At 39.3% G+C, this 144,179-nt stretch overlaps 1 protein-coding gene and 2 long non-coding RNA genes across 3 annotated transcripts; 1 reads left to right on the plus strand and 2 right to left on the minus strand.

Moving 5' to 3' along the window:
• Positions 1-21,291: 21,291 nt before the first annotated feature.
• Positions 21,292-42,382, minus strand: LOC112317561 (uncharacterized). Its single transcript, XR_002976126.3, has 2 exons — positions 42,186-42,382; positions 21,292-21,970 (listed from the first exon to the last, which is right to left on the minus strand). It is a non-coding gene; the product is annotated as an uncharacterized lncRNA (long non-coding RNA).
• A 786-nt stretch (positions 42,383-43,168) lies between these two features.
• SESN3 (sestrin 3) lies at positions 43,169-120,741 on the plus strand. Its single transcript, XM_024574629.3, has 10 exons — positions 43,169-43,575; positions 86,610-86,675; positions 89,515-89,712; positions 91,157-91,339; positions 95,303-95,539; positions 96,165-96,339; positions 107,658-107,776; positions 108,612-108,802; positions 110,991-111,135; positions 113,018-120,741. Exons 1-10 carry the CDS (start codon positions 43,498-43,500, stop codon positions 113,102-113,104), a joined length of 1,479 nt encoding a protein of 492 aa, XP_024430397.2. The 5' UTR covers positions 43,169-43,497; the 3' UTR covers positions 113,105-120,741.
• Positions 120,742-136,104: 15,363 nt separating this feature from the next.
• LOC123478102 (uncharacterized) lies at positions 136,105-141,678 on the minus strand. Its single transcript, XR_006653236.3, has 3 exons — positions 141,111-141,678; positions 140,587-140,705; positions 136,105-136,398 (listed from the first exon to the last, which is right to left on the minus strand). It is a non-coding gene; the product is annotated as an uncharacterized lncRNA (long non-coding RNA).
• Positions 141,679-144,179: the final 2,501 nt, after the last annotated feature.

Consider the following 144,179-nt stretch of genomic DNA (forward strand, 5'->3'; position numbering starts at 1 on the left):
GAGGAACAAGTTGAAGGAAGTCTAGGTCAAGGGAGGATAGTTTCAAGTTGGAGAAATTAGAGAGCGTTATAAGCTGAGGGAAAGAATCTCTGGAAACTAACACATTGAGTATGTAGAGAAGATAGTGGGAGTGGGAATGCTGTGGAAATGTGAAGAGGTAGGGGGTGGTCTTAAATAGGATGACGTTTTTAATATCTTTGAACATGACCCGCTATAAGGAATACATCTCACTCAAGACCCAGCACACACACAAAGATATACACATAATCACAGATGTAAAACAAAGTTTGTGAAATATTTGTCCTTATTGTATGTTATACGGGGTCTGTCCGGAAAGTATCCAGCCACGCATGAAAACTAGACATTTATTGAAAAAGATGCAAGATACAAGAAACACTGTACATAAGACAATGACACCTCAGCCCCCTTCACAGCAGGCACCCTGGGACCTCACATGGTTCTCCAGTCACCATTAACTGCCCCATTGTATTTTCCTGAATCTCATCGACAGTCTAAAACCTCTTCCCATTCAAAGGTGATTTTACTTTTGGGAAAAGCCAAAAGTCGCAGGTCACTAAATCTGGGTTGTAGGGGGGCTGAGTCACCTGGGTGATTTGATGTTTCACCAAAAAACTCTGTACAAGATGTGATGTGCGAGCAGATGTGCTGTCCTAATGAAGCTGCCAATCACCAGTTGCCCATAGCTGTGGCCTTCTGAATTACCCAAATAGCTTCCACGGAGGAATGTTCAAGCTTAACGCAAAATTTGATGCAGATTTGTTGCTCTACTCGATCACTCATTTTGAATGGGACAGCTACACAGCACACATGCTCACTCAACAGTGTTTACTGCCCCCACTAGTATAGTGAAGTGATCATCGTTCACCCATGCGCATTCCAGTCCACTCTCCTTGGCTGCCAGGTGACATCGATGTCGCACAAACCATTCTCATTATATTAACAATGGCTGGACTTTTTCCGGACAGGCCTCATATACCCTGAACTTTTCTTCTTTTCTTGTCTATTTTATTCTATTTTATTTCATTAATAAATGCTGGTCACAATTCACTAAGTTGATCTCATGCCTTACTAACTGATCCAGGTTTAAATGTTTAAAAAAAGTTGGAATAAGAGACTCTTCAATCTCTAAAACTTCAATCTCTAAATCTTCCAAGAATTGGAGAAAATGAAGTTAGGTAGCAACGAGGATAGATATACAGTGATACAGAGGAGGTTGAGGCATTTCAGGCTTTATCGCCTCACATGTGTTCAAGTAGAAGTTGAAATCATCTGTTGAGTATGGGTAGAATGGAATCAGAGTAGAGAATACAGAGGGAAAGTGGTGACGATTTGGGAAAGTCACTGAGGAGAGTGGAAGAGGAGGCTCAGCAAAGAGAAGGAAAGGGCCACCCCATTTCAGCCAGAAACCAAGCATTTATTGGAGCACCAGTTTCAATGGTTCTGCGGATCAGACTCTCAGTCCCACTAGGCTTGTCATTATTTTCTACTCTTTCACCAGAGAGTCTAGTAAATTCTCAATGAATAGTTACTAAATAAATGCCGAATCAAAAATTCTCTATCTAGATAAGCTAATTCACTGCCTGAGTCTAAAATGCCACACCGATCACTTTAATTCCTCTCATGCTAAAAAGATCAGGGGCACTTTCCTTAGATTTTGTTTCCTACCGCCACTCCCCTTAAGACTTTCCTTGGATGCTTTTGCACTCATAGTTCTTCAACTGTCGAGTTGACAGCATTCAGCATGGCACTTGGCACCCTGAATATGCAGTTGTTTATTGATTGGCATCTAGTTTGCAATATATTGCGGAAATATGCTATATAACCAGCCTTTGTGTTTGTACTGTTTACACAACAGAACAATGCTATGGGGTAAAACTGTGACTATTTGAAACAATCTGGCTCCATTCATTTATTCATTCACCCAACAAGTACTTATTGAGCACTGACTACATGCCAGGCGCTATTCTAGGCCTGGAGATAGAGTGTTAATGAGAATGGCAGGGACCCTGCACTCAAGGAGCTAACATTCTCTTTGGGGGAGAAAGGGAAATGATTTTGCTGTGTTTTGTTTTCGTTTTTGTTTTGTTTGTTTTTTGAGATTGGGTGGGATGGGGGTCAGGGTGGGGTGGACACTAAGTGTGCAGGAAAGAAGAGCGGTTTAAGGCTAGGTTTCACATGGACCATGGCGCTAGAGTGTTCCAGGAGCTGAGATAAAGCCCATGTGGCTACATTCTGGTGGTGAAAAAGACAGGGCCCAGACTATGGGCCTTGTGGGCATGTTAAAGATACTCTCTCCAAAGAGCAAAGGAAAGCCATTTCAGACAGGAGAATGATGAGCAGACCACCATTCTGAGATGGACATCAAGGTCTGAATACTTACCAATTGTTTATTTCAGTGTGTTTTCTCTCAGCTGGCAGATTAGTTCAAAGATCTGTTTTCCATTTGCTTCCTGTTGTTCTTGCCCCAAATGCAAGTATTGTTGAACAGGGTCTACATTTTGAGCCACTTCCCTTCCACCCTCACATTTCACTTTAATTGCCTGGGGCTGCTTCTGCTTTTACCCACTTCAGCTTTCAGGCCAAATGTCAACAGGAGTCTTTGGGGAAATTTTACCTAACTAAGAGCCTGGGATTTGCAGAGTAGATACCACAGAGCAGACAAGAGGAGTTTTAGAGGACTGCTTAAGTTTCAATATCACAACATGAAACAGAGTGGCTACATGGAGGGTTTTGTCTCCACTCCACTCCACAATGTTGATTTAATTCCAAAGGGGAAATCTTGGAACTGCCAACTCCATTTTGCCTTCTCAGTTTCCTTCTGGATTTCCTGTTGCCTGGGAGCCTCAGAATCCACTTGAGCAGCCCCCTCCCCTCCCCTCATTTCCAGAGGTGGCTGCAGATCCTGGCTGGTATGCAGAGCTGACTGGGAAGTACACCAGGCCAGGGTGTGGCAAGAGAAATGCGAGCTCTGAGGTCGTGCACAGGGCTCTGTCTGGTAACTGCAAATCCCCAGGCTTAATGATTAATTAGAATGACAACAGAGTGCTGCTCAAGTGGGTGCCCAGGATTCAAGCACAGCTGCACCTCAGGGGAGCCTGGCAACCTTGCCCCTGTGACCAGGAACATGGGACCAATGCACTGTGTGGGTTTTATTCAAAATACCTGTCCCTGGCCAGGCAGACCATGCAACTAGTCTGAAGCCACCTCTTCCACCTGACTGTGGGGAAAGATGCTATTGTCACACTAGGACAAAAGCTAGAGCTGTTATTTTTGTAATTATCTCCATTCCATTTTGCTGACCTTTGGCTCTCCCTCTTATGCATTCTGAGACTTTCCCTCCCACTCCACCAAATTCTAGGAAGTTTGCATTTTTTCTTCAATTCTTTGTACTTATGAAATAAAATTTTCTTTAAATAGAAAATTTTCTATGGTTGCAATGTAATGTAAATATGTCAACAAACAGACCTGGCTTTGATTCCAAGCTCTGCGTGTAGTGCTTTAACAATCGAACCTCACAGAGCCTTATTTTCTCAATTATAAAATAGTGGGAACAGTAGAGGCTACCACATTGAGTTGTTCTGAAGTAAACAAGATAATGCAATGTCTGGCGTATAGTATGTGCTCAGTAAAGATTAATTGCTATTACTGTCCTCTATCAGTCTCGGCAGGCAGGAGGGAATCATCTGAGGGTGGATCTTGCATAGGAATCTCAGACCCTTGAAGATGCAGTCTGTCCACTGCAGCTCAGCACTGTGTGTTCTTTGGTGGTGCAGGAGTTAGACAGGGTTTCTGTGAGCTTTACCCTCCAAGCTTAGGAGGCATGAGTAGGGCTGCATGCCACCTGCTAGACACAGCTCTGTGTTATTTAGATGTTCTTCAGGACTTGTGTTCTTCCAAACAAATAAATTCATTTTATGGGAGCACCAGTATTCTTTATTTAGAGTCAAAATGCAGAGGCGAGCTTCTCCCAAGCCAATAAACCCAGGATTCCAAAGTCTTAATTTTCTAGAATTTGGTAAAATCTTCCCAGACACTGCTGGTGGGTGGGTGTGGAAACAACACACTAATCAATTTCATGCTTCATCCCTTGTCTGGAGCTAATTCTGCGTGGAGTCCGCTCTCCTTCCTGTGGCTGAGCAATCTCCGTGCTGGGCCTGCAGGATGCTCATTTCACAGCCCTCCATCGCAGTGACTCACAGCTTGTTTACCGAACCTTGGATGGGCTGCTGGGCTCTGTGCGCAGTGTTCCAGACTCATAGCCCCTGTCCTTAAGTTCCCTTTGACTCTTTTATTTGCTAGTAGAATAGTACTTTCCTCATCCCCAAACATACCTGATTCTTCCCTGCCCCCAGACTTTACTCACGCTATTTCATTTCCAGGGACACCATCCCCATTCTCTGCTCTCCCTCCCTATCCCCAGGATACCTGTCAATATTCTTCCTGTGGATTTCAGCTCAATTTAAATATCATTCTTCCTTAAAGCTTTTCTCTTGTCCTTCCATATCCCTCTTCCTCCTCTGAATTCTCAACTTAAGAGTCCTTATCTTATTCAAAGGATTACTTGGAGTGTCATTTTCTACTATACATTTCTCTCCCCTAATTTAGCATAATATACTAGGAAGAGAAATCTGCGCTATTCATCACTATGTCGCTCCCAACACTTACAGAACTTAACAGTAGATGCTAACGGTTGAGTGACAGATCAAGTGCATTGTTCATTCCACAGATACTTTGTGACTGCCCACCGTGAGCCAGGCCCTGTCCTGGGTGCAGGGAATGCAGAGGAGACTGGACAGGCAAAGTCCTGGTCCTGAGGGAGCTCCTATTCTGTATCAGTAACTTATGAATAATGAATGAATAAATGATTTATTTGTTTAAATCACTCTAAAAATAATTTAAGATGAGGTGTATAGTGTGGCCAAAAGAACACTGACCTTCCAGGTTTAACAAAATAAAAAAAGAGTTCGATTCCTGCACTACTAGTTAAGACCTGTGTTGCGTGTGTCATTCTACAGGTGAACACACTGCTCTGCGGTTGCTGTAAAATGGGGACGATATTATTTGGCTTAATTGTTGAGAAGAAAAAATGGGATAACACAGTGGAGCGCCCAACATGATGTTGGTACAGGGTAGAGTCTCAACAATGTTTCTTTCAAAAAGAAACACTTGGTTGGGTTGGGTTGGGTTACACTTTCTTGTAAAATGTAAGTCAAACAGTTGGATTAGGTCTAGGGTGAACTCTTACTATGCTTGCTTGAAAATTCTTGGAGTCATTTGGAGGCATGGGTTGCTCATAATTTAAAAATGGCCTTGATGGACCAGAGAAGTGCTGAGTTACTCTGCTTCCCAAAAAGTTTGCCTGCGGCACATCATCTCACACTGGCCAGGTATTGTGCTGTTTGAAACACCTGCAGGGTTCACAGACAGATTGCAAGTCAATTTGGCCCTTTAGTTCTGAAAGCTTCATAATGGAGGGAGTTTCAAGTAACCAGAGTTCCAATTATCCCACATGGGTGAATGTTACTCTCATTTCCCAGGGGTTTTCAGTCCTGTGATCTGATCTACTATCCGCAGATATCTTGGGAATAAACTGAGCAAGAACTCAAGAAAACGCTCAAGAGTGCTTGAAGCAAGAGAATGTAATGTCAGCTCATTTGTTATTTTCACCTATTTCCATATGTTTTGCCATCAAAAAAGTGTAGCTTCAAAAGCTATAGGGAAAGCTGCAGGTGTGAGAGCCAGGTACACAGCAGATTCTTAACAAATGTTACTTCCACTCCTCACTCTCCTCCTAGAAAAGATGCTTATATTATAGCCACGGTATTTGGGCAAAACCTAAAAGTGGATCAAAGACAGAGAAACAAGAGAGGGAGTACAATGTAGTAGCTGTAGCAGCTACCAAGGCAGGTGGTCAGCGTTTCTCATTCGCCGCTTGTAAGTTAATTACCTGTTTCTATTCTCTCACCAGCTCTGTGAGCTCGGAATTGTTAACCTCATGGTTACAGAGAAGGACAATGATTATCAGAAAGGTTAGAAAGTTCCCCCAGATCCTACAGCTTGTGAGCATTAAAGTTTGGTTAAAAGGTCTCTTTGCAGATTGTTTCATCTCCATACCTCCAGATCTTCAGCTCTAAAGTAACATCTTTAAGATCTTTTCCCAACTCTAAATATCTACACAATTTATTATTTAATTCATTCAGAAAATGGAGGTTCTACTATGATGCAGGTTCTACTATGCTCAGTGTAGTTGGGTGATACCAGAAAGAATAAGACATGGAATTTAAGATCTTGGTTGACACACAGCAGTGGTCATGGTACCCAGTAGAGGTATCGGCAGAAGGGCTCGGGGGCTTTGGAACAAAGAGGAATTGACCTGGCTGAGTAGCCAAGAGACCTCATGGTGGAGGAAGACTGTGATCTAGACCTTAAATGTCCACTCAGTGTTCAAAGCAGGAGACCCTTCTATTTCCCAGGGGCCAAAACTCCTAAGCTTTCCCTGCTTCTCCATTAAGGTGGAGAGAACCCCTCTGTGAATTGAGAGCTTGATATTATTTTGGCCAACTCAAAGGAAGAGAACTTCAAGTGCTATAGTCAAGTACGTTTCAAAGTGCTTGCTTTAAAGGGTCATGACATTCAAGGTTCAGTTCATCCTTCAATTCATCATCTTTGTCATTTCTTCTATAAATCACACACACATGGACATCCAAATAATACAGAGGCTTATTGTCATGCTTCTCCTCTTAGTTCGTGGAGGCCAGAGAGAGGGATTAGATAGCAAGCCTTTGACACTAAACAGAGCTGGACTTGGTTAGAAATCATACCATGGCAACGGCAAACACAAGTACCACTCACCAAGTGCCGGCCATGGCTCTGAGTGCCTCACATGTATTATTCTCATTTAATACATGCAATTATCCTTTGAGACAGATACCATTAATATTCTCATTTTACAGATGAAGAAACTAAGACTTCAAGAGGTTAAATAATTTGCCAAAAGCGCCCCGCCCCACTGTAAGTGTCAGAGTCCAGGTATAAACTAATGAAGCCTTGTTCTAGAAAATATGCTCATCACCACTATTCCACAAGGCCTCCTGGTGTAAAAGTGCACACACACACACAACAACTAGCATGAATGATTCTAATATTTGGAGAAAGCCTAAAGTATTATTTGTTTGTTTGTTTGACTGTAAATTTTCAGCTCTGTACAGATCCTAGTTTAATGGTCTAAATTTGTAGGCTTAGATTTGAAAATTATTGTTAAAGCATTTATATTGCTATTTTCACAACTATCAATGTAAATCAGTGTCATTGTGGAAAATTTTTAAAGACAGGATAAAAAAGAAAACAAGTCACTTATGAGACAACCACTGTTTATATTTTGAAGTATTTCCTCCTTGCTTATTTTTTCCTATGTACAGCTATGTATCTGCCTTCTAGATACTAATATTGGAGGTCACAGTGCACTCACTTTAGTATCTTCATCTTTGTCCATGCTGTACCTTATGAAAAATTCTTCTAAAGCCTCACTTTAAGGGCAGAAAAATACTCCACCAAATGAGTATTCTATAATTTATATAATCAAATCTTTATTGTAGGCATTTATGCTGTTTCCATTTTCCTCATGCAGAAAAATGTTTCAATAAATATTTTTGTACATTTTTGTAACTGATACTACTACCTTAGGCTTTGTTAGGATTATCAGACTTAATTAATTAATTAATTCTACAAGTGATTACTAAATATCTATGATATGCCAGCTGTAGGTGAGGGGCTGAGGATACGGTGGTGTTACTGGGTCAAAATGAAAGAATGTGGCCCTCACTGATGTGACGCAGTGGCTTGAGCGTCGTCCTGCAATCCGAAAGGTCACTGGTTGGATTCCCGGTCAGGGCACATGCCTGGGTTTTGGGCCAGGTCCCTGGTTGGGAGCATATGAGAGGCAGCCAATCGATGTGTTTCTCTCACATCAATGTTTCCCTCCCTCTCCCTTCCCTTCTCTCTGAAAATAAATAAATAAAGTCTTTTTTAAAAAGCAAAAGGGAAGAATATGGTTAAGAATCTTGATAACGGTGGCCAACTACTTCATCCGAAAGGCTGTTCTACTAATTTATCCTACATCAGCTGTTTGAGACTGCATTTCACTCAATCCTATCTAAATTAAGATACGTATTTTCCAATTTGAAAGGTAAAAAATTGTATTTCATTGCTGTCTTTATATGATTTTTATTTCTAGTGAGGTTATACCTTTTTGTATATTTATTATTCATGAATGTTTAATTTTTAAACTCTTGTTCAGGCCCAGACTAATTGAAGAAATTTCTCATTTCATACTCCTTTATGGCTTGAGAAAATGCAAAAATACTCCCTGAAAGCCTTAATGTTGCCTTTTAGTACCCATAAAAGTCAAGGTCAGGCTTTTAATACAACCAGCTCTCAGAAATCTGGGTTATTAGAGAACATCAAAATGGCCCACTGTATGAATTGAGGACTTGGAATGACCTAAGCAGGGATATTAACCAAAATTGGGCAGATGAACTAAAATGTGTTGGTTTCCTGGCTGAAGGAAGTTAAACACATGCTACATCAAGAGTTGGAGTTCTTATTTTAAAAAAAATATTTTTAAGATCCCAGGTTTGTTTCTCGGGCTAATTGCTGGCTAATGTAATGCCATGTAAATGAATCTCATGCTGTTACTTAAAGTCACACGTGCATCTCATTGAGTCCTAGAGGGATAAAGTACTTCAAAGTACTTCAACAAGAATCTCTGCAATGTATTCTCAGAAACGGCATCATTTCATCTTTGCCATATTCTTCTAGTTTGCAGTGAGTCTCTAGGTTCAGTTCACAGTCAGGTTATCACACCTGAGTGATCACCTGAGGGTGTGAGTATCAGAAGGTGGAGATTATTAGGGACCATCTTAGAAGCTGCTAATCATACTACTATCTTATATTTTCTTTTTCCCATGGCACTTATCATTAGCTAAAGTTATTTCCTATGTTTTTATTGTCTATCTCCCTTCTCTAGCACGTAAGCTCCATGAGGACAGTGACTTTATCAGTCTTGTTTGCCACGTCACCCCTAGACCGGGGTGTCAAACTCATTTTCACCAGGGGCCACATCAGCCTTGCGGTTGCCTTCAAAGGGCTGAATGTAATTTCAACTCCCTAACAGTTAAGGAGTAGTTACATTTACACAGTCCTAAAATTACATTTGGCCCTTTGAAGGCAACCACAAGGCTGATGTGGCCCCTGGTGAAAATGAATTTGACACCCCTGCCCTAGACCTTCAACTGGCATATAGTAGCTTTTAAATAAATATTGTTTAGCGAATTAATGTATTAATCTGATAGACTACAATGAATCGGGAAAGCAGAATGTTTCACGGTCAACAGCAAAGTTTCAGTCAAACAGACCTGAGTTAAATTCCTGTCTTTGTCACTAGCTAGCTATGTGACGTTGGGCACTTTACCTCAGCGTCCGTGGCTGGAAGATGGGGATACTACTAATACCTACCCTGCAGAATTACTAGAATTCACTTTAGTTCATACACATATGATTACACGGGGAGACATTTTGCTCTAAAGAACTGCCTGGAGAATAATGTGTGTCACTTTCTAGGAGGGTTCACTTCCTCTCCACCCACAGGGCCTTGCATGGCCAAACTTAGCCGTGGAGAAGGAGAAGCAGACCGAACGAGAGACTCCCATTGCATGAGGCTCATTTCTAGGTACTCCCCAGCTCCTGACCACAGCCCTCAGGCCCAGCTGCTGACTCTCATGGTGAGTTTGTCCACTCTATCTCCTGAGTGACCAAAGGCAAGGCCACGCCCTGCAGCGTTTTCTCCTTGCCATCTGGAGTTTGGGAGCTAGACTACCCCAAATAAGGGCAGGACGGGACTGGAAGCCCACACTGGGCACATGCCTGGCCAACTGAACTAAACTTCTACAGCCACAGTCCACTGAAACAAGAGACGTCGATCGAATTAAGGTTAAACTTTTCCACTTACTGCAGCTGATTCAGAGTTTCACACTAAATAAACAAACAAAAAATGCAGGAAAATGCTCAGAATAGTAACATATCCATTATTTCTTTGTCCATATAGCCCACAAGCACTCACTCAGTACTTACCTGCGAAGCACCGCGCACAGAGCAAGAGGGGGTGTGGATGGGAGAACTGATATGATAAAGTTGCAGCAGAGCAGTGGGAGCTGCTGGGAAGGCCCAGTTCAGGTGTTCATTTGGAGGGGAGAAGAAGCCCCTCCGAAACAGGTCTTGAAGAATAAAAATTCCTTCCTTTAATTTATGTTCAAACTCTTACTCTACGCGAAGGAAAGCCTACATAGTAGAAAAAAACAGTGAATAAGACAGTTCCTGCCTTCAAGTTGTTCATGAACTTGTGGGGAATAGAGGAGTAGGGGCAGTCTCTGGGGCGTGGGTGATGTGGGATTTTAGAAAAAGAGAAGTTCGTGGCTTGTTTGGGAGACAGCACTCTAGCATGCCAGGAATATATAAATATAAAATGTGGGGGTGGAGGGTGTTGGTGGGAGACAAGCCTTAAGGGCAAGGTTTGGTGTGGACATGAGGAGCCTCGTGCCAACCTAAGGAGTTTCAGCAGGATCCTGTAGGCGACCTAAAGCTGTAGAAGGGCTGTGCAGGGGAATGATGTTGTCAGATCTGTGTTTACAGAAATCCCTCAGGCACTTGGGTTATATATGTAGCTTGGAGGGGAGAACAGTTTTGCAATTTTCCAGGCAAGAAAAATCTGGGCTCTGAACCTTATCAGCAACTGTAGATGGAAAGATGGAAGGATTCAAGATGTAAATCAGAGGAAGAAAAGCTATAAAATATAGGGAGATAACGGCAGTATTCTCAAAGGATTTTAGAGTCTTTCTGAATCACCTACTCCAGCCCTATTACAGAGATAAGGAAAAGTTTTGCCAGAGAGTTCAAGTAATCAGCCCAAGATCACACAGCTGCCAGCTTTACCTAGTCTAGAGTGACCTCAGGAATTTTGATTATTGCCTCATGTGTTAGTTTGTTAGGGCTGCCAAGTACCAAAAATTAGGTGCCTTAAAATAACAGAAATGTATTGCCTCCCAGTTCTGGCTGCTAAAGTCTGAAATCCAGCTGTCGGCAGGACCGTGCTCTCTCTGAAACCTCCAGGAGAACCCATGAGACATCCTCGCCTCTGGGGTCTGCTGGAGGGCTTTGGCAGTCCTCACCTGGTGGATGCATCTTTCCAATGCTCTGGTATTCTCCCTTCATGTATCTGTTGTCTGTCTTCACACTGTCATCTTCTTGTAAGGACACCAGGTATATTTAAGGGACCCTCATAACTCCAGTCGGACTTCATTTTAACTACATCTGCAGTGAACCTATTCCCAAATAATGACACATTCTGAGGTGCTGGGGATTAGGACTTCGACATACCTGTGTGTTTGTGGGAGAGAGGGAGGGGAGAACATTTCAGCCCACAGCACTATGTCAAGTTATTCTGACTCAACATGACTTTCTCTTGGAATAAATTGGCATCCTCTTAAACAAATACCGTAAAGATCCTATACACCAAGATGCAGCCATTGAAAAATAAGCAGGTCTTGACTTCTGGTTAAAGTTGCAGGTGCAAATTTACCTAGTTAAACTTCTCCACTTGGGCATGAGGCAAAGGAAATAATGGGCATACTGTCAAGAAATCTCAGCTTTCCCCTGCATTCATTGTTTCCCTCCTCAGCATCTTCATCCTGCTGTCCTAACATGTAGTGATCTTTCACAAATCCCTGAGCTTGCCCACAGCTATCAGTTCATCTCTGTAAAGTGGGAAGAGGCGGCTTTCTCAATCCCTTCTCTGTGATACGAAAGCTTTGAGTGAACCAAGACTCTGAGGCATTTTATCTGATACAACAAATGCATTTTCCAGGAGAAAGGAAATAATACAATATAACTATGTCTGCAGTCCTTTTGACTGCTGACTAATGAGGAACCAGAGTCTAAAATAGCTGATTGGGTCTTGCCCAGGAAGTGCATCCCCCACCCCACTTCCTCCTGCCCTCCCTTCTGGGCATCACAGCTGCTCTGACCTCTAATCTGCCTGGGGCTTTCATATCCCCACACACTTCTGCCCCAGGCTGCAGAAAGCTTTTCTAAACTCATGTGGGCACCAGGGGCAGGTCCCCTAGAGGGATGTTCAGATGAGGGAGGAAGATGGTGATAACAGGATGGGTTCAGATACTTCACAGTGACATCTTTCTTATTAAGCATGCCAGGCCTCTGTAGAAGTAATAGAAGGCCTATTGCATTCATCTCCAGGCTCCCAGAAAAGTGAAACTCAGATCATGCTAAAGTCACCTTCATTTGGCGTTTGGGGTCATTCAAACAGAGCCTGAACTGAAATTTAATTTTGCCCTAGCAGTGAGGATTTGCTGAGCAAATTAATGCTAGAGTGTAAACAAGGCTAAGAGCCTGGAAAGGACAACCTGCTTTCAAGGCTTGGAGGCAATCCTTTTACATGCTAATTACAAACCCTCTGGTATTTGTGAGAGCTGGTCCTTCAGGGATTTCTATTTGCCAACAAGTTGTTTATTTCCTTTAAGGGGGTGGAGGGTCTATGAATTATTGAGTAGCTACAGTGTGTTTTGCCTCTGCTGGGTGAGAGATTGTTTATCTTTATCTTCACAGCCATCCTTGAAGCTAAGCTTGACCCGGGCCTGAACCTGTGGAACTGAGATTTGGAGGGAGGTGCAGAGCTGGTAAATCCTGGAGCAGGTGTTCAAACCTGGGTGAGCCCTCCTCCAGCACTTTGTTACCAACTTTTGAGTGCATTAAGTCTGCTTTTCTCTGAAGTATGTTTCCAATTTCAGCCTTCCCAGTATTTCAGGATGGCCTGTCCCTAATTATCCCAAACTACCTAGCTTTTGTAAAGGTTTTCATTCCAGTAATAAGGAAAATGAGGCATTCAGCCAAGAAGCAAGCTGTCAAGGAGAGAGAGGTTGCAGCAGGTCTGGGATAAGGAATCAAGAAATCACAGTCCTTGGTGCTTCCTGAGGCCAGCCAAGGACTCTGAAAGACCACAAGATGGAAAACCATTCCCTCTTTGTTCTAGAGGTTTTTTTTCTTTTGGGAAGATGTGTTTTCACCACTCACAGGAGAGACTGCCTCAGGCCTTAGTGCGGACATTGTCCCGTCTGGGTGCAGGCTGCCTGGGAAGTGTAATAGACTATTTAACTCTCTGCACCCCCTTCCAGTATGGCTGTCACCATCCACTAGGTCAAAAAAACTGACAAAATGTCTGGACCTAAATGCACATTCTAAAAAATATTACAAAGCTTTGCCCTCCCCCACCAGCAGGCGATGCCTCCGAGTCACATCATAACTTTCCCATTCAGACTTATTTTTAAGCAGACACAAAACACCTTTTTTAGTAGAATTAGAGAATTGGAGCTTTTGACTCAGAAATAAAACAGCTGTTAGCTTCCAGACTGCTTGTCATTGGAGAGAAGACGGGAAACATCAGAAGCAAGTTCAAATTCTATCTATAAGGTACAATAGTAAATTTTATATACAGCTCATGTGCCAAGAGCTGCCCAGCTGCACATAATGCATGAAACAAAAACAGGTTTCAAACAATTATAAGGCACAACATATAAATCAAGCCTTTAAAATATTTATTAATGCTAAAATTTTTATTGCAAAATAATACTTGCAGAAAAGCACCAGATATGACTGTTATTACCCGTAGGACTGGCTGTTTGGATGCAAATAACCTTAACTGCTTACACACCCATTCGTACCCTTTCAGCTAAGGAGACATTCAGGCTCAGCTTTAAGTGCAGAGGAAGTACAAATAGCCTCTGCACTTCAGAGCTGAGCTTGCTTTGCTAGGAGACGGTTGAGCAAAATCCCAGCACGCTCTGATTCATTCTGCCTGCTGATTGGTAGTTCTCGAGGCTGCTGACATCATCCTGTTGCTGGGTGGAAAACTTCTGCTGCACAGCTCTGAGTACTGACTTCAGAATCTTGTGAAGCGGACATTGTACTCAACAACGACATCAGTTCAAATGGAATGAGAAGATCTCTGTTTTGTGTGATAGTTCCAGTGATCTTACGCCTGTTAAATTATAGTGTGTCCTCCCACCCCAAAGCCTTGAGAAGGCTTTGGTGTAGCACTCCCTCCTCCCAGCCACCCAACCCCCAACGCCCTCTAGAATACTGTTTCCCTTTGAGTGTAAATGAAGATGTTTTTATACATCTCCCAGGTGAAGCTGGCTTTATGATTACTTTATGTTTGCTTTTATCTACAGAATCAAAGTGTGTGTCCTTACTTGCTGCAATGAATTATTACTTTCAGTAATAAATGCCCTTCTAGCTCTCGTTGATTATCCCAGTAATTTGAGAGGCATAGATAAACGGAAAAAGTGATGGCGAAGACCAACTTGTCTGTCACCCTTTGCAGTTTGCAGAGCACTTGTTACGTACATTTTCTAATTTGCCTTTCCCCACAGTCCTGTGAACTAGGCGTATCACATCCCTGGTTTGTAGATAAGGAAACGAGTCCTCAAACATTAAACTCTGCCAGCCACATAGCTCATAAATGACAAGGCTGGGACTCAAACCCAGGCTTTTTGACCTTTGTTTCTGAACTTTTGCCCCTGGGACACAGCATCTCTCAGCCTAAGTAAGTAGCTAAACCAGTGCCAGGTCCCAGGCTTGTCTCCATACGGGGCCTTTTCTGCTAAACCTCTTGCTGGCTCTCAGAACACGATTCCTCAGGTTTTCTTTGCAGGTGTTCTTGGACACACATTTATGTTAGACACCTCTAGGCTTTCACAAGCTTTTACTCATTAAGTGCAGCTTTAAGAAAAAAAAAAAGAGAAGCCTAATAATTCAGATGAACGTTTGCATACATTACATAAGGCTTCTAAAAGAGGTTAGATTCTCTAGTTGCAGGCTTAAGTTTTATTTTTTAAATGTTTTTATTTATTGCTTTTAGAGACAGAGAGGAAGGGGGAAGGGAGAGACAGAGAGAGACAGAAACAGAGACATCAATTTTCGTTGTTTCACCCATCCAAGCATTCACTGGTTGCTTTTTGAATGTGCCCTAACTAGAGATGGAACCCAAAATCTTGGTGTATGGGGATGGCGCTCCAACCAAGTGAGCTACCCGGTGGGATGACTTACAGGGTGGAAGTGGCAGGCTCAGCCCCCAGCTCAGTAACTAGGCTCAGAGACATTCCTGTGGTGGAAAGAGGGCTCCTTCTCACCTCTGGGGAGACACTGGATTTCTCTCGTTGGTCTCTCTTCCTGGAGGATTAACGCCTTTTGCTCGACTTTCACCTTGCCTGGCTCAGATTTTCCTTTCATCTCATTCATTGCTCCAAACCCTTTCTCTCTTCAACTTTTAAGACACATTTAAAATATTTCAGTGTCCCTAAGCTATTTTTACATAAGCAGAAGGAAAAAAATCACAGAATTACTCCAGGGAGCCCACCACATCTGGGTTGCCTATCCAAAAACAATACTCTCTCCCCCATCCTTATTTTTAAATGAATCGGAGAATCCTTCCACAAAACCTTAGGAGACTGAAGTGTTGGTGGAGGGAATAGGGGAATGAGGGGCACAGATGACTCAGACATGAAAATGCATGTTTTTTATTTTCTGTCTTAATCTTCGTGACTGCAGCCCCAAAGCCCATAGCACTGTGACTTATGTTTCACCATTTACATAGCTAATTTCAGGTACTTTTTATGCTTCTATCATTTTCCCAATAGTGGCCTTTTTCCCCTTTGGTGACATTGTGGGACTGTGTGTCCCCCTCAGCCCTCACATCTCAGGCTTCCTATGGATGCCTTTTGTACCCACAGTTGGCTCTCAATGTCAGCGAAAGGCTCTCTGTGAAACTGGCTTCACTTCACTCTGCTCAGCTGGTCATGTTTTCACCGCCTGTGAAAGTGCAAACTTACTGATTTCTGTCTCTCTGTGTGATTGGGACGTGAAAATTTTTCGTATTGAGAAAATAGAATGTTAGTCTCATGGACTCTCCAGCATGGACCTAGGCAGTTCCCACATCTCTCCCCGCCTCTGTTCGATGAGCTCCCCACAGCTCTGCTCCTGCTGTCCCTTTGCTTGAAATGTTTGTCCTAAAAAAGGCACAGAGTTAGCATTCAATACATGTTCCAGAAAAAAAATCCTATAGCCATGTAGATAGTGGGTGGCAGTCAAAATTAAAATCAGATCCCAACCTCACTCAATTATTAACCAAAAGATTTTATTGATGAAGAAATACATTAATGTAGGTTAAGAAATTTGTACAACATCCATCCAGTTCCAAAGCTCCAGACACGAAAGCTCTCTTAGGGTCTGGGGAGTTGTCCCCTTTCTCCCACCCTACACCTCTCCCCTTTCTGCTGTTTGCTTTCCATTGGGAGACTTATTTTGCCCAGACGTCACAGAGCAAATCAGGTCCACAAGCATGCATCGTGTTCTCAGCAAGATGAACTCGGAGGGCACTTGCAGCGTGGCATTCTAGGTCTTGGGCCCTTTGCAAAATTGTGTGTGCTGGGGTAGGACTTTGGGCTCTGGAAACGGGCCATATTCAAACCCTCTCTGCAGCGTATCAGCAGACTGGGAGGAGGGAGAGAACCCAGTATAAATGTGTGAATAATTTCACCTCCCCATCTCTTTCATTTTTTTCTGTAAATCAAGGATAGTCATATATGTACTTCTTGCAGATGAGCATTAGATAAGATAATGCCAGTAAAGTTCGTATCGCAGAATTGGGATGTGGGATGTAGGAAAGTCTAAGTAACTATCACCAAGTATTTTTGCCAAACTGACAGAAATTCAGATGCAATAAGGGGGAAAAAAGTCAAAGCAGTGAGGAATTCATGAAAGCAAATTTCAGAAATGAGTGGTACCCATAGTTTAGTGTTTTGTTTTTTTTAACTGAGACTGTTAGGGATAGTATGGAAAACTAGAAATAAGTCTAGATATTAACATCAAAAGGAAGAATCTTCTGGTGTCTGTTATTAATGAGCTTCGCCAATTTAAACTATAGCCTTTATTGTATTGAATATTTGGTGTACCTGTTAACTAGAGCTCTACTGGCAAAATCCAGCCCTTTTGACATACCCTGTCATTGAAATTGGGGATCAGTGATGAATCTTTTCTCCTGATTTCACTGCACACTTGTAGAATCCCTAGGGTAAACTAAAGAGACTGCAAACTTTCGGAGTATCAGGAAATGGTACAGAGAACAAAGTATACCATACTGTGGGGCCTACTCTGGGAAATGAACGTGAGCCCTTTTTCTAATTCATAGAGAGCTAAACTGGCTGCAGACCTGGGAAAAGACTGAAGGGCTCAACTTTCTATTTCAATCCTTGAAATGTATCAAATAGACTGGCTGTTTTGTACAATTTCTGCAAGTCCAGAAAAAACTATGCAGGCTAAGTCACTGAACAAATGTCTATTGAATGTATACCATACGCAGTACCCTGTGCTTGGGGTTAGGAATGCCAGGATGAGTAAAAATGGCGGCCCCGAACTAATAGTAGAGGTGTAACAAAATTAAAATGCAATTCATAGGGATTGTGATGTGGGTATTCTCAGGTGTTGTGGGTTCCCATCAATAGTGCACTTACCTCTAGCTACAAGATAGGGAAACATTTCCCAGGAAAAAAATACCGTTGTGGTACCTAACATGTGTGGATTAATCAATCAATAATCACCCAGAAGGGCCTTTCTACTACTGCCATGCTCCAGGGCTTAAGAGCCTGTCACCAATTTTTAACACAGGGTATTAAATTAACAAAAAGACCTGTTCACTGGGTCTGCCTGTGGCATAAATTTGTTAGAAAGAGGCAGTAAATTGATGAGTGAAGCAAGACTTGCAAAGGTCTAGCAGGCTAGAAGAATGGCCTGAAACCAAGAAAAATGTAAATTTGTATTAAAAAAATAAACATATGAAAACAAGAGGGGAGCACACTGGCTCAGAAGCAGTCTATGTGGAAGACGTAGGGAATAAATGACTAATGGGAAGCTCTTGGTTTTTCTATAAGCTTAATGAGCAAAGGGTCATTACTAAACTGTAATACCCTTAAGGGTGGGGATCACATCTTAAATATATGAATATCCCTCCTCTGCCTGGAAAGGGCCTAATACAGAGTATGAGCTCAATAGAACTTTCTTAAATGGTGTCAAAACTTGAAAAAGAAAGGAAGCCTAGAGCGATGGGCTCCACTAACGAATGGGCTGTGGTCAGAACCACCAGGGAAGGCTCTCGGGGCTCCTCTGATGTACAGCCTGCCTGATATTGCTCTAGGCTTTCTCCTCTCATTTTCTTCTTAAGATAAAAATCAAAATTGCTGCATGATTTAGAAGGGCGACCAGATGCCTTGCCCGACCTCAAGCCCTACCTGACAGGGCTCTTCTGGCTCCAGCTCTTCGGGTTCCATGTCCCTTCCAGCTGGAACAAGTCCTGGTCTCTCCGCATGGAAGACTCCTCCCCATCCTCTCAGACCCACAAATTTCCACCTGCTTCTCCAGGTTCACTCTGCATGTTGCTTTAATTTACCCAGCGAACCCTCCCCTGAAACCTCAGCCCAGATAAGACCCGCAATTGCATGATCTCCCAGTTCCCCCATGTGTCTCCTTTCTAGCACTTATTACAGCCATCATTCACTGTTAACCATGGAAGCATTGTTGCAAATCTGCCTCCCTGCTAGAGTGTGAACTCCCTGCGGGACCTCAGCTTTCCTATGTCTTCATCCCTGAAGCCCAAGTGTCCAGGCTAGTGTTTCTCTAACTGTAACATTCCTGGAGGATCTTGTTAACCTGCAGATTCTGAGTCAGTAGATCTGGGGTGGGGCCTGAGGCCCTGCGTTTCTTCCAGGTGACATTGATACTACTGGTTCTCTGATCCACTTTGAGTGGCCATGTCCTGCAGCACAGCATATCCATGTGTCCTCTCTGTCTTTACACCCCCTTCTTTCCATCCTCACAGCTCTTGCCTTATGTATTTCTTAGCCAGCTGACCTGGTCTCCCAGCTGGTTTTTCTGCCTCACTTTTCTAGAGGTCCAGCCCCTATGCCCTATACCTTCAAAGTGTCTCTCTACAATGTAAACTTGTAATGTAATCATGTTGTCCCCCCTTCTTTAAAGACTTTCGAGACTCCTTGTCAACTTGTAAGAAGAATATTCAAGCTTCTCAGTATGGCATTCAAGGCTCCACCCTGCTTACTTTTCTGGTCCCTACCTCTTCTGTACCCACATCTCACAGCCCATACTCCTGCCCTATCAAAGCCTTTTCAGAGTCTTGAACTTACTTGGCTATTTCATTCCTCACTGCTTTTGCTCAGGTGGCTGACTCTCCATAGAATACCCTCTCCCAGCTCCATTTGTCTGTCAGAAGTCTGCATTCCTATCCTGACCAACCTCCTTGTGCAGGAAGCATTTCCGGGATTCGCCTCTCCGGGGGGAATGGATCACTCCTTCATTTGGGCGCCACTGGAGCTGCCTGTGCTGGACTAACTCATTTATAGGTCAGCCTCCTCCTTTTGGTCAGCGAGTCCTCGAAACACAAAACTGTGTCTCCCTCATCCCTGTTAACCTTCATGCCTGGCATGTGCTTGGCACTTAGGAATGTGTGACATAATGAATGGATGCTATCTTGCTCTGCTCTAGATGCCACATTTTAAGGGATTGCTTTGACACAGTGGAGTCCCTTCTAAGGAAGGAATGCCAGCACTGGTCTGGAATCCCCATGATATGAGAAACAGCTTTAAAAAATGGTCTGAAAATGGAGCTTGGAGAAAAGATGTGCCTGTACATAGTAGGTGCTCAATAAATATTTATTGAGTGAACAACTGAGTCCTGCTAGCTTTCTTCATATGGAGCTGTCAGATGAGATAATATGCATTCTGAGTTATCTGTAGCCCCAGAAGCTCCAGATTATATCTAGGGCAGAGATCTTGGTCTAAAAGAATGATGATGATTATACTAACAAGACCAGGATGTACCAAATTTCACTTCCCTGGGAGACATTTATTTATTTTTTTAAATCTATTTTATTCACTGTGCTATTACAGTTGTCCCATTTCCCCCCTTTATTCCCCTCTGCCCTGCACACCCCTTCCCACCTGCCTCCCCCTCCTCCTTTGTTTATGTCCGTGGGTCATACATATAAGTTCTTTGGCTTCTCCATTTCCTATACTATTCTTAACCTCCCCCTGTCTATTTTGTATCTACCATTTATACTTCTTATTCCCTGTACCTTTTCCCCCATTCCTACCCTCCCTACCCCCTCCCCCACTCCTTCCCTGCTGGTAACCCTCCATGTGATCTCCATTTCTGTGATTCTGTTCCTGTTCTAGTTGTTTGCTTAGTTTGTTTTTGTTTTTGTTTGGGCTCAGTTGTTGAGAGCTGTGAGTTTGTTGTCATTTACTGTTCATATTTTTGATCTTCTTCTTTCTCTTAGATAAATCCCTTTAACATTTCATATAATAAGGCTTAGTGATGATGAACTCCTTTAACTTGATCTTAACTGGGAAGCATTTTAAATGTTGTTTTTCTTTTACAAATACAAAAACTGAGTCACACAACACAGTCTTTAGACCAATTCGAGTTATTTTTGTGGCAACTGACAGAAAAAAAAGTACCGTATTTTTCAGACTATAAGATGCACTCCCCCAACAAATTTGGGAGGAAAATGGGGGTGCATCTTATAGTCTGAATGTAACTTACCTGGCTCTCTGCAGGGGTGGGGCGGTGGTGAAGCAGGGTTTTTTTTTCCCCGTTTTCTTCCTCTAAAAACTAGGTATTCTTATGGTCTGGTGCGTCTTATAGTCCAAAAAATACGGTAAGTTGTAGGTGAATTATTGCCCCTAAAGGTATCATTAGGCCCTTCTCTCTCTCTTTCCTTTTTTTCTGCCCACCCCCACCTTCCCCTGTGCTGGCTGCACTATGGGAACTCCACAGCCTGAGCTCATGTCTCTCCCAAGCGAAAAAGAAGGACATCCTCTTGCTCTAGTGCCCCTCTTACAGGATTGACTTATAACTGTGGCTGCACAGGTCCCCATGATCCCATCCCAGGAAGGCCGTTCTCCGCTGGAACAGAGAATCACATACCAGCACTACACCTGCTGCTTGAGGGGAGGTGGGGTGCAGGTGTGTGGAAGAGGACAAGGCCAGGGCTGAGAGGGAAGGAGTGAGTGGTGGGGCAATTTCCCAGGTTAAAACTGGCTAAATAAAATAAGAGCCAGAGGACAAAATCAGCAGTTAGCTACCAAGGCCCGAACATTTATTCTTATTGTAGGATGTATAACTACATTCAATATTGCATTTACACATGGTGTAAATTCAGGTGAAACCACTGGTTATTAAAATCTCCTGAGCAATTCAATCCACATTTTATTAACCCGAGTAGAATTCACTATTTCTCTAACACTGACCAGAAGACTGTTCAGCATTGACTTCCTCTATTCATTTCTTCAAAAAAATTTTTTAATGAATTGATGATACAATAATGAGGAAAACTGTCCTCATGAAGCCTATAATCGCTTGGAGAAGGTAGCCAAGTAAAACAACAATGGCAAAGCAGGTGGCAAGTATTGTAAAAAAGCGACCTATCTCCATATTGTTGTATCCAGGGACAAAAAGATAAAGCAAAAGTTTAATCAATCTCCTTTATGACCATCAGTTTTCTTTGTTCACTTGACCAGCTGTGTCTCTGAATTATGATGCCGATTGGCAGAAAGGATGTTTTTGCTGATGTAATCTCAGTGTTGCGCGGCCTTCCAGAAGAAAAGGTATCCACTTGCTTGGAGCATTCAGTTTGAAGCCCAGCAAAGACTCACAGATGTAACATCACAGACACTGAAATAAATCAGCACCTCCAGAGCACAGAAACCAACAGGTTACTTCGGGTGAAATGAGTGGCTTCTATCAGTGTCTGGGTCTGTAAAGAATAAGAAAGGAGAAAGCGAGGAGATTGTCAGTATCTTGATTCCCACACCATTGGATCCCTTATGTCACCCATACTTCTGACTTCGGCCCTTAGTTTCACTTATTTTTTTCAGGTTCATGTGTTGAACGATCATGATCCCACAGAGTGTATGACCTCTCGGGGGTCATCTTTGCCGGGGACATTCTTTTCTCTATCTGCAGGGACATGGCATACTACTCGTCCTTCAGAATCCGCAGCGGGTGAGAAGCTTTGGGCGATACACTTTCCTCAGGCAGAGAGCAACAATGCTTTATGTTACTTGTTTCTCCAGCCTCCGTCACATATGTCAGGTTCTTTCAGTCCTGAGTGACGGCCGTGGTCACTGAGTGACAAAGCTTACCAGAATTCTAATCTACGCTATTCACCTGTTCTTCTTTAAAATTTTCCTGTTGCTCATTAGAAGTTTAGTGTCTATTGTCAAGTAGCACACTGTATTTACACTGAGCTAAGGAACACGCACAAAACTGCTCTGGATTGTTTTGTTATCCCTTCTGCCAGAAACACAGATGTGCTGCACTCAGGTGCTCTGAGAGGCAATGAGTTTCATTGTAATTGCTGGCCCACACTGTGGCCCCAGCTGGTCTGACGTTTTAATTTCTGTCTCTTTTTTGATTTTCATTATCCTGGGGGCGAAGGTATAAACGTGTCTGGAATCACAATCTGTGAAAGATTAGTACAATTTTGGAACAGGGCCAGGACCATTCAGTGCTTAGGATGGATTTTTGGAGCCTCTCCAAATGTATGGCTTGTCCATTTGTGCCATGTGGCCAGACTTGAGTCTAGAATAGACAGCGAAAACAAAATTATGCTTACTGCAGCCTAGTTGTTCAATGGAAAGGAACTGAGGTGAATGGTCGGGAGAGAGTTGCTTCTGTGCTTTGGAGGGCTGGTTCCACAGAGGAATGCTTCCTGGTATGGTAAGGCTTGAGGATGCTTAGGAAGCAGTTACTATATAAATAGAAAAGATGACTTACAGGGAAAATGATGGCTAAGACTGAAAAGGCTCTGGCTTTGGATAAGTGTTCTATCTACTGACAACGAAAGTCTTCTACATATGAATAAAAGATTGGCATTCTGGTTCAGCTTGGGCTGGCATCCCAGCTCCACTATTTATCAGCTGTAAGACTTGGAGAAAATCAGCAATACTGTGAAGCTGAGGTTAAATGATGTAATACATGTAGAATGTTTAGCATCGTGCCTGACACTAGAAAGTCTTCTGTCAAGCTTTAGAAGAAGACAATCTCAAATGTTATCTATCACCCAATGGCTTATAAAGTTTTTGAGGTTTCAAATTACCTTGGAAATTTAATGGAAACTCTGGGTCCTTGCTCCTCAAGGAAAAAAAATGCACATACACAAAATTTTTGTGCACTGTTTCAGGGAATTCAAAGATACAAGGCTGTACAGTCATAGACTTCGGTTTAATATTTTTTGTTCTCTGGCTAGGCTCCCAAAAGAGAGAATAAAGTCTTCAGTTTTATTTATTTACAGTTTTTGATCATTTATAATCATAGTCTTATAACTTTGTAGATTTGGTAGGGATTTTTAATCTAATGCAAACCTCCTCTCCTCTGTTTTTTTTTGGAATAACATATTAAGACCTAAGAAAACAGTTGGCATTTCAGACAAACAGGAAACTGTATCAATTTAACATTTCTATAATTTAAAAATAAATTTTCTCTTTATCAACTACCTTCATTTTTAAGATAGTCCTTAAAACTACATTTCTACTTTGCCTAATCCTGTTCTCTAAAATACATTTGCAGCCCTCAGAAGCTCATGTCCATTCAAGCCCTGTAATGGATACAATGGTCATTTTTTCTGTTTTTTAATTAGCTTATTCAAAACTAGTCCGCAGCATCCGTTTGACACTGTGCTATTTAATGGCGAAGAGCCTTGTTGAAACACAGTACTAGAATAAGAACTTCATCAGGTCGCAATTGAAACAGACAGACTTAATGAGCACCTGCAACCGGACAGGCTCCGTTCTACCCACGTGGGTACGGGAACGAGTGCAGCTCCTGCAGAGCTGGGTGCCCTCGTGAAGCTGACAGTCTAAGGACGAAAACGATCGTTTCCTTTGGAAGTCTATGGCTGGGGCTGACATTCTGTTCATGAACTGGGCCAGAGGTAACCTAGAAGTTTCCCACCACGCGAATGTCGCCAATGCCTCCATTACCATTCCTCAAGGACATTTGCCCTCCTTTCCTTAAGCAATAGCTGACTCAGCCAGCCTGGGTCTGGGAAAAATCCTACCCATACTGTCCCGCTGGCAGGAGCAAGAACTACATCAAGTGGCAAACAGGCCATGTTACAGATAAGGCTTTTTCCTGCAAAAAAATATTTTTTAAGCACTTCTACCTTGCTTCCAGGATATTTGGGGTGACTTTTGAGGAGAATAAGAAGAGCAAAGGTCCTTGGTTTTAGCAGTTTGTTATAGTTAGAAGGTAGCAGAGAGTAGGGCTGATAATGTGGAAAAGCAGCAGATTGGTGAACAGGATGGGAGGTAGGAACATGGAAAAGTGGAATTGGAATTAGGTAAGTGACAGGACCAAAGTCAAGAGGCAGTAAAAGGATCTGAAATCATGTAATCTTACTGATCCAGAGCCCAGAAGCAGATTCAGCCACACAAAGTCAGTGTGGCCAACCTGCCATTGGGATCCATGGGCTCTGAGGAATTCACCTGATCTCACTCCAGAGTAAGGCTGGATGATGTTGCTGAAGCCTTGAAGGCAAAGGGCAAAGAGACCAGACCAGAGGCGGTGCTGAACTGGCTCAGGAGCTGGCAGCTTGGGCTCACCTCAGGTTGTTGCCCTATGTAGGGGAGCAGATGGCTGGTCTTCATTCAGAGCTGCTTCAGGCAGCAGCTATGGTAGCAGCCCACCCAAGCAGGCACTTCTTTGCTTTTTCTACCTAGAAAAATCTTACCCCTCATGTTACCCTCCACATCTAGAACCTTATCTTTTTTGCTAAATACACTCCTTAGTTCTTTGAAAAGGGGAAGAAACTTTTCTTGATGCTCTCAGGAGGATCCAGCTCAACACCTTGCTTCAGCCCGTTTACCTGTGATATCACTGCACAGTGGGCTAAGAATGATAGTGAAACAGCAAAAACTAATGCTCATGACATCTGAAGAACGTGAAATCAGTGTAAATGAGTTACGTCGTTTGCTCAAGATTGCAAAATCATTTACTTATGTACTGGTAATGCAATGACCTTTTCCACGTGCATTCTTACTTTGTAAGCCATGATATTTTTGGCAGATGAATTGCTTATCTCCTCTCCCAGTGAATGCTTTGATAGACAACAGTATAAATATCCTGTGGCCTGGTTCCTTGGTTTTATAAACAACCAGGAAATAAATAAGGCATTTTGCCCAATGACCAGGGAAGACTCACAAATAGGCTTCTATAAACAGAAGGCAATCATAAAGGCAAGGATGATAGAACGTGTGGCTTGGTCCATGCTCTATATATCCTGCCCATCCACCAACCAGCCCATCCACCGACCCTCTTAGCCTAGACCTGTATTTTAAAAACCAGACCTATTTATAATATGGTTAGGTTCTTGCTTGAATCATACAGAACAGATCAGGTATATTATCTTTCATGATTCTGTTACATCATGGAAGGTAGTCGCCTCTAGCAGAGTAAAACTAGGACTCATCAGTTATTGGCTAGTAAGCAAAGGTCTGGAACTATTCCAAGGCCCTCTACACCTCAGAAGTTCAGCTCTTCAATGGAAATATTATTTCCTTTTAATTAACTGGCAAACTGCAATTCTTCAGTTAAAAGCTTGCAGAATGATTATGGCATACTATCTCTAGCATAGAAAAAAAAGAAATTCTTGTGAGCTAGACTCATAAAAGTACATATTCATATGTGTGTGTGTGTGCATTGCGCACACACACCTACATACATGTCCAAGTCCATATTCTAGAGAAGATTGCCTTTCTTCATCTCTAGAGAGGTTAGAATGAGGGATTCACTGTTGTCATTTAATTTATCCAAGCACTTAGGTCCTTCATTACTCAACAGTATCTTTGACACAGAGTTCTCTATCTAGAACGTGATTGAATAGACTAATAGAAGACAAAAACGCACCTTTACACACAAATACAATAACGAGGCTTGATGATAAAGCATGCACGTCAACAAGTACGTGAGGCCCTTTTAAATCAAACCAACAGTGGTAAATAGCATAAGGGAACCCAAAACACTAAAATTCAAGTGAATTTCAATTGCTATTGAAAAAATATATTATTGCTGTGTGAAACCTTAGAGAAATAATAACAGCTAACTTTTATTGCATTCTCATAGGAGGGACACTGTTCTAAGCACTATGTATTACTCTTTCATTTAATCCTCAAAAAAAACCCTATAAAGAATGTACTAAAAAATGAAATTTAAAGACTTTTGAACAATGACTAGATTATACAATATCACCAGAGAAAACAGATTTTCACGTTCACCCTTACAGAACTCTTAGGAAATACATTTCAGGTCACCGCTAAAGTAACAACTTGTATAAACTGTTTCCATTTGCTTCTGTTCCTCAGTTCTAGTTCCCCCTAAACATGAGAATCTCTAGATGTTCATATTTTCTCAGAGAAACAGAAAATGCAAAGGGGCAGGTTGTGTATATACAGAAAGAACAGTAGAGTTATCTCATCAGCAGCAAGTCCAGCGCCACCTGAACCCTTCTAGTATTATTGCCCAGGGAGAAGCATCATTTCTTTTTCTCGACCACACAGTTTTCAAAGATCTGGCGAAGATGATCCTCACTGGTAAGGTGAAGTACCCCTTTATTTTCCAAACTTGTAACAAATCCTAGGAAGTATTTTACCTATAAGAGAACAGGTTCAAGGGTTGCTAAGCTCAAAATAAGCCCAATATAAATAAGTGAGGGAGGGAGGGAGAGAGAGACAGACAGAGAGACAGTGAGACACAGAGAGAACATGACTTATAAAGGGAAGAAAGACCAGTGTTCCTGCAGAGACAAGGCAAGAGAGGCACAGAAATGAATAGAAACCAACAAAGTCAAGATCTATAATGGTTAGTTAGCTGAGATGAGTTCCTCTATGGCTAGTGACTGGCTCTACAGAAACGGATCAGTTGTTTAGGCACATTTCAGATCTGATAAGTTAAGTCAAATTAAAATTTTATGTACGTTTATGTTTCTAAAACAAAATGACCTCCTCATATATGCCTGGTCCCCTTAATATCCCATTAAGACCACCATAATGATCTTTAACCTGCAAACGACACAGTCACCCTCATTCACCCTATCATTTTTTGACTACTTGGTTCTTGGAAACTTTTAAGGAAGCTTAATTTTGATTTGTCATTATTTTAGAAAATATTTTTGGCCCTGGCTAATGTGGCTCAGTGGATTGAGTGCCGGCCTATGAATCAAACGGTTGCCAATTCAATTCCCAGTCAGGGCACATATCTGGGTTCTGGACCAGGTCCCCATTTGGGGGCACATGAAAAGCAACCACACATTGATGTTTCTCTCTTTATCTCCCTCCCTTCCACACTCTATAAAATAAATAAATAAAATCTTTTAAAAAAACGTGAAAAAAGAAAATACTTCTGGTTCAAAACCCCTAGAAAATCATTAAACTGGGCCAGCAGGTATTAAGTTTGAATGAAGGATAAAAAATAGAATGGGAGAAAGTTTTGTCTCTAGAGTTTTCTTCAGAGGCAGTTGCTAGTGTAAACATATTTGAATCACTTTGACGTTAAACCTGGAGAGGAAAAGCAGTTTGGGTAATAGATTACCAATCTCCACTCTCCAACTCGGAATACAGAACTGTTCTAAAACGTTTGGGCTTTTTGCAGAGCAAAGTTTCTTAATGAAACATAGGCTATAAGAATTTTTTATGAACAAAAACTAAAATGGGATTTTTCTGGCTCAGTGAGTTCTAGTTTTTTCTTTTAGAATGTCTGACTTTCACATCCATTTACTAATGAGAACTAAGACTGATATATTTGTAAGTGCTTGCTGTGGAAATGAAGATTGCTTCAGTCTGTCTCTTTTGGTCAAAAGAAACAGAGGCACACTCAGATTACTTCACAAAATTAGCAGTGAGAGAATATTAGATTGGGGGAGGGGGCGGGAGTGGTTACAAGAATGCACAGCAAGGATTGGAACGGGAAACCCACCAAGGTTGAAGGCAGCTCTAAACACCAGTGTCACAGTGTCTGCTTTTTCTCTGTGCATGCCCCATCTCCTTTCCCCAGCAGCTTCCTCAACCTTTCCTCTCTATCTGCTCCGCTCCTTCGTAGTTTGAGCTTGCATATGGTTCATGGCATCCTCTCACAATCTGACTTTGCTGCCAACTGGCTTAGTGTGTTAGTTTCCCGCTGCCAAGTTTCCAAGAAAGGCATTTGATTAGCCCAGATTATCATTTAAAGTTACATTTTAAGTAGTTCATACAGATGGCTGGCCAGGTTCTAGAATAACCATCTTCAAAGTCAAGTGTCTACACCTTAGTCCACTCATCTGAAACAAGGGCAAACACACAGCATAGAGTCTGATTATTTAGAACGAGGCCACGAGTAGAAAGATCTCTTTAGAGGAGAAATATGGATGGGACACACTGAGATAAATATATCTAGGTTGCTGGTAGATTATGTGGAAACCAGTTTATTCATCTCTCTTTTTAAAAAATTTTTTGTTTTTATTTTTGATTTTAGAAAGAGGGGAAGTGAGGGAGGAAGAGAGGGAGAGAAATATTGATGTGAGAGAGAAACATCGACTGGCTGCCTTCCGCAGACCTTTCAGTTTGCATGACGATGCCCAACCAACTGAGGAACGCAGGCCGGGGGCCCAGCTCCTTTCTTAGAGGAGCTCATCTCAGCTAATCACAATAGATCTGGATGATCCTTGATACAGCATGTGAGAGAGAGTAGCAGCAGCACCTTTTCTCCTCTCCACTTTTCCTTAATTTTATCAACTTTATCTCCATTACATCCACCATGTTATGACTAACCAAGTGCCTAGCAATCTTTAGGTTTATGTATCAAAACATTTGAAATTTCAACTTAGAGAACCAACAAACGTATTTTTCTCATCCTAGAATCACTCAATTGTTGTATTTTAGTAACATGTCCACGGACAATAAAATGTTAGGATAGGGAATATGGATACTTCTTTGCCAAACCCCATAACATTTATTTCAATAAGAATGCAAATAAAACAAGTGCCTATTTATACATATTTGGTGCAGGCTTGTGGCCTGACAGTTTGGTAACCTGATACAGAGAACGAGTTCAAAGAATATTTACAATAATGACCTACTATATCATGCCAAGGCAGGACTGCAGAACAGTGTAAACGCTGGCATCAAGCAAATCTGGACTCAAATCACAGCTCTGTTTTGTAATAAATGTGTGATCTGACCAAATTTGTAATCCATATAAATCATTTGTAAAATGGAGATAATAATCACTTTATAGGGTTTTATAAATATTAGCAAGATAATGTATATTGATTATTGCAAAATGACTGGCACATAGCAAGCGCTCAGTATATGGCAGTAGTTGCTTCTGTTAGAACACCTATTGTGATTATAATATTACCGTGGGTGTTACGAGGACTAGAGAATATACAGATATGAGGGTTATCTTCAAATAATTTACATTCTTGAGAGAGATAATATAAGTGTACACATTATAAATGGTACATGTGTGCAACTTGCACATACACAAGTGGGACTAGCAAAGCGGAGAACTAAGGGAGATTGGTAAGAGTGAAATAATGATGTTAAGTGATATTCTTTAACCAGGAAGTACTTTTAATATTCTCTAAAAATGCTGGTGGATAGTACCTCTTAGAAAAGAAAGGAGGGATTGTTTCTAGCATAAAAGTGTATCTATTGCAATATAAAAAGCCAGGATTCTTAGGAATTTCATAACTGGGGCATGAACTATATTTAAAGGGGGAATTGAAACACTGGGAGTTGCAAATGGAAAGGACCTAGTCAATGGAGTAAGTGGAAGTCACTGTCCGAAATTAGGGGATAGCCCATCTAGGTTTATATTTCACTTCCTTAGAAAAGCCTAGACTGGGCTAAATTTCCCTATTGTACATTCCCTTCCTGTGTTTTCCCTCCATGTTAGCATTACTGGTTTAAAGTCCATCTTCTGTGCTAGGTTATAAGTTCTGGAAGAGCCTGACTCTCAGTCCATCACTTTGTCTCCATGACCAGCCAAGTGCTTGACACATGCTATGCACTCCACAAAGATTTGTACTCCACAAAGTGAATGAATGCATGAATGCTAGAATGAATTAAGTAATGAACATGGAATTAGTAGGTGATTTTATCATATACTGTCTGTATTACTCTCTAATATTTATACGGGTTAATCCTTCTTCCTGTTGACTTGTAAATTGCATTGATGCACAGCAAACATTCTGCATCAAAGTTCCATCACTACTACAAAGAGGCGCTCGGTTATAGGCAATAAATGCTCAAAAGATCTTTCTGAGCTCTTTGCTAATAATCCTTTTTACCCTCTAGTCCCCATTTTTTTATTTAGCTACTACCAATGCAGAGATTATACCTCAATCTCACTATTAGATTATAAACCGTCTTTTGTTATTTTTGTCACCAGGACTCACTACTTGGTAAGTGTCCAATAAATAAATGAGTCAATAAAAGAATATCTGGACAGTATATATTTCAAAGCATATCCTTCCAAATTTGGAGCCTTCCAGAATCTCACAAATTGCTGTTGTGATTCCAAGGTTGCAATTCATGTAGGAATGAATTATTCCAGGCCAACTTTTTATCTTTGAAATTGCTGTCTTTGTTATTGTCACACCCATAAATGCTGAAAGTTCCTTCTTACTAACAAGACACATTTTACATGTGCATGAAAATAATTTTACAATTCTAAGACAATTTGGGAACTTTCATTGGTAAAAATAATGTGTTCACTTGCTTTTTACTTAGCAAACTTTAATACATCCAGCAAGTTTTTGAGCACCTCTTGGATTCCAGGTACTTGAAATACTCAGGTGAATAAGATAAGTCCCTGAAGGTTCTCTGAGTCTATATGTACCATAGTCACATTGAAGGGTTTGAAGTAGACTGTTTTAAGGGCCCCTTCAATCTCACTTCAGTCCTATGTGTTGATTTCCTGCAAATTCCTCCTGATAGAACACTATTCCATCTAAATTCTCAGTCTACAAACTGCAACTCCTCTCTACTCCCTTAACTCGATCCTACTTCCCAACTTTCTTACTCTCATACGGATATTTCATTTTATTCATCCACTTTCCTTTGAACACCTAGACAGCCAGCATATGACCTTTCTTTTCTTTAACATATATGAAATATTTTGGTCTCAGTTTCCTCATCTCAAAAAGAAGGATATTGAGAATTTGGGAGAGTGGGTTTGAACCAGCAAGGAGATAAACAGGATAAATGACCCCTGAGGGAACAAAGGAAAACCAATACAACTTTGGGGAATTTTGAAGAGTACAGGGGCTTTTTCTTCTCCCTGCCTACGTAAAGATATTCTCCTACCTACCCTACATCCTACTCATGCTAGAGTCTCATAAAAATACTAAGACAAAACAAATGCACAGAATTTTAAAATTGGAAAGATCTTTGCAATTCTCTACTCACACATAGGATGACCACAAATTTAATGAAGTTTAAACTTTAGAGCCCATCACTAGCATTGGTGCCTCCAAGGCCTGAGCAATGTGTTCATGTGGTCATTTTTTATTACATTTCAAAAGTAAGATATTTTAACCATTATTGGTAAAGACCACAGTTTCTCTGCCCTCCAATTCACCTTTTTTAAACTCTCTTTCATGCTGGATAACTGGGGGAAGCTATGGGACAGTTGAGATGAAGATACTTTTAGCTTGAGTTTAGTGACTTATATGTATGTATGCGGGTCAGCCATTTCCGTGTGCGGTTGTTATTTCAAGTTGTCCCAAAACAAGAATGGGTTGTAGGGTTAGGCCCACTGCCCGCCAGGCCAATTCACCAGCAGCCTGTCATAAGGAGGTAGGGTTACAGGCTGTTTCATGACGGTTGTGTGTCCTGGGGCGCTCAGCACTGGATGGGTGTGCTTGGGGAGAGGTCAGATAATCATCTTATTCTTTCCGTAGAAGATAATATTTCAACATCATTGTCATATGGAGAGGAAATCAGACTATAAAGCCCCAAAGCTGTAGGGAAAATGTAATAGGGGGTTTTGTCAGATAATTAATAAACATTAATAAATGTTTTATTTATTTATTAATTATCCGAGCAGCAAGGAGGTAGGCAGAGTTCTCTCAGTAAAGGAAATGCTCACTTGAGGACTGAAAAACTAAAACAATATTTATTTATTTGGATTTTGGTGGTGTTTATGGTACTTTCAATTTTTAATAAGTTATTGTGATTTTGCTGCTCCTTTTAAATAAGCACTGGATTCACTTTCATAACTAGTATTGCATGTCTAGTTTTATATTTTTTCTTAAAGAAGGAAACATTTTTTGAGGGCTTACAATGTTCGAGTCACTTCGTTGAGAACTATAGTATATTATCTTATTTGATTTTTATAAGCACCCTTTAAGACAGGTAGCATTATTACTCCATTTTACGGATGAGAAAACAAAAGTGTAGAGAAATTCAATTACCCAAGGTCACATATCTAGCACAGGGTAGTCAGTACTCAAATGCATGTCTGACTCCAAAGTCAGGGCTCTTTGCGTCTACATGATAATGCCCATCATTGGTAACACCCTCAATGTTCTTCCACTATTGCCACACTCCTTGTGGTCCCTTTTTCTTAGAAATACAACTAGAATGGAAATGTGGACAGAATTAGAATAAGGAGTGGGGCTAGCAGCATAAAGAACATAGTAGTTCTTTTTTAGGTGGTATTATGTACACATACACGCAGACATGTGTGTGCCAGGGTGCCTAGCTCTATACATCATGATATTCCTTGCATCTGACCCCTGTCCTCAACCTTTGCTGTAGCCTAAAGATTACAAGTTTATTTTTAATTAATATTCTATATTAAAGTTAAGTTGATAACCAACAGATCAGTAATTTAGATGCTGGAGAAAGTTTATAGTGGTAGCAAATCCCTACAAAGGTCAAGAAGATAATGTAAATAAAGTGGCAAAATGGAACCCCCAGGGAATGACAGAAAATTTGGTAAACTAGAAAGTACTTTCCAAACTCAAATAGCAGGTACTAGGCCCCAATAGATGGTTGCTATGTGGCAGTATGAATCTGCTGTGACCAGATCTCACAATTTTTCAAGAAAAATTAGAAACCTAGACTTTTGGTGTAAAATCTCCTAACTTGTAAACATTTTTAAGTAATTCAATTTTTTTAAGGCATTTTGAGGCTAACATTGCGCTGGCCAAACAACAAACCCCACATCTGTAAGCCTGTCATTCATAGTCTGCTTAATGTGGGGTTAAACGTAGGAAGCTCTGAAATGAGAAGTTAAAAGAGAAGACTAACAGAAACTTGGATCTTGGCAGATAATTTGTTCTTTGAAAAATGGGCTTTGGTGAGATTTTTTTTTTTTTTTTTGGTGGAGGCGAGAGATTAAGGGGGGTAGGATGGGAATGGGCACCCAAACAGAGGCCTTCTTCAATTAGATCCTCTTTATTTCTCCTTTGGAGTACTGTTGGTATTGGGCGCTAGGAAAAAAATAGCAGGATTCTAATTAACAGCACAAAGGGAGCAATCAATTTACAATTGTGTGAAGTGCAAATTCCTTTGTGCACAAAACAAATAACAGTATTTGTAAATTTGTAAATAATGTAGCACTTTGCCTGCGGTCCAAATGCTTTGGGTGCCCCCGGAGGCAGAAAAAGAAGTCTGAGGAGGCAAAATGTTAGAAAATGACCTATTGTCTCAAGAAATGGAATTTAAAAAATATCTTTAGTAATTGATTTTTTTTTTCAATTGAATCATTTACGAACTATAAAGGGGCCCAGTTCTTAGGTCAGTAGAATGAAGATATGCAGAGAAGTAAACAATTTAAAGTCCAAAAGTCAAAGCTGTTACTAACAGGATAACTGCTTTGAAAAGTGCTGAACATAAAAATTTGCCCCCAACCCTTGGTTTGTGGCAAGAACCTTCATTTTACAAAGGAGATAACAAGCCTAAACCATAATAATTTATTGTAATCAATGTCAGAGAAGGAATTGGTGACAGAAAATAACATAAATCCAATCTCTCTGCTCCACAAACATTCAATTCACAAATATTGGGTCCTTTTTATAAGATCCTGTGGCTATTATTAGAGATTCAAAAGAGATGCCCTGGGAGAATATATGGTGTATTCAGGAAAGTAAGAGCAAAAACTCATTATTTTCTCCAAGGCTTTTTAAGCATTTCTCTGTGGGTTGAATTAAGAGTTTAGAATACAGAGTGCATGTAACTTTTCCCCTGTCCTCAAGGGGTTCACAGTCTGAGAAAAAAAATAGAATTTAAAGCAATCATTTTAATGCTGAGCTTGATGCTAAAGAAGAGGTATGAGAGAGCTACCCTGGACAATTTGACAAGCGCTTGACTCTTCCAGGAGATCTTTCAATAGGAGAAGAAATCACCAGGCAGAAGACATTAGAAGAGGTAAGTGGACTATTGGTGGGCCTTATGCAGGAGAATGACAGATCAAATTTGTGCTCTCAAATGTCCCCTGAGTGTTCTTATTCATCGTGAGATGAGTGCAAATTGGCTAAACTTTTCCATGAAATATTTTAGCAAATTATATCAAGAGCTTTAAACCATATTCATATCCTTTCAATTAGAAATTCCATGTCTAGGAATCAGAGATGCTGCCAGAAACTTATGTATGAGGAAACTTATCAAAGCATTATTTATAACCATAAAAAACTGGAAGCAACCTACATGTTCAATGGTTAAATAAGTTTGGTATATCCACGCCATGCAATTTTATGAACTACATGGAAAAAAAATTTTTAGACTATTTCAAGACAAGTAAAATAGATTAAAAAATATGATGTAAACTGCTTAATGGAATATTATCCTAAGCTTGTAATAAAAATTTAAAAGTAGTTCTCAACATTGGTTGCAATTTACACCCATATCTCACATTTGTAAAGTTCTTTGTTGTTTAGACATAGCAGACAACAAGAGGGGGTGGGGTTTCCCTTTGGTCTGTGTGAAATCAAGAGCATTGACTTTTGTTTCCTTCTCTCTTAATGGTATGAGGAATAGAATAGAGTGAAAAAAATCAAATGGAGTTACTCTGGCCAAGCCACTGAATTATTAAAATCAAGTAGGTGGAGGTATGAGGAAAGAATTCTATTCTTGTTCCAACTGGCCTGGGAACTTAAACTTCCGAATTGTCCAGTGCTGCATCAATGCCTGGATATGCATCAAAGCTTCAGATAATCCTCTGATACCCCGTGAAGGACTAAGGAAAGAATGTTCCTGTATCCAGACCACCAGCCATCAGAAGATTACCATTTTGGGCCAGGCCATTGCAGGACTGATTCTTCTCCAGAACGTACTTTTCACTTATAAAAAACCCTCAGCTTTCCTTTCTTCGCTGGAAAACTATGGGCATTCCCTTGTTGTGTTTCTAGTTTGTAAACCCTAAGACCCTTGAATAAATCTTTAGCATTTATTTCTAGAAAAGCCTCCAGACATTTTTTCAGTTATTTTGACATATATGGTATTGGTGTCACGGAATTTGAAGAACGCTCTGCTTCAGTTCCTTAGACTGGAGTAAGGTAATTGCTGAAGACCTCTGTGCTCCGTTCCCCTGTGGCTCTGGGATTTCAATGGTGAGTTCTCTCAGTTCCAACCTCTCTGCTTCATTGAGATTCAGAGCTTTTGTTCTTGGGTCCTCTGATACTGGTTTTTGCAATGGGGTGCCTTGTCCCCCGCCTATGGCGGGGCAACCCCATTCTGGAATGCCAGCTGAGTTTATGGTCCATCCTCTGTTAAGTATTTCTAGATGGACTTCTGATATGAATGACAATTTGAAACTACAGTGACCACTCTGGGGATTTTTCAATATTGCAAAAGGAGTATACTTATGTGCACAATTAGAGCATCTTAGAAATGTGAAACAAGATGAATGAAAAAACATTTTTCTATTGGTACTTAGAGGCTTCTAAGAAATTCAATGATTCAAAAACAGCCTCAACTGCTCTTCTGTGTCTTTGTCCAGCCATGACATCTTTCAGGGGAACTTATCTTTAGCATAGGATCTTCACCCTTTAGTTGGGAACTCTAGCTAGTTATATACACAAACATTTTGGTCCCTTCTCTTGTGCCTTTTTCATAACATCGACCAACTTAGCCAAAATAATTTAAAACTCTAAAGGCCATTCAGGGAAACCTTTAAGTCTGCACCTCAAGGGCCCTCCTTAAAGAGAGAATTCCAAACCTCTTGGGGACAACAGAATGCATTCTTTTCATTGACATGCACAGATTCTAAAAGACAAATTGACTATCCAAATAGTTTTAAAAGAACCCGAAAAGAAACTTTGGTCACCTGAGCAGATGTTTTAAAGTGTCTTACTATTTTCCCCTCCCGAAATCTGGTATTTCAAAAAATTTAATATCTCTATGATCACAAGTTTGGCAAAATTAGAAAATAAAAATTCAAAGTCTAATAGGAATTTTTTTTAAAGCCTCCTCCCTTAAGATAAAATAAAACTATGCACCAGAGGGAAAGAAGCAAATTAGGAGAATGTAGTTGGATGAGTAGATCTCAAAACTGGATGGTTGTGAAGTTACAATCCAATGGTTTGCAGGAGTTAAGAGCAAGTGTCATAATCTTACGAATCTTTGTAAAACCAGAAATGCAACTCTTGAAGCAGCTCAAAGCCCGTCTATCTTTACCATCCTCAATTCCTCATCCTGATGGAAAAACAAATAAAAAACAAGGGCTTTTTAAAGCACAAACTACTGATCTGGCTCCAAGACTATTTGTCAAGGGTAAATGCAAATCTTAATTGTCTTCGCCACAAGTATTAATAAGAAAAAGTTCTAACCATCTGAATGAATAAACTTAACTGTTATAAATCAGTGAGTTTTGCCTTATCGTGCCTATCTCAGGGTTGAAAGGTTAAAAAATCTATGGAAAGGGAGGGGGAGAAGGGCATGGGGGGATAAATGGTGATGGGCGGAGACCTGACTTGGGGTAGTGAACATACAACACAGTGTACAGAAGATCTGCTGTAGAAGTGTGCACCTGAAACCTGTACAATCTTGTTAACCAGTGTCACCCCAATAAATTTAATTTAAAAAAATTAAAAAACCAAATCAGGTATCTGTTTGCATGTTTGTGTGTTCATGTGTATTGTGTGCTACCTTCTACTTTCAGATAATACCGCTAATTTGTAAAGCTATTTAATTGGCTTACGGGGACTAAGTGCTTGTATATAAGTTCTCAAAAGTATAATATAAACCAATCTACATGCTTTTTAGAATCACTTAATCTGAGAAAATGTTTTATAGTAAAACTGGTCTGAGCTTGGTTTGGTTAAATAAGAATGTCTTTAGAGTTATGAGAATGAAGTATAATATTTTTATTTTACCTGGGATTACAAAAGAAGTTCATATTATCTGTATTACAAAATTTGTCAGCAGGAAAGTAGCTCGTGATAACAATTAGTCGATTACTATAATTGTCTGATATCTCATGGAGTTTTCATGGTTAATCCAAACATAACTATTAAGAACTCATATGCAAATAGTTGTAAGATAAAAAGTTTTTTAGATGAAATGTTTTAACAATAATTAACTGTTATATATACTTAAAATAGTTTCCCCAAATCTTTCACCAGCTTGGAACTTTAGAATTTTGCCAACTTAAGTTAAATAATAATTTATTCAATATCATTTCCAAATAAGATAAAATACTGAAACATTAATTGTTGTGTTAAGTAAATCTATGTTTTTCTACTATCAACTTCTTATTACAGAAAAACTATATGATAAATTTGGATCTGTTAATATGTTTTTTGTTTTGTTGAGGAAGCACATGTTTTTAAAAATTAAGAAATATATTGTCCAGTAAAATAAACTTTTTTTGTAAAGGCTATGAAATGTATTCATAAATTGGCCAACCTAAAAATGCTAAGTGCTTACTTTTTAGTTATAGTTTAAAATTAAGATCTCTAAAGGTTAGGAATGCTAATTAATATGAGAAAATAATGTATTTCCAGTAGAAGAAGGTATAAAGTTCATTTTTGAAAAAAATTAAAAGAAAATGGTTTGTTCTAAGACAAACTGCTTATATACGTTTGAGTAAGAAGAGACAAACTAAGAAGCACAAGGAAAGTTTAGAAGATTAAAAAAATTAGTTCTTGGGAAAAAAATTAATGTGCAATCAAGCTAGATAAAACTGAATTTGTTAGAAGGATTTTTAAAAAATAAGCTGTAATATCAATAGTGTACTAAAATAATTTTCTTTTGCCTGCTAAAAGGATAAAGTTTTCTTGAACGATTGGTCTGCTCCTGATAAGATATTGTAAAAAGTTTTCTGCCAAGAAAGCAAAGTTTCTATGTTTTATCAAAATAATTTTCTGTGTTTTATGTCACCTTAATCAGGTCTTGATGAGTTAAGAAAACTTAATCTTCTCCATGGTAAGACCTAACATTCTGTATTTATCTTTAAAATCTTTCATTGTTACTTTGGTCAAATAGATAGATCATTAAGTATTATTTCACAATAATACTCAGTTCCAACCTCTCCAACTGATTCTATTTAGTCAACTGTATAAACGTTAAGCCATCTTTTCTATTGTGTCTGTACAGTGTATATTATAAATGTTCCAGAACTTGTGAGAAATTTCTGGAAGTCTAATATGTCCTGGCATAAGATGTCTGTGTCAAAATTGAGGCTCATCCTAAAAGGACTGAACCTGAGTATCAAGGAAATGCCCTAGCTAACCTTCATGCAAGGACAGAGGAACAAAATCTATAAAGATTGTGGCACAGGTGGATGAAATTCATTCTTCTCAAAAATGACCCCTTAGTGCTGAATCTGTTCTCCTTGTAAGAGGACATAATTGGAAACTGGTTATATTACCAAGGCTTTGACTGAAATGTTGCATTTGAAAAAGACATGCATAGACTCAGATACAACCAGACAGCTTTAAGGAACTACAACTGTCTTGTGGAAGCCAATAAAACCCTTGGAAATATCAACCTGGTACCTTACTTACAAGATTCCCAGCAGCCTTACCAGGTGAGTAAAGCAGGTCAGTTCCTGGCAGGTGCAGGAATCTTAAGATATTTTCGGGGCATTGAGAAGAAAGGAACTCATCCAACTCTATAGGTATTGCAGGCAGAATGTGATGGCAAATCTTTGCCTGGCTTTTCTGGCCTCAGAGACCTTTCAAAATTTAATCTGAAGAGTCCTTGTGGAAATTCCAGCAAAGTAGATTTAATAGAGCTTATAAGGTTAATTATTATTTATGCTGCTCCTATGTAAGTAGAAAGCTAAGTTTATTGAAAGTAGACCTATTTTGAGCCATCTGCATTGCTGACTCCTGAAATGAGAGGCAACTGTTTAATTGAACTGACCTATTCTCAAGACTGAGCTGGTTTCCAAAACTGATATATAATAGTAATATCTCATTTGGTCCTTTCCTCATGTTTCAATCTAAAAATTAACACAACTATTGAGCTGACTATAAATTCATATGTAGCAAGCATGTTTCTAATCCATATCCCCCCCTCCAAGGGACATGATAAACCCACGGAAGCCATTGCCACCTTGGCATCAAGTGCCTTCAAAATCTTGTTTGATCTATGATGTTTCCTGAGAGAAAAATCCTGATCAAAATGGGGGAAATGAAAGTCGAGTGAAGAAATAAAGGGGAGTACTACAGTCAAACTGCTAAATTACTAAAATCAAGTAGGCTGAGGTATGAGAAAACAATTCTATTCTAGTTCTCACTAGTCTGGGAACTTAAACATTCTTGAACTTTCCAGTCCTGCATCATGCCTGTATATACATCACACTTCCAGATAACGCTCTGATTATCCCCTGAAACACTAAGGAAAGAATGGTCATGCATCCAGACCACGTGATGTCCACCATCTAGACCACCAACGATAATTATAAATGGTAATCCTTCATATGACTATCAAGGATTCGCACCAATCCAGAGGCTAAGACTGCAGGACTCATTCTTCTCAAGAATGTACTTTTTAATATAAGAACCCTCAGCTTTTCTTTCTTCTTTGGAAAACTCTGGCTAATGCTTAGTTGTTGCTTCTAGTTTATAAACCCTAAGGCCTTTGAATAAATATCAATTATTTTTAGCAAAGCTTCCAGAATCTTTTTGAGTTGGTTTGACAAGTGTGATCCAGGATTTATTTGCGAGTCACTTATTCTCTAAGTCCCATTCTCTAGTAGATATCCAGGTTAGCTAGGGAAAGAGGGAAGACCAGGTAAGGAATAGAAGAGAAGGAAAGGGTCGGGAAGCTGAAAATTACCATGAGAATGGAGAACAAGTATGATAGGCCTGAGGGTGGGAGAACCAGAAGAAAGGGTTGTTGCTGTGTATTGAGAACAAGTTACCTGATTGAAAATCTCGGGGTGAAACATAAACACTTATGGAACAGTTCAGTATAAGAAGTGTCACAAAGCAGTACATGGTTAACTGCCAATAAATGACATAATAAACAATTAACGTTATAAAAATGTGGGGGAGTTTAGTGGAGAGAAACATCGTTAGGTCACATATGTGCACGGACCATACTGGTATATCCATTAAGATATTCCTTTAAAACTTCCCTTTAGTAACCTTTGTTAGAGGATCTAATTGGATAGGGATGAACTCTCTTGGCCATTCTTTCTAGGGTATTTAGTTATTGAAGAACTTAAAGGGCTTCATTGTTAAAGGATTTATCTATCAGTAAAAGGGAATGTTATGAAAAGAGTAAGACAGAAAACAATTTGAAGTTAAAATACTACTGGAGAAATTTCAATCTCTGCAAAAAATTCACTTCATCCTTCAATTTCTTCTTTCCTTTAAAATGTATTCACATAAAATCAGCTTTACAAGACAGAACAAGTTTGGAATATAGTCCAAGAAATTTACCACTAACTGGAGACACATATGTGTTTCAGTTCTAGGAAAACTGGGCCTTGCTAATTTCTTCCTGAATTTCTTGGTTCTTTGCATTGAAGAGTATATGATTAATTTCTCCCTTTGCTGAACCTTCTTGCTTTTACAGTTTCTCCTACCTGAATTTTAAGCACCTTGGCCACACCATTGCTATTCTAGGCTATATATTCTAGTCTACATAGCATTAAGTGACCTTCAGCTATGACTAGTTTAATGGATCAACACATTTACCCAACCACAAATCTTAGACCCTTTGGGGGTTTTCCAGTCTATTTTAATCTATTTAAACCCAACGCTGGCAGATTTCAATTTCCTTTGTTTCTCATATAGACTTGATTTATGCCTGGTGATCTCTAAAAGGGATAAAGAGGAGGCAGCTGATGGAAAAAAAAATGAGATTGACAATTTTAACCACACAGTTTGGTAGCTTTGATATCCTAAACTTGCTAGCTCCTCCCTCTGTACCTTTCTGACTTTGCATCACAACACCACACTGAATCCCAAAGTACACCGGGGTAGTTGTTTAAATTAAAAATAAAAAAAATGCAAACCAGTGATACCGTTGTTTTAAATCATCAAAGATTCCTTCTGCGAATTGCAGGCCTTTAGAAATCTGCGTACACTAGAGACCTTTAAAACAGGAGAAGCCGAGAATACTGATTGTGTTCTAAAAAGCGAAAACAGGTGATGTCATAATGCACAGTCCTCCGCGGTCACAGCTAAGGCCCGGCCGGGAGTTGGAGCTCCAGTGAGCACGGAGCTCTGCGTCAGTGGGTGAAGCAAGTCATCTACGGGGCCCGAAGGCCACCGGTGAGGACCAAGCACCAATCAGACTCTCGCTCGGCGCTTGCCTTTGTTCTCACCGGGGAGAGGGTTTCGTGGCGTCCCGCGTCGGGAACCCACAGCCGACCCGCACGTGCGTTGTTGGCCCCCGAGGGAGCACAGGCACCACTTCCCCCGTCCCCCGCCCACTCCGGCCTTGTCTCCTTCCCATTTCTGTCAGCCAGAGCTTTCCCCAATTACATCTGCCTTCTCTCTCTCGAGCGTGAACGCAAAAATCCTGACTCACCATTTTTTAGCTTTGGAAGAGGCCAGGCCAGCCCAAGAGTTTTAAAAGGCTATTTGTTCTCTGAACATTCCTTTTCAAGCAGCGCTGTGCATTCAGCGTGTATCTGACAGCTGCCTCAGGAAAGACTTTTGGGTGAGAAAACAAACCTGTCTCTTTGGCCCTTTAGTGCTAGTCAAATAAAGGAACTTGCACTACTGAGAGGACTGTGAAAAGGGCTTCAGATAGAAAACCGCGACACCAGAGGTTTTGTCTCCCCCCCCCCCGCCCCGATTAATTGTGTAAATATGCCTCAAACATCCCCTACTCTCCGCCCAAACCTCAGGTAATTGGGCTTTTGCAATACGAGGCTCACGATAAATGATGCATAAAGTTCTCAAGAGCTCCCAGGACGCAAAGCCCTACGTGACTGCAGTCTTCTTTACAGCTAACATTTGGGATGAGAGAAAGCCTAACCAGTGATGTGATGGTATGAACACTTTAGTTCCCATCCCCAGCCCCCGCCACCTTCCCAACCTTTCTCAAGAAATCAGGAAATATTTATTTCACTTTTAGATCCACCAGCGAGCTCTAGCTCCCAGCAATTAATCTCATCCTCTCACCATTTCTGCAGGGACCTGGAGAGGGGGAGTGGCTTGCCTTCGGAAAGGGCTGAGCTTCCCTGTAAATTTGCATGCGACACACCCTCTTCCTCCTATTGGCGGCGCAGCGCAAACTGTATTCCCTCCCATCCCACTACCTAACTAAACCGCCGTCTCTCTTTAGTTCGGAGCCTCCGAGATAAACTTAACTTGCCCGGAGATTCAAGGCGTCCTCGGCCTCTGTGATTGGCCGGCGCAGCTCCCAACCTAGCTCTAGTTGCTCATTGGTAGCGGGCTAGCGCCCCGGGGGCGTGGCCGGAGCTGTCCGATTGGCGGGAGGGGGGCGGTACTGAGTGTGGAGGTGGTGAAGGTGGTGGGAAGGCGGGGGCGGGGCCGCACTGAGGCGCTGCGGCGGCGGCGGAGGCAGCGGTGGCGGCTGCTCGTCCTAGGCAGGCGGGGGCGGGGGTCTGGAGGATGGAGGCGGGTAGAACAACGGGACGGTGAGGAGCAGCCGCCGCCGTCTCCGCCGTCGCTTCGGCAGCCGCCGCGGTAGTAGCCTGGGACAGCGCCGCTAGCTCTCAGGTCATCGCCTCCTAACCCGATATCCCGCCGGTGGAGGCTGAGTCTAAAGCGCTACCGGCGGCGCGGGGTCGGTCCGGCTCCGAAGCGGCGCGGGCGGCCACAGTGACAGCCCGGTTCCGGCCCGCCGCCCGCCCTCCGTGCCCGCAGCCACGATGAACCGGGGCGGCAGCAGCCCATCGGCCGCCGCCAACTACCTGCTCTGTACCAACTGCCGGAAAGTATTGCGGAAGGTACGGGCTCGGCCTGAGGTCCGGCTAGAGAGGGGCGCTTCCTGCCTGCCGGGGCTCGGGCTGCTTGGCCCCCGGGCGCACTCTTGGGGAGAGGCTCAAAGGGATCCCGGGGCACCTTCCCTACGCCGAGACCGAAAAAGGGGGCGTGGGTTGAGGGCGGAGGGTTAAACGGCTGCTGCTGCTTTTTATCTCGGTGGGGACAGACGCTAGTCCCGGGGGGTTGGGGATTTATTTTTCTGTAAGGGAGGAGCGCGGGACCTGTTCGATCCTTCTCTTGGTGCTGTTGGTGGAGGTTGGTGCGAAATCAGAACAGCCTGGTCTGGTCTTGAGGAACCTGGCTCTCCCTTTTTCGCTGTGCCTATCTCTTGCGGGTGTTTTTGTTTACTTGGTTGCTTCTGCCTTCCTTACGCGCTTTCCCCTAACACCCCCTTTTTACATTCCTGTGATGGTCGTGTTAGGTGTGTAGCTCAGTCATGGAAGAAACGGGTAAAGTAGCTTGAACTTTATGCCCATGGGAAATGCTACTCGACCTTACAGTTCCTCGGGCTGGGACTGGGGGAGGAGGAGACTGAGGTAGACGTGAGTTATCCCTTTTTAGTAACCCCTGCCCTCCCTCCCCGTTTGTCCAGAAAAATCAGACGCACCATCAGCTTATTGCTTCCTAGAGTGACTGATAGAAAGTTTACTCCATTATTGGTTAGCTTACTTGGCTTAATCGTTCCGTTAACGGGGGGTGGGGGGGGGCGGGGGGAGGGATGTCGCTTTAGACCAAGAAAAGCTTTTAATCAGACTTTAACACTGGCCACTGGATAATATTATAATCAAATTATTCTTTTCAAACTCTATTTTTACATTTCGTTAAGTGCAAACATTAGTTGAGGTTCTTCTGTTTGTCCAGTACAAATGAATTAAAATTGCTGAGCTGTGCAAATGCGTTGGGACTGAAAGACTAAGATGAATAGGGCACCGTTTTTTAGTCAATTTCTCTAAATACAGTTCAGCTGGGATTGTTCTTTATTTATCAAGAAAGAAAGCAAGCATCTAAGTAAGCAAGCTCAAATATTTGCGCTCTTTGTCCAAAAACTGTTTTTCTTCCTCTGTGGGTCAGGCCAAGTGCCAATCAAAGTTGTTTTTCAAGCCTCTTTTTCCCTGCAGTAGGGCTGCTGCTTTTTTTTTTTTTCTTTCCTATTTTATTCGAGAGCATGAAGAAAGAAAAGGGATTGCAGATTTGATGTTAATCGAACAGTTAAATATGCCTTAAATTGCGCTTATTGAGTATGTTTTTCTTGCAACATTTGTATTAAATGTTCATGTTGAGTATGTGCAGTTATTTTTTTCCATAAACTCTGGAATCAAATTACAGTTGATACTTGTTCAGCCCATTGTAGGGCAGCTTGTGAGAAATGTAATGGATCAGAAGTGCAGATCAGCTCAGTTGAATGTTAACTCTTTCACTTCAGGACCAGAGGCATCTGAACTAAGCTTTTTAAAGAATGATTATTCCCTAACTTTAAAAGTGATAGGTTATGTCTTTAACATGAATAAAAAAGTGGTGTTTGTTACACGTTTGTTTAAACTCAAGCTTGATTAAAATAACAGATAGTTATTTCTTTTCACTGAATCAGGAAAAAACTACATTGATTTTGATTTTTTTTTTAATGACTCCGGCATATTGGTAGGCTAATAAAATGTTTGGAGGTGACGTAGGCTTCAAAATCTATTTTATTTTATTTTATTTTTCTTTTGAGAGAAACATGGCTATGTATCCATCATACTCTGCTAGCATTCTTTATATCTTTGTCTTGGCTTTTAAGAATCTATATTTACTCAGAAAATCTTCATTTCTAAGCATTATTAATGGAAGAGGTATATGGAAAATGGATATTTACCATTTTCATATTTTGTAATTGCTATTCATACCTCTGCCAATATTCTAGTTTTTAGTAACTCCAAGGGGTATTTAAAATTGATTCATGCAGTAGCATGAAATAGCTGTAGATGGAAATGGGATTGTTTGAGCCAGTTATGACATGACTTGGCAACATTTGTAGCTTGTTAAAGAGTGCTAGTCTTAAATGCTTTTAAAAGATACCAAGTGTTTAGCATTTTAAATTCTTCATCCTAAAAATACCATGTAAGAATTTATTTCTAATAAGAGATGGTTTTCTTATTGATACAAAGTATATAATTCTAAGTAAAATTCATCTACAGCTTTCTAAATGAGATTCTCTGAATTTATCCTGTTTTCCACTTATAACTGAGTCATAGCATTTTAAATTTTTGTTCAGTGTAGTTAATAATGGAAGAATGAAACTCATGCACACCCAGTGTGAATTAGTCTTTACTGTTCTAATCCTCATTAATGATGAGGGAAGATCCACTTTTATATGTGGCATGATGTCTTTTTCTCTAAGTGACTTAATTTGTTACAATGTGTTGAATTTGGGGAGGGTAGAGGGAGTGTAGGTATCTTCAAAAAGAACTGGATTCACCTTCACATGAAATAATTTAGTTTAACCCAATATCTAAAAATAGAACTTTATACTGTCAGAGAGTCACACTTACTCTTAGAAGTTCCTTTGTAATTTTGATTCAGTGTCCGCCAAAGTAAAGAGCTTCTTCAGATATGGAATATATTTAATTTGGTAACTTTAGGTCAGTAAAAAGAATGGAGAAGTAAACCACAGAAACCCAACAAGACTGTTACAAATCTATAACTCCTACTACGTCTGACTTGTTCCATTATCAGTGAAATAATGCAATAAAGCTTCTAGTAAAAGAGGAATGCCTGTATGTATTTTGGAAAAGTTAATGAGTTTGGAAGTGCAATACATTTTACTTAAAGAAATTCCAGGGACAACTAGATAAATTTTAAAGTGGAGTGCCAAACCGCATTAAGAAAGGTAGGTAACTGTCAATCCACTCATTTTCCAACAAATAAAAGGTGGCATATTACAATGGACTTTCATTAAGCAGTTAGTGCTTTACTGAATAAAATCTGCACTATAGAGAATTTAACATTTAAAAATTCTAAGTACCTTTAGTAGTTTCAGTGGTATATATTTGTTGGTTATTGTACTTTTCCACTTTGCTTACATAGTCACTTACTTTGACAACTTTTGATGGTTTTATAAGTGAAGAGACTGAAAATAAAATGGAAAATATTGGATTAAACTGTATGAACCTCATTTTTCTAGTCAAATTTGTCAGTTAATAGCAATTCAATATGGGTCAGCCAACAGAATGGAATTGCTTTGACTGGCTATATTCTGCCTTAGTTAATCAGGTTTTTTACATACATAATTTTGATTGTCAAAAGCAAATTTTTGCTTTGTTTTATCTTAGTGAACTAAGCAGAGATTAAGCAGTGAATTTGTGATAGCAACTTACTATATAGTGGTTTTCAATGGGCTTTTTATGGGCCCCTAAAATGCTTGTGTTCAAAAATGCTTGAGTTGGATTAAATTTTTAAGTTGGATCCAATTTTAACATTGTTTAAAAAGTTATCTTTGGTTATAAAATTTTTGTACAGGAGTTGAAGTAAACTTTGTTCTGCTACCTTTGTAGATATATTTGAAAACTTTCGTTAATGACTTTTTTTTAAAAATTTTATTTATTTATTCTTAGAGAGAGTGGAAGGGCGGGAGACAGAAGGAAACATCAATGTGTGGTTGCCTCTCCTGCACCCCCTACTGGGGACCTGGTCCACAGCCCATGCATGTGCCCTGACTGGGAATTGAACCAGTCACTCTTTGGTTCACAGACCAGCCATCAATCAGTCCACTGAACCACACCAGCTGGGGCAATATGACATTTTTGAGAAAGATTGTCATTGATTATGAAGGCACTGGCCTTTAATTAAAATTTTGTGTCTGTACATACCTACTTATGTTAAATTTTACATTTGAGAACACAAACTTATAGTTGTTACTTTGTCACAAAAATCAATGAAAATAATTGTTTTGTATGTTTATGTATTTCATATTTCAGGTTCAGTATAAGATTTCATTTGTAAAAGGAATTCTGCTACTCTTCCCATGGTGTCTGCGCCCCCCCCAAATAAATTGTTAAAACTTAACTGCTAATGTAGTGATTCTGGGATCCACAAATGTGCCCACAGTTAGGTCTTTGATAGGTCCTTTAATTGTGGGCAAGTTAATTAACCTCCTTGAAACCTAGTTTTCTCTGTAAAATGTAGATAATTTCCACTTACCTTACAGGTAGCTGCATAACCTGAGAGAAATAATACATGTTAAAATGCTTTGTAAATCATAGAGGACAACTATAAATATAAGAAAAAGACAAGCCTATTTTTCCTTTTCCCTCATACCTTAGTTTTTTTTGTGTTGTGGCAATATATTTGAATACATGACTGAATAATTTGGTTATTCTTTACATTTCTGTCCCGTTTAATTATTGCCTGTAAATGAGAGGTAAAGATACGCTTTTAGTTAGAATGATTAACATTTTAAAATTTGCGTATATGTATTTGTATCCAACTGCACGCCCCAACCCACCTCCTTAAATAGTAATCCAGTGGGTAGCTTTTGGTTTTCCAAATAATAAAATAAAATTTCCTTCTGGACACTTCAGCAGATGAGGGAGATTGGTACTAGGTTTGAAAAGACTAAAAGTTAAGGATGATTGTGTTTTTAGAAGTTGGGGGCAAATCTAGGGTAAAGCAAAAAAAATAATTGGTTTTAATTTGGGAGAAGAGTTGTGGAAGTAAAAGTCTCTTGTCTTTCCCTCATCTCTTCATCTCTTTCTTTTTTCCCTTTTGAAGGGATTGGGGTATGTTTGTGTAGACCACCACAATTTTTAGAGTGTACTCACATTATCACAATTGATTCTCACAAACAGAACATTTAAGTGGAATGGCATTTGTCATACAACTAGTAGAGTGTCCATTTAATTCTCATTACTGCTTCTCTAATAAATAAAGCAGTATTTCAGTTGTCTCCCTCAGTATTCAGGTTATCAGGGAATATCCCCATTCCAGCTTCAGCATCTTGGGAATGCCTGTAGATACCCAAAACTCTGCAGGTAATATTGGTTGGAAATACGAATTTTAGCTACTATTTGACACATTATTGCAGAGCATCTGGAAGGGAAGGAAAGGAATTAGCTGGCTATTTTTATTATTTCTGTAATAGTTGTTTTGGTTAATTCCATAAGATAAAACAGCGCTTGTCTAATACGATCTTCATATCCTGATGGTGTCCAAGACCCTTTGGAGATTGAGGGTTCAAAACTATTTTTATGGCCATACTAAGACTTTACTGCTTTTTTTCATTGTGTGCGACAGCATTGGAGGTAAAACTGTGCCTGGCCCCTTAGTGTAAGTAAAGGTAATGGCACCAAACAGTAATCATTGTATTCACTGCCACCTATTCAGTGGGGAAAAAATGCATTTCATTTAAGAGAGTCCTCAGCCCTGGCTGGTGTGGCTCAGTGGATTGAGCACTGGACTGCAAAACAAAAGATCTCTGGTTCAGTTCCCAGTCAGGGCACATGGCTGGGTTGTGGGCCAGGTCCCCAGTTGGGGGGCACGTGAGAGGCAATCACACATTGATGTTTCTCTCCCTCTCTTTCTCCCTCCCTTTCCCTCTCTAAAAAAATAAATAAAGTCTTTAAAATTAAAAAAAAGACTGAAAAAAAGAGTGTCCTTGAAGCAGTAAGAATTTAAAATTTTTTAAATCTTGACCTTGAATGTCTCTCTTTTAAAAATACCCCGTGTGATAAAATTAGAAGTACCTAAAGCACTTCTGCATAGCATACTCATTGTCTCTAGGTAAAGAATGTGTGCAGTTGTTTAAGTTACAAGCTAAACTAGCCACTTTTAAAATGTAACGCCATTTAAAAAGCTACATTTATAGCAGTTTTATTCAAAATTGCCCCAAACTGGAAACCCAGATATCCTTTAACAAGTGAATGTAAAACAAACTGTGGTACATTCATACAATGGAATGCTGCTTAGTCATAAAAAGCAACATGTACAAGTCTCCAAAGACATTATCCTGAAACAAGCCAGTCTCCAGATGTTATATCCTCTATGATTCTATGTAGGTGACATTCTGGGTAAAGCAACTCTAAAGGGACAGAGATCAGATCAGTGTTCGCCAAGGGCTGCAGTGGGGCAAAGTTTTGACTAGGAAGAGGCAGCATTAGGGGAGTTTTTGGGTGATGGAACTGCTGTGTCCTGACTATGGAGGTAGGTAGATAAATATGTGAAAACACACGGAGCTACACATATGAAAAAGTTAATTTTATGTTAATTTAAAATATTAAAAAGTTAACCCCATTTTTATTTAAAAGAACATCTGTCAAACTTTGGGTATTTGGTTAAAAATTTCTTTAAAATGGCTGTGGCCCTAAAATTCCAAGGAAAAAACTTGACAGTATTCATTACCAGTAAAAAAAAAAGTCAAACTTTCAAGGAAATACTAGAATTTTGGAAAATGTGTATCTGCCCTCATTAGTCTGAAAGCTTCCCAATTCTCAAAGGCATTTTTCTTGGGTGATATTAATGGATATGATATTTTGATGTTGTATAACAAAATTTGGCAACATTTGGAAGATCTGCATAAGTCAGTGAACCAGTATCTTCCATATGACCAATGTATAAACCCATTGCTACTCAAGGCCTTTTTTAGCTAAGAACCATCAGTTAAGCACAATGGACATTATCTTTGCCATATGATTTTTTTTTAATCACAGGAAATAAATATTGTCAGTTATTTTTCTTAAATTTTAAGGATCACTACTCATTTTTGAGAAAATCTTTATCAAAATCATACCTGGGTAAAAGATCCATTCAAAGTACAAGACAAATTTTAATGAAACTATAGAAAGTTAAGTTCACTGACAGGTTTTCAAATTCTACTTTGCAACTAACCTTTAAGAAGCTCTACTTGTCAAGTTTTGGTGTGATATCAAAGAAGAATATTTACAATTATCTTTTACATTTTTCAACTACATTATCTGTGTAAGGCCATATTTTCCTAACTTTGGTCAAAGCATATTACAAGAGATTGGATGCAGAAGCAAATATGAAATTTGGCTACCATTTGTAATAAAGAGATTTGCAAAAATGTCACTCTTCACTGTTTTTGATTTGGAAAATTTATTCTTACAAAAATATGTGACATTAACATGTAAGGGATTATTATAATTCAGTCAAACATTTAAAATTTTCTCAGTTTTAATTTCTAATACAGTAAATGTTGACAGTTGTAACCAACACATAAACAAAAGCTCTTTGGGGTCTTTGATAATTTTTAAGAGTGTGAAGGAGTTTCAAAACCAAAGTATTTGAGAACTGCTGAGCCAGAGTTCCTCATAGCAGTGAGTGGAACATATAAATTCTTCAAAACTCCTGTGACATCTCCAGAAAGTCTTTTTTTTTTAATTAATATTTTGTTGTTGTTTTATTATGGTTGTCACAATTTTCCTCTTTGCTCTCCTCTGCCAGCCCACCCCCTGCTCACAGTCAATCCCCACCCTGTTGTCCATGTCCAAGGGTCATCCATACATGTTCCTTCACTAGTTCCTTCCGCTTTCCACCCTTATCCCCCTCCCTTCTGGTCGCTTTCACTCTGTTCCTTGTTTTCTTGCCTCTGATTCTATTTTGCTTGTTTGTTTTTTTAGGTTCCTCTTATAGGTGAGATCATATGGTATTTGTCTTTCACCTGGCTTATTTCACTTAGCACAGTATTCGCCAGTTCCATCCATGCTGTTGTGAAGGGTAGGAGTTCTATCTTTCTTTCTGCTACATAATATTCCATTGTGTAAATGTACCACAGTTTTCTGATCCATTCATTTACTTAGGCTGTTTGGCTAACAGCACTTGGCTGTTGTAAATAACCTTGCTATGAATGTAGGGGGCATAGGTTCTTCTGAATTGGTGTTTCAGGATTCTTAGGGTATAATCCCACCAGTGGAATTTCTGGGTCAAAAGGCAGTTCCATTTTTAATTTTTAGATGAAATTCCATCTGTTTTCCACAGTGGCTGCACCAGTCTGCATTTCTACCAACAGTGCACTAGGGTCTAGCACTTGTTTGTTGACTAATGATGGCCATTTTCACGGGTGTGAAGTGGTATCTCATTGTGGTTTTAATTTGCATCTCTGATGGCTGATGATATTAAGCATCCTTTTATATGTCTAAGGTCTTTTCTAGTCTTAAAACTCTTTCCCTTCTCCCTCTATTCCTAGGACTGCCATGCTATCCAAGTATACTGCATTTATTGCACTTAGCACAGTGAATTAGAATTAACAGTTTACATATATTGTTCCTGTACCAGGTTCCCTCTTCCTTGGGATGTGGTTAATGGAAATTTTATTTTTAGCAAAATAGTATTTTGATTTAAAAATGTATTGCACACACATATATATATTAACAGTATATTTACACTGGATACAATATAAGCTAATATAACTTTTCTCATTTTATAAAATATGTCGTATAACGTCTTTTTTTCTTTTTTTATTTTTCTCTTTATCTGTAAGGAACATTTTCAGAAGTTCAGTAGGAAAGATTATTTTGTCATCTTTGTGACCATGGGAATGTTTCAGTTAAGTATTATACCACATTTTGGACAGAGTTCTGATAGGGAGCAAAAATGTTAGTCCTCTAAGAGTCATCACATTGGCCTTAGGTCTTGGTTCTTCTAAAATGTAAAATGGCTGTTGCTTTGATATGGACACATACTTTACCTCCTGGAATCTGCTACTGTTCTTTAAAGGGATGGCTGTTTCAGAGTAGTTAAGGGAATACCTTCAAATTTCCAAGATTCTCTGTAGGTCATCTCCTAAGGTTTGTTTCCACATAGAATTCTGGCTAAGCTATTTCCTCTTTCATCTTCTCCTTTCCTTCACCCCCAATTCCTTCACTTTGGAAGTCTCCCAAGCCAGCTGTGGTATCCTTGCTGTTCGTAGGTCTGGACTGCCCTTTAGCTAGCCTTTACTTTTTAGATCCACCAGAAGTGAGCCATTCATTGGTCTGTGGGCCAGGATATTGCCTGCCTGCCTCCTGAGGGACACGTGAATATTACAGGGTATTCAGTGATGGATTGAAATACCTTGCATTTTGCTGCTGAAAGCTTTTAATAAGAAATGATAGGCATTTAACTTTGTTTCACAAAGAATGTATTAAGCATATATATGATTAAGTATGACCAAATATAAAGATGGCTTATTTAGGGCCATATTAATTCTTGCCCCAGAGATTTCTTATTTAACAAGTACAAAATATGTGTTTGAGTACTATTAATAGCTACTTGTAATAGAAGTATAGATTCTCACTTCTAGATATATATTTTATTTTTACATCTTCCTCAATTGCAAAGATGGAACTAATCAAAGAAATGAAATCTCTCTTTGCCAATAATGGAGATATGTCAGATTTACCTCATGGGTAACAAGAGGTAGATTTTTTGGAATATGACTGTAATTCTCTGGGGCTGTAGCTCTTAGTTTTGAAATGCATTTTATAATATTAACAATAGTAGCTTCGCTACTGCCTGTGTGCCATAGACTATGCTAAATATTTAAGTTCTTCTGATGTATCACATTTACTCGTCAATATAAACGTGTGAGGAATTACACTTTGTGGATGAAGAAAGTAGGGCTCAGAGAACTTTAGTTACTTGCTTAAGGTCAACACCAGTAAGTGTTGGACTTTGAAACCTGGGTTTCAAAGCCTGGCTCATTTTACAGATATAAACACTATTGCCTGACATACACATTTTTCTTTATTCAAAAGACTCTTAGAAAATGTAAAATTAATGAAACTTAATACGACCTGATTATTTGAGAAATTAATAGGAGTGATTTCGAATACAGATATTTTCTACTTTGTACATTAAAAATGCAAAATTTTCCATCTATAATAAGTAAGTTTAGAAACAAATTGAAGTTCTCATTAAGCAGTTTTGAACTCGCTAGCTAGCTCTTTCATCTATATAAATCTGTTGTTAATTATGTGGCCTTTAATTCCTAATCCCAGAATGTACTTTTCTGAATTTCCCAGCAAATGTTGACTTCTCTCTCTGCCAACTGGTCATTCATTAGTTCAATTACATTGATTCATCCAATATTACTATAGAATCTGTGGCATAAGACACTGTCTAGAAACATTTTGAATTAAAATATTGTCTCTTGACTAGGACATTGAAGAAACATTCTCACTTTCTGGTAATTTTTTTGTAGTAAAAAGTGATTTATGAGGGTAAATAACGTGAATGCTCATTTCCATCATTCATTTTGGTTTCCTGTGTTAAGGCAAAAGAACCCCTGGGACTGGTAAAGGAAGCACAGAAAGCCGGGGACTGGTATCCTCCCACAGGTCTTTCTCCTTACAGCCCCTATAATAAATACTACAATCGTAGATGAGTTTCTAGTCTTACAAAGGTTTTATGTTGTGGGCAGAGGTCATTCTGCTATTTGTAATCAGAGCAACTGAGAGTTTTCCACGGAAACACAGTAAGATATCTAGTTAAGTTCCAGAGTACTGTTGATAGAACAGGTATAGTCAATAGGCTTACTGATTAGCCTGGAAACCTAACTACTAGGTATAACATTGTTTCCAGGGAAAAATACATCCTGAAATACAAGCAACTGATTGACTGGAGTCTATCTTTCCTAATTTGTTATACTTAATAATAAAAACAGTAATGATTTTGACAAAAAACACATTTTTAATACATTTACTCTGAGGATAGTTTGTTATCTAGTAGGAAAACTGTTAAGGCAGTTGCATTCAGTATTCATGTGGGAGTTGAAAAAAACAAAGGGATAAAAATTGGGTTATAATCAGGGTGTTGGGATAACCAAGGACCATCATCAAGCTGGCTTATCTTTGTTCACTTTGTTCTAAGGCTCTGGCCCAGCATTTTAAGCAAGGTGGCATATTTTTTGTCTCATTTTTTTTCCTTTTAAAGATTTTATTTATTTATTTTTAGAGAAAGGGAGGGAGAAAGAGGGAGAGGAACATCAATGTGTGGTTGCCTCTGGCCCCCGGATCTGGCCCACAACCCAGGCATGTGCCCTGACTGGAAATCGAACCAGCGACCCTTTGGTTCGCAGGCTGGCACTCAGTCCGCTGAACCACACCAGCCAAGGTCACTGTCTCTAAGGTAATGAAAAAAAATAGTCAATTTAAACTCCCCAGGGAAGTTTCCTTTTCATATGGAATTAAGAATTTAACATGTTTAACTTAATTTTTGGTATAAATTAATAAAGGAAAACAAATAAGACCAGCAAATTTACTCCACTAAAATAAAAACAAAACAGGATCGCCTAAGCTAAAGATACCTTAGCACTGAGCCCCGATTAACATTAAAATTTTTACATTACTTGAAATTAGTGACTTTCTAGTTGGAGTATGGAATACCTATTTGTGTTAAAGTTTTATTTTTTTAATGGAGTAAGAGCTCTATAGTTAATCTTTGTAGACATTTTTTTTTATATTGTGTAGCTATCAAAATAACTACAAGGTACAGGTTCTAATATTCTTTAGGCAAAGTGCATTGATTGTTGAACGCCCAAGATTAGCATGAACTTATAACTTCTTGTGATTATGCAGGAGACCAATTTAGTATATAGTGTCCTTAACAGTGAAGGAAAATACATGGTTTGGTAAATGAGAATGTAGAAATAGTTCTCTCTTTTTTTGATAAAAATACATAGATTGCAACCTTACGCCTACTCTGTATGTCAATGCTGTTACCCTTTCATGGCCTTCATATTCTTAAGCATTCAAGAAACATAAGGGCTGTAAACATATACAAACCAACTACTCACACACTACATGAGTATCTTTCATTCATTTATTTATTTATACAAACATTAAGTGCTTCTACTTGTTAGGCAGCAGGGTTTTTGCCTAAGTGATGTGATGAATTGCAACATATATCTGATTTCACAAAGAAGTCTTCAAGATTATGCTCCTCTCTTGACAAATAGTACAGAACAGGGCTTGGTAAACTTTTTCTGTAAAGAACTAGACAGTAAATCACTTTAGGCTTGTAGGCCTAAAGGACAGCCTAAGTAGTTGTCTGTGTAACACCTACTCAAGTCTGTCTTTGTGTCATGACACCAGCCATAGCCAATTCATTCAGGAAAGAAAAGAGTGTGGTGCTGTTCCAATAAGACTTTATTTATGGACACTGAAACTAATTTTCTATAATGTTCTTGAACATTCTTCTGATTTTTTTTCCCCCAATCACTTAATAATATAAAACCCATTCTTAGCTTCCAGGCAGTACAAAAAGAGACAGTAGGCTGGATTTGCCCAGCAGTTGGTAGTTTGCTGACCTCCTGGGACAGAAGAAAGTGCAGTGAATTTGCATCAGAGGCCTAGGTTAGATGAATTGTTTTGCTCATTACTAAAATACATATTGTAATAGTACTTGTTAAAAAAGGTTTTCTATGTCATTCTAACTGTTCTTTTATTGGTGTGCAAAATTAATCAAAAGCAGACTGTCATTTGTAAAAACTTCTAATTAGAGTGACCTGTCTACATAGTGCCTGGATAAATACCATATAATTTGGATGGATTCAAAGTAAAACTGAATATGTACATACTGAATCTACTTGAAAGCACATAAGTGAGGTCACTTAGCACTATAAACAGAATGCTTTTTATGTCTTTTGAAATTGTCACACCTTACTTGATTTCGGTAGAAGTGCCATTATACATTACAGAGCCTTAGATTTTAAAGTTACATTTTGACTGTTTTACAAAACTTAGTTTATTATGAATGACTTGGATTGATATGTCATAGTGCAAAATTAATCACCCAAGAACCTGAATATGTTTTGTGCTGGTCAGAGTCCCTGTGTTAGAATTTCAGAGCTCTGTTATTCACATGTCTTTGAGGGCTCTAGAAAAGATAACGTATTGTACTTCTATAGACACTCTTTGTGAATTCAGATAGGCAGTGCCAACAGGCACAGTAGTTTTTCTATAGTAAATAATTTTAAAGTGTTGAACTCATTTATTCCATTAAAAGCCTACTTCTGTAACTAACTTTCTCAACCAACATAAATATAGTGGCACTCAGGAAATGTGTCATATAATAAAGTAAAACAAACATGAACTTATGAGCTGTCAAAGGTAGGACATACCTGAAAGCAGAGGTAGATGAATGTTGGTGTTGGGAGTGTGCATGAGGGGAGGGTAATTCAGTGAAAACAGAAACCTCTGATGAGAAGAGATGGCCATCAGTAATTAAAAAACAGAAGGTCATTTGGAGGGATATCAGTTGGAAGGGGGAAGGGGAAGAATAGAAGAAAAGGTGCAGGGATTAAGAAGTATAAATTGGTGATTTTGTGACTTCCGGTCAAGATGGAGGCATAGGTAGAGACACTGTGCCTCCTTGCGCAACCAAAAGAAGGACAACAACCAATTTAAAAACAAAAACCAACCAGAACTGACAGAAAGTCAAACTGTATGGAAGTCCTACAACCAAGGAGTTAAAGAAGAAACATTCATCCATTAGGAGGGGCGGAGACGGGCAGTGGCTGGAGGACTCAGTGAGGCTGCTGATTGCAGACAGAGCAGTCCCACATTCGAGTGCAGATAAACCAGGAGGAACAACTGGGGAGTGAGGCAGACCACACAACCCAGAGTTCCAGCGGGGAAATAAAGCCTCAAACCTCTGACTGAAAACAACTGTGGGGCTTGAGGCAGCAGTGGGAGAAACTGCCAGCCTCACAGGAGAGTTCATTGGAGAGACCTGCAGGGTCCTAGAACATACACAAACCCACCTACCCAGGAATCAGCACCAGAAGGGCTCAATTTGATTGTGGGTAGTGGGGGAAGTGACCAAAAACCGGCAGAGAGCAGAACAAGCTGCACTGTTCCCTCTCCGACCCTCCTCCACAGACAGTGCCAAAACGCAGCCACGTGGGTTGCCCCGCCCTGGTGAACACCTAAGACTCCGCCCCTTACTACGTAACAGGCACGCTGAGACAAAAAAAAGAAACGGCCCAAATGAGAGAACAGATCAAAGCTCCAGAAAAAATACAACTAAGTGATGAAGAGGTAGCCAACCTATCAGATGCACAGTTCAAAACAGTTCAAATCAGGAAGCTCACAGAATTGGTTGAATATGGTCGCAAATTAGATGAAAAAATGAAGGCTATGCCAAGTGAAATAAAGGAAAATGTACAGGGAACCAACTGATGGAAAGGAAACCGGAACTCAAGTCAACGTTGTGGACCAGATGGAAGAAAGAAACATCCAACCAGAACAGAATGAAGAAACAAGAATTCAAAAAAAATGAGAGGCTTAAGAACTTCCAGGACATCTTTAAACGTTCCAATCTCCAAATTATAGGGGTGCCAGAAGGAGACGAGGAAGAGCAAGATATTGAAAACTTACTTGAACAAATAATGAAGGAGAATTTCCCCAATCTGGCAAAGGAAATAGACTTCCAGGAAGTCCAGGAAGCTCAGAGAGTCTCAAAGAAGCCGGACCCAAGGAGGAACACACCAAGGCACATCATAATTACACTACCCAAGAAGAAAGATGAGAGAATCTTAGAAGCAGCAAGCGAAAAGGAGACAGTTACCTACAAAGGAGTGCCCATAAGTCTATCAGCTGATTTCTCAAAGGAAACCTTGCAGGCAAGAAAGGGGTAGAACAAAGTATTCCAAGTCATGAAAGGCAAGGACCTACATCCAAGATTACTGTATCCAGCAAAGCTATCATTTAGAATGGAAGGGTAGATAAAGTGCTTCCCAGATAAGGTCAAGTTGAAAGAGTTTATCACCACCAAGCCCTTATTATATGAAATGTTAAAGGGACTTAGTCTAAGAAAAAGATCAAAAATATGAGCAGTAAAATTACAACAAACTCAAGAGTTGTAAACAACCAAACCTAAAACAAAAACTAGGCAAACAACTAGAACAGGAACAGAATCACAGAAATGGAGATCACATTGAGGGCTATCAGTGGGGGAGTGTGTGGGGAGAGAGGGGGGAAAAGGTACAGAAAACAAGTAGCATAAATGGTAGATAGAAGATAGACATGGGGAGGTTAAGAATAGTATAGGAAATGTAGAAGCCAAAGAACTTACGTATATGATCCATGGACATGAACTAAAGAGGGGGAATGGGGTGGGAGGGGGTATGCAGGGCGGAGGGGAATAAAGGGGGGGGGAATGGAACAGCTGTAATAGCATAATCAATGAAATATATTTAAAAAAATAAAAAACTAAAAAATATAAATTGGTAGTATCAAAATAGGTGGGGATATTAAGAGCAGTGTAGGAAATGGAGTAGCCAAAGAACTTACATGCATGACCCATGGACATGAACTAAGGAGGGGGGTTGCTGGAAGGAATGGGGATACTGGGGGGTGGGGGGAATTGGGACAACTGTAATAGCATAATCAATAAAATACATTTAAAAATAAAAGATAAAAACCAAAAATCATTATTCAAAATATTAATAGAGATAAGCTTTAAAAATTCCATACCAAGTATATAATAAATATAGTATGGAACCATTTATCTGTGTTGTATATATGTTAAAAGTGTCAGTGTATGATGTTTCCCATAGTTGAGACCTAATGACACCCAGAATAATGACCCAGCCAGTGCCAGTGCCACAGTGCAAGATTCAAACCCTGTTCAGTCAGGATTTTCATTGAAATGAAGATTGGCAACTATGCATTTAATAATGTGTGGTCCAAACTAGATCAGTGGGATGTTTTTTTAACAAACTCTTGTGATGATTGCTTATAATGATTATATATGGGAGAATTAAGTGTACATAATCCATTCATTGATATAGATTATCCTTCTTGTTCTCTCTTATGAAGTAATCACTAATCTGATACACTTGGTTTTAAAAATAAATTCCCATAATGTATAAGCAGCCATTAATGGAAACTATCTTAATTTTCATTGATGTTTAGCTTTGAAAGGTAGTACATGACATCTATGTGTTTTTCTCTTGCATCCTTTACTCTTGGTCTTTATTAAAACTATTGCAAAGAACGTATTTGTCATAATAGCAAATGAAAAGAATTGGTCATTAATGATTACCTTTATGATAACTCCATTTAACTTTAGATATTTATACAAACAATGGGATCTTTAAAAATATTGAGTAAGAAATTAACTTAGCACCCTGCCATCAATGTACAACAGCATGTTACCTCTTTAATGGTAGTACCACTAAGGATTGAACCTGTTGTGGTAAATGTGCATTTAGTAAGTTTAGCATTTAGTAGATACTGTTACCATTCATGAAAGGTATTCTGATGTCATCAAAAATGAAGTAATTTGTCCTCTAGAGCTCTTAACTAGTCCATCACTTTTTCGGTAGTAGGTATGCATTTCATCACCATAAAAGAGGAGAGGAGTGCCTTGTTACTATACAAAGTCATTTTCTTATATTCTATTCTTACAGTCATTTTAATGCATTTTAGTGTTTACGGGTAGTTAACTATTTGACAGAATTATTTAGCACTTGAGAACTAAAACATAATATGATGTTTTCCATGGTTGTAGATCAATCAGTTCAAAACAAATTCTACTCTCAGTTGTAGATGAATCAATTCAAGGTAAGGGATTTCTAATGTAAAGATGGAAGTCAGTTGGAAAGTTAGATTGGACTCACAGAAACTTGATACATATCTTTTCTGGAATGTATGTATTGAGTAATTGCTTTGGAGTAATTTCTAAGAAAAATTTACATTCAAAAACTAAGTTCCTCCTCAAAAATCTATAGTGGATACTTCCTTTTCAAGGCAAGTTGAATTCAGAGAGGACACAGGGCATTTACTGCTGGTAAGGGGCTTATTTTCTTGAATGTTGTTGTAACTCACAGCAGTTGTCCAGCCACTAGATAGCAATTTTTAGGAATTAACTTGGTTTTGCTTGCATTAATACCCATTGCAAATTGTTCCCCCACAAATTGGAGCTATTATTTTATTTTAAATGGTTCATTTTTGGAAAGATTGAAGTAATAACAGGGAATAACAATTCTATGGGCTAGTAAGCTTGTTAAACATCTAGGACAGTGGTTCTTGAAGTTCGGTCCTGGGACCAGCAGCATCAGCAAAACATAGGTGGTTGTCACAAATGCAGAATTTGGGGCCCACTGCAGACCTGCTGAGTTAGAGATTCTGGAGGTGGGGCCTGTCAGTCGGTATTTTAACAAGGCCTCAAATCCTGATGCTCTCTAAGGACTGTGAACCTCTGCTCTAGATTATTAACCAAATGCTTCTCCAAGTCAAAGTTGTGTATATCCATTTTATTTTCAGTATGCACTGTCAGTTGTTTGAGAAATACAGTGAAAAGAGGAAATTGATTCAAATTAAATTAATACTGATGATAATGGCAGTACCAGCTCTAGAATCAGGGAGATTCAAGATTCCTTTAGCCTGTTTCAAAAATATAATTATAAATTTGGACATTCAGGTATAATATGCTATAACCTTAAGAAAAATATGTCTTAATTGTTGCTAGATTCTAAACTGTAGCTTAAGGAAAAAAAGGGAGTTGGACTTTGAAAGCTTGTTTGTGACTGAAAGCAAGTGAAAATTTCTCTTGGAATTGCTTGTTCACATAAAAATAAGTGTTTTAGTGCTAACAGTGGTAGATTCTGATGGGTTTTACCATCTTAGATTATTTTTACAAGGAAGATTAATGTTTTAAGCTTTCATGCAGAAGAAAATTATCTTGGACTTTTTTGTGTGTTTCCATATTTTTACCATTTTTTAAAAAATTATTTTTTAGTTATGGTTGACATAGAATATTTTATTAGTAGTGATGAGACCTAAGTCTAGTACCCACCTGGCACCATACATAGCTATTGCAACTTTATTGACTATATTCCCTATTTTGTATTTTACATTCCAGTGACTGTTTCTCTAACTGGCAATTTGTACATCTCAAGGACTTTTATTTTTCTTAATACAAGAAGTGATAATGTTTGTCTTAAAGATAGGTTTAGGACAAACTGATACATTGTTTTTTAATTGTTTTGAGTCTCTTAGACAAGATTAAATACACATGTAAATTATGGATATTCTTTTTTAGCGGTAAACTGGTATCTTACTCTTTAGTGACAGTTACAAATGGGGTGTCAGGAAGGCACATCATGAAGCCTGAAAATTAAAACAAACCTGAGGAATGTATATTGTACATGAGTCTTAGATAAATAAAAGGGATAAAAGATTGTTCTTTGAAAAGGAGAGATTGTTTCAGTTCATTGCACTTCTGTGTAGGATACTATATATAAATAATTTTATTTTACTGTTTGGTCGTATCTAATTTTTAGGTAATGGGAGTTTTCCTTACATTGCCTCTAGCTTAATGTTAAATTTTAGCCTATGTTGCTCTTACTCACGAAAGGTAGACTGTATTTAATTATTCCTCCCACTCTCGTATCCCCTGATGTATCAGCTGCCCCAGAAGCATATGTAGTTACTTAATTCTAAACCATGGAGAGTGATGTTTTTCTCTTGATCACTTTTCTATCCGTTTTCTGTGAAGAGAGAACTAATATAGTACCTTAAATAGAACTGTCTCCATGGCAATGGGCAGTCAGCTTTTGACTTTGAGACTCATAAAAAAGGAAATTTTAAAAAGCATTTTCATGGTCTAAAATAGCAATATGGCAAAAATAAGGTGTAAGAATATTTCCTGTCGGTTTTTGCATGACTGATTAAGCTCGCATAATATAGGAGAGTTTTTTAAATATAGCACTTTATATCTGAGTATTTCAAAATGCTATACAATTTCTCTCCTTAATGAGTGAGTGGTAATTATTATCTTCAGATTAATAGAAAACTTGAGAAGCTCAGATATAAGCTTAGGATTGAGGCCCATGCCTGAGAAAAAAAGTTTGGCTAGCTCTGGTTGTAATTTTATTCTAATAAAGATTAAAAATACTGATAAAATGATGGGTCATTCTTCATTATATTTAAACAGAAGTATCTCTGGAACACTGGAAGCAATGACAAGATTAAAAACAAAAGCTTAACAATTTACACCATTTTTTTAAACTGGCTCCTGCAATTTGGGCTCAGTGGATCAGTTAAAAGACCGCTGGCAACCTGCCTCCCTTGTTCCCTGTTGCATCCACACCCACTTAAGAGGCAAAGCTCTTTGCTTCTCACTGCTGGGCCACCAAGCCTTCAGTAAAGGTCAGTGTCAGTACTATATATTAGGAGCTAGAAAATAAGAACACATTATCCTTTGTAATCTTATTTTGTTCTTTTCTATATTTATTTCTTCTTTGACTGATCCTTATCTCAGTATAGTGTTTATTTTCAGTTGAATCATTTCTCATCTTTAAAGTATCAGTAAATGCTTAATACTCTGAGGTTACTATTAACAAGGGAATTGGTTAAACAAATGATGTGACATAAACACAATGGATGTAGGTCTATGTATTGAAGAGAACAGCTGTCCCTGATAGGTTTTTTCCCCCAAAGTTGCGGAGTTTTTCATTTTTAAAAAAAGTAAAAAGATACATACATACAGAATGATACATTCAAAATTAATAGTATTAATTTCTGGGTAGTGGAATTTCTGGAATATTTTTACCATGTACTTCATTGTCTTTCTGTGTTTGTTTTAACAATAGACATGTATTTTATAAAAATTCAAGAGCTAGTTCTGTGTTGAAATAATAGAGTAGAACAGGTAAGTGAAGGATAGTACACAAAGCAAATCCAAATGAGATGGTAAATTAAATGAGATGGTAAATTAAAGACACGTTGAAATAAAAACAAAAGCTCATAGATTTAATAGCTGTCCATAAAAGCAGTGGGTAAATTGCCAGGGGAATAATAATGTCTGTGTAGGTGGCTAATGAGAACTCAGATGTGTACACACAGGATATACAATTTGGAAATGAATGACGATAGTATAGCTGCATCTATAGCATATTCCTTTACGTAAAATCAGTCATTGCAGTATTTCTTTTTAGGAATAAGAGGTACTTAGTAATTCTTAATCAGAAAATTACTTTTTTTTCTCTTTAATTTTGAGTTTAAAAGATAGCTACAATTTTTAACTCTACTTTTATACTGTATGGTAGATAATACTATATAAATTTAAGGAGTTTATCAAATATATAACTTCAACATTGTATGTTAATCTAGAGGTGTTATTAGAACCTGCAGATAGGACAAGATGGTTATTTTATGAAATAATTTAATTTTATAGTTAATATTTACTTTCCAGGGTAATATTTACCCTAGAGTTACCCTATAGTTAATATTTACTTTCTAAGGTAATATTTACTTTCTTTTGAACAATAAAAAGTGTACAGAATATGGCCCAGGTTTTAGAGCACTTACTGTGCAGTTGGAGAGAAAGATATGTTCTAAATAATTATGAAGGGAGGCAAAAAATGGAAAATACATACTACTTTGGTTTTTTATAGGTATTCATAGATTATTTGTCTCTAAGAATTATGAAGGCATGAATAAAATTTCAATCATCCAAATATGCTATTGTATAGAAAAGGATGGCTAAATATTAAATACTTGGGTTTTTTTAAGGCAGCAAGATGTGATTTTGATTTTTGCATTTTTAATGATTTTTTAAATCTAAACTTTATTGAAAATGATCATATACTCATTAGAGTATCTGTAGCCAATGTTTTGTAAATGTGTGTTTCTCACTTAAGTGGCTTTATTTTCCACATTTGTTTAATGTTTTAAAGTGTTGGCATCATTTGTTGAGTGAAATATTGAATTAACAGACTGCTGTGAGCCAACTAATAGTTTTCTAAATCTAATCTGTATAAATCTTTTCTTTAACTTGTTAGATAATATTTAAACATTTTGACTAGTTCCATTGTACTTTATGAACTCAGTGTTGCATAATTCTAACAATAGCAAATACCTATGTGGCAGGTAATATACCACTGTTTCAAGAGCTTTACAGGTATTAACTCATAATATTCTCACTAGCCTCTAGTTCACCCTGTTGGTGAGCCAAATTTGGGTCATGGGCATGGCCAAACACAACATCAGACACTGGGCAAATAAGATCAACAGTTCCTTAGTTATATAGATTCACCAGAAGAGAACACCGCATGCCACACGGGGCTATACTAAGGTCACACTCAGGAACCAAATGGGGGCTGTGAGAGAGAGGCTTTGAGGGTAAGGTATACCCTGTGGTTCCTGTGGGAAACTATTGGCTTGTTTGAATAATTCGATGGGCTGGTAAAGAAATGATACCACTACCTGAGAATAAACAGGAATTTTACCTGGTCCTTCTGATGATGAGGAGGGTTGTTGGACCAGGGGGCTGAATTCTCATGAGGAGAGTGGGGAGGAGAACTTAGGTATTTCAAGATGCTCCCAATTTTATCATGTCAAGGCAGCATGTAATACTGAGTCTGAATTTTAGACTTTATACCACACTGTCCTATGAGGTAGATACTATTACTATCCCAATTTCATAGATGAAGGTATCAGGTACACAAGTTAAATTGCTTACAACTATGATGACTACTCCCACAATTATTTTTTTATATGTTTGCTTTCTCTTGACCTAGATAGAAATTCTCAACATCCAGAAACACAAAGAAAACATACAGAAATTCAATGTTTTATTTATATTTTGCCTCATAAATAGAAATAAACTACCCTATTGTTTTTTATTACTAATTGTTAGACATTTTCATCCATGTGCTGTGATGATTTTATTTCATTCCCTTTTATAAGTCTATAAACTATAATGTAGGTAAATATACTTGCATGTCTTTGGTTCGCAGGCTGGCGTTCTATCCACTGAGCCACACCAGCCAGAGCTATACTTGCATTCCTTGATTGAGAGTTGCTAGACATAGTCATTTTCAAGAGAGGTGATATATTTGGTTTTCCTCTTCTAAGAGCCTTTAAAGGTGGAATAAATATTAAGATAATTTGGACTTTATTCTATCTAACGCAGAGGGAATGGTCTACTGGTCTGTATTTCTAAAGTTTCTATGAGTAACTTAGCTATATGCCTTATAAATATATAAAATACTTTTTGGCTAATAGAAATTTTGGTTTAGTTGATTATAACTTTGCAATTTACAAACTTGATTTGTCATTATGGTTTTAAAAACATACGTTATATACTAGGAAGTAATTGATGATTATCTGAGATATACTATTATTTCATTCTAATAATGTCAGAGCATCCCACTTTTTAAAAATAAAATTGGATGTCTTTTTCTGTGAATTTGGTTTTCAAATAAAATGGAGATCTAATTATAAACTGCTTAAATTAAGTGTTTTTGGTTTTTACGTGTTTTTTAGTATGCCAAATCTTTGATATAAGGAATATAATGATTATATGTAATTATCATGAATTATATGATAATTAAAAGCAGATTTCCCGCAATTTTTTCTCATTCCCTTCACCTTGCCTGTGAACTTTGTTGAAATAACTTTTTAAAAATAAGAACAATTTAACCTCTTTATTAAAAAGTCTTGGGCCTGGTATAATGGGATAATTTATTTAATCTTTTCTGTCTTTTTTTAAAAATTGATTTTTAAAAAAGAAGAAGGGAGAAGGAGAGAAAGAGAAACATTGATTTGTTGTTCCACTTGTTTATGCATTCCTTGGTTGATCCTTTTATGTGCTTTGACCTGGATAGAACCTGCAACCTTGGCTGGTGGGGACAGCGCTCTAAGCAGCTGAGCTACCTGGCTGTGTTTAAATGATACGCTGTTAGAGTGCGACATGCTGTCAGTTCTGCTATAACACTTTGGCACATTTGTGCCAGTTGCTGTATTAGGAAATAATTTTAGCATAATGTCTAATTTTGCATTTGCTTGTGCATAGTCTGATACCCGAGAAATACTAGGTGAATTCAGAAAACTGCACCAGCCAATCTAAGCTGCCTAGGAATGCGCTCAAGACAAACATAAATATCCCTCAGATATCTGCCTTCTACCTCACTCAGTTCACCAGTGTATTATTAGCGCCATCCATCCACATCTAGTGTTAAAACTTTCCATCCAGTTTCAGATCATCCTCCCACTGCTTCATAACTCAGGCTGCAGCCCTTTCAATACCCACTTCCGCAGGCAACCTTTGGGTATTTTGTAAGGTAATATGCCGTATTTATTGTAATACATATGCATTTTAAACCACTTAATATGTGTAAAACTATGGTAACTTTTTTTTATTAGGTTCCTTTTTTAAAATGTAAAACTGATGCAGTTTCTAAAGTGTTATGCCCTTAGTCTCATTTTCCCGATAAGCCCTTTGGTTTCATTGTATGATTTGCATAGTGTAGTGATTTTTTTTAAAGACACCTATGTTGTGTTATAGAACAATGGCTATAATTGTAAAGCTTATCCTGTTTTTTAAATTTGCCTTGAATTTTAGTCACTTCATTGTAATAGTGTGATTAATTTGGTGAATGTACTAATTATATATGTAATAAATTCAGTATAGAAATTCAGTGATTTTAAAAAACTAGCTAAATCATTACAGATCATAGATGTCTTTGACATGTGTCATCTGTGGGGGGACTATAGAGAACTGTCATGAATTTGTCATCTAAATTCACTATTAAGTGCATTGTTTCTTAATGTGAAGTTTTAAAAATGTATGATTTGGGGAAAATTATGGGGAGAAGTAAATTATAAAAACATGTAAAATTATCTTTAGTAAATTTGTATATAATATGCTTAGAAAAACATTCATTAGAAGGATGGTCAACCACCAGGTTAAAAGTGGGAGGTTTTTGTATGATAAAATTATAAAGAATTTTTTTCCTTATTTGTTATTCATAATCAGAAAATAAAACTACATAGATGAAAAATGCAAGTGGGTCTGTGGGGGGACATAGTACTAACAATAACTTAATACATTTCTTGAAGAAGCTTAGAAAAACAATCCAGAATGGAGGGAAATTGGTAAATCTTGCCAGAAATTCTATCTAAAATTTGAAGATAGGCCTACTTTTCATTTTGTGTTCACTGTATTCTTAACACAGTACTAGGTTTTATTCTTTATACTTTATCTTGTTTAATCCTCACATCTTATGAAATTAAGATGCCATCCCTACTATATGAAAAAATAAATTAGGCTTAAAGAAATTAAATATTTACCTGCTGTTTAGGCGCTATATATTATTACGTGTTCAATGTATTACTTTTCTTTTCCTCTGGGACTGTGTGTCAGGAATAAATGTTACTTCAGTGCTTATCAGTGAAATTAAGCTTATCAGTGAAATTATGCTGTCCCATAATAGCATTCTTATTTGATATTTTTATGTTTCCTCTAAGAAATCAAATACTAGTGTTAACAAAATATGAAAGAAGTTATTGGCTATCTGGAATATGGAAGTCTATTGGTGTGTTAAAAGTATTTTAAAATACTTGAGAAACTAAATTCTGATTAATCACGTATGTCTATTCAAACTGTTATTAAAACTAAGTTTATTCACATTTTGAGTTAAGAGTCATGACTTTGTTAAGTTCTCTTCTCTACATCATAACAAAAAACCACCAGTGGATCAGTCTTTAAGTCTTTTAAAAACTATCACTGGACTATTTTTATTGATTTGGAAATGCACCTTGTCAGGTAAAGTTAATCCTTGGTTCTGGAACCACTCATAGAATTGTGCTGAAAGAACTCAGAGTTGTTCCCACTGTAATACAGTCATCTTAGAGAAAAGATAGTTTGCAGTGCAACTAGGGAAACTAAAATTTTTTGCTATAGAAAGTAAAATTGGGCTTTGAAGGGTTAGCTACAAAAACTCATGGGGATGATCTATAGCTTTCACCTTTGCTATTTGGATGCTTCCTGTGGGAACCCAGCTGCCATACTTGGAGGAAGCAAAAGCAGCCCATATGGAGAGAGACAAGGCACCCCAATCAATAGCCAGCATCAAGTGCTAGCCATTGAGTGAGGAGTCTTGACCCAGCAGCCATCCCATATGCTCTCATAGTTACATACATGTTTGGTATACTGATGATCACACAGCTCTTCTTTTAGAAGAGAAAAGTGTGGTTTTTTTAGAGATTGATTCTAGTGAAGAAACTTGTATTTGAAGACCTGTTTGAATCCCTTAAAAAAATTATTGAAAATTAAGATATTAATATATACAGGCCTAGTACTCCTTAATGCTGGTGCTAAAATTCTATAATACATTTTTAATAGAAATATCTGAGAACAGTAAGTCCACACATTATTTTGTGAGGACTTTGAGAAATCACTTATAGATTATAAAGATTTTTAATCTTATAAAGATTATTAACAAAGACTACTCTGCTCTCATTATTTACATAAAATAACTTATAATAATCCCTTGATTTATTTGGGGGAAAAAAACTAGAGAAAGAAGAAAATCATTAAGTAACATAGATCTTTACAGGAAGAGTTTGTTTGCTTGTTTTTAGAATATAGTATTTTTTCTTTATTCTAAAGAAAAAAGAGAGGACATAGAGTGTACAACATTGAAAAGAACCTTAGATATATTTAAAATTAAAGTCACTTTGTTATAAAAATATTAAATTATATAATAGATGTCTATAACATTGGTTATTTTTTAATCTTGGTTTTATAACATTATACCAAAAATTCAAAATCTAAGTTTATCAATAGACTAAGTAAAATGGTTATTTAAAATGCTACTTTAAACTAGTACAATTATGAGAAGGTAATTTTAAAGCATTTTGGTTACTTTGCTTCTAAAAACTTTCTACCAGCATTTAGACACTCAACACCATTTCACATTAACCAAAGAATGTTAATGTGAAAAGGACCCTGGAGATCATCTTTCTCAAATGAGAAAATTGATACTCTGAAACTGATCAAGGTCTCTCAGGCTTGGGAAGGGAATAGAACTCAGGTATTTCAGTACCCTTTTCATTATATCACTGTGCTTGTAACAGTCAGTTACGTTCATTCTGTTTATTGTTGTTTGAATATCTGTCTAATTTTAACAACTAGTATGTAAGTTCTGTTATATAGCTTTTATACCTTCTATATTCTTGAAAGAGCTGTTATAGGAGCTGGTTAATAATGAAGAATTCAGTTAGTGCATACTGATTGGTTGGTGTTTTCCTTGATTTAAGTGCATAGTTTTAACTTAGAATGTTCTGGTTCTCATTTTAATGCATAAAAATTAGTAATGCTTAGATAATGTAAATGATCTTATTTGAGTTAATTAGAAAACTGTGAATTTAGTATACTAATATCAAAGCCTAAAGTACAGGCTATTCTTGGTCAAAATAGAATGACAAAGAACAGAAAGGTATATGAATAGCACCTGTATGCAAGCTAATCTGGGAAATCGGAGGAGCTATTAGGAGAATGACAAACTTAAAAGTCTTTAATTATTGGAAGATAATTACTTTCACAGATCTTAATCGTGACATAATTATAGCTCTTTTCTTTCCAATCAAAAACCTACACTCTGAAATTTTGTTGCCAAAACAAATTAAAAACCTATAATGTTGTAATATAATTGTGTTCAGTTAAAACTGTGTGTATGTGTGTGAGTGTATGTTTAGGTCTAATATGGGTCCAGGATGCCAAGATACAAAGTACCTAATATCATTAAGTGTGTAATATACTCTGCAGTATATAGAAATGTTGTGTGATTAGTCATCATTTATTGAGCACCTGATTTGACTTGACTATTAAGGTGGAATAATGCTTTTATAATCAAATTAATGAAAGTTAAAGGCAAAGAAAGGTATGAGTAGATGTCACATGACAACCCAGAAGAGGATCAACTCACTGTAGGTTTGAATGACCCAATACAGATAATATAGGAACTGAATTGGGCCTTATGAGATTAATTAGCAACACTCTTAATAAATACGATGAAGGGTTGAGGCATTTCACATGGAGGTTCAAAGACAGAGGGACAAAGGCATGGAAATAGGCAAAGGAGTGTTTGGGAGTCAGCAGATCAGTGTAGCTGAAGTGAAGTGTCCATGTGGGAAGCCCTTAGAAAGCTGGAAACCCTTAGAATGCTATGTAAGAGCCAGAATGTTGAAAACCTTACCTTCTTGTTTCGACTGTCTTTTTTTCCCCAGAGCTGAGAATAAAATGATATACCAAAATGGGGTGGTGGAAATGGAAAAGCATATTAGAATCACTGAAAGAAACTTTGTGAACAGGTGGTGAGATGACTTGGTATGAAGTTATTAAATGTTAGCGTTATGTATAATCAGAGGTTTGTTTGGGTCTTTAAATATGGATTAAAATAATTTAACACTTGACTTTTGCCAGGACTTTTTATCTCCCTGAAGCCCTATGTGCCTATATTATTCTATATTTCTGCCTTATGAACATGTATCTCTGGACTATTACCATCAACCTAAATCCAAGCTGCCGCATTCTCTTGATTACTTGTATATCAGTTGGTGTCATCATTATTCATTTATCCAGTCATTCAATTCAGAATTCTGTGAGGCATCCTAGTCTTTTCTTACTACTTTGTCATTATACCCAGGCAGTCACTCAATTCTATTTTTTCTATCTCCTAAACAGCTCTCAGAATAATTTCTTTTCATAATCCATACTATTCAGCTAACGCAAGTCGATTCTTTCCAAGAAATCTTAGCAGCCTCCAACAGGTTTTATTTCCCCCAGGTTCTCCCACCCCAGTTCATTTTCTGACTGATATGAGAAATATTTTCCTGTCTCTCTTAAGTGTAGTCCCTCCTTTGTTTGTTGGTTGGTTTTTATGCCTTTAACTGGTTGGGTCAGTTGTCCTATACAATATTTTATAATCTGGATATTTTTCTATGCTTCCTCATGTTGTCATTTAATTTGTTCCTCTCTCTATTTCCTCTGTTTCCTGTTAATTTGAAGTTTGGGCTAAAGGCTTGATTGGAGTTATTTTGGGTATATGGACATTTTCCTTATCCTTTTTTTTATAGCTGTATTCATGGGTTAGATTCCTAGAAATAGGATTGCTGCATCAAAAATACAAAAGTCCTTTTCCTAGACATTGTCAAATTCCTATCCATAAGGGTTGTTTGATTTTATCCCCATGATTTTTGAGAGTGCTTGTTTGTTCCCCTATTTTCTGGTCAATAAACAGGTGCCTAACTTGGATTTTGGCCCATCTGATGTATAAATTACAATATTTGCTTTGTTCTTTTTATGAGTAATTTCTTCTGTTAGTTGCCCATTCTTTTTTTGTTTTTTGATTTGGTGGTTTGTTTTTTCCTTGATTTTTAGAAACACCATGTATAATTGAGGTGTTAAATTTTCACTTATATACCATTTTCTGTGTTAAATTACACAAAAAACACAATTTGCTATTTTGCACAAATTTTGCTTATGATATATTTATGCCATGCAAATTTTAAAAAAAAATTGTGTGTGTATAGTTACATTACCAAATATTTGTTGTTTCTGGAGTCATAATTAGGAAAGTTCCATTATTTGTTATTCAGGTGCTGACACAACTCTTAATTATAAAAATTTCCTATATAGTAGGACTAGCACCCCTCTTACATTGCTCTTCTTTTATAGGGTTTTCTTGGTCATTCATGCTTGCTTAATGGATTGAAAGTTTATTTGACAAATAAGGAAATGAACACTTTATAGGTGTTCTGTGGCCATGTAGTAATGACAAATAATAACAATAATTTTTCTTAAGGGTTTCTTTTATATGATGGTTAAATGTAGCGGTCTTTTTGCAAATGACTGAAACCATGTATAAGGATATATAATTAAAAGGAAGAGAAATAAGAGTGTATTGGGAACATTTATCTCAATCAGCGGTTCTCAAAGTGTGGTCTGTGGACTGCTAGCATCTTAGCATAAATTAAAGCAATGGCATCATATTGTAATAGTAATCACAATTTTCCTCACAACTCTGCATTCACAGTAAAAAAATGTCAGTTGTACTCAAGAATAGCCTTGATGAAACAATAAAAATTATATATTTTATTAAATCTTGATCATTTAACACATCTTTTTTTAAAAAGATTATTTATTTTTAGAGGGGGAAGAGAGGGAGAGAAACATCCATGTGCAGTTGGTTACCTCTTGCATGCCTCCAGCTGGGGACCTGGCCAACAACCCAGGCACGGGCCCTGACTGGCAACAGTAAAGGTGACCCTTCAGTTCATAGGCTGGCACTCAATCCGCTGAGCCACAGCAGCCAGGACAACACTTATCTTTTTAATAGTCCATTTCAAAACAGAATTTGCACGAAGCTCTTCACATGCCAAAGGTATGATGGTAGTCTCAAGCAAAAGCAGCTGTGTGACTGAGTTGTGAGCCAAACTAGTCATCTTTTATTGAACACCATTTTTACATGAAAGAATGACTAAATGATAACTATGATTATTCAGACTTGGGTATTGGCTATTTGGTAGACATTTTCACAAAAATCAAGAAAGCAATGCACGTCTGTCACTTTAAGGAAAAAAATGAACAGGATTTATTGTTAATGATAAACTTTGAGCTTTCAGGTTAAAAGAATTTTGGAAAACTGGTATCCTCTACTATGAGCTTGACCACTTCATACTTCAGATTTTTCTGATGTGATCAATGGTGGTATTAACAAATTTAATTTTAATATTGTGTTAAATATGTCAACATTTGGAAACCATGCAGAGCACAATGAGTCAGCTTTTCTTTTTTAAATGTCACCCAAGAATATTTTTTTTCATTGCTTTTAGAGAGGGGGGTAAGAGGGGGGTGGAGAGAGAGAGAGAAACATCAATGTGAGAGAGAAACATTGATTGGTTGCCTTCTCCCGTGAACCCCAAACAAGGATTGGACCTGCAACCTGGATATGTGCCCTGACAGGGAATCAAACCCATGCTCTTTTGGTCTGTGGGGTGACACTTCAACCAACTGAGCCACACTGGCCTGGGCAGTGAGTCAGTATTTTCTAAATGACTAATGGTTAGTGTTACAAAATTATGCATGGGTAAATGATCCATTCAGATGGATTTTTAAGCCAATGGATTTTTTTTAAGATTGTATTTATTTATTTTTCGAGAGAGGGGAAAGGATGGAGAAAGAGGAGAGAAACATGAGTGTGTGGTTGCCCCTCGAACTCCCCCTGCTGGGAATTGCCCCCTACTGGGAATTGCACCAGCGACCCTTTGATTCAGGGCAGCACTCAACCCACTGAGCCACACCAGCCAGGGCAAGCCAATGGATTTTAAAGTAACAGATTAAGAAGTTTATTGATAATGGCTTCAGATTTCAGGTTGCAACAAGGTTTAAAAGCTACTACTTGTCAAATTTTAGTTTAATATTAAAAAATGTCCAAAATTATCAGAAAATGCTGTTAAAGTAGCCTCCCTTTTCCAACCTCATATCTTTATGAGAGTGGATTTTCTTCATGTTACACAATCACAACATATAGCAACAAATTGAATGCAGAAGCAGATACAAGACTCCAGGCCTGGTGTTCGTACAAATGTAAAACAGTGCTACTCTCTTTCAGTAAACTCTTTGTTGTTTTAGAAGTTATAGTTTCCAAAAAATTCATTTGTGTAAACATATAATGGGTTTATTACTTTATTTTTATTTTTAAATGAATTAATATTTAAACTTTTCTTTAATTTCTAATATGATAATTACTGATAGATATTACTCACGTAAAATTTGTTGGTGTCAACAATTTCTAACAATACAAAAAGATATCCTGAGTGCAGCTTAGGGAATATAGGTGGTAATATTGTAACAACTGTGTATGGTGCCAGGTAGGTACTAGATTTATTAGGAAGATCATAAATTATATAAATGTCTAATACACTATGTTGTACACCTAAGACTAATATAATATTGAATGTCATCTATTATTAAAAATTTTAAATGTTTTAAGTAAAAATAAAAAATAAGGAGATCCTGATATCCAGAAGTTTGTGAACCATTATTAAATGAGCATAACAATTCAATAGTTTTATTTCTGATTACAATATATTTTAAGTTTACCTTAAAGCACAATTTTGTAGTCCTCTGTCGACGTGGGGCTGACAAAATAGAGCAGAGATGAAGTTAATGAGAATTCACAATACAGATCAGATCTGTTTTCTATTCCAAGCAGAAATTAAAACACAACTGATCTCTTCAAAAGTAGAAACAAAAACTTCTGTTTTTCTTTTAAATTTTATTAAAACTGAAGTTTAATATAATTCAATGTAAAATCAAACATACTATAATTTGCTCAACTCCTTGGAAGCTGTATGAAAAGTATTTCCTTAATTTAAATAAGATCATGAGTTCTTGTTATTGCCGACTACTCTGTATGTATGAAAGTACTGGTTTTCATTTGTCCAATATGCTTATGTTTTGTAAGTCTCCAGAAATCAACTGTATTTCATGTTTTTCCCTCTGATTCCTCTCAGCTGAGCAAGTGACCTGTATTTTGTTAATCATTGCATTTTGAAAGACTTGGAACTGTCTCATCACTCTGTGTTTCATTAGAATAATTTAAGGCCTTTTGATTTTGTTAAAACCTACGTGTGATAGATACTGAGTATAGAGGTTTGATTTAAAACTCTACTTATCCATCATATACCAAAGGAACTACATTCACAGCATATAAAAAGACTAGTAGCTATCAACCATATACTGAATAATAATAGAATGTTAATATAACTAATTATCTCTAATTGGGAGTCTTATGTTCTAAAATTCCCAATTTTAATTTCTTTTAATCTAATCGGAACATAATTTTAATAGGTAAAGCTTTCTAAAAGTCAAGGAGTTTTTTTATTATTACATAATACAGAATTTTAAATATTGTTTATATAAAAGTAAAACTCCTCTTTAATACTTTTGTGGAACCTGGGGAGAGATCTTAAAATGTGTGGTTAAAAAAATATATACATATTTTCTGTATGTTAATAGGGAAGCACTGAGTTAGGTAGTTATTATGGACTTGCATTATCTTAGGTATAAAAACTTAGAATTCTTTCCTCATTTTCTTGGGCTTTAGCCCAAAATAGTAATAGCATATTCAACAAATAAATTTGTAGTTCCTGCATCTCTAAAGTTTGCAACACTGAAAAGCTTATGTAGGAGCCCTTGTTGCTGAAGATTAGTGTCACATTATGCAGTATTACTAGTGATTTCTAAGAAAACAGTATAAATTATAGGAAATTGCAGGTATTGTTTTAACAACATAAGAAAATTAACAAATGGGAAAAGTGAATGTCACAAAGGGAACCCAGGGTACAAGGAAGGTAGTGAATTGATGTCCAGGACTGTATTTATTAGTTTAATTTATTGGTGTTTCTCAGTAAGAATACAGAGAACTGCCTGCCCTGAGTTCACAGGATGCAGTTGTCCTGATGAATAAAAAGAGATGGAAGAGCCTGTACCAGACTCCTGTCTCTTTAATTCAATTTAACAAATGAGTACCTATTTGCATGTTGCTGTGCTATAATGCTACATCTATTGTGTTACAGATTGATCCTGCCTTTTAAGGAGCCCATTTATGGTCCAAAAGAAGTTATAAAACAATGATATATGTTAGTAGTTGTAAGAAAGAGAAACAAGGGATAATTGTGCATCTTAAGAGGAATAGGTGTAAATTCATAGAAGAGCTTGGAGTTGTAGGAGTGAATAGAGACCAAAGAAGTTGGTATTGGAATTGGATCTTAAAAGAATGTTGGGTCGAATTTCAATGAAGATGAAGAGGGAAGACAGAGCCTCAGAAACACAGAACAGATCTACCATACTAGAACTACTGATTTTCAATTATAGGTGGATCTAACTTGATTCATTTATGCTACTCTGTGGCATTACATGGAATGTGGGGGGGAAAAGGTGTTCTTTGCTACTTGCCTCTGGATACACTGGATATGAACTTGAGTTTAGATTTACTTCCAGTTTAAAGGTTAGCTAGTAGTATGAAAATGGTGAAGTTTAGAGACTAGCCTAGCCCCATATTCTTCATATTTCCACCTTTGTAGGTCTGTGTCATTCTGTGATTGTACAGGGCACTTGTGGTCCTTTCGTTTTTGGAGGTTTGCTGTTCCATAGTCAGTGTATAAATATAAAATCTTGTCTGCATGTTGAACAAGTTCACCACATGTTCTAATGAGTAAAAAGGATTTTGTTGCCCTGGCTGAGTAGCTCAGTTGGTTGGAGTGTTGACCCAGTGCACGAAGGATGCGGGTTTGATCCCCAGTCAGGGCACATATTAGAATCAACCAATAATTCATAAATAAGCAGGACAACAAATTGATGTCTCTTCCCCTTTCTCTCTCCTCCCCCCTTCCTCTCTCTAGAAAAATCAATAAATAATTTTTTAAAAAAGGGGGGATTTTGTTACCAGCCAAGGGAAAGCTCATTTAGAAACCCAGCTGTACTGCAGTGCAGATTTAACTCTTTGCAATATGGATGTGCACTTCCAATTCTTTCCGTGCTGGACTAAGACCTGTTCATCTTTGCATTCTTAATTGCATCTACTACAGAAGACAACTACTGCTGATTTCTGCTAGGAACAGTGGTACTCGAGGCTACTGTTTCCAGAGTAGTCAGTAATGTTTGTCTATCTTTAGACCCAGTGTTGGTGAAACAAAATTTACCTAACAGTTTCTACCAAATGGCAGAGGAAGGTTTTGTTTTTTAATGAATGCTATTAAATCATGATACCTCATTTCTTGCAACTCATTTTTTGAAAAGTGAAATAGATTAAAAATACTACTATTTAAGTGAAATTATATAAAACTTAAATTGGACCAGAACATACCCATACTAAAGTTGAAATGCTCAAAGATGAGCAAGGCACTATCCTTGTCCACTGGAGCTGACAGCTTAGTGTAAGGGAAAGAGGAGGTAAAGACATCGCTAAAATACAGTTGATAAATGCAATGCTTTTAGTGGAAATGTTTTGAGATTTCAAGTTAAAATTTTTAATCAGTATATATTGTTGAAGAAGGCTGAAATACCCTATGAGTAACAAGATCTTTGCTACATTCCTCAGGCGACTCTACCTAGAGTGGAGCTATTGGAGGAAGAACGTGTATCCTTGGTTTTAATACCTTAGTTAAAGGACGTGAACTTCTGAAGTCTCAGGCTCTTAGAATGAGACCGGGTTCCCCAATTGTGAAGGGGAATTGTGAGTGCCACGTCCTGCAGAGCCTGACTGGGCTCCTAGTCGAGGCGGTTCCCTGTGCCACTCTGACTCCAAGTAGTAGGAGAGATGTTGGTGCAATTTGAAATATTCTTATCCTTGGTGCTATTGCCATTTTCTGCTTCTAGATCTTTTCTCACCAAATGATCTTACACCTCATTTAGTTATGACAACACTATGAAGGTGAGTACATAATCTAGCACAAGAGAATTCACAATTCTGTGAAATAGTCTTTAGGCTATTTTGGGATGATGAGAACATAATGTATATTCCACATAATGACAGACATTTAAATTTGGGTTTACTGTACAATTACCAATCTCTTGGGTTGGCCAAAAAGTCCATCTAGTTTTTCCATAAAATAAAAGACACATTTTTCATTTTCACCAATAACTTTATTGATTTGGATATTTTGAGTATGTTGGCCACCTCTTGTGTGATATAAAGTTGATCATTCTCAATTGATGACTTGATTTGATCGCTATCAACATCAAGTGATCTACCCGACCATGGAGCATCATCCAGTGAGATACCCCAGGACGAAACTTCACAAACCACTTTTGACACGTTTAGTCAGTCACAGCACCTTCTCCATACACTGTACAAACCCTTTTTTGTGTTTCAGTTTACCTTTCTTGAAATAATAAAGCATTGTATGCCAAAAATGTTGCATATTTTCTTCCATCTTCAATATTAAAATGGCTACCAAAAATTCATCAATTTTTATGTTTTTTAAAAATGAATGCTGATAGGACATCTGTCACAGTACAGTCTAATAAAATTGTTTTAAATGAAGTTAAAGGCAACTGAGTACTACTAGAGCCATCTTATGGAAAAAACTAAACAAACTTTTTGGCTAACCCAGTATTATTAATTTAATTTAAAATCCAGTCTTTTCTTATTTAGAAATAGAGCTATTATCTCTATGTTCCTTTTCATTTGCCCTTTCCCTCAAAAATATGTAATGTCATCAATGTTTATGAACCCAGCCATTACTTCTGAAATTGACTGCCAAGGAATAAAGAGATGGTATCAGCATTGTTTCATAGCATAGAGCCACCTGTCCACCTCTGGCTCTTTTGCAGTGGTTTCTGCCAAAATGGAACATTTATAAAGAATAGAAGGAGAGCCAACAACTGAAATTACTAGTCATGTTGATCATTGCAGTTGGCTTAATTATAATTACGCTTCAAGATTTTGTTTGGGGCATGTGTTTCATTTAAGATACTTTGTTATTGTAGTGTGTTAAAATAGAATGTTGAAGCTATTAAACTATCTTCTAAGGGTATCTTTATAATTGGTGGAATTAGTATGCTTAGTGAGGTCAAATTTCTGCTTTGGTAGAATTTTTTTGTATGTTAAACATTTTTTTAAAACTCTTTAAGTGTCTGCAAAATTAATTACACGTATTACTTTCAATATTCATTTCTCAGATAAATTCATAAGCAGCTTTTATATTTTAATAAATGAAATGCATTTTTTCATATTTAAATGAAATACACCAAAGAAGAGAAGTAAAAATTAAAATGAGTTTTTGAAGATTTTATTTATTTATTCTTAGAAAAATGGAAAGAGAGGGAGAAGAACAATGATGTGTGAGTGATACATCGACCAGTTGCCTCTCACATGCCCCCTACCGAAGACCTGGCTTGCATCCCAGGCACATGTGCTGACTGGGAATCAAACCAACAACCCCTTGGTTCACAGGCTGGTGCTCAATCAAATGAGCCACTCAAGCCAGGGCTAAATTAAATAATTTATTTGAAAGAATTTAGTAGCTAAAAATGCAGCTGTTAAATCTTTTTTGGCATTCAGCTTTTTTGGGTCAAGGAATTTGCTGATAACATCTAAAGACCTACTTTTAAGAATACCTAACTCCTAAGCATCTTAATTTTATATTGGGATTAATTTATATAAAGTGACCTAGTAAATTTCTTAGCTGTTAAATGTCAAAATAAGCAAGTTTCTAAATATAATTCTTCTTTATTTTTTCAATGTTTTGATTTTCAGCAGATCATTACTTAATATGCATAATCTCAACTGATGTATTTCAAGCATAACTTCTTTCAGCTATAATTTATCTGAAAAAATAAACTTTTCCTTATGGTAGCATTCTAGAAATTACAACCCTTGTAAAATAATCTCTTAGAACCCATAGACTGACACACAAAAAGTACTGGTTCCTGTTTCATAACTATTGTTTTTCTCTTGATTGAAATTATGGGGTTTTATGGGAAAATTTAGATTCAGTGACTGTTGTCTAAGCTATTTAAAAATAAATCAAATTGTATTTACTATTTAAAACTAAAAATTTTTCCACACTTTTTTATTTTTTAACACTAAAGTCAACATTTTAGAGAATATCTTCTTTTTAGTTAGTGATTTGAACATTGTCAACAAATTAAGACTGAAGAATGGTGTCATCTACAACTTGCCATTGTAGTTAATTTGCTGGTTTTATCGGTTTTTCAGTTTTAACATCCACATCTATTTTTACACCTATGAAGTTACCTTAGTACATGTTTATTATCCTTATGTTCACTCTTGAGTTTTTAACCATTTTGTATCTTTGCATCATTATCCTAGTAGCTGGAATCAGGACTAATTACTGCTGTGGAGCAATGCTTTAACATAGAACGGGGATGTCAAACTCATTTTCACCGGGGGCCACATCTGCCTTGCAGTTGCCTTCAAAGGGCTGAATGTAATTTCAACTCATTAACAGTTAAGGAGTAGTTACATTTATACAGTCCTAAAATTATTTCAGCCCTTTGAAGGCAACTGAGAGGCTGATGTGGCCCCTGGTGAAAATGAGTTTGACACCCCTGCCGTAGAACCTTTGACAGTGATAGAAAAATCCTAGATTTGCATTATCCATCAGGGTACCTACTAGCTACATGTGGCTGTTGCACACTTGAAATGTGACTAGTGCCATTGGAGCACTAAATTTTAAACTTTAATGTTAATCAACTTAAATTTAAGTAGCCACCTGTGACTAGTGGCTACCGTAATGGACTGTGCAGCTAAAAAAACTCAAGGGCTCATTTGTTGCTTTTGGATTTTCATAGAATCAAAATAAGACTTATGGTTTTGCCGTTGTACAAGATGCACTAATAGTATGATCAGAGCCATTTGTTCCCCAAAATAAGAAATTAGCTTTATTTACATCGAAGGAGAGGAAAAGACAGCAATGTTGTTCTTCAAAGTCAGTGCAGCTGCAGGTTATTTTCATTACAGAACAACCCTTGAATTATTCTATCAGAGTAGCATCTGTTGAAAAACTATAGCTATTCTACTTTGAGGTGTTTTGTTTTACATTAAGGAAAATTGAGAGAAAAATAAAAACAAGACTTTATTTTGTATTATGCTTTTCATTTTTTACATTTTTATGTATTGTCTTCTCAAAGCCTCCTAACGAGAGAAAGCTAAGACCTAGAATTGATATTGTTCTCAGTTGTGAGGGGAAAATATTTCTTAGCCTGAGAGAAATTCTTACGGTTGAAGGGTCCGTTGAAAGGAAAACAGAGATTATTGGGAAAAGCAATGATAGGATGTGGCAGCTGTTTGAATGCAGACTCCTAGGATAAAGAGTCAAAGATAACTAAATCGGAGCCAGAGTTACTAGTGTGTGTAGTGATTTTATAACTTGTAGAGGAAAGTGAGCAGGAGTGGCTAGTTGGGGTAGCAGATTAGTTTGAAACATGTTGATTTGAAGGTGCAAATACTACAAACCGATGGTATCACAGGCAGTTTCGAATACCCAAAGCCAGTCTGAAGGGCTAAGAAGAGCTACCTCCTAGATGGATGTAAAAGATGCAGGAGTCAGTTGTGTGGTTTGTTCATCTTCACATCACCTGCCCTGTTTTCTACTTTATTTCTTTTACTCTCTTCCTCAGTAGTGACTGTTGGTAGCATTTTGTTTGTGTCATGGAGATGAAACCGTGGAAGAAACATTCCCTTGAGAGAAGTGTTTTGGGTGGCTCAGGGTTACGGAAGCCTAACAAAGGGAGCTCTTGCACAGAAAGAGGCTGATACACAGGGAGCATCTCAGCTGGGATCCGAAGAGTGTGCTTACACAAACAGCAGAAAGTAGTGGTTGTCGAGGGTAAGGGAAATGAGAAGTTACTCAATGGTATAAACTTTGCCATTAGGAAAATGGAAGTCCTGCATACATACCTGCTGTACAACATTGCGCTTACAGTTAAGAATATTGTATTGTACACTAAATTATTAAGAGGGTAGATCTCATGTGTTTTTTGCCATAATTTTTAAAGGGGGGAGAGAGAAAAAATTCGTTGATATTTTTCTGGAGACTGTAATGTGAGCAGAAATTGAGGATTCTTTGGAACTGATTTTTTTCTTTGCCTGCATTACCCCTATCTGGCTTCACTCTTAATTTGGTTAAGAGGATTTCTGCAATTACATTTAAATGCTTGGTTATGGGATTGAGTAGGAGTAACCATCAAAGCATTAACTCTGCAGAGCAGTCATTTAACATTTCAGAAAGGCATTAAAGTGCTTGAAATGTGACTTTTTGGAAAAAATCAAATGAATCTGGTGCAGCACTATGGTAGAACCTCCTGCAGTGGCAGATGGACATGTCTGTGCTCTCCTGTACGGCACCTAGAGCCACATGTGACTGTTGACCACTTGAATTGTGACTAGCATGATTGAGAAGCTGCATTTTTAACTTTATTTAATTTTAATTAAATTTAGTCACATGTGGCTACGTGAAGTAGCAATTCAGTCCTAAGCATTTTGGATTTGAAATAAAAGCTGAGGAAAGGTATCAGTGTTACAGGAGACCAGAACTTCAGCTTATGGTTTTAAAGTGAATCTTTTGGGTATGATGCAGTCCTATTTCTTTTGTATTTGATCTTAACAACTTTAAATACATACAGGGATAGAAAGTAAGTGGAGGAGAAAAACTTGGGTAAAAAAAGTTTACAGTAGAATTTATGAGCTGCTTTGATCATTTTTAAAATTTTGCATTTCATCTTTATATTACTTAAAGCAGCCAACTGAAGACAATAATAGAGTCCTCACCAGAAAAGGTGGCAGGCTGGTCATTCAGTAGTGACGCAACTGAGGAAGGACACATGACGATGACCCTTAAAAGTGATGTTAGTTTTTCCTTGTCTTCAGTGTCTAAACAGCTCTTAGGTCAGGCCACGTCATCTCTTCTGGGCTATTGCAGTTACTTCGCAGCTGGGGGTGTGTGTATGTGTGTGTGTGTGTGTGTGTGTGTGTATCTATCTCAGGCCCAGGGGTTACATCACTCCCAGAATTGTATTACTGAAAATGGATCTCATCCACAGATCCATTTAAGAAATTTTACCTCAAATCAGTATATAATACAAAATTCACACACATTTTTGGATGCTGTTTTTCACTTTGGGAGCTCATAGGTTAAATGGATATATGCTCAGCTGATGGAACCAGAATTGGTAAAACATTTTTGTTAGCATATTGTCAACAAAAACTTCAAAGATATGTATAACCTAAACCCCAGTAAAATCACATCTGGGAATCTTCCTGAAGAAACTAGCCTAAATACCACAAAATATACCCCCTAAATCTTTTTATACAAAGATATTCAGCGCAGCATTATTTCTAATAGAGAAAACTGTATACAACTTTAATATTCAATAGTTGGGAAATAACGAAGTAAATTGTAATGGCTAAAATGAAACCTTCCTACATCACTTTTTGTATACATCTTCTCTGGAATATATCATAGGCTATATACAGTGAGTTATATGCAGTTCTGCCAGTCCGACTCTTTGTGTCTTCAGTGTGCCTAGGACAGCGTAAATGTTCAATGAACGTTTACTGAATAAATGAATGTTGACACAAATGCAAAATAGTTTCAGTTGCTTATCAGTTGGTTAAAACCAAGAGATGTTACATTCTTTTAAGTGCAGTGATGTACAGTTCATTTTGTAATGAAAATGTATTTCAGATTTAAACATCTCCTATTCCAGAAAATACTTTGGTAAGCAACATAACAGTTTCAGCCATTTAAAAATAAATTCAGTTGATAAATATATCAAATAGTGATTTTTATAAACAAATAATCTTAGTAGTCATTCTGCATCTCCAGATTCCCTTTGTACACTTTTATTTTTCTCTCCCTATATTTTCTATGAATTTTATGTATTTTTGTAAATGTAATTAAAAGATCCCATGTATCCCTACATTGGCATTTTTTTAATTCAAACCTATGATTTGCCCTCACAATCATTTTCTCTACTTTGTTCATTTGAAATGATCAGTTATAAAGGGGTTGCTTTTCAGACAATAGTGCTTTAGGCTGTATTAAATAGAGTATTTGAAATTTTACTTCTATAATTTACAGAGAACAGCAAAGGGGAAGAAATCTGTTATTTTCTTTTAAATTATTTTTCTTGGTAAATAGAGATTCATAGTTGATATAGGCAAGAAATACCAATATTAGAAATTTGAAATTTCTATTATTTTTACATGGAGTCCTCTAGTGTGCTTTACCAGTAAATTGAGGTATATTTGTAATCACTTTATAAATATAACCCAGATGTCTAGTTCTTTCTGAAAACTTACCAGTTTAAGATTATCATTCTTTAATATACTTATTTCCATAGAACCCTGAAAATAAATGGTGATTTTGTGCCAAGCTCATAAGGGCAGGGACCATACCTGTTTTGTTATGGAGTATCCACAGTGTCTATCAGCGTTCTGATTAGGCGCTGAAAAAGTCACTGAATGCCTGCCTGCCTACTTTTACCAATTTGTTTGTGACTGCTTCCTAATAAGGCAAGGGACTTAAGCAACTATTTTGTTTTTGGTAGGCTGTTTATAAGGAACAAAAAGACTCAGTTACTTTGTGCAGAGAAAAAGAAGAATGAGGAAAGGAGGGAGGAAGGGAGAGAGAAGAGAGCCATGACTAGGCTTTACTTTGGTGAATCCGTAGCAACTCTAGTGGCTTTCCCTGAGAGGCAGGCAGCTGTTGATTCTTCCTCTGCTGCTTCATTATCTTCTCTTTGCTTCTCCTTCTGAGTGCTATTTTCTCCTTTCCATTGGGTTACATTACTTTCCTATAATTCTAGTACTCTTGTGTTACTTCTAGTATACTAGAATCTTACTGGTTCAGCTAATTACCCTCAACTCTACTTAGGCAGAACTTCTTCATCAGGGCATCCATGGGCTGCGGATCAGCTTCTATATTTATTGGTCTAGATCAGCAGTTTTCAACCAGTGTGCCACAAGAGTTCTTTAAAACATGAAATACCGACTATTTAGTCGGGGGCATGGACCTCTTTTGTTTTAGATTGTCAAATAAAATGACAGCAGCCAACAACATTGGTCGGCAGTGTGAATGAATCAAAATTACACTTTTTTTGGAGGTCAGAATGGCAAAAAAACAATTTTTTTTTGGTGTGCTGCAGAATTTTAGCAATTAGTTTATGTGTACCATGAGATGAAAAGGGTTGAAAATCACTGGTCTAGTCAGCTGTGGCCATAGGACAAAAGTCATGTGAAAGCCGTATTGCCATCCTCAGATGAGGAGCCACCTGGACCTACCTCCTCAGTTTAGAAGCTTCCTGAGGTGGGCTTGGTGGCGCCTAAAACTTAATATACTCCCTTCCAGTAGACATCTGTTCCCATGCTCTTTAATTTCCTCCTCAGTGTTTAGGATCTTTATAAGTCATGGCATAGTACCTATTTTTATGTTATGGTTTTGGAGGGCTTTTTCACAACTTTAAAATATTACTTCTGTTATAGAAAAGTGACTATTAAGTGACTATTTCTCTTACTTCTTTTTCATGCTAAGAAGGACTTCAAAGCGGGAGAGCCTCCTTTTGACTATTCCTGCTCCTCAACATGCCTATGGAGAAGGGAGTAACTCCCTGATTGGGATTTTGAGGCTTATAGATAATCACACTTCAATGAGGACCTCTAAATATTTTTTAATTTATTGATTTTAGAGAGAGGAAGGGAGAGAGAAACATTGATTTGTTGTCCCACTTATCAATGCATTCATTGGTTGATTCTTGTATGTGCCCTGACCGGGGATCAAACCTTCCACCTTAGCGTATTGGAACAACCCTCTAACCAAGTTAGCTACCCAGACAGGGCTCAAAATATTTTTTAATTAAAAAAATTATCAAAAAAAATTTATAACAGCCCTGGCTGGTGTGGTTCAGTGGATTGAGCACGGGCCTGCAAACCAAAGGGTTGCTGGTTCATTTCCCAGTCAGGGTACTAGCCTGGGTTGTGGGCTGGTTCCCCAATGTGGGGCATGTGAGACACATTGATGTTTCTGTCCCTCTGTTTCTCCTTCCCATCCCTTCTCTCTAAAAATAAATATATAAAATCTTCTTAAAAATTTATAACATAAAAAAATAACAGTTTGATATACTATGGGCAATCTACCAGTTGTTAATACTAAATAGAATAGCAGGTGTAACAATAAGCATTATTGCATTCTCCAATTTCTTAGGTTAAATTAACCTCTACTTCTCCAAGTTTTACATTTTTCTTAAAGTTTCAAAACTTCAATATAATTACTCCTATTTTATTTTATTTTTTTAATTAAGGTCAGGTTATTGCTTTGGGAAGTTGTCTATAATTTGATTCTTTGAATTTAACCTTTAGCTTTCAATTTGAGGTATACTATTAGTGTACTATTAGATAAGATTTTACTATGGAGGTTTGTAGTTTTCAGTCGTGGCAACTACGGGCTAAAAATCCATGGTGCTGTAGAGTATGACTGAGGAAGTGACGTTTCGGGAGCCTGCTCTGCTGGCAGCACTGTGGTAGGAGTTTGCCCCATTATCTTATTCATACAGTGACTCTGTAGTTTTCATCTATCTGAGACCTGACACTCTGATTTTACATAATTCTATTTAGTTTAGTACCTTACCAATACATTTGCATCAATTTAACTTTTTCTTAGAAAGTCATCATTAATACATAAAACTTTTCTTTTAAAAACAGGATAAAAAAATCAGAGTGTCTCAACCCTTGACAAGAGGACCAAGTGCCTTTATTCCAGAGAAGGAAGTAAGTTTATCTGTCTTACAATACATAGAGTGATAAATAATTATATCAAAGTAAACATGGAAGTAAATTTTTAACATGGAAGTAAGTAAACGTTGCTCTTATTTCTTATATATATGTCATAAAACCACAGAGATGTCTTTTCATCTTCACTAAGAAGACTGTGTAATAATCTGCCTAAAATAATTGTACTGCAAGATAAGAAACATATCAATTTTAGCATGTTTGATTTCAAATATAACTTTTCTGAGCAAAGCTCCAAACAGCAATAAAATTTAGTATTAATCTGAAGGTTTTAGGTTTTAAAATGACCACTGTTTCATGGTGATTATAGGTTATTAAATGTTAAGAAAAGATATTTTGCAATGAAAGAGTTTCCCAACTAAATCTGTTAAGTTTCCTTATTAAACCTGTTATTAAACAAAACATGGTATTATATCACTAGTGGTTATTCTTTTCATTTGGTTCTAAGTCTCGATTGCACAGAATGTTACAGAATCTCTGTTACAGTCTGTGCCTTTGTTGAGGGTGGGGAGTCCAGGTGGTGAATGCAAGAAAGGTTGGAAAATGACACAAAGGAGATTAAAATCAGTACAAGATTTGTGCCTGTCATGTGGGTGTATATCTCTATGAAGGTCACAGCAAAGTGCAGGATCTTCTAGATTCCTAGATGCCTCTCCAGGTATACCTGAGCTAAGAAAAGTTTGAGAACCACTAATTACAGAATTTTTCTTTGCTTCAAGGAGTTATTAACTCATATTGAATACCGTTATATATGCTGATTTCACAGTATATTGCCAAAATAGCATTTATCTTGAAGCACCAACATTATCCCCATATTGTTCTGAAATTAGTCAACAAATATTTATAGAAAAACTATTATGTGCCAGGCATCATATTAGAAGAAGGGATGAGTAGAATTCAAATAATACATGCCAGGCCATCGCCAGAGTCAGCAGTTCCTTTACCTTCATTTCACTTTTTTTGTGACCTTGCAATTTAAATGAAAATACTCACTGAAAGTTAGCAGTAATGTTTTGAAGCTCAGTAACTGTAGCTGATCTAGGTGGTGACCATGCAGTAGGCGCCTATTAGGCTGTAGTAGGGCCTGTTTCCCTCATGCAGCATAGGGGCTGCCCTGTGTGCATATATGTATGTATATACACACATGCACACAACACACACAGGGTCTGGCACAAATAATGCCCCCTTTTTAAAATTACAAAATCTTTTATTACAAAATCATAGGCATGTAATTCTGTAACATAACAGTATCATACTCAAGCATACTGTGTAACATTTTAGGTGAAATGTTCAAATTACAACTATAAATTATTGCATGCATATTATTACCCTACCATCCACACTCAAGCAGATGTTACTTCTGCCGGAACCTGTATATATTTATATATATAAAGACTTCCTGATACAATCATTTTCATAGTATATATTTGAAAATAATCTGATTTGCTGAAGCCACCACTGTTTTCAGGACCTCTCGCATCATATGAATCATTTATTAATGTATGTTAGGCATCAGTTAAATAGAAGAGACTTCTGCTGGGGAACACAAATATCCTATCCTTAATTACATGTAGCTTATCTAGATCCTATTATGTTTTTAACAATCTTGGCCCCTCTGGTTGACAAAATGGGGGAAATGTGCAAATAAACATATATGTGCTTTATAGTGAGCTAAAGTGAAATTGCTTTTTTATACCATTGTAATTAACATTTCCTTGCAATTTACACTTTTTAAATATTATATTTTCTTTGGGATCAAATTTTCCTCAGTCAGTAATGCCTTTTGTGTAACTTCAAGAAGAGCCTGTGGAGCCAGCCCTGCAGTTAACAGAAGTTTCTTACTAACAGTGTGGGTCCTTGGAAAGGCTGTTTTGTTTGATTTCCAAATCAGGCTGTGCTAATAACTAGGTGCATAAGCTTGAACTTAATCTTGGATGTAATATAAGCAATACATTCTTAAATCTAGAACTCTAAAATGTCAATAAATAATGAACCAGTACTAGAAATATGCATCTCATATCTGTTCGTTCCCACAGAGCTGGGTCCTTCTACAAGGTGCTAATAAGCTCTTTACACCTTTCGAGCCAGTTCTTGGTGTGATGCCCAAGCTGTCATTGTGTATGAAACTATATATAAATAACCTATTTTTGAGTAAGCTCTATTAATTCCCTAGAATGGAGGATGTCCATTTTAATAACTTTATCTTGTTTTTGTAATTAATACAATAGTCTCAAATTGAAATGACAATACTCTAGTGTTATTATTTAAGTGTTGATTTTTAAATTAACACTTTCCTACAAACTATCATATTTTCCTTTGTCCCTAAAAAGCCTTCAGAAGGCCTGTTTTTAATATTGAATAACAAAAACAAGCAAAGGATGAGACTGAAAATATTTGTTTAAAGATAATGTGATTAAACAACTTCATAGGCTGTTGAGATAAAACTGTAAATGTGTGTAATTGAATGCCACTGCGTTTGCCTCACCACAAGTTGGTTTGACTGTGGCCATGCAAGTGAGCCCTGGAAAATTTGCCTTATGTTCCTGGCAAAGCAGATGGAAGCTTTCCCCTCCAGTTTCATAGCTGTGTGTATAATATTTGATAATTTGACATTTGTTGTTTAATAAATTGTAGTACCAGAGCCAAAAATGAGTGGTGATTGCTTTTTTACTCCTGTTTCCCATATGAGCAACTGTAATTCCAATGTCTGTTAATATCAAAAGAACATTCATATGCCTCAAAAGTGGCATAATTTATGTAAACCAAGGATATATTTACTTCTCAATAATTACCTTGTTTTGGGTTTCTTGGTTGTAAGGTTATCCAAGCAAACACAGTGGATGAACGTACAAACTTTCTTGTGGAAGAATACTCTACATCTGGTCGTCTGGACAACATCACCCAGGTCATGAGCCTGCACACTCAGTACCTGGAGTCTTTTCTGCGGAGCCAGTTCTACATGCTGCGCATGGACGGCCCCCTTCCTCTACCACACAGGCACTACATCGCAATAATGGTGACTCCGTGCTCACTTGTTCCTTCTTCCTTCTAGTATTGTGTTTGTGGGTGTGTAGAGCTCGGAATAATTCTAAGGACCTAAAAATTGAAGAATTCTGTGACTTTTTGGATACCAGATCACTTGAGTACCTCCTGAATGCTTTAAGCCACTTAATGGATGGAAAATTTCATTTAATTTTTACTAAAATAATTTTCCATATTTAATCTCTAGTGATTAAAGATGCTTTAGGGGGCCAAAGTAATATCAAACAAGTTTTGTTTTTGCTTTTGATATCTTGCTTTCATTATTAATATAAAAGAGTACGTGACATTTTATTTAGTATTTTATACATGAAAATAATTACTATTTTGGTTAACTAAGAGAAAAGTATCATTCAGCACCAGTGGAGACTCTGGATAAGAGAAGAATTCTTAAATGAATTGTAATCCTTTTAGTACTTGGTACTAGTTAATTAGTGAATGTTTGGGGAGTGGGGAGAGAATTATAAATTGGGGCGATAGGTAGCAGGAGTAAGAAGGGTAGAAAGGAGAAACAGTGCTAGAGTTGAACTATTACCGGAGAAAAAGAGGAATGAGAATATGATGCAAGTGCTGTATATTTTAAGATTTAGACCCGCTGGGCTGACAGAGCCAGCCCCTAGCCAGGAGTTAGTAGATTAGTTTCACCGAGTTTCATTTGATTGTCTTGTTTATGCTCTCACTGAAGTTTTAAACAAACACAAAAAGGCAACATTCTGTTTTACTGAATGATGAACTTGACTAAGAAAATAATTTTATTTTAAGATTTTGATGCAAGTCAGGCTGAAAGCAGACCTAGAATGGTCATACTCTAAGAAACAAAATATAGAAAATAAAATAATACTATTTTATTGAGGAGCCTTGAGAAATGGAGCGCTTTAAAGTTTGCTTTGTATGGATTTACCAAATTGTCAGTATCAAGGCCGATTTTGACTATATAGGAAGGAAAGAGTCAGTGATCTTCAGTTTCTCCTCCATAGAGTGCTGTGCATAAATAAGACTGAGGTCACAGTTATACCAAAGGGAGTAAGAGAATTACCCAAATCAGCATGCGTTCTGAATTGGTAGAATTCCAGTTAATGAGATTTTATTATTATAAATGGAATACAGTTGATACAATTTACCATAATGAAACCAGACACATATTTTCTTAACAAAACAAGAAAGCGACTTCTAAGTTGATTGGTACCACCTTCTAGGAAGTAACTGGCTTCATGTGACACTTCATGTGCTTATGCAAGTGTCAGCTTCATATATTGATTCAAGAACCTATAGCATCATTGTGATATGAGTTTTGGAGGAGGATTCAATAAGAAGAGAATTCTTGGCTACAAAAACTATGAATTCTATCTATATTTTTGTTTAACAATAGTAGAATAAGGCTCTATCATGATTGTTTTATCAAGTAACTCTTTGTGTTCTAGGCTGCAGCTAGACATCAGTGTTCTTACTTAATAAACATGCATGTGGATGAATTTCTGAAGACGGGAGGTATTGCTGAGTGGTTGAATGGTTTGGAATATGTACCACAAAGACTGAAAAATCTTAATGAAATAAATAAGCTGCTAGCACACCGACCCTGGCTGATCACGAAAGAGCACATTCAGGTACTGAGTGTTTCTTTGAAATAAAAAAGATATTTACTAATGATGCTAACTAAGAATTAATTATTCAGTTAAGTATTTTGCTTAAGACTTAATGTTAAAAACTTACATATTAGGAACTTGAAAAATACAATAGAATATATTAATGTATACAGAAAAATACATAAGTGGGTTTAGTTTAAGTCTGAATGAATTCTTCTCTTTAAGTAATCAATAATTAACTTGAAAAGTACTTTAGTGAGTGGCAATGAGAAATGTTGATTTCTGTTTACAAGTAGTGCGTAGAACAGAGAAAATACACTATCATGATAAGGTTCCTGGGTTCTAGTCTCTACTCTGTTACTCACAAATTTGTGACCTTCAGTGGATTAACTTCTGTGGGCCTCAGCAGTTCCCCTGCTATAAAACAAGGGGCCTGGGTTAAATGTGTTCTAAGCTCTTCTCGGGTTCTAACATTTTCATAATCTTAAGATTTTCACAAAATAATTTTTGCAAATAAAAATAATTTGCCAACTGGTTTGCAGATGCTTAAATGCCTCCAGAAGCTAGAGCTCAGGTGAGAAATAGAGTTGTGATGGACTAAAGCACTTGTACTTCAAAAGGACTTCAATCAAAGGCCTCTAGGGTGAGGTCATTTTATAATATCCTTAACACTGTGCATGGCACTTAGTAACTAATAAATAGGAGCTACCATCTAAATTATTATATACAAGCCTTAGGTATTTAAAATCTTCAATGCATTGAGATGTCCTTTTTTAAAAAAATCCTCTTATTTTTGTTAGTTCTTTGCCCAGTTAAACCAAGCTTAGCTTTTGTCAATCATAATTATATGCTCAGATTTTAATTCTCTATTTGGGGATCTGTGAAGAACAATGCTGTCCTGACATTTATTATATGTTAGTTAGAGAAAGGAATTACTCATTACTTTTTTGAGTCACAAGTTTATTACTTTTAATTACAAGTCAAAGTTAATTACTTTATGTCAGTAACTTTGGTGGATCTAAAAAGACAGACACTGCCCTTGGACGAGCTTGGAGTCTAGAGGAGGAGGCCGGGGGGCAGTGACATAATCACAGCACAACAGCGGATGAGTGTGCGAGTAAAGAGAATCGGGTCAGGAGGTTTCACAAAAGAGGTAACATCTGAGGTAGGCCATGAAGAATAAGAGGGAGTTTCCAAGTAGAGTACATTTCAGTCAGAGAGTAGAGTATGAAATATTATAAAATGTTGGAAAAGTAGCTAATAGCTTCAGGTTACTGAAGTGGAGGAATGGCTATATAAGGCAGAGACAAGAAATGGGAAGAATTGGGATCACATTACATGACCCAGTGAATACTGTATGTATTTGTGTTTCACCCTCAGAAAGTTACGGTCTCCGGAGTTATGGTAGGTACCTCACAGGGGGCACAAGGCAGTCCTTCAAAATGTTACAAAGGGGGTGTGTGTATTCTTATGTCATTCTTTTATATTTTTTGTTTCATAATACTAGTATTATAGTACATGTCTGTAACTAGTCTATAAAATTTTATAAGTATATATTAATTTATAAGTAAATGTATATACTAACAGGGGATGGGCCCCCAAATGTTGCTGTCAGAAATATGTGTGCTCAGACGAGCTTAGAGGTGACTATGATAAGGTGAATCAAGAGCCACTACAGGTTTTGAGTTGAGTTGTAATATGAGCATGTTTGTTGATGCAGAAGATAAATTATATATGGTGCAGACTAGAAGCAAGGAAGCCAGTCATAAAACAGTTGCAGCGATCCACCTGTGAGATGATTTTTTTTAAACCATGGGGAGATGAAGAGGAGGGATCAGAGAGTCTTTATGTAATCATTCTGCATAAGAATAAGCAGGACTTGGTGACTGGCAGAATGTGAGGTTAGGGAAAAGGGTGGCCAGGAGAATTACTTGAAGAGCTCTGTACCTTCCTGACTAGGCAGAAGGCAGTGCCACAAGCAGGAGATCATACACAGGCCTGAGAACAGAAGACTGTGATCCGTACAGTGATGGCCAGTTACTGGAGAAACTACAGGGCTGTAGCTCAAAATAAAGGGTAGAGTAGAAATAAAATTGGATAGTTATTTACAGATAAGCAAAGGTCAGGTTGAAGGAATGAATGATCCATCCAGAGAGAAATCGTATTAGGAAAAGATGGATAGAGTAGAGCAAGCCAACATGGTGGAGTCAAGTAAGCAGAGAAGAAAAATCCATCTCAGGGTAGAAAGGGTTCAAAAAAAATAGTGAAGTTGCTGAAGTTGGAGGAAATTGATTTCAAGAAGGAAGTGAGGAAAATGTAAATTCTGCAGAGATCACATAAGATAAGTACTAAAAAGAAATAGGCAGTCAGGTGTAGCCTCAGGTTTTTGTTTTTGTTTTATGAGAGAAAAACCAGATTATAAGAAATAAGAGAAATAAATATGAGGTGAGAAATTTGAAATAATGTATGTTGGGTATGCTTTTAGGCTTAATGGTAATCCTGGAAAGACCGGCAAAAGCATTGCAAATTCTATCAATTCTTTTAGAAAGCTCTTAGGCAATATTATCAAGTCATAAAAATATTAATACCCTTTGCCCTAAAAATCCTTTCAGGAGTTATGTCTAAAATATGAACAAAGCTATAGCATGAAGATGCTATTTATGCTAGCAAGTAAACAAAAATAATTCAGAAGCAACTTGTATGTCTGACAGTAAAGGAATGGAGAAGTGGTTCTGTACACCCATTCCTGGACAGTCTAGCTCATGCTTAAATATTAATACCAAACTGTAACCTTTGAGAAATGAAAATGTCAAAAAATGAAGTTTGAAAAGCAGAAAATAGATGTGTACTCTGATTATATAATTACACTTATTGAAATAAAACAAGATGTATAGAAATTATATTAAGGTGGTAGAATATGATTGATTTTTTTCCTTTTCTTTTCCCTGAATTTTTGGTAATACATTTGTGTGGGTGTGCATAGTTAAATGATGGAGAGTAAAATAAAAACAGTTTTATGTTTTGGTTTTTACACTTGAAGTGAGCCAAATGAAAAGTTTAGATTTGCAGGGAGTAGCAGGACATATACACACACACACACAAACACACACCCCCACCCACCCACCCAAGAAAGAGAGATGGACAGAGAGAGAGAGAGAGGAGAACAAACACTGATGGGAAAGAATCCCTGATGGATTAATAGATGGACTTGGCTCTTGGGAAAAATGAAAATGGAAGAATTGCTGTTTTTGATGGCTTCACTTGTGAGTTCATCATTGCGCTGGCATTTCAAGTCCAGTAGCATATAAAAAGTGCTTTGAAAATTTTAGTTTTTATTCACATGTGAGACAGTATTCTACACTTTCTATCATTTGCTGAGGGTCTGTGTCCATCAGAAAAGATACTAAAAGTTAACGATATTGGCTTAATGAGTTGGATTTTTATGTGAATTTCTTTAAGGGTGTCTCTCCCTTAAAACTTTAAAGTGAATGGTTGTGCCAGGTAATCTTTAAAGCCCGTTCTACATGTAATGTTCTTGGATTCTCTGAAATGCCTTATTAAAATAACATAATATGGAAGAGTACTTTGGGAGCAGTTCTATTACATATATACTGTATATGAATTTAGGAAAAGGTGCAATAAAATTAAATTGTTAGGTTTGATAGATGTAATATAATATTGTTTGACCAAAACTGTATCTTTAATATATGAAACATATTTTCCTTTTCATTGAATTTATTGGCTTTTCACTGGTCAACAGAACTACAGGCTTCAGGTGCACAACTGTACAACACAGCATCTGTGCACTGTTTTGTGTGTTCACCACCCTAAGTCAGGTCTCCTGAAACATTTTTAAAAGCAAGTTTTAAGTTTTATTACCATAAATGAACACAAATAAAATTTGGTAGATTTTCCATGCTTTCTAAAATTGCTTTGTACCATTCTTTTGATTTTAATTTTTTACTGTTTGCCTTCTTGTTTCAGAAACTTGTCAAAACTGGAGAAAATAATTGGTCTCTGCCTGAACTGGTACATGCTGTGGTCCTACTGGCACATTTTCATGCTTTGGCAAGCTTTGTTTTTGGTAGTGGCATCAATCCAGAGAGGGATCCAGAAATCTCCAATGGATTCAGGCTAATATCAGTCAACAATTTCTGCGTTTGTGACCTCGCCAATGACAACAACATAGAGAATGCATCTCTTACAGGCAACAACTTTGGGGTCAGTTTTCTTAACTCTCTTTACTATTTTGCTTTTAAACTTCCTAACATTAAAAATATCTAGCAGTAGTTATTCTCTCATTAAACTGCATATACACACACATACACACACACATATACTTGAAATATTTTAGCATAATTTTTGTTACTATAAAATTTAACCTGTACCTGAAGTTCTGAATTGTTTTAAAGAGGCTTTTAGAGCAGAGAATTGTTACAAATGGTGTAGACTAAAATAGTACAATATATCTTTATTCTGTAAGATGCTGAAACAACCAATAGAGAGTATACCTTAGGACAGCAAAATTTAAAAAAAATTTGAAGCTGCTTCATTAAAAAAAAAAAAACTATAATATAATTGAACACATACTAAATGCTAGAATTCTAGATTAAATATATCTATACCTATAAATTTTGTATATGTATAACTGAAGCAGAAACATCATACTTCTGAAAATGTTTGAGTCTGTCATAAGGTGTTCTTTGGAGTTAGTTGAAAACCCACTTAGGAACTTAGTAACAGTGCTCATGCTCCTGTACATAATAAGGTGACATTGGGAGGTGGAGATGTTTACAGGAATAGTTTTTATTATTAATAACCCCAACATTATCCTACCTGACCCCAGATTGTAGATTCTCTAAGTGAGCTGGAGGCCTTAATGGAAAGAATGAAAAGGCTTCAAGAAGAGAGGGAAGATGAAGACACATCTCAGGAAGAAATGACCACTCGTTTTGAGAAGGAGAAGAAAGAAAGTCTTTTCGTTGTGTCTGGAGATACTTTCCATTCATTTCCTCATTCAGGTACCTTTTTTTCCCACTTGTAGTTGTTGTTGGAATGTTGACAGACCACCTTCAGTATTTTCCATGTGGATATGTAAAAATGATTCTGCTCCATGTTCCTTTTATTTTGTTCTCCTTCCGTATGTTGTAGGTGGTTTGCCTGATACTGCTTTCTCTTCTGTGTTGGCACATCTTTGAATATATTTCAGATCCAGTTGGGAGGAACTTTCAACTTTCTAGTCCATACTGTATCCCGGATAAAATGCTATCCAAAGCAGAATGGTTGCTTATAAAATTAGATAGAAATATTTAATTCATCCTACCTTTGTGATTTTTAAAAAGTGAAATCCTGTTTCAATAGATACAATATTTTTAAAATATCTTTGCCTCTTCTGTGGGTGGAGAGTGTGTAGGAGGACTGTTCTCACACTGCCACTTTTCCAGATTAGTTCTAAAATTACGTTGTACTAGCATTTGCATTTCTTTGGAGAAATCTTTTGAATTTTATAAAAATGTATTATTTGGGTCATTTGCTTAGATTGAATTTGGAGGAATTTATTCTGTATTTAAAGCTAGTCTTCCTTACTGTAGTCTTAAAAATGCATTTTTATCTAATATTCGTAGGAGATTTTGAAATAGGAGGGAAACTTTTCAATTATGACTATTGAATACCACATAGTAAATGTTATTAAAACAGCACAAAATCAAGAAAAACTTAAACCTTTCAAAATCTTTATCCACGTAACTTTATTTATCTATTTATTTAATGATTCTGTTTCTGTTCTGCTTGTTGATTTTGTTTTTTAGATTCAATTATTGATAGGTACTTATTGCCATTTTATTGTTCATATTTTTAATCTTTCTTTTCTTCTTCTTAAAGAAGACCCTTTAACATTTTATACAATACTGGTTTGGTGGTGAAGAACTCCTTTAGGTTTTTCTTATCTGAGAACCTTTTTAACTGCCCTTCAAATCTAAATGATAGCTTTGCTGGGCAGAGCAATCTTGGTTGTAGGTCCCCTTGCTTTTCATCTCTTTGAATATTTCTTGTCAATCCCCTCTGGCCTGCAAAGTTTCCGTTGAGAAATCAGCTGACAGTCTTATGGGAGTCCTCTGGTACGTAACTAACTGCTTCTCTCTTGCTGCTTTTAAGGTTCTGTCTTTGTATTTAATGTTTGGCATTTTAATTTTGATGTGTCTTGGTGTGGGCCTCTTTGGGTTCATCTTGTTCGGGACTCTTCTTTACTTCCTGGACTTGTATATCATTTCCTTCACCAAATTAGAGAAGTTTTCTTTCATTTTTTTCAAATAGGTTTCCAGTTTCTTGCTCTTTCTATTCTCCTTTCAGCAACCCTATGATGCAAATGTTTGGAACCCTTAAAGTTGTCCCAGAGGCTCCTTACACTGTCCTCCTTTTTTTGGATTCATTTTTCTTCTTACTGTTCTTTTTTTTTTCTTTATTGTATTTTTTTCCATTACCATTTAGTCCCCTTACATCTCCCAACCCCCCTCCTCCCACCTGTTCTGATTGATTGTTTTTTGCTTCATTATGTTTCAAATCAAATTGCTGATTGGATTCTTGGGTTTATCCACTCTATTGTTGATTTCCTATAAATTATTCTTCATTTCAATTAGTATATCCTTCGTTTCTACTGGATCTTTTTGTTAATGCTATTGAGGTCCTCACTAAGTTCCTTGAACATCCTTATAACCGTGTTAAACTCTGCATCTGATAGATTGCTAGGCTCCATTTTATTTAGTGTTTTTTCTGGAGTTTTGTCCTGTTTTTTATTTGGGCTGTGTTTCTTTGTCCCCTGGATTTTGGCAGTCTCCATGTTTGTTTTTATGTATTAGATAGAGTTACTATGTCTCCCAGGATTGATAGAGTGGCTTAATGTAGTAGGTGCCCTGTAGGGTCCAGTGGCACAGACTTCCCTATTACCCCAGATGGGTACTCAGTGTGCATCCACTGTGTGGGCTGTGTACAGCCTCCTCTGATAGTTGAGCTTTTATTGCTGAAGGTCAACCACTGCCTGTGATCCATCTGGGGGTCACACAGCATTAGCTACAAAATGATCTGCAGACGGCTTGGAGTTGCCCACTAGAGGCCAGGGTGTAGACCAAGGCTGTCTGCTCTACTGCTGGGCCTGTGGCAACTTAGCAAGCAGTTCGGGGCTCACAAAGCTTTTTTGAGAGAATTAAGGAAAATCTGAAGCATGTGTCAAGACAAGCAGTTCATATGGAAAAGCCACTGAAAACAGCTTGGGTGGGGCAGAGTCTCAGGCAATCACTAGGGTGGGGCAGAGTGTGGGCTCCATTGATTGAGTCTCAGATACGACACCTGCCTGCCAGCACTTTGGCTGTGTGGAGTGAGGGCTCAGAAAAGGAACAGTGGCCTCTGCCAGCTCTTCTGTCTGGGATAAAGCTGTCCCCCAGCTCTTGCCCTGATGACAGACAATTCAGTTAATTCCCCATATGTCTCCAGTTTCCTTCAGTCTGCTGCCCTGGCACTTGAGCTCAGAGGGAGCGAGTCACAGTAAATGTGTGTGTGGGCCCTTTAGGAGGAACTACATGGGATTTCAGCAGTTTTTGTCTTTCACAGCCTCAGTCCCTGCTGGTTTTTACAGCCAGAAGTTATGGGGACTTACCTTCCTGGAACCCTGGGCTGTGGGGCTTGGTATAGAGCTGGAACTCCTCACTCCTGAGATATCTTTCTTGAGTTTTATTTGCCACATGTGAATGTGGGACCAGCCTGTTCCACATATCCACCCCTCCTACCAGTTTTGATGTGGTTTCTTCTTTAATTCTGTAGTTGGAAGACTTACATTCAGCTCAATTTTTGATGGTTCTGAATGATCGTTCTGTAGTTTAGTTATAATTTTGATGTGGCTGTGCGAGGATGTAAGCTATCTTTACCTATGGCGCCATCTTAACCGACCATAACATTTATTTTTAAAATTGAGTTCTATTTTTGGCTTAAAAGGAGGCTTCAAAATAACTACTCTTAAGACTCATCAGTTTCATAAATTCTGAGAGGAATTGATTTAGCCATCACTTGTCTCTTAACTTTAAACATTACATCAACCAATAGCTCTCCGAAGCTTTACCACGAAAAAGAACTCCTTTTATCATTTCTTGTGATCTTTTTTATGAAAGATTTTTATCTATAAAATTGAGTATATTAAATAACAGTTTCTCAGAGCTTCTCAGAAGTAGGAAATCTCCCCAAGAATGAAACGTGGTATTTTAGGTATTTATTTTATATTCATTCTAAAAACCTTTATTCAGTACCCTATATAGCCTTATCACTGTGGTAAGTAGATTTTCAGCCTCAATGAGACATGGTTTCTGCTTTCTGAGAGCTATCACAGATAATGGGAGAGAAATAAATAATTACAATAAATAGTAGAAGGTGAAGGGTATATGTACCTAGAAGAGGATCCTGAACCCAGTCTTCGTAGGGGAGGAGTGTGGACAGAAGCAGTTCCTAGGGGATAACTTTCTCCAACCATTTGGCTCTAAGCTAAATCTAGGAATCGTGAGTGCAGGGGAATCAGGCAGTGGCTGGGGGATGGGAATTGGGGATAAACAGCATCTAAGCCTGAGCTGAGGCACAATGGTAAGGAAACAGGATGCTTGCTTAAGGGAAAAAAAAAGGTTGTGTTGTTAGGACATAAATCATGAGGTAAATAATGTGACAAGGAAGTGGTTGTTAGGTAGATAGGGGTCTTACCATGTTGGTCTGATCTTTCTAAGCTTAAGGGGCATGTAAGCTGCTATAGTTTGGACATTTGGAGTTGAGATGTCTATAAAACATCTGGTCTGGAGCTGTCTTAACACAGTGTACCTCAGACTTTACTGTGCATGTGAGTCACTGGTGAATCTGGCTGAAATGCAGGTTCTGATTCGGTTAGCCTGGGCCAGGATCAGATCGGCCACATTTCTATCACAGCTCCAAGTGACACTAATGCTGTTACTCCGCAAACCACTCTTGGAGTAGTAGTATCAAGATTAGGAGAGGGCTTTAAGCTCAAGGTAAAGTTTTAGAAGTAATCAGCATGTAATTAGGGGTTAAAATCAAAAGAGTTCTTTATAAAAATCACCCTGGGAGAACTGCCCTGACTGGCGAAGCTCAGTGGGTTGGGTGTCATCCTGCATACGGAAAGGTCACCAGTTCAATTCCTGGTCAGGGCATATGCCTGGGTTGCGGGGCAGGTCTGCAGTTGGGGGCATTGCAAGAAGCAACGGATGGATGTTTGTCTCATACATCAATGTTTTTCTCCCTCCTTCCCCTTCTCTCTAAAAATAAATAAATAAAATCTTTAAAAAAAAAATCACCCAGGGCCCTGGCTGGTATAGCTCAGTAGATTGAGCACAGGCTGTGAACCAAGGGGTTGACGGTTCGATTCCCAGTAAGGGCACATGCCTGGTTTTCAGGCCAGGTCCCCAGTGGGGGCCACCTGAGAGGCAACCACACATTGATCTTTGTCTCCCTCTCTTTCTCGATCCCTTCCCCTCTCTCTAAAAATAAATAAATAAAATCTTTGGGGGGAAAAATCACCCAGGGAGAACAAATGGGACAAAAAAGAGTGAGCCTAGGGTGAACCTTCCAGGTATGAGTATTTTTAAACATAAACATTTTAATTAAGGTTATTAATATCTATTTACTATTAGACATTACTTTTTAAGGACATTGCTAAGATCTCTAAAACTTAAAAGATATAAATGTCTTATTTTTTAGGGTTTTTTAAAATACTGAAACCGTTCTGTGTCCCAGTCTCCCTATCTTCTTAGACTCTTCAGCAGAGACTACCGCTTCTAAAGTGAATTTTTGATGAACAAGTCTTAGACCCCAGGCAAAAATTATGTTCTAATTTTAACAGAAGAGGCCATGTTATTTGTAAATCATTCGAGGAAATAAATCATTTCATTATTTACTCGTAAACATCCCCAGTACTTAAAATTCCTTTTCACACAAAGATAACATAAGAAAAATGACTCCATACAGTGACTAATTGTCATTTTTATAAACTTACCATGTTTTAAAGTGGATATAGAAATTTATTTTTTCCTATAAAAAACTTCTTGGTTTGACCAGTTCATAAAGCATGCCAGATTCTATGTAGATATTCCGAATAGTTTTTCAAGTCTTTTGAAGAAAATATTTAGTGTTATACAGAGGTGGTATTCCGTAGCTCGGTAACAGAGTTAATTAGCTTTTGTTGTTTTTTTGTTTTTAAAGTTAGAAAGGTGTTTCATGATTGTAACATGTTTTCTATATTTTGTTAATAGTTACTCCTTAAGGGCAGAATAATGCAGACAATAGGCAAAATATTATTTCCTTTGAGTTCAGACTGAAATATTCGTTTGGGTAGAATTAAAATGAGAGCTTCAGATTTGTTGATCACAGTACTAATTTTAATTTTTTTAAACTTTAACTCCTTAAGATAAATTCAGGAAAAAGATATGTATGGTTTGATAGACCTTTTTATACATTTCTTTCATTAGACAAAATTGTCTATAAAACAGGTCTCTTTGACTCCTATTTAAAAGTGAATTAATGAATAGTATTTGTAGGATAAATTTTCATCTTATTTGGTTGTTTACTCTTTATAGTTTTCTGAAGGTGTTTAAAAGTCATATGACAACATGAAAATGTATATGAGCAAAACAAAAACTAACAACAGTCAAAGGAACAAGCTAAGTAATAGTCAACTGCAGTATTGATATTTGGCAAATGAAGCTACAGGGTTTGTACAGTGTGGGGGGAAGGATCACTTCAATAGAGAAACAGTTATACAGAATTTAGTTATTACTCACTGTTCTTAGTTTAATTTTGCTTTTCAATCCACAAAACTTGTAGCCTTCATAGCAGCCTTAGCATTTAAATTTTACATTTTTTGCTTCACTTCCCTTGATTATTGTATGGTGGACTGAATTAAGCAAAGCACAACCTCATTGATAAATGTTGAGATAATGCATTGAAAGTGCCATTTATAAAGTGTTTTTTTTTTTTACACCAAATACAACAGTGGATGAGGGATAGGCTAGGAAAAACCTGAGATTTCCCTTTAGAGGTCAATTTCTGCAGTTTAATGTTTACAAGTTTTCCACATTATCCTTTTCTAAATTTTTTAATTAAAAAATATTTTATTGATTATGCTATTACAGTTGTCCCATTTCTCCCCCTCTATTCCCCTCTACCCTGCGCACCACATCCCACCCCATTCCCCCCTTTTAGTTCATGTCCATGGATCATATACATAAATAAGTTCTTTGGCTTCTACATTTCCTATACTATTCTTACCCTCCCCATGACTATCTTCTATCTACCATTTATGCTACTTATTTTCTGTACCTTTTCCCCCCTCTCCCCACCAGCTCCCCCACTGATAACTTTCCATGTGGTGTCCATTTCTGTGATTCTGTTCCTGTTATAGTTGTTTGCTTAGTTTGTTTTTGTTTTTGGTTCGGTTGTTAATAACTGTTTGTTGTCATTTTACTGTTCATACTTTTGATCTTTTTCTTAGATAAGTCCCTTTAACATTTCATATAATAAGGAGTTGGTGATGATGAACTCTTTTAACTTGACCTTACCTGGGAAGGACTTTATCTGCCCTTCCATTCTAAATGATAGCTTTGCTGAATAGACTAATCTTGGATGTAGGTCCTTGCCTTTCATGACTTCAAATACTTCTTTCCAGCCCCTTCTTGCCTGTAAGGTTCCTGTTGAGAAATCGCTGACAGTCTTATGGGCACTCCATTGTAGGTAACTGTCTCCTTTTCTCTTGCTGCTTTTAAGATTCTCTCTTTATTTTTAATCTTGAGTAATGTAATTATGATGTGCCTTGGTGTGTGCTTCCTTGGGTCCAACTTCTTCGGGACTCTCTGAGCTTTCTGGACTTCCTGGAAGTCGATTTCCTTTGCCAGATTGGGGAAATTCTCCTTCATTATTTGTTCAAATAAGTTTTCAATATCTTGCTGCTGTTCCCCTCCTTCTGGCACCCCTCTGATTCGGATGTTGGAATGTTTAAAAATGTCCTGGAGGTTCCTAAGCCTCTCCTCATTTTTTTTGAATTCTTGTTTCTTCATTCTTTTCTGGTTGGATGTTTCTTTCTTCCTTCTGGTCCACACTGTTGATTTGAGTCCCAGTTTCCTTTCCATCACTGTTGGTTCCCTGTACATTTTCCTTTATTTCACTTAGCACAGCCTTCATTTTTTCATCTATCTTGCGACCATATTCAACCAATTCTGTGAGCATCCTGATTACCAGTGTTTTGAACTGTGCATCTGATAGGTTGGCTATCTCTTCGTCACTTAGTTGTATTTTTTGGAGCTTTGATCTGTGCTTTCATTTGAGCCATTTTTTTTTTTTTGGTCTTGGTGCACCTGTTACATAGTAAGGGGCAGAGCCTTAGGTGTTCACTAGGGCGGGGTAAAGCTTGTTGCTACACTGTGGTGCTGTATGTGGGGGAGAGGTCTGAAAGGGAGCAGTGGCACTTGTTCTGCTCTCTGCCGGTTTTCAGTCACTCCCTCCGCCTCCCACAATCAAACTGGGCCCCTCTAGTGCTGCTTCCCGAGTGGGTGGGCTTGTGCATGCTCTAGGCCCCTGTGGGTCTCTCCAACAAACTCTCCTGTGAGGCTGGGAGTTTCTCCTGCTGCCACCTTAACCCCCACAGGTGTTTTTAGTTAGAGGTTTGAGGCTTTATTTCCCCAAGCTGGAGCCCTGGGTTGCTCAGTCTGTTTTGCTCCCTCGCCGTTCCTCTCGGTTTATCTGAGTGTGTATGTAGGACTACCCTGTCTGCAATACACCGTCCACCGGCACCAGCCTCCTCCTTGCCCACCAGCCACAGCTTTGCCTGCCCCAGTCCTCCAGCCACTGCCTTGCCACGAATCCTCTCCTCCCTGCTGCCTGTTGCTGCCCTCCTCCGCCCCTCCTACCGGTCTGGATGAAACCAGGCATGTGCCCTAGAGGGGAATCAGACTGTCAGCCCTTCAGTTCACAAGCCAGCTGTCAATCCACTGAGCCACACCAGCCAGGCTACTTTACTTATTCCTTAAGTAGATACTTCTTTTCCTGTTCATGAAACAAAGAAAAAAAAATAAGTACACAGCAAATACCTGATACATAGTAAGTAGTCAACAAATGCCAATCTCCTTGTGTATACTAAAGTTAGTAAGAATTTTAATAAAATATTTCCTAAGTTGGATAGCCTAGATTCTTAATCTTTCTTGTCGTTATTAAGCACTCCAATTAGTCCATGCTGGCGATCCAAGGAAAGGTTAAAACTTGTGGGAAAGAAATACTTATTGTGAGGCTTTTCATTAAGTAGCAAAGATAAAGGATAGTAAAGGTATTACTAGTCTACCAGGTTTTTTGGATGAATTATTATAATTGCACTTGTTTTTTAAGTCTATCTTTACTGTCCAATTAAGAGAGTTTTTATTATGCCATAATTTTTATTAACTAATGTTTATTATATATTGAATGTATTTACTATTAATTAAGATACTAAGAAAATATTGTTGTTTGCATGGAAGGAGCTAGTTTTTCATCTAATTTGAAAAATGTTTATTTTTGAGAGTAGAAGATAGTAAAAAAAAAGGCTGTTCACTTCCTTTTTAATGGTATAAATCGGGAAAAAGTAATTATGAAGACTAATCTAAAAAAGTGAGTTAGAATTTTCTTGAAATCAAATTTTCAAGTGGTTGGTAGTTGCAGCCAGTCCTTGCAGCTGATAAACCTGAGGGTAAATCCCTCCCTTTGATGTACCAATATCAATCAAGGCTCAACTGTAAGAGAGGGTGTACACACCTCACACAGGAGGTGCACGTTGAGTGCCAAGCTTTGGTGATCGGGAAGGCTGTCCTGCTAGACCCTACAGAACACCTAATATATTAGGCCACTCTACTAATCCTGGGAGACGTAGTAGCTCTAATGTCAGTACATAGAAGTAAACATAGTGAAGCTGCCAAATGAGGAGACAAACATATCCCAAATGGAAGAACAGGACAAAACTCAAAAAAAAGAACTAAACAAAATGGAGACAAGCAATCTACTAGATGCAGAGTTCAAAAACACTGATAATTAGGATGTTCAGTGAACTTCGTGAGAACCTCAGTAGCCTAAGAAAGAACCAGGCAGAAATGAAGAATAATTTACAGGGAATCAGCAGTATAGTAGAAGAAGCCTAGAATCAAATTAGTGATTTGGAATATAAGGAAACAAAAAAACAACCAATCAGAACAACAAAAGAAAAAAATGAAAAAAATGAGGATAGTGTGAGGAGCCTCTGGGACAACTTCAAGTATACCAATATTCACATCATGGGGGTGCCTAAAGGAGAAGAGAGCAAGAAATTAGAAACCTATTTGAAAAAAGTAAAGACAGAGAACTTCCCTAACTTGGGGAAGGAAATAAACATTCAAGTCCAGGAAGCACAGAGAGTCCCAAACATGATGAACTCAAAGAGGCCCACACCAAGACACATCATAATTAAAATGCCAAATGTTAAACACAAAGAGGGAATCTTAAAAGCAATTAATTACCTACCAGGGGGCTTCCATAAGACCGTCAGTTGATTTCTCAACAGAAACTTTGCAGGCCGGAACGGATTGGCAAGAAATATTCAGAGATGAAAAGTAGGGACCTACAACCAAGATTACTCTATCTGGCAAAGTGATCATTTAGATTTGAAGGGCAGATAAAGAGCTTCCCAGACAAGAAAAAGGTAAAGGAGTTCACTGCTAAACCAGTATTACATGAAATGTTAAAGGGTCTTTAAGAAGAAGAAGGAAAGAAAGATTAAAAATATGAACAATAAAATGGCAATAAATACCTATCTATCAACAATTGAGTCTAAAAACAGAATAAATGAACTAGCTGAACAGAACAGACTTAAAGATACAGAGAACACTTTGACAGTTGTCAGATGGGAAGTGCGGTAGGGGAATGGGTACAAAGGGTGAAGGGAGTAAGAAGCACATTGTTGTTACAGAATAGTGATGGGGATGTAAAGTACAGCATAGGGAATATAGGCAATGATATTCTAATAACTATGTATGGGACCGGGCTGGGTACAGGATTTGTTGGAATGATCACTTGCTAAGTTATGTAAGGTCTAATCACTGGGGTGTATGCCAGAAATTAATATAATTATGTCAACTATAATTGAAAAATTAAATGATTTAAAATTAAAAAATATTAAGTTTGTATGATAAGGTTAAAAGTCAACTTATCGCCCTGGCTGTGTAGCTCAGTTGTTTGGAGCATCATTCCATGCACGAAAAGGTTGCGAGTTTGATCCCCAGTTGGGGTGCATGAGGGAGGCTACTGATCAATGTTTCTCTCTTGCATCAGTGTTTCTCTCTTTCTTCTTTTCTTTCTCTCTAAAAATCAATGGAACCATGTCTTGAGAGAGAATTAATATATCAATTTATCTACATCTGAATTGGAAATTCCTATATATGAATCAGCCTATCCATTAGAAGTTAGATTACATATTTTTTAAAAAATATAAAAAATTAACATGCATTGAGTTTTTATAATTTCTCAATGGTGAACTTTTAATATTATCAATCATGAAGAAGTTAGCAGTGTTAAGATATTATTGTAGTCTTCCTTAATGCCACTTTGATAGTATTTCATTCATAATCTCATTAGCATTTGTTTACTCCATATGTTGTATACCTTTTATTTTCATGTGCACAGAAAAGGCACATATCCTAGGTATAAAACTCAATGAATTTTCGGAAACAGAACTTCCTCGTTTAACTAGCAGCAAGTCACCTAAGAATAATAGTGGCTCCCAAAAGCCCACTTTCATCCCTGTTGTGTTCCTTTCCCAGTGCCTCTCCCTATATGCTTCTTACTAAACTAAAAATGAACTAATTTTCCCTGTGAATACATCCAGATGAGACACCATCTGATTTTAACCAAATCTGTCTTAACATTCAGCTCAATCAAAGTGATCTTTACCTGTATCTCTTCCCTTTCTCTCTACATCTCACTTTATTCCCAGAGATCAAAGTTTAAGTTTTATACTCACAGGCCTGTGCCATCTTTCTTTTCTCAGTGAGCTATTATTATTAGGATATTGGAATTTAGTCACTTTTTTGACTGCTCAGCCATAGTTAAATGTTAAGATGACCAGTATTTGGTAATGATATTATATTCAAAACTTCAACAGTAGATATTTTACATGAATTGAAGCCAGGTAATACATATTGTCACTTTGGAAATCCATGGAAAAGCTAAAAAGTGTAGGAAAATGGAGGTGTTTTATTGTTCTAACTTTGTACAGTTTTCTTAATACTAGATTGTTTGTTACCGTTCTTAGATTTTGAGGATGACATGATTATAACATCTGATGTCTCCCGATATATTGAAGACCCTAGTTTTGGATATGAAGACTTTGCCAGACGAGGAGAAGAGCATTTGCCAACATTCCGAGCTCAGGTATGAGATGTCTTTATTTCAGAGAAACTAGAGAATAAATACCGTTATTTAAATTGTGAAATGTTGAAATTTAAATAAATTGGCTTCTAAAGAAATTAGTAGATAATTTTGATAGAGCCTATGAGTCTTTTTATTTAATCTAGTTTTCAGCCTAGTATATATAATTTGATGTCCCAATAGATGCATTATTATTTCAGTGTTTTCCCCACTTAGAAGGCGAAAGGAAACTGCTCTATTCAGTTACTTGCTTTATTACATTGTAGTTAGATAATATTCTTACTACTTTGTGGGGAGGAGCATAGCAAGGAAGAAATCAAGGGATGTATCACATTTATTATTAAAAGACATTTTATAATAAGATCATAAACCAGTAACTAATGGCTTAAGAGCTATTCCTTCCCCATTCTTAGAAAAATATAGCCACAATAATGACGTGGCCCCTACAGAGAATATAAACGTGAATGAACACAAATTCCTTTGCACCTCTTCCAGAAGATGTAACTGTCCATGTTACTGAGTAGGTTTGATCACATAGGAATAGTCCAAGATCTCCTGGGGTCCTTCCAGATTAGGGTTTAGTTTGCATAGTATTGTACTCGACCACAGGAAGCAGCCAGCTTGTTACTGACATGCTAAATCCTGGGCCCCCCTGGGAGAACAGCGTGGCACTGCAGCCTGTAAAGTGATATGAAGGCTTCTTAGTAAAGCTACAAACTTAGAAATAAATTTGAAATATCTTCACTTACTTGCTTAAGTAGTTATAGTTGATAAGAACATAGAGTTTATTTAAATGAAGAATGTCCGATTTGTGATTATATACATTTTATTCTTTTAGGACTATACCTGGGAAAATCACGGGTTCTCCCTGGTGAACAGACTTTATTCTGACATTGGACATCTTCTTGATGAAAAGTTTCGCATGGTCTACAGTCTCACCTATAACACTATGGCCACCCATGAGGACGCTGACACAACCATGCTGCACAGAGCTTTATTTAACTATGTTCACTGTATGTTTGGAATCAGGTATGTGCATTGTGGAGACAGTTTTATACATTTCTAAAGGAAAATTCTGACATGAGTCTCACTTCTATCCTGTAGGAGTATATAGTTCTGGTGAGAAAATATTACATGTAGGCTTCTGATTAAAAAAATAATAATTTCACTTTATAGGAAAGCATTTGCCTGTGGTTAACTATTGTAATCTTAACATGCATATGTAAATATAGTCATATAACAATTTACCAGTGCGGGAAAAAAATCAGGAATCATTGGAAATAGGATAAAATCAGACTCAATTTGAGAATCCTTCCTGGAAGAATTTGCAGTTAAAAACCATATATGGTATTTCTTTAGATCACTTTAATAAATGCTGGTTGGTTAGTTAGTTTTGAAGGAATGGGTGATTAGGGTATAAATGAAATTAGGATAGATTCTGCTCTCATAAAGCTTATGTAAGTTCACATAAGAACCCTGAAACAAAACTATCAGTCAGTGTAAATTAATAGCCTCTACATTTTAAAAATTAGCATTGAGTAGATGGAGATGGACGAGGGTATAAGAATGACAAATGGTAATAGGAAAAAATACAATAAAAAATAAATTTGAAAAAATAAAAACAAAAATTAGTGTTGAGAAGACAGTGAATAAATGAGATTGAATGGTCTAATCAGGAAAGCTTTTTTCTTTTTTGCTGGAGAGAGAATGTGCCTCTGTGAGTTGGTTTTCGAAGTCCTTTATGGAGATACATTTCCAGAATGAGAAAGTCTCCAGTTACGAATGCATTCACTTTGACTCTGTACTACGTCCTTTCTGATAAAGTATTAGAAAGCCTTTGTGAAGTGGAATTAGAATTTAATTGTTAAGCAAAGTAGTTTTATAATTTTAACGAAGAAGAAACAAATTTCCTGACATACCAACATTCTAAAAGACACTATTACGATGGTAAATAATAACTGCTATTTACCCATTTACCATCCTCAATAAGTTGTCACAGAATCATCACCTTTTGAAACAGATATTTTACCTACCTAATTAAGAATAAACACCAGTAGAATTTAATTCAGTTGTGATAAATGTTTATTATATTCATGATAATAACAAATGTTGTGCTGATTATATTTATCTGTGGGATGGTACCAAATACAGTTTATATAAAATCCTTGAGATACTGTGTTTTAACTGTGTTATGTTGGGTTAAAAATTAACTGAAAATGCAGAAATTTCACACACACACACACACACACCCCTCACTGTGTTTACCCTCCTGTCTGCCTCTACACCCATTTACTCTGGCCCCTCTCTCTTGTTACGGATGAACTGTCAGTGCTCCTGTGCACTTGGGCACAAAGCCCCATCTTCTCTCATCTTCCGAGATCCTTATTCTAGCAATCTCCCTTTTCTGTGTGATCACCGTTACAAATCTCTTTATTGGATCCTTCTCATCAGTATATAAACTTGCTGTTATTTCTGTCATCTTAAAAACTTTTTTTCCTTCATTCTGCGTGTCCCTCTGGCTTCTGCCTCACTTTCCTGCTCCTGTGCACAGCCAATCTCTTTGAAAACACTTTGTATATTTACTGTCACCATTTTCTCATCTCTCATTCTCTCTTGAACCTGCTTCCAGATCAGGCTTTTACTCCTTCTTCACTAACAAAATTGGTCTCATTGAGGTTGCCAGGGAACTCTGTGTAGCTAATTCTGGTGGTTAGTTTCCAGTTATCATCTTATTTGAGTCAGCAGCACTGGACACAGTTCACTACTCCTTTCTTGAAACACTTGACCCCTACTTAGGGCTCTATATTTGCTCCTTCAGGTATTTCTCAGATGTCAGCCTCTCAGAGAAGCCTTCCTGCCTGCCTGCCCTATCTAAAAATCACAGCCCCTCTCCTAGCCACCAGTTTCATTTTATCTCCATAGTAGTTATCACCATCTGACATACTATGCTTTTATCTTTTTAATTTTTCTTTTTTCTCCAGTGGAATTTAAATTCCCCGAGACCAGGGATTTTTATCTATTTTGTTCATTTGTCTACTACCAGTGCTTAAAAGAGTACATGGAAAATACATGGCACATAATAGGCATTCAAGAAATATTTTTAGAGGTATTAACGAGTTTTGGGTGTTTAATTTCTAGACAGTAGATGTCTGGTATAACTTCAGAAGTCAGAAATTTTGGTTTTGTCATTGCCAAGCTGTTGTCATATCGCTCACAGGTATGACGACTATGACTATGGAGAAGTCAATCAGTTACTTGAACGAAGCCTGAAGGTTTACATTAAGACCGTGGCCTGCTATCCTGAGAGAACTACCAAGCGCATGTATGACAGTTACTGGCGTCAGTTCAAACACTCAGAAAAGGTGTGCTTCATGACTAAACAGTATGCCATGGGTAGAGTGTTCAATATAAGAAGTAATGATTATGAAAAACTAGGCATGAAAATATTAAGAAATCAGTGCCTTTAAAAGAAATGGAAGTAGCATCATCTAGTCATCTTTTTTTAAATGTTTTTAAACTTAGGTTTATTGAGTATTAACTAAATTTTGGTTGTGTGTTTTGTCTAATCTGGTGTATAAAGTTTAGCCTTCACTAAACTTTGGCCTTTAAAGGACTCACGGGCATGGACAACAATGTGGTGATTGCTGTCGGGGCGGGGGGTGTCAGGATACTAAATGGTAATGGGGGGAAAAAAACTTTAAAAAAAAGGAACATTTGAATCTGAATGTTGATATTTGAAGAAACATCTATCATTCTAACTATTAAAAAATCAAACCTACTGAAATGTTACATTAAGTGTAATTGTGTCTTGGCGTAGAAGGCCTATCCATTTAGAGATTTCTTTGACTGTAGCCTTTCGAGTTAACTTGTTAGAACAATAGTTGCTCATTCTAATTTGGTAATTTTAGTATTTTTACAATACAATGCAGGACCTTTGAGTCAAATATATGATATAAAAATACTACTTTGGACATGGGGAAATCATTATTTAAGAATTAATAAATATTAAGGATCTTTACTAACATTATAAGAACTGGCCTTAAACCTGAGTCTATTGACCTTTAAGTCCAAGAATCTTCCGTTTGTTCCACTGTTTTCAAGCTGGAGAGTAAAAAACTTTTTAGGGTCCTGATACTCACTATATAACTATATATGACCTTGACAGAAAATGTTACGGCCTCATACCTGGCAGATTTTTTTGAAAAGTCTTAGAGCCAATTACACAGTCAGTAAATACCCATTTTATCCCAGCTCTCCCCTTGATGGATCTTTATGGCCTCTTTATATGTTTGCAGTAGATTTTCTTCCTTTACTGTTTTTGTCTAGAAATTCTCTTCATTCATCAAGAGATTCATATTTAACAATATACCAAGCTATAGAAAGTAACCAAAATAATTAAAATCTAGTATCACATTTTTGTAATACATTTTGAAAATATATGAGTTAACTTATCAAGTTATGGAGAAATAGTATCCCCCCAAAAGTTAAGTGCTTTTTCACATATATTTTTAAAAGACTCTAGGGAAGCTATGCATATCTAATGAGTACCAGACACTAATTACTGAAAGCTTCAGATGTTCACTTTAGTATCCTTTCAATTAAATAGTAAAAAATGTTTTTTTAAGTTTTCCAAGGAATAAGCATAGGCTATAAGCAATGCAGGCTGGATTTTTAGCCATATAAAATTTTACAACTGGAAGAAAGTATTAATACAATTTTTAGAAAAGTTGTAATGTATAAAAATTAGTTTCATTTTATAACCTAAAAGATTGATTGGCTTTACATAACATATATGCTAACAGAATTATTGGAATTGTTAAGACTTTAGGGCAGGGGTGTCAAACTCATTTTCACGGGGGGCCACATCTGCCTTGTATTTGCCTTCAAAGGGCCGAATGTAATTTTAGGACTGTATAAATGTAACTACTCCTTAACTAAAGGCAAGGAGCCCGGTGCTGCTGCCGGGTAGAAACGAGGTGGAGGGCCGGATTCAGCCCGCAGGCCATGAGTTTGCCACCTGTGCTGGAGGGGGTTATCTTTACTGCTTACGAGAGCTGTTTCCTATGAACAGTTTTTCTCTGCATGTTACATCATGTACATGCATGACTTTGCCCGGAGGGGTGTGTTTGTGCGCGTGTGTACATACACAAGAAAAACCTCTGTGAAGGTCTTCTATACAAATACAATTTAAAAATTTTCAGTTGTTTATAATGGTCATTAAACTGATAACATTTGCATTTCTAGGTTCACGTCAATTTACTTTTAATGGAAGCACGGATGCAAGCTGAACTTCTGTATGTTCTTCGTGCCATCACTCGGCATTTGACCTGAAGCAGCATCCAGGGAAAATGTCATATATGTGTAAAGACCTTTTCACATGGGATATACATCAGAAGCTGTTTGTGATGTAGCATCAAAAATTACTCACTTCTCTGTGTCAAAGTTTAGCCGTTTTTTGGGGGCGGCTGTAATGTGCAATGATGTGTTTTCTTTTTCTTGATGCTTAACATTACTAACAATTGCAAAAATAATACTGAGGAGCACTACTTTGCATTGTTTATAGTTGGATTTTTGGAAACTGATCATAAATCATGAACCTGGTTTGTTAATGCTTAACTTCAGCGCTTTGGGGTTTGCGTGTATGTGTATTTCCCTCCCCCCTTCTTTTGGTTAAATAAGGAAAAGCGCTTAAAATCTGCTCAAGCGATTGTTGATTCAGATATTGGAATTCAGCAAAGAATAACCTCCTCTGGCCATTCTCAACGTTTCATGTTGTGTCCTAAATCCGATAGAGGAAAAGCATGCGCTGTTGAACTAAGCTGCTCACAGGACACATACCTGTGTCCCCAGGAGATTATTTGTCAGGCACTGTTTGGTTTTCTTTTTTGTTGTTGTTCGTTTGTTTTTGTTTTTTTTTTACTGCTATTGGCGATAACGTGAAATGTGATACAGCCATTGTCCATAATTTAATGTGAAATTAATCATGATGAATTCTATAGCATGCTACTGAAATGCCAAATTCAGCTATTTTCTTTCTATTCTGAAACGGAAGTTTCAGGTTTCCATATCAGATGTATATATTAAAAGTGGAATTATGCACAATCCTTTCTATCACTGACAGTAATCCTCAGTCATCTTAAATGATCAGTGCTCACAGTGCTGCTTACAGTTCATTCGTTGGCACATACAAACTTGTACCCACCCACACGAGGCTGACCAAAAATTTTCTTTGCACATTTTTCTTTTCTCATAGTGTTTTCTATATTGCAGTAAGCATAAGAAGGTTAATATGCCTATATTTTTTCCTGTTAGGCTTTTAGGACTTATTTTCCATGATTTTTCTTATAATAGGGTAAACAGTTTATTATTCAAAGGTAAAAATTGTGTTTCTATGCATTAATGTGAATGAACAACAACAGCAACAAAAAGAGTGCAATATGTTAAAAAATATGTATACTCAACTAAACTTTCCCCCTATTAGTCACTGCAGAAGTGTCCTTTAAAACAGAGCCATAAAGAAATTTGGTTCAGATTTCTTTATTGCACAAGGCTTTTGCCTTACTGGGGTTGAACAATGTTCCTTTCATAATGCCAAAGCATCCCCCTCCCCAGAAAAATCTCTTTGGATGACTGGTTAAAAAAGATTGTCAAGTGTTAGGGGAAGAATATAAGCATCCAAAAAGTCACATTTTTGCATTGGTTTATGTTGCTTGATTAGACTATCTTCACAGAGCACAACATTATGTGTTTATAGCTTTAATTTGTTTTCTGTTAACGAACCAGTGAAGTGCCTAAAGAGATGCTTACAACTATCCAGGAGGACACGACTGCACAGCTTGAACACTTTTTGGTTAATTAACAGTGACCTAAATTGTATACCAACATGCTGATTTTTTAAAACAGATCCATTTTTTTCCACAGTAAATAATATAGTTAATTTTTTTTGTTAGAGTTCCCACAAAGACTTTAGATTTACTTACTTGTAATGTAGGACTTACTTTTTTCCGTCTCTCGTGAAAGAATAGTGTTTTGTTAAGTAATTTCCCCCCTTCCATTTATCTTCCTTTTCTGGTACAATAAGTAGATTGCTTTCTTTTTGATCTTGTTTCAGATAAGAAAATAGAGAGATGACTGTAAGCCTGTTAACATAAGGAAGTTCTGCATTTTTAGATTCCAGGATCATCTTTGAAAACTTCCATGTGAGGAAAAAATTACTAATTTTTTAAAGACAGGGTGGTTTATTTAAAGAGATTCGTCAAAGAACTCATGCCAGGTTTCTTCTCTTTTGTTTATGGATATACCATATGTTGGATTTATTCAATATCACATTACATAGATATGTTTTATAAAGAAAAAATGTAAGAGAATGGCAAAACCCGGATGACAACATAAATGTCCATTTAACTTCCCTAACGTTAGAACTTTCGAGTTGAGGATATCTTTTATTCTTGACATTTGTTTTTTTAATAGAATTCTTTCAGTTAACAGCCCTCTATTTTTGTGCAGGTGACCTGTGTTACAGGATGAAAATGACTTTTATATATTGAAAAGGAGGAGAAGTTCTCAGAGAACACCCACATGAGCTTTAGACCAAAAGGGGAAACAAGGTTTAAGTAACTAAAATGGCCACTTAGTTTTTGTTTTTTTCTTGTTTTTCCCCAGAAATGTAAGTAGTTGGAATTTGAGTTATGGAAATATTAGTGCCTTTACTAGATCTTTTTCCTAGCAAAGTTTCTTTTCAACTCAGCATTGATCTATCTCATCAGTAATCAGGAAAATCAGTTGACTTGGAACTATAAACAAAAACAAAACAATCTATGTACGAACCTCAGTGAACCAGCCTAGAAAAATTGACCTCTGGGGGTGCCTGAGCACCTGCTCAGATGCAGCACGCACAGCATTCCGGGTAGTGAATACCACGTTACAACGAGTTTGCTGTGAACTTTATCTAATGCAAACTTGAAATTTGATGCGGTTTTCCAGGGTGGTATTTTTTCAGAGTATTGAATTTACTATGTAGTAATTTATAGCATAGCTTTTTATATTAAAATGTGATATTTTTAAAAGAGCTATCTGGTTCAATTGGTGAAACGATGTGATTACACGAGATGCTGACCTACACCTGGGCTTGCATTGTGCCAAACTTCAATGTGCAAGTGTACGCGAGAAAAGCACACGTGAATGTGAATTCTCTAACTCCGTTGCTTATTATGTTAAAATTAGTCTAGTCATCCACTGATGTATTTGCTTGATCGATGTCTATTTACTTTCAAATTTCAGGTTTTCCAGCTCTAGTTGTAATTCTTCATTTTTCAGATCACCTTAAGAAATACCTAAATACTGTCCCACCTGAAAGTAAATCTGTTCTTTAACCTGATCCCTTGACTGTGGAAGTGGCCTGGCAGCAGCCTCATTAGATTGTCAGATTAGGCCTTCTCAGGTGAGCTCATGATATTTAGAGGAAAAAAGGCCTTTGAGACGGGACTGCTTATTACCTTACTCACCTTTTTGAACTAAGTGTATTGTCTCAGTCTCAGGAAGAATCTTTGTTCCATTTGGGGTACTGTTTAGAAAAAAAGATGGCCTTTAATTATGGCTTTATATCCAAATAATGGCCAACTTTGACAGGGCTGTTTTAGAACAGAGACTCAGTGTAAGCTTTTTATCAATATCATATTTGAACCAGAATCCCTATCTTAGTTGCGTTATGTATAGTCTCCTAAAATTTTTCAATGCTTCTAAAAGCTAATTAACATTATTCCAGAGCAGCTTTTTCCTTCCTGCCTTAGAGTTATTTTTAATCCAAAATCATAGATTTTTTTTCATGCTATAGCAAAATAAAATTATCAGCAAACAAAGATCTGTGCTTAAAAATAAATAGCTCACCACTGTAGTGCAGACTGCATTCGTATTGATGGTAACATTCTCTTAAACTCTAAGGACAAGTCATCAGGGAAAAATAAATTTCAGTGCATGTGATAAAAATGATTTGCACTGTACTAGTAAAATGAGGTTTTTGGTTTATGTTGTGTTTAAAGACAATTCTAAATCATCCCTCTGGAAAGAAAGACCTTAAACTCTTCCTCTAATAGGACTTTTTCTTTTATGCAAATAGATGGTCTTGCTGCGTGGAGTAAACTTATGCAACACTAATGTTATATAAATAGTAGGTGAAATTTTCGTAGTAGTATAATCCAACAGCAAACTGAAAGACACATGGCTACACTATTCAGATCGAGTTTTAAGTTAGCTAATTCATATAATCAGAACCTCTTCTAGGTGGCCATCATCATAAACTATGTTTCCCTATAATCTCCCTCTGGAGACTGAGAATCAAAATAAGTAGTCTTTCCTCAAAGCAGTACTGTAACATGAATGTATTCATCTCAGTCAACGGAACTTAAATGCCCCCTTTATGTGGAGCTTATTTCCATGCTAATGTGGCTTAGTTAGAAGTGTCTGCTCAGGTGAGACCTAGAACAAAAATAGCAGGGGTGAAAAGGATCATAGAGATAGAGGTATATGTCAAGGCAGAGCCTGGTGAGGAAGGAAAAGGTTTTCAAAGAACACAGGAAACGTGATTCCGAGAGTGTGGCTGTCCTCAGCATCAGCATTTACTATAAAGGAACATTTCCCATTGTAGGATCTCCTCCCTGTATTCGGTCTATCCTTCCCACCTGCTTTCTCTTCCTCCAAGTGCCTCAACCTCTACATGCTCCCTCTCCTCCCCTTCCCTCTGTCCATCTTGGTCTGAATGCCTTTTCACACTCCAAACCAAACATCACCAGCCACCTGCTGATAGTCACCAGCATTTACTTTCCTGAGTCACTTTTTCTCCATTCATTAAGAATATGACTTTGTCCTAATTCCCTCTAAATCCCGCTACCATCCTGTAATATTTTGGCTCACCTTTGTTCCAGAGACCCCGCCAGATATTATGCAGCACCAATGTAATCCTGTCCATTCCAGACTGTTCTACCCTTTCCCAGCTGCCAAAATATCTTGCTCTCCTCTACCTCATCCCCAAAGAGCCTATAAATTCAGAGTATCCAATGTTTTCATGGATTTACTCTCTGTTCAGTAATACTACTTCCATATTTTAAATAAATCACAGAAGATTTTTGCCTTCTAACAAAGTAGGAATCTTTATATTTATACAGATACAGAAATTAAACTATTTCTACCATGCAGAATTTAGCATTTAACAGGATTTTAAAGTGATTGAATTGCCATTCTAACCTGGATCTGTATTAGGTAATAAATACTGGTGTTAGTCCAAGTTATTTGAATGTAAAGGTAAAATTCCCCAGCAGTCCAGATTAATCTGTAACCTTATTGGCACAGAAAAGTTCTGGCATACAAATGGGTGGTGTTTCAGGCATTTGCTTTATTTGGTGGTATTTGGGCCTCGAAACACACTTTTAATAGAAGGATATATGATAAAGGGTGTTCAGGTGGTCCTACTAGATCACAGAAGCCCATATGATTATACGTTTAAAAAACCACAAAATTAGCTACATAAGGATTTGATCAAGCTTTCCTGGGTTAGACTACCCTGTTCTCATGGGGGGTGGGGGGATGTCCTATGGGATAGAAAGGGAGTGCATTGCCTTTGTCACCTTTATTCCCTGGCTACACTTAGGAACATCCAGACAGTATAGCATCACTGAGGAGCAGGAAACGCACAAGAGGAGGAAGAAGCAGGAGTTCTTCCTCTCCAGCCAGTGCGTGCTTACTCGGTGTAGTTCGTAGAGGAAGACTTGTCAGGTTTCTAATATGGGGGGTGTTTGTCTACAGGTGGTTGTCTGACCTGAAGATGAATGAACCACCCTGTTTGAAAGTATCAATTACTGTGATTAATGGTCGTATCTGGATGCTTTTCACTCCCATTCATGAGCAACCCAGCCTGAGAGCAGAGTCTAGTAATGCTTTTTAGGGCCCAGGAATGAATCAACGCCTAGTTAGGAAATGAGACAGTAATAGAGACTGAAGGGGAAGGGATTTTATTAAATTGTATGTAATGAAGCATTTGTTCTAGCTTTAAATTAATCATGGTTACACCACCATGAAGTACAGAATTGAAAAAGGAGAGATACGGGGTAGGGAAAGGAAGAATATTTGATTCTTTGCAATGCTTGTGGAAAGTTTTGAAATAATGAAATGCACACTATAAAATAGCCTTTAGAACAAAAACCCCCATTTTGTAGCTCATAGGAGAATATCAAACATTAGTAAGCCTAAATATGATAAATACAATTTTTGGTATATAAATTTGCAAAAACAGTCTTTTCTTCCACCCTGAAAATTAACCTTTTAGAAGGGAATGTATGCATCCTGGTTAACTAGGTGTATGCGTTACAACACTTATAAATGAAATGGACCATACATCTCTTTCCTAATGTCTTCACCAATTTTTACCCGACACCAAATCTGATAAGGAAGGATCAAGAGGTGGGATAAAGGAAACGTCAGCTGGGTAGCCAAGTAGTTTCCTTTGTAATGTTGAGGGTGTTTTCTCCTCTTTGAATTTTACTGGTTCTCTAAAATAAAAGCAAAGAGTTAAATGATACCCTTGTTCATCAAGGAAAGTTAACCAAACTCTATGTCTAATGCAGATAATTTCCTTTGCATTCATATATCTTCCCTGGAAAGAAAATACAATTTTTCCCTTCCTCTTTCTCGTTACATTTACTCTTTTCAACCTGAGATAAGATAGACACAGAAAGCAAACCACAAGCCAGTTTGGCGTCTTTGTGCTAATAGAACAGTGACATCCACATGCACAGTCTGAGCAAGGTGAAGAAGAACCCTGTCCAGTAGACTTGGACCATGGCCTTGCTGCTTGGATTAGCTCCTTCAAACCTGAAAATAACTTTTCTGGTCATGGAAGAACTGGATGTATCCTTTAGCTTATAAAATAGGATTTGAACTTGAAATCTCGTTTTTAAATCCTGATTTTGCAGGGCAGCTACATGATGAATGTACATATTAAGATTTTGTAGCTGAATTGCACATGAAATCAGATTGCCAACTTTTTGACTTTCAATTTTAGACTTCATTTTATCCTTAAGTTGTGAGCGATATATGTAGCATGCTGTGAAATGTCTATTATAGTTCTTTAATTCATCAGTATTAATACAGAATTATCTTTTGTGTTCCTTGGTACTTTTTATTCAGTGTAATCAGAAGCTGTGATGTTTTGCCTTTGTAGTCCTGTGCTTTGTTACTGTAATTTTTTTTTACGAAGCACGTGACTTTGGACTAATGTGAGGCGGATGATCTTTAAGACTGCTATATATATATATGTCTCTTACTATATAAGGTTTTCAATTAGAATAAGCTTTTATCGGATAGATCATTGATGCAATTTAGGATTTACACAATTTTCATTGTCAAATGGCAGTCTTATATTTATAGTTTCAATTCTGAAAATAGCAAACTTGATAAACAGCCACTTTAAACTTGTTCTGGCAAACCAGACCCTGCTGTAGATGTAGTCTAAGGTAGTTGACCATATAAGCCTTTTCACCCGTTATGCCCTCTGCAGGAGTCAGCAGTTAAGGAGAGTATAGAACCCATGAGAGCTTTTTGTATGTATGACTAGGTTTTATTTTTCTTATGTTGCTGATTTTACAACTCTGACTAAAACTGACCTGAATGGATCAGTTTATGTGTATTCTAGTGCTTTAATGCCTTTTTTTTTTTTTGGAGGGATGGGTAATATTATTTGAACAGATGGAGAAGGAAATGTTAGTGAGTCAAGACAAACACATTCGAAATAAAGGAACTGTGTATTAACATGTTAACAATTCATAACTGCACTTTTTATGACATTTTGAAAATCTATTTATAGGTACAGAACAATGGGTTTTGTTAAACTGTATCACATTTATACTTGCAGAAATTTATTTCATTGTTATTAGTAGGAATTTTATTGGTTCAATAAAATTGGCAAAACTGAACCCCAATTATTTGCTTTTATATATGTACTGTTTTTATTTACATTGGAGTAGCATTCTTGCCTGGGTTTGTTTCTGTGTGATTATTGACGTACACATTCTAAAAGACATCAGAATTTTAAGTCATTTTCTCCCCCTTAATTTCTCCCTCACACACAGTTTTCTCATGACATTTCTTATAGTCACTCAGTATTGCATTAGTAGAATATTGCAATGTATACAATGGGCAAAATGTATAGTTATTGTTACCTTTTAAAATACCAGTTATGGTCTCGGCAAGAGGAATACTTCACTTTATCTCTTGTTATCAAAATAGTGAAGAAGTGATAGCATTTTATAGATGAGGAAATGGAGTCTTAAGAGGGCTTTGCTTGCCCAAGAGTTGGCACCTAGAGTTGGCAGTGAGCATTTCCACTCCAGTCTTCCTGATACTACTTCGTATGTGGAACTTCACTACCTTAATTCAGCCTGAGTTTCTTGCTAAGTGATTGAAATGACCATACTATCAACATGCCATCTCACCGCAAACCGGAGGTTAGATAACCTTCCTCTCTATCTAACTTGCAACTTTCATGATTTTTTTTTAAAAATTGGTTTTTCCCCTTCCAGTCCTGAATGGGTCCTTTGATCTAAAAGATAGTCCCCATGGGGGAGGCGCACAGACTAGTATATAAAATTGGTACCTGTCCCTTTAGAGGCTAACCATTTTTCCCAACAAGCCTGATGCTAAAGAAGACTCAGGAAAGCTTGAAACTGTTGCATTTTATTTTTAGGACTATTTTCCTACATGGCGGAAGTTAGCAATTCAAAGTCCAAGTTTCTAATGCACAGAACTTTCTAAGTGCGGTGAGAAGAAGTCAGCCTCAGAAAGTGTCTCTGCTCCCATGATCTCATCTCCTTCACATGTTTCAAAACACAGGTGAGCCCCAACCTTACCACAGAACTCTTTAAAAGGAATTTGAGGCAAGAATTCTTAATACTCCTTCCTGCACTGGCCTGCTCCCAAAATAAATGAAAATAAATCCTTCATCTTTGCATCAAGTTGAAATTCAGGTGAACTCTGTCGGTTGCAGTACTTTTCACCACCCATTGACTACTTCCTTTATTTGTAGAGGCATTAGTGCACTAGTAACCATTTCATACTCACCGTGGCCCCTCCAAGTTCCGTCCTGCTGCTGGGGCCACTGAGTCCAGGCAGGCTGCAGCCCTGTCTTCACAGACCCGGTGGGAAAGTACCTCCTACACGGCCCAGGGCTGCCCTGGTCTGGTTCCCTGTGCTGGGGCTGTGCTGAGTGCTCCCGGCAGGGTGTTGGCGCTGAGCACACACAGGCAGAAGTGAAGGAGTTCATGGTCAAAGCAGCTGGATGACTGCTTCCTTCTTTCATTTCCCCAGGCCACAGTTTGGAGACTCCCAGGGCCTGGTGGGATTGAGTGCCAGTCCAACTCCCAGCCTTTCCTCCTCTACTGTTTCAGTCCCCCACCCCTCCAACCCTGCCCTGTGGGTCTCAAATCAGCCTTGGTCTTGTGCTTTGCTTTCCTTGGAGCCCAGGCCAAGAAAAGGCAGTACGGTGTAGGGAGTTAGCACACAGATCCCAGAATAAACTCAGATCTAAGCACCACCATTGCTAACTACCTGACCTTGAACAAGTCACTTAATGTGGTTCCTTTGTTCATCTGTAAAATGCAGGTAACAGTGACAAGAAAGAAGACGTAGTCCTTGTCCTTCAAAAGGGGGATGTGTGGGGAAGCTGAGGGTGAGGTAGGGGGCAACTGCCAACATAGAAGAGAGTAAGGTAATAGCTTGTAAAATGGGGGTCATAAAAGCCATCATTTCTCAAGAACCTTCCAAATGTTAGGAACTTTACACTATTTTTATTATAATCATCCTGCAAGTGGGTATTATCCCCATTTTAGACATTTAAGAATACAGACTTAGAGAAATCAAGCAACTTGCCCATGATCGAACAAGTGGAGGGGGGGGGACCGTTCTCAGATTTGTCTGACTTTCATACAGTCTTTTTCCTGAGTGCCCTTGTGTTGGTAGTGCACTTGTGTTTGCTGTTATTGGTGACAGTTTTTAAAACAGGTAATAGTTAAACAGGCACCTGTAGAATAGCTAAGATGTGGAGCAAGATGTTTAGGTAGCGAAAACGGAGCAGAAACCCACTGTAGCAGTCAGTGTGTGTGTGCGGGGGGACTTCCACTGGAGATGGATTTGGGGGTGTTCTTGGGTCAGACTCTGCAGGGTCTGAAAGGTTAAGCCAAAACACTTGGACTTACTCATTTGGAAAAGCAGATGAAAGTCACTTTCTATGTGGTGAGTTGTTTTTTTTTAAACACGGGGATAGCTGTGCCTGCTCCTTGATAACCAGAGTCTGACTGGAATTTCAGGGCAGGAGAGAAGCTGCAAGGTAACTGTGATGTCTCCTTTGGGAAGCTGCATGAATATCTTGAATAATTTCCCAAATACTTGGATCATCCCCTTGATGATGTATGCCAGGCTATCCTTGGCAAAGCATGAGGCACTCAAGGCAACTGTTGACACACAAGGCCTGGTCTTCCCACGTGCAGACACAAACCTCCTGATGCCCAGGACCAACGTGAGAGCCTTCAGAACTTGGTGCTAACTGCACTTTACCTAAATGAATAAAAGTTAGGTAATGGATGTGGTAGATTGTTTACACAAATGGAATCGGTGAGTGTTCTCCCTGCATTCATACCCTTTGGACTGTATTGTAACAACTTCACTCGTCAAGAGGTGAGAGTGTTTCTCCGCTTCCTTGAATACCGGTTCATCCCGTGACTTGAGGGGTGGCAGAAGTGGCATTGGCATTGCTCAAGCTGCAGACCTAGGCTTTAAGGGACCTTGCCCGCTTCCATGCTCTCTAAGAGTCCTGCCATGCCGAGGAGAGCCTGCTGAAGGAGGAGCCCACTGAGGCCAGTTGAACTGCCCCAGGTATTCTGGCTAAGGCCTCAGACATGTGGGAAAGCCCACCCAAGATCAGTAAAGTCAGCTTACCTGCAACTGACTGCTGACGCGCACGAGATGTGCCTCACCAAGCCCAGTTCAGGTCAGCAGAGTGGCCCAGCCAACCCACAAGCCCCTGAGCAAAACTCCCTATTTATTGTGCACCGTTGAGGTTTTATGGTTGGTCGTTACACAGCGTTATTGTGGCAACAGATAACTGACATAATGCAGGTGGGTGGCACTTCACGGAGGACTGGGATTGGGAAATTTCTTGCTCCTATCACAGTGTACTAAGGATAACCTTGGAGGAGCAGGTAGAAGAGGGTATGAGGGGAATGAATGGTGATGGAAGAAGACTTGGGGTGGTGAACACACAATACAACATATTATAGAACTGATATATTACTAAAGGTGTACACCTGAAACCTATATAATTAACCAATAGCACCCCAATAAATTCAATTTAAAAAAAAGGATAGCCTTGCAAATAGTCTCAGGGATTTTCATTTATATTTCTCAGCTGGAGTCAAAGCAGTTGGTAACTTCATAATCAGCCCTTTGATCCTCCCTCTTTGTCCTCAGACTGTCCCTCTTTGCGATGTGGAATATATCATATTCCTATCAAGCTTGTTCTTAGGTCTTTGTCCTCAACATTTTGGACCCTAAGCACAACCGTACCCATAACTGGACTAGTGAGTTTAGGGCCCAAATGCAGAATATTTTAGGGCCCAGACATCAGAATACATAAGGATCCCTGGGGACCTTGGTAAAAATGCAGGTTTGTGGGACCACCCTCAGAGATTCTGATGCAGGGAGCGTGGGACAGAGACCAGCAACCTCCATTGAAAAACAGTTCTGGGGCCACACGGTCTGACTCTGAGGGAAAGTGGTTGGGTTATTTATAACAGGAGGTTTCTAGTTCTGAATGTAATGAAGCTACAATACTGGGCCACCCAAAAGGGTAATATTTGAAGGCTGTAAAAAGAAAAACCAAACTGCAGAAAGAAAAGTGGACGCAGGCCATCATGGAATCGTGAATGGGGTAGGGGACAAGGAAAAGAAACACTCTTCTCTCACGTTTCAAGGAAGGTTCCTGTTCTACTTCTTTTCCCATCTCAGGTGACATTTAGACCAAATGAACAGTTCTTAACCATGCTGCACCCAGAATCCCCTGAGGACTTACTGATATCTGAGAACCAGCCTGCCTCCCTGAGATTCTGGTGGGATCAGTCTGAGGTGCATACAGGACATTTGGTTTTGAAAAGATTTCTTGGTTATTCTAATGTCCAGCACATTTTGAAAGCAGGTGGGCAAAATTAATAACACCTCCCACCAAATAGATGTCTTCCTAACAGTGGAAAGAATTTCAGCCCTGATTTACCAAACTGACTTGCAGGCCAATGGAAAGAAGACCGTCGGATTAGGCAGGTAAGAAAAGGAATTCCCAACTGTTTCTAAAATCACATGTTATGGCAGAATCTTAGAAATACCGGGAGGATGAACGTGGAAATGTGAACCCATTTCACATGACCGTGACCCCAAGGACAAGCAGTCAAGTGCCCGTGCTTGCTTGTGGGCAGAGCACTTTTGCATATGAAAGCCATTCTAGATTTCTCTGAACCTATTTGCAGTGTGTGCACTTAAAAATGCACATGGGCCACATAATATCTTCTGTAACTACTTTCCTCCCTGCGACTTTGTGGTAAGAATGCTTGTCTGCTATTTCAGATATTTCTTGAATGCAGGAATCCTGTGATATACAATATTCCCATGAAAATAAGACCTAGGGGAATTCTTTAAAAACTAAATGGACCGTGATAGATTATAGTCTAAGCTGTGGTTCCCAAAACCTTTACTCTGTGCATCAAAATCTACAGGGAAGCTTCTCAAACACAGACATTCCTGGAAACCACCCAAACTTTCTGAATCAGTGGGAGGTATGGGCCTCATGCAGTTTCCCTTTTTACAAGCTCCCCACACGAACTGTTACGCACTCAGCACCAAGTGGTCTCCTTTTGAGACCCGTGTATCATTCGGAAGCAGCCCCCCTTAGACAACATTTTCTGCATGACCTTAAGTCCGCCTTGACTGCCTCCCCCTCTGTGTTCAATATATGGCCGAGAAAACCAAAGAAGGTTCACATCTTATTAAAGCAGCAAATCTAATGGAATTTAGAAGAAGCTACATCAAAGTTGGATTCCCCACAGGAAAAATGAACTCCCCATTATAAACCTGTTAAAAACTACTCCTGAATTAGAAACTACTAATTTAGTAGAAACTACTAAAATGGGATTTCTCAATCAAAAGGCAAAAACACACAATGCTCTTAATACACATTTCTGGATTGCTTTCCGTAAAGGTGGTGCCAACTCACCCCTTGCCAGTGTGCATGAGATGCCTCCCCCCAACCCCCCGTGGTCACAAGCCCTTCAAAAGACAAACTGCATTTCCTTTACGAGTTTGCCTGGTGCTGGCCTTGGTGAGCTCAGACAGCATACTCTGTGCCTGGACCAAGGACTCAGTGATGGGTGAGGCTCAGACAGCCATGGGACCTCTGAATAAGAGAGAAGGACTCTACCATTTGGTTGAACTGAAAACATTCCATGTGGTTTTCAAGAGGAGAGTGGCTACCCAGTCTAGAGCAGATATAGCAGCACTGAGGCCGCCCCCTGCTTTGCTGGGGGCTGGTGGGTCGTTACAGAGCCAGCCCTACAGAAGGAACCCGTCTGGGCTGAGGCTGGGGCTGATGGCCATGGAGAAGGTTCCCAGACAGGTACAGGGACTGACGGAGAGGGCAGGACTATCAACAGAGATGGGTGAGGTGCACTGGAACTAAGCTGTGGCTTGAGCCACCCTCACTGGCAGGCCAGCCTGGGGTTGTGGGGGGACGGAGGTGGGCAGAGCAGCAAAAACAACTCTTCTAGCCTTAGCCATGGCAAGGCTGTGCAAGCTCTCTAGGGGCCAAGCAAAGAATTGGAAGGTAACCAGGCTGGTAGTATCTTGAAGGGACACTGTCTAAGAGGGAGGTGCCCCCAGCACACAGGCAGATGCTGGGGGATCAGAGGAGGTCACCCAGAGAGTGCATTGGTCCACTGTGCTGCCTGGGCTGTGGCTTTTATTATGGGAGCAACAGAAACTATAGGAAGAGTTTTCAGCTGTGTGCATGGAGGAGGGAGGAAGTGTGGGGAACTGTTCCAAGCATGGGAAATGTGGCTCAGCCCCCACTTGGAAAAGCCAGTGGGGAGCGAGGTTGGCGGGCAAGACCCACGTCTGTGGATAGGTTCTCCAGTGGGAAATCAGGCCTGCATTGTACCTAGGCTGCTATGAGACTTGCTCTTGCTAAAACTCCCTCACCCTGAATTGAGGCAGCAAATGTTTACTGGGTATCTTTTAAGTTTCTAAAGTCTGTGCTAAACTACCCTAGTATAGAGTGTGAGCAGTTTCCCCCTTGAGCTGTAACATCCTTGTCTTTGAAGTAATTAGCAGTATTCTGTCCTTTGTTGTCCTTAAAAGGTAACACCTGTGATGAACCTGTGCATAGTAAATGAGGACCATCCTACATGTAATGTGCTCAGAAAAGCAATAAAAGCCTGTCCAGGCAGGGGTCGGCTCTCTCTCTTGGGCTCTCTCTAGCCCTCTCGCCCTCTCGGAGAGTGGCCATGCCATCCCTTTTCCTCCACAGGATTTCTGTAGTCCATGTGTATTTGTATATTGCAGCCACAACACCGGATCCTATGGGACGGGATCTGCCTCAAGGAAGGATAGTGACATGGTCAGATTTGCATTTCAAGACCATTCTGGCTGGGGCATGAAGAATGAAGGGGACCAGAATAGAAGTGGAAAGGCTAGTTAATAAGCCAGTCAGGAGAAAGGAGCAAGTAGCATGGACTAGGATGGGGACGCAGAGAGGGTGAGCAGCAGATGGATTTGGGAGATAAGAGGTAGAAGTGATTGGACTGGGGAGGGCAAACAAAAAGGTGTCAGGTTGACTCCGATGTGGCTGCCCAATGGAGCCATTTACTCGGAGAACCCTGGAAAGGGGCCAAGTGCTGGGAAAGAAACCATGTGCTTGCCTTCGTCACTGAGAATTTGGGGTGACTTTGAGATACAGACAAAGATGTCAAGTAGGTGAGTTGAACCATGTACAAAGGTACATGGGTGAGATGGCTTAGGAAAAAGATTGAGGGATGAAGGTAACCCAGGAGCCAGCCTTGAAGGACTCGCCATTTCAGGCCAGAGAGAGGAGAGGGCAACAGTGCCAGGGAAGGTAGAGAAGGAGTGGCCAGAAACACAGACGAAAGGTCCATGTGCCCCACCTGGCTATACAACACAGGCATGTTCCCTGCATGGAGCTTGCGGGGGGGGGGGGGGGGCGGGGGGGGAGGGCAGGGACATTAAGCAAGAAAGCCATAAAATTATAGAAGTATAAACTGGAATAAATGTTGTACAGGGAAAGAGAATAAGTAAATTGTGGGGCGGGGCAGGTTCTCCGAGTTGACATTTCTTCAGAGCAGCTCATCTAGGACGGGACGCTGATGAGGGGCCCTTGTCCCAGGGTCACTGCCCCCGGGGGATCCTTGGTGATTTCTTAAACCCCTGACACCCTGACACCAAAGACACCAGTCAGTGCACAGTGAACAGGGAAATATTTGAAGGAGAAGTGCCTGCTGCCTGCTCCCCACGGGAGCACGTTCTTCCCTCCAGAGCTACTTCCCAGCAGCTGCTGCAGCCCACTCACTCAGTGCCTTCCACCAATGAGTGTCTCCCAAAAGAAGGGAGAGGGCCTGCAGAACTGACCCAGGGCACAAATGTGCAGCTAGCCACGAAAGGGTGAAAGAGAAGGTATCAAAGGCCCTGGTCCAATCAGAAGACGTTTGGGCTCTTGTCCAAGGCCTGGAGACCTGCACAAGCTGGCCTGCGGTGACCCCTAAGGGAGCCAAGCCCTTGCTTGAAGCAAAGTGACCCCACAGGTGTCAGATACTGCGTAGCCCTGCCAAGTAGTCTGCGAAGAAATGCCAACCGGGGTGTTCTTTGTGCTAAGGGCACCATAGGGTCAGATGGCTGTGTTTCTGGGTCCAGAGTCTTGGGGATACAGCCCAAGAGTTCCCAGCCCAGGCTGCCTGAAATACACCCCAGGGTGAGGGTGCATTTACTCACCCAAGGCTCCTGTCAGACTGCTTTACTGGGTCCCTTCATACCTTTCAAAGTAAACAGTGTGGTATCCACATACAATCCTGTTTCACTAAGCAGATGGGAAGCACTGTTTGAGGCAGTAGCCTTAAACATTGTCAGAAAGCACAATGTCTTGGTTAAGAGCTCGGGCTCTGGAGTCACAGAGACTCGGGTTCAAATTTCAGCTCTGCTACCTCCTGGCTCTGCCCTCTACTGGTTCAGGGAGGCTGGGCAAATTACATGACTTCCCTTTGCCTGCCTTCCTGTTTTTACGGAATGAGGACGACAGAACCTACTTCCCAGGGATGTCACGGGAATTCAATGAGATGATACCTATAAAGGACATGATAATAAAAGTAGTAATAACCGATAATTTTTATTAAGCACTTATAGTACATCATATGGAGTAGAGGCGATTTACATGAACAAATTAATGGCCTATTATATGGGGCTCCAGGGCTTTCCCAGTGTAGCTTGACCCTGCCTTTCCAGACTCCCTTTGTACTTTCACTCCCTCCCCAGTCCAGATACAAATCTTGGCTGCAGCCGCACTGGCCTCTGCTCCTCCTCAGAGCCACCACCTTCCCTCCTGCTCCTGACCAGCAGTCCCCACTCCTGGTTCACTGGAAGCACCTTTGTCTTACGGAACTCCTACTCATCTTTCAGGGGACAAGTCAGCTGTCACCTGCTCTTTGCAGCCTCCCCTGCCACATCCAGGCAGTCGGCTGCCCCTCTTCTGTGCTCCCACACACTTCCTCCACACCTTCCAAACGAGAGTGAGAGTAATAAACATAGTGCCAAGCACTGTGCTTAAGTACTTTTACCTATTTTAACTCATTAAATTATCACGGGATGCCCTATAATGTAGGTTTTATAATAAACCCTGTTTTAGGACGCAAAATGTAAGGCACAGAGAAACTAAGTAATTTGCCCAATGCCACACAGCCCCTAAGCAAGCAGCAGAGCCACTGCACAAACCAGGCCTGACTCCCGCGGCAGTGCTCCTAACTACTGCACTACACTGCTTCCCGTGGGCGCAGGGTGCCTAAGTCCACCTCCTCGGTCAGGCAGGGGAAGCCAGGGGTGGTTTCTTTCATTTCTGCATCCCCAGCGCCCCGTGCAGTACTGGCCCAGGAGCACATGCAAGCTCCCTCCCCTTGCCCCCAGATTCTAAACTAGGCTTTTAAGAGGGGCGGGGGGGGGGGGGGGGGGGGGGGGCGGGGAAGAAAGAAAGAAATGCTAATCCAGTAAAATTCATTCATGTGTTCTGGTTTTTTTCTCTCTGTTCCTGATTTTGGATTAAGAAATTCTGCTCTGAGTTCTTTCCAACCAGCCCAGTATAGTCTCTTGGAAGTTGATGAATATAAAGTTTCTTTAAGTTTATTTTTTTTAAAAGCCATTCCCCCCTCCCCTCCGCCATGGAGAAGTTTGGGTCCTAATAGAGAGACAGAGAACATATTACTTGTCATGAAAACTTTTCCCGTTGGAAGGAAGTGACTCCATTTAAAAAAAAAAAGAGCAATAAAAATTTCCAAAGGCAAAAGGGTTTCCAGAAGTTTCCCTCCCTGACTGGGCAGCTCCTGGAGGCAGCCACGGAGCAGGAGGAAGTCCCCAAGAGGAGCGCGGCCGGGGCACCCAGGGCTACAGAGCCCTCTGCAGGCTGCAGCCCCCACCGGAGCTGCGAGCCTGCACTCAGCACCTCACAGCGGGAAAGCTAGCCGGGGAGGCCAGGAACCGTGCAGGGGTGGGGGAGGGGATCTTTGAAGAATCTTTGGGGTTAGCAAAACTGAAAGGTTGCCCGGCTGGCCCTTGTCCCTTTCTTTTTCCAAGCTTAGTGTCTAATTCATATATTTCCAGGATTCCTGCCCTTTCCCCATCAGAAGCGGATCACATCTGGGGCCAACTGGTCCTTTGCCCTGAGTTATCCATGTTCCTCCAGCATTTTCTCCCCTTAGGAACAAAAGGTGGGACTTTGCCAAGATTAAATGGTATTCCTTTCAAAGCCCCAAATCTGGCTCAGTTCAACACACACAAGAGGAGGCCTTTGAAGGCGCTACAGCTAATTTTCCAATAAAACAAAACTTTTTTGAAATAAGGCCAGTAAAGAACCAACATCTTCCAAATTCAGATCCTAATCAGCTCTTTAAAAACTGGACTTTTAAGCTAAGGCTTAAATTGTGCTAAAGGCCTCAGATTTGAAAAATACTAGAAACTAGAATTGGGAGGTGATGGAGGTGCAGCAAGGAAATGTGGGGGTGGGGGAAGCACTGGTGTGTGCTTTTGCTTCCTGTCTGCAGTTACTGAGTTCATGAGTTTATAGGATCTTGACCCTGTTGTTAAGTATACACTGAGCACATCTTTTTTTAAAAAAAGACATTTTAAGGATTTTATTTATTTATTTATTTTTAGAGAGGAAGAGAGGGAGAGAAACATCTATGTGAGAGAGAAACATCAATTTGTTGCCTCTCACATACCCCCAACTGGGGACCTGGCCAGCATCCCAGGCATGTGCCCTGATGGGGAATTGAACTGGTGACCTTTCTGTTCCCCGCCGGCACTCAATTTACTGAGCCGCACCAGCCAGTGCAAACACTGAGCGCAACTTTATACCAAAACTCAATAGAGAATTTGGAGGTAGGTATATGACACAGGGTTGCTACCCTTGAGTGATTCACCCTCTTACCAAGCACAGAAGACCAACAACAAGCAAATATCTGCATAGAAAGGACTTGGCACATGATAAGGCCTCTCAGATTCACTTCCTGTCTTCTCTGTGGACTATCAGAGAGGAAAATGATGTGACCATGAGTGCTGCCCGGGGCAGAGAGGAGCGCTTTGACGTGGAAAGGGAAAGCTCACTGTGGACCTGCGTGGCCAGCAGGACTGGCACAGTGGAAGATGGGCAGGGCGAGATGGGCCATGATGAGTGAGAATTAGCTGGGGTGGGAGAGGAGGGCGGCAGGGCTCTCATCAGGGCCTCAAATGCCAGGGCCAGTGGTTTGGCTTAACCCAAGTTTCAGATAAGAAGTCATCTCTGAAAGTCATGGTGGTGGTGGGGGGGGGAGTTGCTTTTTTCATTAATGGGGACTTATTTTATATTTTCAAAATCAGAATTTGAGCCCTGACTGGTATGGCTCAGTGACTGAGTGCCGGCCTGTGAATCAAAGGGTCATCGGTTTGATTCCCAGTCAGGGCACATGCCTGGGTTGCCAGCCAGGTCCCCAGTAGGGGGTGTGTGAGAGACAACCACATATTGATGTTTCTCTCCCTCTCTTTCTCCCTCCCTTCCCCTTTCTAAAAAATAAATAAATAAAATCTTTTTTAAAAATTCTGAATTTGAATGTCTGGGGTGGGGGAACATTTGCTCTTCAATTTTCAGTTTAGCTCCAAGCCCCATTCCTCTTATTGATCACCCAATTTATTATTATATCTTTCTTCAATTTAAATTTTTTATTAAATATATTTTATTGGTTATGCTATTACAGGTGTCCCATTTCCCCCCCCTTTATTCCCCTTCGCCCTGCACACCCCCTTCCTCCCACATTCCCCCCCTATAGTTCATGTCCATGGGTCATACATATAAGTTCTTTGGCTTCTCCATTTCCCATACTATTCTTACCCTCCCCCCGTCTATTTTCTACCTACCAATTATGCTACTTATTCTCTGTACCTTTTCCTCCATCCCCACCTCCCCTTCCCCACTGATAACCCTCCAAGTGATCTCCATTTCTGTGATTCGGTTCCTGTTCTAGTTGTTTGCTTAGCTTGTTTTTGTTTTTGTTTTAGGTGCGGTGGTTAGTACCTGTGAGTTTGTTGTCATTGCTGGAGTGCTGCGAGATGCAGGCAGAATCATCAGCGCAGTGCCTGACACAAACACGCTCAGATGTGTTAGCCACTGTTCTACTGTTAGATGGGCCCCTTCGGGACGTTATTTTACCTCAGCAAGCCTGCTTTCCTCCTCCATAAATGGGAATGCCATTTGCCCTGTATGCACGAGGAATTAATTGTGAAGTTATCATTGTTATGTAAGCCGTGAAGTTCCCATAAACCTGAGTTATAAGTAAGGGTAGAGAATGAGATAATGAAACCCACACTTTTCAAATACCGAGTGTCTATTATTTGTAAGCCATTTTCACTTTTATCAAATCATTTCACCTTTCCTGGCAACAAACTTATAGGTGTCATGTTGATGTTCATTTTACATGTTATGAGAAGGAGGGTCAGAGAAGGTAGGTTCGTTGTAATAGATGTTCTCTGAGCCGGTACTGTGAATAGAACCATGAACGAGAGAGGATCATGGGAGTTCTAGCTGAGCAGAGGGAACAGACATGAAGAGCACGTTGTGGCCCCAGGCGCAGTGCTTAGGCCTCTGCCCCACTCACGCTCCCACGGCTTTCAGCACGGCCTGTATGTATCCCGACAACCCCACGTGTACCTGCAGCCCACCTTTCTCCTAGTTTTTCTAATACCAACCTCAGGTCCAAAATTAAGCCTCTTTGGACCTGAGGTTTGTATTAGAAAAACCTCTTCACAGTCTTCCAGTCTCCATCAGCAGCAACTATTCTTCCAGAGTTGGAGCCTTTTTCCATTCCTCTTTCTCTTATACCCCACAATTGAATCTTTTTTTTATTCTCCTTTGAAAAACATATCCAGAATCCGACCACTTCTCTCCACCTCCAGCACTGCCCCCTGGCCTGACAGCAGCCTCTCCCTGCTGGATCACTACCTCGGCCTCCATTCTGCTCAATGACCTCCTCAGTCTGTGCTCCACACAGCAGCCAGGGTGAGCCCTGAGAAGGTCTATCTGGGGCTCAGAACTCACGATTGGCTTCCCGTTTCTTTTACATTAAGGCCAAAGTCCATAAAATGTCTGCAAAGCTCTATACAATAAGCCCCCTTTCAACAGATGATTAAGTTACTCTTGCTTATTGTCTGTCTGACTACAGGCTTGGCAAGGGAGTCAAGTGGCACATAGTGGGCACTTTATAAATATATGTTAAATGGATAAAATGATTACACAAGAGTATCATTGCCTAGTGGTGCAGTGCTATGAACAAGAGGAAATTCATAGGGAGAGAGCCAGAATTCCAGCTGGATCTCACAGCTTCAAACCCAGGGCTTGTTTCACTAATACAGTGTGCAATGGAGTGCCTGGCACAGAGTAGGTGCTTTCATCTGCTAAGTTAACTGGAATCTGAGGTGACTTCAGAAAACAGAGAAAGCCTTCTCTCAGCCTGTTTCAGAAACCACCCAGCCATCTCCCTCCCTCTGTCTCTCCACAGCACCCATGCACACCCACACACTCTGCTTCCCCAGCCTGCTTTGCTTAGGTTGGAGGTTTTGTGGCTCCTTAAAATGTAAACAGTTCTCGGGGAAAGCATAAAAAGACAGCTCAAACTGGTTCTGCTGGAGACAATATGGGCAGGGACCCTCCTCCGTAAGCTTCACCGCTGGTGAGGGAGAGGCCAGACCTCCGGGATCTACTGGAGGATGTCTGACTTTTGAGACGAGGAGGAAAGAGAGCACCGCGGGCAGAAGTGGCTGTAAACAGGGAAGCTGCTGAAGTCCCACCACGCCAGTTTAGGCTAAGGGGCGCTCGAGAACTTGGAGTAAGGTGGCCCTCTGCCGGTGAACCTATGAAATCAGTTCACAGTGGAAGAGTGAGGAGAGGTTCGAGCACAAAAACAACTCGACGAAATCTTAACAAATCTTAGGTGCGGCGCATTACAAAAAAAGGGGGGCGCGGGTCTAGGTAAGGGCTCTCTTGGGCTCACGGAAGAATCTGGTCACATTGAGATGGGTCAACACACTGTCTGAGCCTGAAGCCACCTTACATTTGATTCCCCTAACTCTCCTGCTCCGAGTTCACCGTCCTCCAGCAACCTCGCCTGCTCCGACCTCCCCTGGGGCTACAACCTCCCCTGGGGCTTGACTCCAGGAGCAAGATGCTCCCCACAGGCGGACGCACAGATGTGGACCCCGGGCAGCCTTTTCTCAGTGTGAATCCAGGAACGGCTCTCGGCCGGGTTAGCACCGCCCAGCCCTTCCCAGGCGAGCTGCAGGGTGAGGCCGCCGGGGGTCACAGGCTGTCTCGGCGCGCCGGGCCAGGTGGGGCGCAAGAGGGCGAGAGGTGTCCGCACCCAGAGCCACCCCTTCCCGGGTGGGGTCAGGGCTCACAGGGTGCTCCAGAGGGTCCAGCGATGCGCAGAAGGTGATGGAGAATCGGGTAGATGGAGAGTGCATTTTTCTGGGAGGAGTCTAGGCTTCCTTCTGACTCAAAGTCTCCCTGTCGGAGGAAATGGAAGACCCCGCGCCAAGAGGAAGGACGCGAGATGGGAGCAGTAGGAAGGAGCCCTGGCAGTCCCGTCTGCTTCCGTCCACTTCTTTGGGCTCATTTTCCCGCAGCGGCTAGTGTCACCAAAGACTCTGGGAGTCGGTGGGTGTCGGGACAGTGGTTGGGGCCACCGCCGTCGCCGCCCGCTGCCCTCGCAGGGGGGACCGCCTGGAGGCCGGCGGGGCCGACAGCGAGCTTAGCGTAGAAAGATTCCTTTAAAGTCGGACCCCTACTCCGCTGATCCCGAGCCCTGCGAAGAGGCGCCGAGGCAGCTGACAACCCCAAACAGAGCCCTCCCCCGCCCAGTCGCCCTACTCCGAGAGGCAGTCTCTCCATCTCCGCCCTCTTGGGAATGGGGCATGTTCAAAGGGAGCGCCGGGGTGCCTTGTGTATAGGCACAATATACGGAATTTTTTTCTGCAATCGAAACTGCAGGATCGCCAGCTTTCGGGACTGTGCCCCCCCGCTCAGTCTGCTGGGTATGGTGGAGTGTGGGAGTGGGGTCCAGTTGATCCTGGTTTCGGGCCTGTGCATCGTAGGCATCAACATCACCCTTCTGCGCGGGAGGAATCAGGCTGAGCGGGCTTGGAAAGGCGCGCAATCGCCGAGACGGACAGGCAGCACGGCCACCTGGGAGCTGATGCAACCACACCTCCCCAAGAGGGACAGACTCAATCCAGCCCAAGCAAAGGAGCGGCTTTCTCCCTACCTATCCCAGAGGGAAAAAACCAGTCTCTTGGCATTTTCTCGCACTCCTGATTTTTAACACGATTGTTGAAGGTTGGCCGCAGTGGGCTGGGATGGAGGAGCTCCCCTCCGGGAGCAAACGTGCCCGCTTCCAGACCAAATAGTGGAGTCGCGCCTGGCCCAGCCCGCCCTCCCAGAAACAAAGCCCCTTTGTCCCCACCCCGCCTTGGGCCTGGTGCTGTCCCTCCACCATAGGGCTCCCTACCCTAGAGGATTACAAAGAGAGCCACAAGCCTCGCTGGTCTGCCCTGGAAGGAAACAAAGCACCCTTCCTAATCACTGAGAGAGAGTGCCGGGAAGGGGAAGTTTCCTGCGCTCTCTGTACGCTCCAGCACTTGAAGCCTGCCCGGCAGCCCGGCCCGTAGGTGGTGTTGCCGCAGTTCGGTGCTGTACTTCGATCGAGGTCCATGATAGGTGAATGGCAGCGGGAGTCTCAGATCCAGCTCTGTTTTAGAAGAATTACAGATACATATGTTTATACACACATAAATACATGAATATGTACTACTTTTTTCCCATTAATGACCTTTTGATACTGTTCCCTTTCTGGCTAGATCATTCAAACCTTGGCTGGCATTTGCTTGACTCCAGTTCTTCCACATGTCCCCAGTGAATAACATCTTCCCTCCTCCTCCTTCCCCCACCTCTCTTTACCTGTCCCACATCCTTGGTGGCTTGGGAGCACTTAGGGCCACAGTGTGACTGTTTGGGGGGCCCTGACTCATATGGCCTGCGCCTCATCATTTGGTTCTGAGTAGACAGTGTCTTCTTCTTGGGTGTGCATTCAGGATGCCCCGCCCGCGCACACCAGCCCTCCCTCAATGCACTTCCAGGGCCTGGGAGGACCTGTTCCCTCCCATCCCGTTAAGGGCGGATGATGGTTAACTGCCATCCCCTTCCACAGTTGTCCACAAGGTCTAGAGCCAGTCCCAGAGCAAGGATGGTTGCCAAATGCACAGGCAGTGGATTCTGGCTGTGGGGTCACTATGGGAGGGACCACAGACCAAAAGTACAGACTGAACGATGACTCGTGAGTGACTATTACCATGGGGCATTGTTTATTTGGTGGGAGGTTAAAATAAGGCAAAGAACTTGCACTCACAGCTCCATACATTACAAAATTCGCCCTCCCCTTTCCCACACTCTTCCTCCATTTGCATTGGCTGTGACCACTTCTTCTTGTGGGGTGACTCAGGACAGATGGGACGTTTGCTATACCGATACCAAAAGTCATCAAGTAAATTGAATTAAATGGAATAAATTGAATAGAAATAAAATGCCCAGGACTGGGGTAGCTGACCAATGCGAAATCTGCAATCCCTGATGGACCCTGATGTTTGAGTCCACCAAAAGCAAGGCCAGGGTCATGTACGTGGGGCCCATGGACCTTAGTGACCTCGAGGCAGGAGGAACAAAAGAAAAGTGTGTAGATCCAACCTGGTTTAGAATCTGGGTTCTTACACTACTGTTACTCAACCTCCCTGGGCTTCAGATTCATCTTCCATTAAAAACATTGTTATTTATCTTGACAGGGTTGTTGTGAAAAGTAGATGAAATACCATATTTGAAAGTTCCTGATGTATAAATACTCAGTAAGTGCCCGCTTCATTGCTGAGAATTGTTAGAAGTAAAGTGAAAGTTATTTCTGTCATCACATGTCAAAACCTCTGGAAGACAGTCCATCAGAGGCCCTTGGGCACCTCCAGCAGGATCAGGAAACATTCAGAAAGGAGAAAGGGGCGGTAGAATGAGGACTCAGGATCCAGGGGCATATTTCCCTCTTGGTCTCTCAGTTTGGGTACTTTTCTCAAAAAGAGGAAGAAGCATGGTATTCTGGCAGCGTGAACATGTTTTGACAATATTTTTTAAATTGTGCCTTTTCTGATTAGTGTACCCAACTCTAGTCTTCACCTCTTTTTTTTTTCTCTCTCCCCTGTTTCATCCCATTGCCCTAGAATCTCAATTATGCCTTTTGAATCTCAGTTTCATCATTGGAAAAGCTTGTAATTGGAGTAATTCATATAGTCATGATAAGTATTAAGTGAGATAAGTTATATTCAGTAAGTTAGTTCTGTCTTCCTTATCTCATCGTTTCCTCTTCCTCGTTGACTTCTAATTCTCCTGGCTTCTCCTTCTTCCTCTTCCCCACAGATAGTGAAGGCGAGGCTAGTCCGGGTACAGACGTGAGGAGTGGGTCTGGGAAACGTGTGATCCCTGTACTCATTCCTCCCTCTGTGGACAACACCGTATGAAGATGAGCATCATTACGGTTGGCTCTTGACATCTTTCCCGCTAACGGTCTTTCACCACCAGCCTCTACGAGTGAATAGCTCTTGAATTACTTTTAGGGACTCCTCATTGGGTGTGTGGTCACCATTTGGAATCCTAGAGTAAATAAATTCAATACTGTAAGTTGATTCAATTTGAGGCCATGCCTAAACCCAACAACATTAAAAATGTACCAGCCTAAGCTGCAGGTCCCCCTTGGGCAGGTTATATAGAGGGACTTGCAGTGTTTATCTTAACTTTTTGTTTGGGCTTAGAGATCTGGCTTCTTCTGAGGATTTTCTGAGAGTCTGGGCCCCGACTATTCTAGCATTCTGCAGGAAAAGACCCTCGGAGTCCAGAGCAGGTCTGGCTGCCCTTACACATAAGCGTTCCTCTCTCTGTTGCTGCCTCCCTCCGTAGTTCTATATGGATTGACTGCTTGATCCATTCGTTTACATGGTAACTGTTTGCTGTGAGGGATACCTGCTATGGGGGTTGGGGTGGTAATAAAGGTCCAGCCCCTATCCCCCTATTCAGGACAACTCTGAAGGGTTATTTTAGCTTCAAAGCTCTCCATAGGCCTGTGAGTTCTTTGTTCTGACTGTATCATAGCCCACCTCTTCTTTGTCTGATCCTCTGTCTGTCCCTCCCACAGCAGGGGTTGGCCCTGAGCACTGCACAGTTAACTCCCTTCACGCTACTCGCATCTGAGAGTCTGCTTCCTGAGCCCAGCCTGCACCGTGGAGCAGCACGGAAAGTGGACCAAGACAGACCTGTGTTTGAATCCTGGCTGTGTCAGTTAGTGGCTGGGTGACTTTGGGCACCTTGGTTAACCTCTCTAAATGTCACTTTTCATCTGGGGAAAACAGAGTATTATGGGATAAAATGAGTTTATATATAGTGTATAAGTACCCGGGCCACGGAAGCAGCTCAGCAAATGTAGTTCTTCCCTCAGTAATATTTCTCATGCGTGACACCTACTAGAACTCATTTCTAGTTTATAAATGTTATTAGATTTTATGTGTTTACATTCTTAAAAATAATACTGCATCTTTTAAAGGGGTGATTCTTTCATTATTAAAGTTTTAGAACACTGTCTAAAGTGAAGCATATGGTTAAGGAATCAGAGGGCATAGGGGTTTGGGTCACCTTAAATAAGCAGGCTAACCATATGACCTAGCCAACTGTTCCCACATTTTTTCACCTGTAAAATGGGATAGTAACAGTACAGACTAATGGCAGATGGTATTTTCCTGAAATGCCTACAAGCACGTTTCCTATCCCAACTGCTCTTCTGAAACGACCTTGCGTTCCTCCACCAATAGATGAAGTCTAATTCCTCTCCCCTCGTAACTGGACTGGCCTCAGTGACTTGCCTGACCATTAGTATGAATAGAAGCAAAGTTCTGGGACTTTCAAAGCTAGTCCACATGAGGCTAATCATTTTGCCTGGGTCTCTTGTAGTGTTTCTGCTGTAACTCAGCCACCATGCTGTGGAAAACCCAAGCTTTGGAGAAGCCATGGTGTAGGTGTCTGCCTAACAGCCAGCATCAGCTGTCAGCCACGGGCGCGAGCCATCTGGAACGGCCAGCCCCTCTGGGCCTTCGGACGCCTGCGGCTCCGGCCAACATCTGACTACAACCCCTTGAGAATGGCCCCACTGAGCGCAGTCAGCCTACAAGCCGCGACGGACAGTGAAAAACTGTCGTTGTGGGCCGTTGAGTTACGGGGCGGTTTGTTACATGTGCAGCAATAGAAACAAACACGCTACCTCCTGGCGTTGTTGTGAAAGTTAAATCAGATAACACACACAAACTGATTAACAAAGTACTCAGTAAATACTACTACACTTACAGAAAAGGGTGAGCTAACGTAAGGGGAGACAAAACATGGGTACAAGTAGCCCCAATACTAAGCAGGCATTGTTTGATTCCGTATTTAGGGAGCACCTGTCACATGCCAGGCTCTCTACATGGTCATGAAGTCTCTGAGAGAACCTTGGAATTCTTCCAGCTCAACCTCTCACCCCGTGAGGACATTCCTTTTTGAATGTTTGTTTAATCCAACAATTACTTATTAACCCTGCTCTGTGCCAGGAAGTGTGGGGGACGGTAGTGCTGGGCAATGCTGTGACTGAGACACAGTGCAGCACCCGGGGGCAGACACGTGGGCAGCTTCTCTGCAGCGCAGGACCTTCAGAGAAGCGGGACACGTTGTCCCCGCATCACACGGGGTGAGTTGTTTCGTTGTCAGCCAAGTCTGGTGTGTATTTTCTCTGTATCGACTTGTATTTTGAGTGGCAGTTCTTGGGTTCTTTGCCTTCTTGCTCCATATCCTGAGGTCAGCTATTCACACATCCACTTACCATCTCCGCTCAAGCTGACCCTTGTTATGGAAGGCGGACTTTGCCTGGCACTTGAACACCAGCCCGCAGGCTCTTTGAGGGCTGTGCCTGGGTCTTGTTCATCACTGGGACCTCGGCTCCTAGAGCAATCAAAAAAAAAAAAGGAAAACAACAACCAAAAAAACGCATCCCATTATGTGTGGGTTCAAAAAATGCCGAAGATTCCTCTAATTCAGGTTCATTTCAAACAACGGCAGCAGAGAAAACCACCAGCATAAGCTCTCTCAAGCTTCACAAGCAACACTACGATTTTAACAGGCTGGGATTTTGATAGGTGGATGAAACCAGTTTTTTAAAACCTCCGAACAGTTCACTTTGAGTTCGCCGCAGTAAAGTAGTTCCCAAGCCCACTGATGAACCATCATCGTTTCCCACACGTAGTGGTGTTTTGTGGTTTCTGAAAATGATCTCTAAAATTGTTTTCCACACCATGAGCTTCATACAGATCTAGCGATAAGGACTTTTATTTTAAATGGTAAACTTACGTTCTGTGTCACACTTGAGAAAGCTCTTGTCTTCTACTCTTCCGAAACAGAACAAAAATACGGCCCACAGAGCACAGCACACAGCCCCCTGAGTCCGGCCCTTTTGTCCCAGCCTCACTCACTGCCAGGTGTTGGGGACAGGAGCAATTTACACAAAGACAAGGAAGTTTGCTTCACCGCCTCACAGTTTGCCTTTAACCTTAAGTCACGTCCCTTCCCCTCATTCCCTTCCTCCTTACTTTAAAATATTATCAGTTGCTTGCTTGTATTGTTTCCCTGCATGGCTGCAATTGCAGTTTATATAAACACAGTACAGGGCTCTTTTATTTTCAATTTATCATATTTTTGTTGCTATCATATGGTCATATCACGGCAAAGGGGACAAAATTTGTTTAATCGGCTCTAGAGACAGGGCATCCTCTATACAAAATCACCCAAACTTTCCTTTGGTGAAAAATATAGAAAGTCAGAAGGAAAAAGAAAAATTGGTGGGGAAGGGGCAGAGCTTTACATGGGCAGAGGGGGAGGAGTGTTTCCAGGAACTCCAGATACTGGGGACCTCTTGTCGGGGAGCTGGGTGCTCTGTGCACTGTGGACTCTTGGGAGAGGAGGATAGTCTCTCATCAGGATGCCCACTCAAGGGAAAGACTATTTGTGTGATGAAGTGGGGGGGGGGGGGGGAATACAATAGTTTTCAGGGATAACATCTACTTACTTTTTTCAATAACTAAAAAGAATCAGAATAGATGCTGGAGTTTCTTTACTGATTGGCTGCATTTCCATTATATTCAAAACACTATCTCCCTCAGTGGGGATAGATATAGTTTCTCAGTATTGATTTCTTCTTTGCTCTTCCCACTGACTTAGTAAAAGTCAACCCCCAACATTATTCTTACTCATCCTTTAAAAAAAAAACCAATATCATGTCCTTCCATAAGTTGGCATGTGGAGAAATCCCTAAACAATGTCTAACTTCTCACAGTGAGGAATTCTGACATTCAGTCCTTACGGAAGCGTGCTGGGGAGGGAGGTGTGTGAACCATCAGGTCGCCTGCCTTATCTTCTTTGTGCAGCGCCCCCCCCCCCCCACTTGGAGTGGGAGCCCTGCGTAGAGTGCAGCCAAAGTGCTTTTCTGGGCGAGAACACAGCTCAAGGGGCTGCGGCCTGTGAGCACTCCCAACGGTATCACAAACCTGCAGCTGGACTTCACACCCTCCGACCAGCAGCCGGGAGTTAGGAGGCCCGGCGGGATGGCTCACTGCACTGTTGCGTAACAGAGGTGATTTAGGAAGCGCCTTGCATGTGCCCAGCAATGGGTTAAGCACTTCTCATCCGTCTCACTCTTCACAACGCAGTAATAACCGGTAATAAATGAATAATTCCCCAGGGTCACAGGGTTCTGCGAACGTGTAAGTAAACAAACTAAGGGGCAAGGACACCTGATGAACTGATCAATCTGAGGGTCAACTTGACCGTGAGTTCCTTGAGGATAGGTTTCTCGGCTGACTCAGTTTTATCTCTGCAGACTGATGCACTAGAAGACTTACTAGACAGTTTCTGGACACTGGCTTAGACAGGCCTCAAGGTTGAAGGGAGCAAGAGAGATTGGGTTACTCAAAGAGCAAGGAAAATTGCAAGACACAAAACCACCTGTAAACAACTGTGGCCATCACGATGCTGTGGACAGCATTACAACATCGGGGACGGGGTCAGAAGAGCTGACATCTAAGGGACCTTGGATATTCAGAAGCACTTGGGAACTCCCCAGTGTGGCAAGGCCACACAGTGGCTCCTCTGGCCTGAGCCCTTCCACATGCAATGTTTGCCCCGTCAGCCTAGGAAGAGCCTTTGGTTGCTCTTCTGAAGCACTTGGGCCCCCTCACTGAGAGTCTCTGCAAAAGCTTACTGCCGGGTTCTTCCTGTCCTTTGTCTCCAGCAAAGGTGTGCTCACGATGTCACAAGCTGGTACAGCCTGGGTACTGCTGTAAGCCTCCACTGACGGTCTCAGGGAGAACACCAGGTCTTCCCATTGTGCAAACAGATCTTTGCATCTGAAGGGCGGCATAATTGTAGGTAAAAAGAGCAGCCAGTGGCAAGCTTCACATGGAGCTGTTTTTTCTCCTGACTGTATTTGGACAACTTTGCAAACTTCAAAGGAAGCAGCCTGGTCAGCTCCAAGCTCTTGACTGACTTGGGTCCCCTTCCCCCCGGTGTGTCGGTCATGATTGGCACCACTGCACAGCTGACAGCCGGCCGCGCAGCAGCATGACAAGTACTGTGAGGTCGGGGCTGGTACACGCGATGCCCACCCACAGTGACAATGTGCACATTGTGTGCACGACGATCACTTTTCTTTTGCTGATCTGGATGAAGTCACTCTTAAACTTGGGAATGTGCTTGAACAGGGGGGGCTCGCCCACGCACAGGTGCCGCTGCAGCTTCCCCACAAAGCTGCGGAAGGTATGCCCGCGCATGGCTGCTCTGGGCGCTGCCCTGCCCTGGCATCCTGTTGCCTCCCTTTTTCTTTCTTTTCTCCCTTTTCTCTTTTTCTTTCCCCCCTCCCTCCCTCCCTTCCTTCCTTCCTTCTTTCCTTCCTTCCTTCCTTCCTTCCTCCCTTCCTTCCTTCCTTTCCTCCTTCCTTCCTGCCTCCCTCCCTCTCACCCTCTTTCTTTTTTTTCAGAGAGAGATTGAGAGAGGAAGGCAGAGAGAGAGGAAAAAGATCAGGTTGTTGCTCCACTTATTTATGCATTCATTGGTTGCTTCTTGTATGTGCCCTGACCAGGGATCAAACCCGCACCCTTGGCATATAGGGATGAAGCTATAAGCAACTGATCTCTGTCTTTCATTAAGACTGCTGCACGCCCTCTAGTCTGAGCCACAGCCCCCTGTGAGCCAGGCCACCTAGAGGCTTTTGCTGCCCATGTGACCTGCAGCCGTATGCACAGCACCTCGTCCTCATCTTCATCCTCCCGCAGGAAGCAACAGCGTTCTGCAAACGGCCACCTGACAAGGGCGCAGAGAGTACTTGGCCTGTTTTTTTAAGAGAAGTTAAAAACCAAAATATCTGTC

The sequence above is a fragment of the Desmodus rotundus genome, chromosome 5 (assembly GCF_022682495.2).
Source record: "Desmodus rotundus isolate HL8 chromosome 5, HLdesRot8A.1, whole genome shotgun sequence".
NCBI classification, from domain to species: domain Eukaryota; kingdom Metazoa; phylum Chordata; class Mammalia; order Chiroptera; family Phyllostomidae; genus Desmodus; species Desmodus rotundus.

Bases quoted from the DNA above. Each gene is read 5' to 3' on its own strand.
- SESN3 (XM_024574629.3), top strand. From the start codon at position 43,498: ATGAACCGGGGCGGCAGCAGCCCATCGGCCGCCGCCAACTACCTGCTC. The intron at 95,540-96,164 runs GTCAGTTTTCTT...ACCTGACCCCAG, and splicing joins TTACAGGCAACAACTTTGGG to ATTGTAGATTCTCTAAGTGA. The intron at 96,340-107,657 runs GTACCTTTTTTT...TACCGTTCTTAG, and splicing joins CCATTCATTTCCTCATTCAG to ATTTTGAGGATGACATGATT.